General features: G+C 40.6%; 5 protein-coding genes, 1 non-coding gene and 1 pseudogene across 7 annotated transcripts; 6 read left to right on the top strand and 1 right to left on the bottom strand.

Annotated features, from left to right (window-relative positions):
- Positions 1 to 5232: 5232 nt before the first annotated feature.
- CXCL9 (C-X-C motif chemokine ligand 9) lies at positions 5233 to 11419 on the top strand. Its single transcript, XM_041759371.1, has 4 exons — positions 5233 to 5296; positions 7290 to 7416; positions 10257 to 10345; positions 11364 to 11419. The coding sequence occupies exons 1-4, from the start codon at positions 5233 to 5235 to the stop codon at positions 11417 to 11419; spliced, it is 336 nt and encodes a 111-aa protein (XP_041615305.1).
- LOC121493472 (40S ribosomal protein SA-like) lies at positions 7612 to 8633 on the top strand. The gene has a single exon (XM_041759370.1). The coding sequence runs from the start codon at positions 7685 to 7687 to the stop codon at positions 8537 to 8539; it is 855 nt and encodes a 284-aa protein (XP_041615304.1). The 5' UTR covers positions 7612 to 7684; the 3' UTR covers positions 8540 to 8633.
- Positions 11420 to 29128: 17709 nt separating the features above from the next.
- Positions 29129 to 54883, top strand: SDAD1 (SDA1 domain containing 1). 2 transcript variants are annotated; one of them, XM_041759368.1, is made up of 22 exons: positions 29129 to 29366; positions 31431 to 31535; positions 31958 to 32056; positions 34099 to 34209; positions 35712 to 35783; positions 35865 to 35965; positions 37170 to 37227; positions 38037 to 38111; positions 39413 to 39514; positions 40069 to 40138; positions 40802 to 40905; positions 42989 to 43046; positions 44124 to 44182; positions 44948 to 45024; positions 45176 to 45273; positions 45377 to 45453; positions 46118 to 46244; positions 48235 to 48329; positions 48466 to 48656; positions 48766 to 48850; positions 49684 to 49845; positions 54040 to 54883. In XM_041759368.1, the coding sequence occupies exons 1-22, from the start codon at positions 29277 to 29279 to the stop codon at positions 54085 to 54087; spliced, it is 2064 nt and encodes a 687-aa protein (XP_041615302.1). In that variant the 5' UTR covers positions 29129 to 29276; the 3' UTR covers positions 54088 to 54883. The 2 variants fall into 2 exon arrangements, with proteins under 2 accessions (XP_041615302.1, XP_041615303.1); XM_041759369.1 differs by having other exon boundaries at positions 29346 to 29366; positions 31885 to 32056.
- Positions 54884 to 60179: 5296 nt separating this feature from the next.
- NAAA (N-acylethanolamine acid amidase) lies at positions 60180 to 91127 on the top strand. The gene is made up of 11 exons (XM_041759284.1): positions 60180 to 60436; positions 60935 to 61099; positions 64549 to 64675; positions 67977 to 68067; positions 72309 to 72385; positions 83640 to 83812; positions 83962 to 84024; positions 84812 to 84878; positions 85289 to 85317; positions 89737 to 89814; positions 90457 to 91127. Exons 1-10 carry the CDS (start codon positions 60228 to 60230, stop codon positions 89810 to 89812), a joined length of 1077 nt encoding a protein of 358 aa, XP_041615218.1. The 5' UTR covers positions 60180 to 60227; the 3' UTR covers positions 89813 to 89814; positions 90457 to 91127.
- Positions 91128 to 97714: 6587 nt separating this feature from the next.
- LOC121492651 lies at positions 97715 to 98638 on the bottom strand (annotated as a pseudogene).
- Positions 98639 to 99859: 1221 nt separating this feature from the next.
- Positions 99860 to 132982, top strand: PPEF2 (protein phosphatase with EF-hand domain 2). The gene is made up of 17 exons (XM_041759283.1): positions 99860 to 100239; positions 104643 to 104715; positions 109152 to 109279; positions 109430 to 109487; positions 110499 to 110674; positions 111970 to 112084; positions 113041 to 113087; positions 114046 to 114212; positions 114679 to 114715; positions 114809 to 114958; positions 119188 to 119568; positions 121304 to 121489; positions 122978 to 123120; positions 128118 to 128224; positions 128890 to 129053; positions 129767 to 129854; positions 132434 to 132982. Exons 2-17 carry the CDS (start codon positions 104661 to 104663, stop codon positions 132685 to 132687), a joined length of 2256 nt encoding a protein of 751 aa, XP_041615217.1. The 5' UTR covers positions 99860 to 100239; positions 104643 to 104660; the 3' UTR covers positions 132688 to 132982.
- A 3374-nt stretch (positions 132983 to 136356) lies between these two features.
- LOC121494079 lies at positions 136357 to 136517 on the top strand. The gene has a single exon (XR_005988719.1). It is a non-coding gene; the product is annotated as a U1 spliceosomal RNA (small nuclear RNA).
- The last annotated feature ends 6887 nt before the right edge of the window (positions 136518 to 143404 follow it).

The following is a 143404-nucleotide window of genomic DNA, read 5'->3' as shown; positions in this document are numbered from 1 at the left end:
TCAGCATTTGGTGCTTTGGGGAACCAAATGCTGATGAGAATTTATTGAGACAGAACAGGTTAAAACTATGCTCAAAGGGAAAGTGAGAAGTTAGTGATTTCAGAGCGCGGAGAACCCTTGGCTCCTTTCCCAGGGCTGTGAGAAATGCCTGCAATATCCTCCTGCTGGGTTTCTGTTTCTCCTAAAAGCCCTATTTATCCATAAATGCCACTTTAATGGGATTTTCTCTGGCCTGCCCAGGCAGAGAAGTTTTTTTCTCAGAGCTTTCAAGATACCGGATAACTTTAACTTTCGCAAGGCGGCAAGGTTACCACAAGACGGCACAGGCCGGCTGCGGGCCGCGGCCCTCGCCCTCGGGGTCTCTACAGGTCACACCGGCCCGCCCTCGCTTCGCACGGACTAGTCCGGCCACTCAGCCGGGCCTCCTGTTAAGTCCGTTCACAGAATAAATTAGCCCTTTCTGTGTAAGAAACACGGTGAAAAAAAAAAGAAAGACAGACACAAGGTGAGCCTCAGGGGCTCCTGCCCCAGGACCCTGGCACCTCTCTCCTCCTACCGCGAACACCTTGTCCCAGTCACCATAAAGGGCCCTCCTACATCTCGCCCAGCGGCCGCAGACCCGGTAACCAGGCCCTTCCCGCGTCAACCGAGCCTCGTGTGGAAACCGCGACACAGGCCCCGCTGCCCCTCGAGGAAACGCATCCCCGGGCTCAGCCGTCTGTGGGCCGGACGGGGACCAGAGCGGAGAGATCCCAAAGAGCAACCACTACCTTTCTCTCCTCGTGCTCCTCCGGCGGAATCAGCGCGGGCAGCAACGAAGCCAGCGGCAGCACGAGCGGCAACCGCAGCGCCCGTCCCGCCCCCACCGAAAGTTCTGGAAGCCGGCGGTCTGGGCATGCGCAATGCGTGCACCTCAGCCCCCAGGGAGGTCAGCTGGTCTGACAGTCCCCCGCCCCCGAGGAGCCTGGCGGCGCTACGCATGCGCGGCGTCGAGGCGGGCCGCGAGTGTGTGTGTGCGCGCCGGGCGCTGGGACCTGCGTGGATCCTCGAAAGTGTAACCTGCTATTGCAGTCGGAGGAGATTGGGCCACAGGATTGCAGGCGAAGGTCACACTGCCGTCGATGTCAGCACGTGGCGCTGTGAGAGCATACGTGGGATCTTGAGGAGGCGGGGGCGGGGCTGGTCAGGAAGGCCTTCCCCGGGGAAATGCCAACCTGGGTATCTAAGGTGGGTAGGACTGCCTGTAGGGGAAGAAGGCAGAGCAGACATAGCATTTGAGGTGGGGAAGCCGCATGAGCAGAAAACAGCGCAATGGGAAGGAGGCATTGACCCTTTTGAAGAATGGAGGGAAGAAGGGGTGTGGGAGCAGAGTAATGCAGGAACAGTCCAAAGGGTAGGCAAGGGCAAGCCATGCTGGACCTTAGTATTTATCCTAAGAAATTTCCATCTCCCTTTCTTTGCTAGAAAAAAATCTCTCTAGCCTTCTGGTACTTTGTAGTTGGCAATGACTTGTTGGCATAGTTTTATTTGCAGATGCAACTGAGGCTTGTGGTTGTATTTTGCAGTCATTAGGTAGCAAAGCTGAGACCTAAAGCCAACTCCACTCTATGCATGGCCACAGTCATTACCAAGATTAAGCATAACTGAGTGAATAAGCTGTATCAATGGTCACTACAGTTTTCTTCAAAGAATATTTGTGCATTAATAATCTAAAACTCCATCCAAAACTGTACACCATGTTACAGAAAATGGTAATATATGTTCCCTGTTCCCCATTATCCTACAACATGCATTCTCAAAGGGGTGAGGAAAGAGATTGCCCACAAGGGGCCAAATTTCGTCCTTGGGCAGACTTAAAAGATCTTAGATAATACACTGATTAGTAGCCCACTGAAGTTTAATCCTACCCAACAAAGTCTTATTTATTAATTATTTATTTATATAAAGTGATGGATGGATTTTTTTAATGAGGTATATGTATACTATGGAATGTTATTTGGCCATAAAAAAGAATGAAATCTTGCCATTTGCAACAACATGGATGGAACTAGAGAATATTATGCTATGCGAAATAAGTCAGGGAAAGATAAATCCTGTATGATTTCACTCAAACGGAATTTAAACAATAAAACAAATGAGCAAAGGGAGAAAAAAGAGAGGCAAACCGAGAAACAGACTCAACTATAGAGAACAAACTGAGAGTTACCAGAAGGAAGGTGGGTGAGGAATGGATTGAATAGGTGATAGGGATTAAGGAGTGCCCTCGTGTTGAGCACCAGGTGATGTATGGAATTATTGAATCACTATCCTGAATCACTATACTATATACTTAATTAATATCACACTGTATGCTAACTGGAATTTAAATTACAACTTTAAAAAAAAGAAATGTTTTGCAGTAATGGAACCTCCTAATTTTAGTGGATCAAACAGAGTAAACATCACATTTCCTAATTTCCTATGCAGCTAGTGTGGCCATACTCATAAATTCTGGTCCATGGGAAGTGATGAGAGCAACTTCCAGGATAGGTCTGAAACTAAGGAACATTTTAAGACCTTTTTCTGCCTTCCCACCATCCTGTCCTTGGAAAGTGGGCATGGTGGCAAGCCCGTTTGAGCCATGTGCATGGAGACACCAACCTAGCAGTGGCAATAGAGCAGATGATAGAAGGAGCCTGGGAGAGTACAATGAAGGAGAACCACCGTATAAACCCTAGTTTCAGGGCAGCCTGGGTGGCTCAGCGGTTTAGCGCCTGCCTTCAGCCCAGGGCATGATCCTGGAGACTGGGATTGAGTCCCACATCAGGTTCCCTGCATAGAGCCTGCTTCTCCCTCTGCCTCTCTCTCTCTCTCTCTCTCTCTTTCTCTCTCTCTCTCTCTGTCTCTGTCTCATGAATAAATAAAATCTTTAGGGGGAAAAAAACAACAACCCTAGTTTCACCTGCCTCTGTCAGGGAGAAATACACTTCTGTTTTAGTTATTTTTAATTTGGGTCCACATTGCATGTAACAGATCCTTTACTCCTTTTTTATTTTATTATTGTGGTTAAAATAAAACACTTATGGATGCCTGGGTGGCTCAGCGGTTCTGCGCCTGCTTTGACCCAGGGTGTGATCCTGGAATTCCGGGATCGAGTCCCACTTTGGGCTCCTTGCTTGCGTGGAGCCTGCTTCTCCCTCTGCCTGTCTCTCTGCCTCTCTCTCTCTCTGTGTCTCACACACAGAGAATAATCTCACAGTGAATAAATAAAATCTTTAAAAATAAATAAATAAAACACTTAACATCAAATTTATCTTAACCATTTTAAAGTGTACTGTTCAGTACTGTTTAGTATACTCAGTTATACAACAGATCTCTAGAATTTTTTGATCTTGTGACACTGAAACTCTACACCCAGTAAGAATTTCACCTCACCCTTTCCCCCAGCCCTTTGCAATCACCTTCCCAATTTCAGTTTCTAAGATTTGACTTTAGATTTTTCATATGAGTATTTGTCCTTTTGTGACTGGCTTATTTCACTTAGCATAATATCCTCAAGCTTCATCCATTTTGTAGCATTTGACAAGATTTCCTTTTTTAAGAGAACATAATCTACTGCATGTAGATACTACATTTTCTTTATCCATTCAAATGTCTATGAACATTTGGGTTGCTGTGCCTCTTAACTATTCTGAATAATGCTGATATGAACATGCATGTGCAAATATCTCTTCAAGATCCTGCTCCATATTCCTTTGTACATATTCCCAGAAGTGGGATTGCTAGATCAAATGATAATTCAATTTTTAATTTTTTAAGAAAACTCCATATTGTTTTCCATAATGGCTGCACACTCCTTTCCATCCAACACTTGTGATTTTTTGGGTTTTTGATAGTGGCATCCTGATGGGTATGAGATGATATCTGCTGTGGTTTTCATTTGCTTTTCCCTAATGATTAGTCATGTTGAGCATCTTTTCATGTGTTTATGGGCCATTTGTATATTTTCTTTAGAGCAATGTCTATTCAAGTCTTTGCCCACTTTTTTTTAAATTTTTTTAATTTTTATTTATTTATGATAGTCACAGAGAGAGAGAGAGAGAGAGAGGCAGACACACAGGCAGAGGGAGAAGCAGGCTCCATGCACCGGGAGCCCGACGTGGGATTCGATCCCGGGTCTCCAGGATCGCGCCTTGGGCGAAAGGCAGGCGCCAAACCGCTGCGCCACCCAGGGATCCCTTTTGCCCACTTTTTAATCCAGTTGTGTGGGGTTTTTTTGTTGTTGTGTACAGAAGTTCCTTGGATATTAACTCCTTATCAGATAGGTGATTTGAAATTATTTTCTCCCATTCCATAAGTTCTGTTTTTACTCTTATCATTTTCTTTGATGTATAAAAATTTCTAAGTTTGTTGTGGTCTCATTTGTCTTTTTTTCCACTGCTCTCTATACTAACTAGTTTAGCCATTTAAAAAATAATAAACTGCAGCAGCAGTAATAGAAAAAAAACAAAATGAGGGGCACCTGGGTGGCTCAGTTGGTTGAACATCTGCCTTCGGCTCAGGTCATGATCCCAGGGTCCTTGGATCAAGCCCCATATTTGCTTCCCTGCTCAGCAAGGAGTCTGCTTCTCACTCTCCCTCTGCCCCTGCCCCTGCTCATGCTCTCTGCCTGCCCCCCAAATAAATAAACAAAATATTTTTTTAAAAATGAGCTTACAGTAGAAAATGACTTGGTCCCTGGGGAAATTAAGATGCTGATTGTTTAAGATTGATAGAGAAAAAAATAAATGTAGCTATTTATTATACAGAAGGATATTGTTTAAATATTAAAAGTATTGGGAAAATATATTATTTATCTGGACTTTAGTATTTTCCATTCGGAAACAATACTCCAACCCTTGTTGTATAATATTATATTTATTATGTAACCTATTCTTCACCCAGGTGAGCAGCTACAAGTGGGCTAAAGGCTGCCAATGATGCTCATTTCATATCCTTACTATAAACTACCCATTTATGTGAAATGGAAATAAAACATGCAGAAATTCCCTTGGATCTGAGAGTTGGGTTTCCCCCAACACAGTTAAGTTTGTGGTCAGGTTAGCTAAGTCAGCCAAGAACACCAGCCCATCAGAGTTTAGGAGGGAAGTGGACTTCCCAAATAAATATGATTCCAAGAGCATGTTCTCTAAAGAAATTCTCAGGTTTGAAATACAATACAGGAGTGAATCAGTAGAACTCCATTCTACTGATATGAAGAAAGGTGGTGTTCCTCTTTTGTTGAGTATCATCTTCCTGACTCTGATTGGAGGTCAAGGTTTTGAGTTACATTAGGATAGGAAAGTCAGAGATGCAAATTGCTATAAAAGTCTCTTGATTTGCCCAATAAAGTTGACTGCATACATCAGAAAGTGATATGAGTAATTCATTAAAGCTTCTCAGTGATGTAATTCATTATCCAAAGTTCATATCTGAGGCCTGCTAAGCCAAACATAAATCTTCTCAGACCAGGTATGTGAATTCCTAGCATGTAGTAAGTGTTCAATGAATGTTGAACTGGATGGTAATGAGATCAAAGAGTTTGTCTCTTAAATTATTTTTGTAACCCTGATATTGTTTCTTGGTAAGTATATCTGTAATTAACCAATTAAGGGTCCAATAATCAGAGAGGTCTGTTTACTACCTTTGGGCAAATTACTGAACTTTTCTAGATGTGTTTCCTCAGCTGTGAAATGTAGATTTTATTTTATTTTTTTAATAAAAGATTTTATTTATTCATGAGACACACACACACACACACACACACACAGAGAGAGATAGAGACACAGGCAGAGGGAGAAGCAGGCTCCATGCAGGGAGCCCGACATGGGACTTGATCCCAGGTCTCCAGGCTCACACCCTGAGCCAAAGGCAGGCGCTAAACCACTGAGCCACTCAGGGATCCCCCAAATGTAGATTTTATAATTAGGCTTTTTCTACCTACCACACAACACATAGCGTATGATAAGCACTGAGTAAATGTATGTTGAACAAATTAAAGAATTAGGGAATGAAGATAGTATATTTCAAAAAGTTTTTAAGAGTTTAAAGTACTATTGAAAAGCAAGGCAGGGATCCCTGAGTGGCGCAGCGGTTTGGAATCTGCCTTTGGCCCAGGGCGCAATCCTGGAGATCTGGGATCGAATCCCACGCCGGGATCCCAGTGCATGGAGCCTGCTTCTCCCTCTGCCTGTGTCTCTGCCTCTCTCTCTCCTCTCTGTGTGTGTGTGACTATCATAAATAAATAAAAATTTTAAAAAAAGGTTTAAATCTTTAAAAAAAAAAGATAAAAAAGAAAAGCAAGGCAGTAGGGAGGATGAGGTTGGTGGTTATAATTGGTTATTCTGAGTAGAGCTTTCTGTCCAAACCAACACCAACTCCATTCTACTAAGGTCAGACAATAAATGGCTTTGGGAGTTGCTTAAGAAATTGTGGCCCACATAGCACACAGAAATCAGGTATTTGTGTGTCTGACCTGGTATTTATTAAATATTGTGTAAATCTCCTTTCCTACAGTGATAAGATATGGTAGTTAAGAGCAATGCAATATATTTGGACTCAAAAAAACCTGAGCTGAAACCCTGTACCTGCCCTCTAAATGCTGAATGACTTTGTTCTTTACATAACTTCTTTGAATCTTAGCTTCTTTATCTATAAAATGGAGATAATACTTCTTTCAAAAGTTTGTGATAATGATTAACAGCGTAGGTTCATACTCTCTCAGGGGCTTTTTTAGTATAATCTAAAACTGGCCCCCTTACTCAGAGATCAGGGAGAGACCAAAAAAAGAGACAGACCACTCCAGGTTGGTAGGTGGCAGTTTTACTAATAGCAAAGGGAACTTACATATGAGACTTGTGCAGCATATGTCTTGTGCAGCAACAAAACGAATGGATCCCTGCACCCGCCCACCAAATCTTAAAAACTTTTAAAGAGGCCCTAATTGGGCTTCGTCATGTATACAGTGCAGGTTATTTTCAACATCATGTCACCATCTCAAAGCTAAGGCCTTGGAGCAGGCTCTGGGAGCCAGGAAGGCAAATGGAACCCACATTCTAAGGACAGGGGAGAGGAAGAGGTGTCTCCCAAGTGCCAAGGTCCAGCTCACAGGTCAATTGGTGGTAACTTGGTTTTTTTAAATCACATTCCCCAACAAACATACTCAATAAAAGACAGTAATGATCATGACTAAATCAAATGTATCATTTTGATGGATCACCTAAATTGAGACATTGCCTTAAATCAATGTGTTCTACCTTTTTTTCTTTTAGGAACCCCAATAATGAGGAATAGATGCTGTTCCTGCATCACCACCAGCCAAGGAACAATCCAGTCAAAATTCCTAAAGGACATTAAACAATTCGCCCCAAGCTCTTCTTGTGAAAAAACTGAAATCATGTAAGTAAAAACTCATCCAACATATATGCACCATGTTGGCAGAACATCAAATTTAGTGTGAATATCACCCTTAGAACACTTGCCTATATAGACACTTAAAATTCAGATAGTTGTCCCTCCATAAGTGTGGTCTACTTCTTTTCTTCTAAACAACAAGGAATATCTAGTAAACATTAAAACTAAGGATACGCCTTTCCGCGCTACCCAGGGAAGGGTCCATATGGCATTATTTTGCGTTCCCATCGTAACTTAAAGGGAAACTTTAACAATGTCCGGAGCCCTTGATGTTCTGCAAATGAAGGAGGAGGATGTCCTCAAATTCCTTGCAGCAGGAACCCACTTAGGTGGCATCAACCTTGACTTCCAAATGGAACAGTACATCTACAAAAGGAAAAGTGATGGTATCTACATCATAAATCTGAAGAGAACCTGGGAGAAGCTTCTGTTGGCAGCTCGTGCCATTGTTGCCATTGAAAATCCAGCTGATGTCAGTGTTATATCATCTAGGAATACTGGCCAGCGAGCTGTGCTGAAATTTGCTGCTGCTACTGGAGCCACTCCTATTGCTGGCCGCTTCACTCCTAGAACCTTCACTAACCAGATCCAGGCAGCCTTCCGAGAGCCAAGGCTTCTGGTGGTTACTGATCCCAGGGCTGACCACCAGCCTCTCACAGAGGCATCTTACGTTAACCTGCCTACCATTGTTCTGTGTAACACAGACTCTCCTCTGCGCTATGTGGACATTGCCATCCCTTGCAACAACAAGGGAGCTCACTCAGTGGGTCTGATGTGGTGGATGCTAGCCCGGGAAGTCCTGCGCATGCGTGGCACCATTTCCCGTGAGCACCCATGGGAAGTCATGCCTGATCTCTACTTCTACAGAGATCCTGAAGAGATTGAAAAGGAAGAACAGCCTGCTGCTGAAAAGGCTGTAACTAAGGAGGAATTTCAGGGTGAATGGACGGCTCAAGCTCCTGAGTTCACTGCTACTCAGCCTGAAGTTGCAGACTGGTCTGAAGGCGTGCAGGTGCCCTCTGTGCCTATTCAGCAGTTCCCTATTGAAGACTGGAGTGCTCAGCCAGCCAGAAGATTGGTCTGCAGCTCCCACTGCTCAGGCCACTGATTGGGTAGGAACAACCACTGAGTGGTCTTAAGCTGCGCTTCCACAGAAGGAACAGAATGGAAATAAGGTTGACGGAAAATAAACAGTTTCTAAAAAAAAATAATTAATAAATAAATAAATAAATAAATAAATAAAACCAAGGATACTATATCACCAAGCATGTAGAAAATATTTAATGCAGTTAAAAGAAGAAAATACAAATCCTTTATATTTCTACCACCAGTGACAGATACTGGTCACCCCTTGGCCTATAGTCTTCCAAATCTCCCTCATTTGCATCTGTGTATATATACAGATACAGCATATATATACATACATAATATATATATATAAACATAAAAATAAAATTATAGGCTACATACTCTTTTCTAGCCTGCTTTTTCATTAACACTATATTATGAACATTTTCTCATGTTAGTAAATCTTCTGTAATACCATTTTTTCTAATAATGTCATTCCTAATGGCCAAATTCTATTCCATCATATGAATGTATCATAATCTATATGAGCAATGCCTAAATGTAAATTATTGCCAAGTTTTTGCTATTGAAATCAAACTGCTACTGTGGCCATATTATGTCTTTAGTTCTTTCCTATTAATAATAAACTTTCACAGGGTGTAGTATGGAAGTGTTGAATCACTACATTGTATACCCAAAACTAATATTATGCTATATGTTAATTAGAATTTAAATAAAACCTTAAAAATACTTTTTGAAGGGCAGCCCCGGTGGCGCAGCGGTTTGGTGCCGCCTGCAGCCCGTGTTGTGATTCTGGAGACCTGGGATCGAGTCCCACGTCCGGCACCCTGCGTGGAGCCTGCTTCTCCCTCTGCCTGTGTCTCTGCCTCTCTCTCTTTCTCTCTCTCTGTCTCAATAAATAAATAAAATATTTTAAAAAAATACTTTTTGAAGATTAGAATTCCTAGTTTCAGTCTTTTGAAACCTAAGTTAAGACTGATATATAAAATGGTTATTCTTACTCTCAGATTATATGGAGAAATGAAAGAAAAAAAATTTAAATTATCCCTGGACAGTCTGCTATAAGTAATTTAAAATATTCAATCAGTCTGCTAATCATGTTTTAGAAAACCATTGTATGTTTTAGGGAATTTCATTAGAAAATTTAGTAAAATTCATGCTGATTTTCATTGTTTCTGGGGAAAAAATAGCCAGATTTATAACTTTTTATTTTGGTACTTCACTTAAACATAAATGTTTTCAACACACCATAACTAGTATTATCTGTAGACATAAACTGTCATTGCATATATCTGTTCGATTTTTAAAATTAGGGTTGTGGGGCAGCCTGGGTGGCTTAGCAGTTTAGCACTGCCTTCAGCCTAGGGCGTGATCCTGGAGACCCAGGATCGAGTCCCACGTCAGGCTCCCTGCATTGAGCCTGCTTCTCCCTCTGCCTGTGTCTCTGCCTCTCTCTCTCTCTCTGTGTGTCTTCCATGAAAAAATAAATAAATAATCTTTTTAAAAAAAACACGATAAATAAAATAAAATTAGAGTTGTACACTATCCTAGAAATTTACCTAAGTCTCATCATTCACTGAAAAACGCCACCAAAAAAACAGGAAGGAAGACTGGAAGTCTCAGATGCTTATTTGGATGACACAAATACATTCTAATTAGGGGATTGAATTCTGGGGTTAAGGTGAGACATTTCAATTATTGAAAGTTAAAAAAATCTGTTGCTATTTCCTTGGCAGTGCGACTATGAATAATGGGCATCAAACATGTCTAAACCCAGATTCAGCAGATGTGAAAGAATTAATTAAAGACTGGGAAAAACAGGTTAGTGACCAGGAGGAACAAAATTTTCTTTCATTTATAAGTTAACTTTAGAAGACAAGAAATCCATGTAGTTCCTTTAAGGATACATTTTTAAAAAATATTATTGTGCTCCTACTTTTTCCTAGAATAATGTCATCACTGTGAAGTAAAATTATGTTCCTGTATATAGTATCACTTATCTATGTCCTGCACTAGAGGTGTGTTCCATGAGGAGAGGGAGCTAGTCTTTCTTATTCAGTACAATATATATGTATTGAATTAAAAAGTAGACGCTGAAGATGGAAAGGTAATAAGCTATAGTCCCTTCCTGCTATAGCAAATGTGCTAACAAGTAATTATAGTACAATGTGAGGAATATAAAATAAAGATATGTATCAGAATCTTGAAGATTGTAGAAAAAGGAGCAATCCTTCCACTTGCCAGGAAGGGCAGGGAGAAAAGTGTTAGGCAAAATTTTTCATATGATTAGAGTCTTGAAGGTTAAGTATTTCACCAAGAGAGTAAGGACAGTATAAAAAAGACTCATGACTCATGAGAGAGCTTTCTGTGTTCAGGGAGCCTCAAGAATTGTGGCTGGAGTTTGTGTGAAGGGAGTGAAGAGATTGAGGTAGAAAAGTAGAACAAAGCCAGGAGCTTGCTTGGCTTCTGGAGTCTGATGGTCTAGTGGTTCTGCCACATACCTCCTGTGCAACTTTGGGTAAGCCACCTTTTCCAAGCCTTAGTCCCCTCCTCTGTAAAAAGTGGATGATAATAATACCAGCCTCAAAAGGTTGTAGTTTAGACAAGCAGAGTTGGAGTAAGGGCAGTAATAAGCCAGGAAAATAGACAAAAGAAGACTAGTTAGAAAGCTATGGCCTCCTCTTCAAGGTCAGTGAAGTAGAGAGAATCAAAAGGAGCCCCTTTGAGAGTGAAGATTAAAAAAAAAAAACAAACACCACAGTCTGAAGAGTTCAAATACAATATAAGGAAGGAAAAACGGTAAGATAAAAAAACATTACTCTTGTTTTCCTTCTCCTCATAAGTCAGCCAAAAGAAAAAGCAAAAGAAAGGGGAAAAATATCAAAAAAGCAAGTTTTAAAACTTAAAAAATCTCAACGTCCTCATCAAAAGAAGATGACATAAGTAACTACTTTACCAAGTGCTTTGTGTTAAAAAGGTTCTTTTTTTTTTTTTTAATTTTTATTTATTTATGATAGTCACAGAGGGAGAGAGAGGCTCAGAGACACAGGCAGAGGGAGAAGCAGGCTCCATGCACCGGGAGCCCGACGTGGGACTCGATCCCGGGTCTCCAGGATCGCGCCCTGGGCCAAAGGCAGGCGCCAAACCGCTGCACCACCCAGGGATCCCTAAAAAGGTTCTTTTTAATTATGCTAAAATAATTCCAAAAGGGGATGGCATCTTAATATATAAGCTTTTTATTTGACTAGAAAATTTTAAGCATTATTTTGAAATTGTAATTAAAGTTAGAAAGTTGCTTTCAAAATCCAAATGTTAAGAATTGTTAAAGGCTATAGTTTGATTTTGTTCTTCCACTGCCAACTAACTGAATTTCATCATGCTTAAAATCACAATCTTAACACCCAAATCTGGACAAATGTGCACAGAACACTTCCTATACACAGTCACATCCCCACACATAACAGCTGCCTAGAAGAGCAGCCCTGCACTTCCCAGGCCACAAATTCCAGCTTCCAGAGAATATTCTGAGGCACATGTCAGCAAGCCCCAGCCTGTCCACCTCCTGGTAGGCCAAGCAGTTTGGAATTGAACTGGATCTCACCAAGTTGCTATGGCCATCAGCATCTATATTTGAATCTGCCTACAGGCCTCAAAGTGTATCTGAGAGACTCATGCTGGATGTTTCTGGGGACCACCACTGAAAAACACTTGCACCTGGCTTTCAGAACCTAATATCCAGCTTTTGAGGACATGGTACTCCATCTTGCCTGTCCAGGCTTACCATTTTATTTTTTATTGTTCACCTTTGCTTCTGTCGAGCTTGTTCCTCACTGTCCTACCACAATTCATTGTCTGTCTCTGCTACACAGGTCATGCTCTCATTCTACTCCTGAGTCTACTCTTTTTCACTCTTTACCCAGTACTCCTCAGGCATGCCTCTTCTCCCCACTCATCCTCGTTTGACCCAGTCTTTGGCTCAGTTTAATCCTGCCTCTTAAATAAAACCTTCTGGGCACCTGAATTATCTTAAAACTCCAATTTTGCTTGTTTGTGTTCAGTGCCACACAGGTGAACATATAACTCTTTTCTAATTATTTTTTGTATGTTTTTTTTCCTATTTCTCTAACCAGATTGTCAGCTCCTTGAGGGCAGGGGGGCCACAGTTTATTTCCTTGAATCTATCACCATGCCTAGTAGACCATAAACTAGGTTTTGAATAATTTCTCTGTTGCAGTTTTTACAGGTAGGGCAACTAGACCATCTCCTGAGAGAAGGATCTGGCTACATTGGCTAGCCCATATTTTCTAACCCCTGGTAACCTCTTTTATTTATTATCTTCAGGCCATTGTCACTACAGGAATAGGGGGTGATGCAGCATTCTTGCCTTATGACAGGATGTTAACTTGATCTCTCCAACAAATAGGAAGAAAATGTTTAAAACACTGGATATTCTAAACTGTTTTCATAAAATAATGCAGAATACCTAGAATCATAGAATCTTACAGTAGGAAGGGGCTTTGGTGTCCAACCTTTCCCCACCTAGTACAAAAATTCCTTCAGTACTCTGACAAGCCTCAGTTTTCTATGTCTGACAAGATAACCAAGTACCTTTTGAAAACTCATTTTAGATAAAAATAAATTTCATTGTCCTTTTAACCTGTTTCAGAATTTGTAAAGTATTGTGACTATCAATTACCACACCAGCTCTCATGAAGAAAGGTGGGTTTTAAAATACCAAAAGCTAGAGGGAGCAGCAAATCCTGTTAGTGGAGGTATTGCTGGTGCCCAATGAACTTCAACAGGGCGTGGAAACCCTCTTGGAGAGGAGGTTTAGTGAATCGTATAGGAGAGGACATCTTTAGCCAGAATTTAAACTCACACCTACTTTGCCAGATTTTGTCACTTCTTACACTGCATGTGATTTTTAATGCTGACCAGAGGTTATCCCATCCAAATAGCACTGTATCCAATTGTGAAACCCTCTAGCTCCTTCAGTATAACCCCTGAAAACTAAACATTCTATAATTAGAATTTGTGACCCAGTTACCATGTGTCTCACAGTAAAGTGGATAGTGTATAACAAATAGCTAGAGACCACTTTGACTAAGTACCTATAACACATATGGCATGATAATCATTCATCATTTTTATATATATATATATATATATGTATACTCTAAGCAATAATTATTAAGTTCAAAGCAGTAGCAGCATATATAACTTGTACTTTCAAATATTTTCTTTGTTAAAAGACAATGGTATCATTGATCAGAAAACAAATACTGATTTTTTTTAATGTCTTGAACATGTACTCAACTATTAATGTTTAACAGTAATTATTACATGTCCTTATTCATTTTCTTCTATGTCAGATAGGCTATACTTGATATAAAGACATAGAAGTCCTTTAGAGAGCTCTTTGGGGAAGAAGAAAAACTTCAATGGAAAATATGACAGTTGCATTATAGGAACATTGACTTTGAAGAATTATGTAGAATGCAATTTATTTCCTAATTCTGAACAATAATGCTATTCCAATGAGATATACACCCAGGAAACAAAAGATGCCCTCTTTTCCATATCCTGAAAGTATATCTATTTAAATATTAAAAAGTCTCAAGTAGTTACAGTGGAGATCTAAACATAGGATAAGTTCTTTAAGAGTCCAGGAAACTTAGGTTGGAAATATTATGCAGTGTGGACTAAGAAGATTAAGAATACACAAAGAATGTAGAAAGACCATTTGAAGTACACTTGAGAGTTGGCCAGAAAGGTGTGACATTTAGGCAGGTAGCAGTGGACATGACTACCTACAAGGGCCTTAACCTGAGAGAATACAGAATGCTGCGGCAAGAGCTAAGATTCTGGATTCGGAGACACCTGGGTTAAGATCAGAAGCCCACCATTTATTATCTATATGACTTTGGTTCAGGTACACTATTTAACCTCCCTGTGTATCAGTTTCCTTATTCAGGATTGTTGTGAGGAACAGACCCAGCATACATCTGATGCATAGAAAGTACTCAGTGTCAGTCCCAACCTTCCCTGACCACTTAACCTCTGTGATACCTTCCTTGCAACAGAGGGTTCCACATCTCATACACAAGAGAGACCCTCCAAGAACTGAAAAAAATGTTGGAAAAATGAGACAAGGATGCCTGGATGGCTCAGTGGTTGAGCATCCACCTTCGGCCCAGGGCGTGATCCTGGGGTCCCGGGATCGAGTCCTGAATTGGGCTCCCTGCAGGGAGCCTGCTTCTCCCTCTGCCTGTGTCTCTGCCCCTCTCTCTGTGTCTCTCATGAATAAATAAATAAAATCTTTTAAAAAAAGAAAAAAAGAAAAACGAGACAAAAAGCCCATCTGACAAGTTCTCTGTATCTACATTTTTATATTACTAGTCCAGACCATTATTGTCCCATTCCTAGACTATAATATCCTATTTTTCTTCCTGTGACTTTTAATCTATTTTTATCTTGCTTCCTTAATATTCAAAACACAACTCATAGAATACCATTTTTGCTTAAAATGGTGTAACTTCTGTTTAAATCAAACACACCAGGGCCTATAAAGCCCTATGTGAGTTTACGCTCTGCTTGCTTTTCTGACTATGCTCCCTTTATCCTCCCCTTCATTTGTAAGCCTCAGCCTTACCTTTCTCTCTCAAGCATACTGAATTCATTTCCTTCTCAGGCCTTTGCATATGGTGTTCCCTCTTGTGCTGGATTATGCTATATCAGCTTGGTTAACCTGGGAACTCTCTTTGCCAGAATCTTCTTCTGTGTGTGGTTCTAGCTCAGAATTAACCTAAGAGGCACTTATGTGAGATTTGGAAGGTGGAAGTGAGGAAATGGCCATTACTCTTGATTAGGTATAATGACAGACACAGTGTTATCCCAAGGATTCCAGCTTGCCCTCGTTCTCCTCCATGTTCAGTTCATCTTCATGACTGCTGGCCTTGTGACTAACTATGATCCCAAACCCCCCACCAAATACTTGGAAGTTCACCCACAGAGGTAGTAGTTTACACAGAAGCAACAGCTTCTTATAGGCCCCTAGCAGTCCCAGCGTGGAGGCTGAACAGATTTGGCTTTTTGGATTTTCTTAAAAGCTCTGACTTGTTCAGCTGTACCAGCGCTTCTGAAGGATTGATCAGTGAATCTTTCTCCAATTCCCTGAATACTCTCCCAGGCTTTTATACCCAAAGATCCTTCCTCATCTGTGAAAAGTCTGATTCCTATAGTAAACCTTTTATTCCCATAGTACTCAGATAGCCTCTGCTTCCCTGATACACCCGTGCCACTTTTTTTGCATGGCTGTTCCTACCTCATCATTTGAGTTTCAGCTTAAATGTCACTTCACAGAGTCTCCGTCCCTTCTCAACCTTAATGAAATAGCCATCTTGTCCCCAGACCCTCTCTATTATAGTGCTTTCCAAAGTTGATGTGTGCACCCTCTGGGGTGGATGAAACAAGAATATTCATAACATTTTTTTTCTAAAAAAAAAATAAAAATAAAGAGAGGTGCCTGGGTGACTCAGTGGCTGAGCATCTGCCTTTGGCTCAGGTCGTGATCCTGGAGTCCTGGGATGGAGTCCCAACATCAGGCTCCCTGCAGGGAGCCTGCTTTGCTCTCTGCCTCTGCTTCTGTGTCTTTCAGGAATAAATGAAATCTTTTTTAAAAATTTAAATAATAAGAAAGCTGAAGAGTTTTTATAAATCTGTGAACTCAGCTGTTGATACTGGCAGCTTCACTGGATGCATTTGTCAGGTGGTCATGTGTTACATGGAGATTTCCTGCAGAAAAAAGACATCCACAACTGGAAGGCATTGACATATGTCCTTCAGTCACTTCCAGTGCATTGAAATGATGGATTGCCACTTATGTGGGTACAATCTTCTCTGGCTAACTCTAAACTACAACCGGGATTATGAGGATTATAAAATAGAGTGCTAACTGAGCCAACCTTCACAAAATGGGCAAGTGGCTTCAAAAGATTCCTACTAAGGGATCCCTGGGTGGCGCAGCGGTTTGGCACCTGCCTTTGGCCCAGGGCACGATCCTGGAGACCCGGGATCGAATCCCACGTCAGGCTCCCGGTGCATGGAGCCTGCTTCTCCCTCTGCCTGTCTCTCTCTCTCTCTCTGTATGTCTATCATAAATAAATAAAAATTAAAAAAAAAGATTCCTACTAAGAAATTCATATGGAAGATAACACTAAGAATGCAAATATAAACTAACAAAAGAAGGACGCCTGGGTGGCTCAGTGGTTGAGTGTCTGCCTTTGGCTCAGGTCATGATCCCGGGATCCTAGGGGGAGCCTGCTTCTCCTCTATGTTTCTGCCTCTCTCTGTGTCTCTTATGAATAAATAAATAAAATCTTTAAAAAAAATAAAAAATAAACTAACAAAAATAAAACACACACGCAAAGGACGCCTGTTATAATTTTATCTAGAGGGACACACAATTTTAAAGATCTAATAACTATTGTCTGTTTCATTCTCTTTTATCACAATCTGATAAATCAAACCTCATCGCAATCTGAGATTATCTTTTAAAAATATTTATGTAGTTATTGCCTATCCCCCAACCCCACCACAAACACTAATTTGAGTTTCTTGACTACAGAAAATTTCCTCTTCACCACTGTATCCACAGTGCCTAGAGCAGTGCCTGACACCTAGGAAGTACTTAATATGTATTGTTTTTTTTTTTTTTTTACTTAAATGACATATGTTTCACCCTACATTTTCTTCCAGGCCTTTCCCAAATTAATCTCAACTACTCTTACCACTATTGTTTAAATTTACCATGCTTACTTCTGTCTTCAGCTTTGCTGATGCTCTTTTATTCAGCTGTTGCCCTCACTCTTCATCCCCATCTGATTCCCACCCAATTCATGATGCAAATCTTGCTTTCCCATCCCACTCAGTACTCCATCCCAGAATGCTCCTGGACTACTGAAATCCACCTACTGTGACTACCCTGTCATAAATTTTAACAATAAGAACTGTTCCCTGAACTCAGGACAGAGCTGCCAGGCAGGAGTGCTCACTTTGGACTGTGAAGTGAGAAAGATATACAGTTCTTTCTTTAAGTAGGGAATCCATATAATTTATCATCCAAACTGAGACACTTGTGAAAATAATCACATGGCACACTTGTGTAAACAGATCAGTTGCTTCACTGAGACACCTGCACCCCAATGTTTATAGCAGCAACATCCACAATAGCCAAACTATGGAAGGAGCCTCAGTGTCCTTCGACAGATGAATGGATAAAGATGTGGTCTATATATACAATGGAATATTACTCAGCCATCAGAAAGGACCAATACCCACCATTTGCTTCGACTTGGATGGAACTGGAGGGTATTATGCGGAGTGAAATAAGTCAATCGGAGAAGGACAAACATTATATGCTTTCACTCATACAAGGAATATAAAAAATAGTGAAAGGGATTATATGGGAAAGGAGGGGAACTGAGTGGGAAAAATTAGAGAGGGAGATAAACCATAAGAGACTCCTAACTCTGGGAAATGAACAAGGGGTAGTGGAATGGGAGGCAGGCAGGGGAATGGGGTGACTGGGTGACGGGCACTGAGGGGGGCACTTGATGGGATGAGCACTGGGTGTTATACTATATGTTGGCAAATTGCACTTCAATAAAAAATATACATATAAAAAAAAGAACTGTTCCCTGATTTAAAATTTAAATTATTTTGCTATACCAGAAAGCAGTTTGTATCTGAACAAAGTTTTTATATTAGAGCAAGTGGTAAATAAATCAGTAAAATATTTAGTCTGTAAACCTTACTTTTGAATTTAAATGCCAGTGATCTCTAGTTCAGTTCATTGAAAAAGCTATCTGAGATTTCTTTATCTTTCCTGGGAAAACAGAAAGCTGCTTTCTTCATAGAAAGGAAGATACAGGGAGAGACTGCAATTACAGATACTTTAAAAAAAATTTTTTTTGGTCTATATAGAGAGAAGATGAAATTAAGTGATAGGGAAGAAAAGCAACCTTCCTTGCTGATAAAGAGTTAGTTACCTTGTTGGTAGTCACTGGGCAAAGAGATCACTTGAAGCATTTTGATGCCAAGTTATTTTACAGTTCCCACAAGGATTTTTGAGCCAACATTTTAAGGAAGTAAGTAAATCACAAAGAAGCCATCAACTCTAAGTTTGTGAATAACATTATGAACTGGGCCAAACTGATAAAAGATTAGAGGAAAAGATGTCAAATCATCATAACTATTTGCTTTCTTTAAAAGCTTGCTTTATGATTGAAGAAATTTCATACTTTAAATATACTATTTTATTATACTGTTTCAAGTTGACTGTTTTCATAGAGAATTTGTTTCACTTTAAAAAAAGAGGAGGGGAGAGTTGCTGGTGCCCCCATCTGGAGGGAATGAGGCCTTGGCCTCTACCTTCTGTGTGGAGCACAGAACCGATTAGGCCCAGCCACCTACCACAGCCTTTCTTAACCATCAGACAACCTGAACTTCCTCCAGAAGGAGGAACTGAACACCAAAATCTGTAATTATGAGAGGAGAAATGTCAAAATAAACCATATAACAGGAAAAAAGTTTTGTTACTTAAAAGTGTGATCAAATCACTTCTATAACATTATCAACAGCAGAATTTACCTCAGGGCAGACAGAGGCCTCTAGTTTGGAGCCTTTGATTAGGGCCTGATTGGCATAGGAGTTTTTATCGAATGGAAACTAAAGCAAAAGTGAGCTAAATTTATCTGAATAATAAGGAAACAGGAATTATCCCTGGCAGTTAGGAAGGCTGTTGGGGATCTTGGAACAGCAAAAAGAGAGGCAGTAGAGGGAGATGGGAAGGGGACAGAAGGCTGGAGTAAAAGGTAAAGAAGAACAGTGGGAAGTTTCCTGTGGTGGGATGACCAGCTTTAAAACACTGCTGTGTGGGACATCTGGGTGACTCAATGGTTGAGCATCTGCCTTCGGCTCAGGTTGTGATCCCAAGAATCCCGGGATTGAGTACCACATCAGGCTCCCTGCAGGAAGCCTGCTTCTCCCTCTGCCTGTGTCTCTGCCTCTGTGTGTCTCTCATGAATGGATGAATAAAATCTAAAAAAGAAAAAAAGAAAAAAAATTTGCTGTGTAACATTTGGTTTTAAATGTGAGGCTTCCTAGGACTCTGGAAATATTGGGAAACAATGAAAATATTGGATTTCTCATTGGTGGAATAGAGCCTTACATCACCCTACTTGGATACTGAAGGTAAATACAGAAGGCACTTTGGGGCCACTTGGGTTATATGGCAGCCATGGAAGTGTGCTGTGGGGATCACCATGCAACAGAGTTCACTGTTCAGCTACAAAGAAGGCAGTTAGCTGCAGAGCCTCTAGCTGTCACAGCTTGGCTCACACCAGATTTCAGGCCATGGTCTTACATGGTCTTCCAGCCAATCAGAGTATGAAAAGAATACTAGGGCCTGGCCATGTCTGCCAAGTGCAGGACTCACCCTCTGGGTAGTTTTTAATCAGAGCTCCCCACTAGGTTGACTAAGACTTAGTCAGATCTGCATCACAGTCTGAGGCAGTGTCTGCCCCAATTCTGCTGCTGCTCTTTTTATTTTTGTAAGGGTTACCTTCTATAAAACTCTGGCACATCCAATTCTGTCTCAGTGCCTGCTTCCCAGAGAACCCAAATGACACAGGTTCCATACTGTTTATTTTGATCACTAAATGTTAGCTGCTATTACCTTATTATTCCCTCCTACAGCCCCAAACACTGGGAGAAACCTTACAGATGGAACTACAACCAAGATTCTGGAAATGAAGATATTACTGGTCTGCCACACATTGGCCAAGTAGTTTCGACAAGTCTCATGGCCTCTCTGAGTAGAAGACTACTTCTCTGGTCTTATGTTATTTTGATAGCTAATTTTCTACTGAGGTAGAAATTAGAAGCTGCCAAAACAGTATTATTTCTCCATTTCCTATCAAATGAACTGCTAAATAATATCCAGGTAGTTCCTACATTGCTCCATTCCTCTGCCTGAAAGTAAGAGTCTCCAATTGTCCAGTTACCCTATGTGGGTCTCTCAGGTTCAGGGCAGACAATAGAAGGAATGTTATTCCTTTTATAACTGAGAAGAACATTCACAATTCTTCCTGCAGCATCCTTGGTGTCATCTGAAACCTGCATCCTTTACCCAGAGATCAGGGTAAAGATCAGGGTAAAGAGAGAGACCCAAGAAAGAGGTAGGTCACACCAGGTTGGTAGGTAGCAGTTTTTGTTTGTTTGTTTTAAAGATTTTATTTGTTGGAGAGAGAGAAAAAGCAGAGCGAGAGAGTGAGCCCTGGGTGGGGGGAGTGGCAGAAAAAGAAGCAGACTTCCCACTGAGCAGAGAGCCAGACTCCAGACTCTATTCCAGGACCCCGGGATCACAACCTGAGCCAAAGGCAGATGTGCAACCAGCTGAGCCACCCAGGCGCCCAGTAGGTGGCAGTTTTAATAAGCAAAGGGAACTTAGACACTAGGCTTGTCTTGGGTGGCAACAAGATGAATGGATCTCACACCTGCCCACCAAACCAAAATTGAGTTCAGTCACATATACTGTGCAGGTGTTCTCAACATCACACCATTATCTCAAGACTATGTCCTTAGAGCAGCCTCTGGGAGTTGGAAAGACAAGTGGAACCCATATTTCAGGCAGGAAAGGAAGCAAGGAACCTCCTATCTCCCAGCTCCAGCTCACAGGTCCAATGGAAGGTTCATCTTTCAGTGGCCTTCCTAAATAGGAAAGGAGAAGTAGGGATCCCTGAGTGGCGCAGCGGTTTGGTGCCTGCCTTTGGCCCAGGGCGCGATCCTGGAGACCCGGGATCGAATCCCACATCGGGCTCCCGGTGCATGGAGCTTGCTTCTCCCTCTGCCTGTGTCTCTGCCTCTCTCTCTCTCTCTCTCTGTGACTATCATAAATAAATTAAAAAAAAAAAAGGAAAGGAGAAGTGTTCTCATCATTCTTATTTAGTTCCTGAAATACATAAGATCCTTGAGGTTGTGGATCCTCGAGGATATCTCAACACAACCTTCATATTATTTGGGCTAGAGAGAGATTTGTTTTTTCTGAATTTTTATAGAAAGAAAAAAAAAGCAAGGATAATTTATCAGCAAAGAAATAGAGAATTTACACATATTACATGTTTTCTCCCCTGTTAACACTAGTCTTTTTTTCCCCAGAGAGGAGAAATAGACATCCTAAAGACACCGATTCTCTTCATAATGATCTTTTTTGAATTTATTTAAATTTAATTTGTAACCTGTCTTCTAAAAGGGACCCCAAAATCTTTTTATACCTTACTAAAACAAATCCAAAAAAACTAGCCACAGCCTATTATATTTCTCATGTGATGGAAAATTATATATAGTGGTATTAGAACACCTTGGGCCCTAGATGGGCATTTTCCTAATGGGTTCCTATGACAATGAAAATCAGGAACATTAATAGTCTTTACATTGTCTAAATTAATCCAGCAGTAACAGCAGATCTTACAGATTAAGGCAATGAACTGCATTGGTTTCATCTGGCACACCCAAGAAATCTTGCAAAATAAGAACCAGTCTCTGTTTCTTTATCCTTTATGAGATTAAATATTGATAATGTGCAGTGATTTATCTTCAAAGGAGCTATTTCCCCACTATCACAAAATCACCAATATCTTTCAAAACCAACTAAAATGTTATCAACCTTTGAAGTTTTAAGTATAAACACATAAAAACTAAAAAACCATCAGATGGTTCTTGAGGAAGATTTTGACATAAGAACTTGGCTGTTGTTATTTCAAAGAAAAAAAGCAGAAAGATAGAGGAACTAGTCCCTGCTGGACCTGGGGTTGATATATTTGTCCAGGGGCAGACCCAACAGTTCTCACCATCCATTGAAGGAGGGGTGGTGGTGGAAATAAGGAACAATGAAAACTTATATTAACCCTAAAAAGAACTTTGCTGTTGAGTTTGTCTGTGGTCATTTTATCAAATGATAGCATTTTCTTGCTTTAAAAAAAAGCATGAGCTCCCTCCAGTGGCTAATCCAATAGTTTCTAAAATCAAGATATTTTATTATTATTTTTTTTTATTTTTATTTATTTATGATAGTCACACACACAGAGAGAGAGAGATAGGCAGAGACACAGACAGAGGGAGAAGCAGGCTCCATGCACCGGGAGCCTGATGTGGGATTCGATCCCGGGTCTCCAGGATCGCGCCCTGGGCCAAAGGCAGGCGCCAAACCACTGCGCCACCCAGGGATCCCAAATCAAGATATTTTAATTAGAAAAGGACTCACACACACCTGGCTTTTCTGAACATGATTGATATTATTGGCTTCTAACAAGAGAGAAAATAATTAGAATTCACATGTTAGTTACTGATCTTGAAGTAAATTTTGCTGGTGGATGTATATTTTAAGTTTTTACTTTAATAAATCAAATCACATAACTGAAGGGGTAGAAGGCACTATAGATTGTGTATCTGTTCATCCAACAAATATTAACTGATTACCTACTATGTGTCATACATTAGTCTAATTGTGGAGGATTGAGCAGTAAACAAAACAAAGTCCTCATTAAATTCATCCTCTAGTGGCAGAGAGACAGACAACAAAAAATTAAGCTAGTAAATACATACTAGGCCAGAGCCTTATAAGAGCTATGGAGAAAAATAGAGTAGAAGGGGGTAAGCAATGGGAGGCAGGATAGGAAGTCAGGGAAGTCATCTTGTCACCTTGATAACAAGATGTCTCTTGAGTGGAGACCTAAGGCAAGTGAGGGAGCAAGACTTGTGGTTCTTATGTCAGAGTAGGCACCTGTTGTGATGAACACTGGGTGTTATATGTGATGAATCACTAAATTCTCTATCTGAAACCAAGATTATACAACATGTTACCTAACTAGAATTTAAATAAAAACTTGAAATCAGGGATGCCTGGGTGGCTCAGTGGTTGAGCATCTCTTTTAGTTCAGGGTGTGATCCCCGGGATTGAGTCCCACATCAGGCTCCCCACAGAGAGCCTGCTTTTCCCTCTGCCTGTGTCTCTGCCTTTCTCTCTCTGTCTCTCATGAATAAATAAAATCTTTTAAAAAAATAATTTCAGAAAGTCTTTTAAAAACTTGAAATCATAAATGAATGAATTAATGCAAATGTATTTCTGTGAGAATTTTAAAAAGAAAACAACTCTAAAAATAAATAAATCTTAAAAGGGGGGGCACTTGGGTGGTTCAGTCAGTTGAGCATCTGACTCTTCATTTCTTGAGTCTGGCTCAGGTCATGATCTCAGGGTCCTCAAGCTCTGTGTTGGGCTCCATATTCAATAGTGAATCTGCTTGAGATTCTCTCTCCCTGGCCCTTTGCTCCTCCCCACCACATTCACACTCCTGTACAAGCTTGCTCTCTCTCTCTCTTAAAATAAATACTTAAAAAAAAAAAAAAAAGGAAACAGCAAGTGTGAAGGACTTGAGGGTTGATACATTGAAGGTAGGAGGCTATTTTGCTTGGGGCTGACTGGACAAAGGGGGGTGTGATGGGAGAGGAGAAAGAAGCTTGGGATCAGATTATGTATGGCCTCCTCTGCCACTGGAGGACATTAGCTTTAAAGCTGAGGGCATGATCCTAGAGTCCTGGGATCGAGTCCCACGTTGGGCTTCCTGCATGGAGCCTGCTTCTCCCTCTGCCTGTGTCTCTGCCTCTCTCTCTCTCTGTGTGTCTCTCATGAAATAAATAATAAATAAATAAATCTATCTATCTATCTATCTATCTATCTATCTATCTATCTATCTATCTGAGTGAGGAAAGAAGTTGGAGGAGCAACCAGATCAATTTAAGGGTCCCTCTGACCACCACTATAAGAACATACATAATGAGGAGCTAGGGAAGAAGCAGAGTCAAAGCTGTCAAAGGCCAGTTACCAAACTGGCCAAAGCTGTCAAAGGCCAGTTTCCAGAAGGAGTGAGAGACCAACTGTATCCAATACTGAACCTAAGATAAAGAATGAAACTGACCATTGAACTTAGCAACAACAAGGTGATTGGTGATCTTGATAAAAAGTTTTAGTGGAATGGTGGAAGCAAAGGATGATTGGCAGTTTCTTAAAAAGTTAAATAAAACCTATCATATCATCCATCCATCCACTCCTAGGCATTTATCAAGAGAAATGAAAATGTATGTCCACATAAAGACTTGAACAGAAATATTGATAGCCAAAAACTGAGAACAATTCAAATAGTCAATAGGTAAGTGGACAAATAAATTGCATTATAGTCATATGATTAAATGTTACTTAAGAATAAAAGGAATGAATTATTAATATACATACACAACATGGATGCATTTCAAAATTATTATGCTAACTGAAAGAAGTCTGACACAAAAGAATAATGGGTGGCTCAGTTAGTTAAGCATCTGCCTTTGACTCAGGTCATGATCCCAAAGTCCTATGATTGAGCCTCCATCGGGTTCCTTGCTCAGTAGGGAGTCTGCTTCTCTCTCTGCCCCTCTCCCGCTTCTGCTCTTTTGCTCAAATAAATAAAGTCTTAAAAAAGAAGAAGAACGTAGGATTCCATTTGTATAAAATTTCTGCAAATGCAATCTTATCTACGGTGACAGCAACAGCGTGTTTGGGGATGGTGGAGGCCAAGGAAACTTGGGGATATCTTCATTATCTTGATGGTAATAATGGTTTTGTGGATGCATACACACACATCAAAACTGATGAAATTAAAAAAAAACTGATGAAATTGTACACTTTATGGCCAATTTCTCATACACTAATTACATCACATCTTAATAAATCTGGAAAATAAATACATGATCACAAAAAAATAAAGGTTGGGATCTCATGTGGAAGCAGAGGTATTGACCTTAGATGGGCTCAAAGAAATATCACCACCACATGAAACCTATCATCCCCAGATATTATTGTTTTGTATCAGTGAATAGAGTATATTTAGCATCAATTCAATGGAAAATTTCAATTGATCATCGTGTAGATCTTACCTCCATATGACAATGTAATAGTCATGAGGTTGGAATGAGAATGGCTTTGTTCAATACTCTCATTTTACAAGGATATATTCCCTAAGGAATACCACAAAGTTCTTTTACACAGATGATACTAATAATCTCTTATGGAAGTTACTACCTGTCTCAATTTGAGTTAGTTTCTTTGTTCTCTATATATCATCCCCCCAGCATATCAAAACTTTATACAGCTTTCAAGACCTATCTCAAGTACACCCATCTTCATGAAACTTTTCCTTACTTCTCAAAACAACCATAATTTCTCCTTCCTTTATCTCCTTCCTTTAATATCTACTTCCTAATCTCTCAAAGCTTCATTGTACCCAGCCAAAACACACCTTGGTAGGACTACCCATCTCACTAAATTCTGACCAAGAAGATAAATATATTAGCATTACATTGTTTGGAACTTCTATAAAGCTAATTCAGCTGGGAGGTGAACCCATTTACGCTTCCACACCCTCTTTCCTCCTACTGTTTGTAATAGAGATTTAATGGCTCAAGATGTGTTCAAACTGCTGTCTGGAATATCATAACCCACCCCACCCAAAAGGCACCCCAAATAAAAATATAAGAAGAGTGTGCTTCTAATGCAATCAAAACTTAAACCAGCCCCCAGTCTTGGTGCCTTTAATAAAGAGATATTTATTCCATTTGAATCCAGATGATTTGATCCATTTTATAATTACTATAGGGTCTCTTCTGCAAAGGTATTAAGGAGATTTTCTTTCCTAGAATAATTCATTTCAAGTTAAAAGTTATTTGGGATCAGAAAAAGATGGAAAGTTCCTTTGCCAATTCAAGACTAAATATAGAAATGAATATGGAGTTTTCTTTTTTTTTAATATTATTTATTTATTCATGAGAGACACACAGAGAGAGGGAGAGATACAGGCAAAGGGAGAAGCAGGCTCCACACAGGGAGCCCAATGTGGGACTCCATTCCAGGACCCTGGGATCACAACCTGAGCCAAAGGCAGACGCTCAACCACTGAGCCAACCAGGCGTTCCTAGAGTTTTCTTGATGTTAATCTGGCTCATATACATTAAACATATGCAGATTATGTTACATACAATATAGCCATTGTTTAATATTTTAAAAATACATATTCAGTTAGTCATTCTCAGCCTTAGTTTTCTCATAAACAAACTTATATGCCCTCCTTAGATGAGCACAAAAAGCTTTTCATCATTAGGATATCATAACCTCAGCTGACTCACTTTTCTCATCTCCTTCCCTGCTGTATTACTCTCCTCCTAACATTTAATCACACCAAACTTCTAGCTATCCCTTAAATCCACCAGATTTTTTCAAGCCTTTGTACCTCTATACAGGCTTTTCTTTTTCTTTCTTTCTTTCTTTCTTTCTTTCTTTCTTTCTTTCTTTCTTTCTTTCTTTCTTTCTTTCTTTCTTTCTTTCCTTCCTTCCTTCCTTCCTTCCTTCCTTCCTTCCTTCCTTCCTTCCTTCCTTTCTATGTAGAAAGCCTTTCTTTCCTTCCTCCAGAAAAACTCTTCATCTTTCAGGATTTCAATCAACTAGTACCATAACTATGAAACATTCTGGTTCCTCTAGACTGGGTTGTCCTTTCCATGGCTTCCACTGCTCTACTGTAAGAACATTTTTATTCATTTTAAAAGTGCTTGTCTATTTGTCTCCCTTTTCAGTCTATGACTACCCTGAGGACAAATGCCCATGCTTCATTTATTTTTGTATTCCTTATACCTACCCTAGTGCCTGACAAATAGATGGCAAACAAAAGTTTGTGACATGACCCGAGTGTTCTATTCTTGTCATATTTTTGTGATTAAAGAGTCATAGTACATAAGTTTATGATTTTGATAGGAATTCTATTAAATAATTTCAAATTTTTTTCAATATATTTCATTTTTAGGATACTTTTCCTAATACAACCTAATCAAAAACGTTTTTTAATCTAAATCTATGAATGGGCTTTTTAAAAAAACTTATTTACTCATTTAAGCCATCTCTACACCCAAGGTGGGCCTTGAACTCATGACCCTGAGATCAAGATTCCCCAGCTCTACAGACTTAGCCAGCCAGATGGCCCTCTGAATATGCTTTAAAAAGAGAAAAAAATATTGTTTACATTTACCCCTTAATAACTTAACAAGTATGTGACTCAATGATTAATAAACAGAATAATCATTTTCCAAACATAGCTGAAAAATAATGATGGTTTGCACAACATTCTTGATTTTGTTTGTGCTCAGGTGATTATAGAGTTCTCTTGTTTTGGGCTCACTCTATTCAGTTCTGTGATGACCTGGACAGAAATGAAGTTGGTGTTTTGTAAATTTTTTAAAAATTTATCTATTTTAATAATCTCTACACCAATGTAGGATTTAAACTCACAACCCTCAAATCCAGAGTAGCATGCTCTTGCCCACTAAGCAGCCTGGTGCACCTAAAATTGTTTACCTTAAGCAGAAGAATACCACTGCCCTTCTATTAATGCCAGACCAGTTACCAGATGATAGATAGCTATGAGGCTTTTGTTTTTTGTTTTTTTTCCATCTAGTTACAATCAAAACTGCCTGGGCTGAAACCCCAGCTCCCACACCAGCTATGAATTTGGGCAATCAATTTGTCTGAGCCTATTTCCTCCTCTGTAAAGTGCAGATAATTATAGTACCTAATTTAGAGCGCTTTTCTGAGAATTAAATAAGTTGATACAAGTGAAGTGCTTGGAACAGTGCCTGGCAGAGTGAGTGATCAGGCATATTTTTGTATCAACACCTTAACTCAGTCATTCACTCATTCATCACACTTGCTTTTGCACACCATGAAATTGTAGAAATGTATTCTCTTCGAATAACCCGCATCTGATTTTAAAACTCTGTCTGAAGAATACTTAAAAGATTATAACAACATCCTTTAAAAGATTTTAACAATTTGTCCTTTAAATACAAATTAATTTGCATTTTAAATCAATCAGCATGATTATATTTTATCCAGGCCACACCCTTTTCCCTAGTATGGGTCACGGTGGGTTGAAACAACCAAAACAAATGGCATTTAAAGTTATAGCAAGGGACGCCTGGGTGGCTCAGCGTGATCGTGATCGGGGTCCTGGGATCGAGCCCCACGTGGGGCTCCCTGCATGGAGCCTGCTCCTCCCTCTGCCTGTGTCTCTGCCTCTCTCTCTGTGTCTCTCATGAATAAATAAATAAATAAAATCTTAAAAAAAAAAAATAAAGCTATAGTAAAAGAGTAACTTACGCACCTCATCGCTCTTCCCCCGCCCCCACTCTAAAATAGCATAATGCTATCCACTCCCAAAGGAAAAAGTTTCTGCTCTTAGGCAATAATCCTTATCTGTTTCATAGGAGTGTCAGAATAATGAGATAACTAATATGTGTGGGAAAAAATTTGCATTTCAGATTTCAGAAACGCTAGGTAAGAGCAAAGATTGCCAGAGAGGGAAAACAAAACAAACCTCGTGTAAACCGCTGTTGAACATTTCGGCAGTGGGAGAAATTTGACACTCTCAGGCTCCCGTAATCCCGCTCCCCCCCCCCCCCCGCCCCTCCAGGAGACAAGATGGCGCCGCCTGCGGAGCCTCCCACGTGCTGTTTCCGGTCGCTCTCGGAAGTACGAGTCCCACACGTAGCCGACGCTGCTGGCCTTGCTAGCGGTGAGGTGCTTCTTCAGACCGCTTCTTGCGAGCCACTCAGCAACCAACATGTCTAACAGAAACAATAACAAGCTGCCCAGCAACCTGCCACAGTTACAGAATCTGATCAAGCGGGATCCGCCAGCTTACGTCGAGGAGGTGGGAGCGGGAGTCCGGCGCGGCGCGGCGAGAGGCTGGGGGGAGGTGTGGAGTGGAGCTGGGATCCTGGCAGATTTTCCGGTTGGGTTCAGGTGTCCCTAGGGAGGAGCGAAGGGTTGAGGAAGAGACATGTCCTAGAGTTGGTTCCCCACCTCATGGAAACTTAGTGCCATTTGGATTTTCTAAACTACGTTGTAGTCCCAGCTGCCACGGAAAGACCCTTATAGGTAGGTAGGTAGATAGATAGATAGATAGATAGATATTATTTATTTTTATTTAAAAAATCCATAAAAATATATATATTATTATTATTATTATTATTTTTGCTTTAGGGTTTATCTCCCGACCTCATAGAGGCGGAGAGACAAATGGCCTTCTCCCCAAACTCCAACTTGACGCAGAGATTTTTCAGCCTTTTGCTTTCAGAAACCCCTAAGTTGAGTAAGTCGGTAACACTTGAGGAGCTGTGCGCCAATGCCTTCCATTGACGCCTGTTTCCAAGAGCCGGAAACGGACCTCCAGGCATAAGATTCCAAGCTGGCGGTGGGGGCAGTTATGGAGCTGGAAAAGGTGCCAGTCTGGAGGGATGCCTGTGCTCTGTAAGTAGCACAAGGAACAAAGGGCGTTTCCTGGGCGGAAGAAAACGGGACGGCAGTGTCAGGAGAGAAACAGTTTTCCATAGAGCATCGGAATGACTGGGCTACTTTAAAAAGTGTGATGCCCTCGCCCCGCCCAAGAGTTCTTGATTTCCTTGGTCTGGGGATTAGAGACAGGGAAATGAGGGATGGCCTGGGAGTCCTGGACGTTTGTGGTGACTGATGAACACAAGGGGTTTAGTGATACTAGTACTCAAAATCTCAAGACAGGTAGTTGTGGCTGAACCATGAATAAGATGGGGAAGAAGTGAGATAAGGAACTTGCCACCCAGTTCTAGGGCCCTCTCCTCATTCCTGTCAATGGTAGTGTGAGTCAAGAAGCAGGGTCTTAACTGAAGCGTGTAGGGGTTGTAGGTCTTTTTCTTGACGCTCTTGGAGAAAGCTGGAGGCCTAAGAGTTTTGTTGGAGTTGTTTTTTGACCATGCTAAGTTTAAAATGTCTATTATATAACTAAACACAGATACAAGGCATTGGAGACATGAATTTGGAGTGCACTGAACCACTTAGGACTGCTAATATAAAGAAATACTGATTCTCAGGGTGCCTAGGTGGCTCAGTTAAGCCTCTGACTCTTGATTTCAGCTCTGGTCATGATTGCAGAATCCTGGGTTGGAGCCCTGCCAGGGCTCCCCTTTCAGAGGGAAGTCTGCTTGAGGACTCTCCTCCCTCTGCCCACCCTGCCTCCCACCCACCCCCACTATCCCCCCCCCCCCCCCATGGTCTCTCTGACTCTCTCTAAAAGTAAATAAATAAATATTTAAAAATAATACTCCCCTAGTGTCTCTCTCTCACAATTTAAAGCTGTGGTCTAGGGCTGGAGAGTGGATGTAGGGCATGGAACTGAGGTGAGTTCCAACATTAGATCGTTGGGTTGTTGTTAGAATTAAGTATAATTAAGTGAAATAATGTATGTAATGACTTAAACATACAACAAGTGCTAAATAAGTGTAAGCTATTATCGTTATTGCTGTGTGTTGCTTTTGGCTGCTGATACATCCTATCTAGAACTCCAGGATAAAATCTTAATCATTATTTAAAGGAAGAGGGTAATTTTGACTGGAGAGTTTTACATAGTTGTGATATTTTCTTTTTCTGACCTATATTTTTCTGCTGCTGTGAGTGCTCTATATATTGAATCTGAGTTTTTGACTCTTTTCTTAACGTTCCTTATACCATACCACCTACATTTCTAATGATAAAGGAATGGGTCTTTAGATTACCAGTGATGTGTCCACGTTTTTCAAAACTTCTTTTGAAGAATGCAGGTAAAGGAAAGATATTTCTATACACTTTTGCCAATTCCCCTTTTCCATGGGACTATCAGAGATGTGTACTAAGTAATTTCTTGTTCTTTACTGAGAAAGTCATATAATAGAATGTGACCGACTTAAATTTTATTTTTCTACAGTTTCTACAGCAGTATAATCACTACGAATCCAATGTGGAGATTTTTAAATTACAACCAAATAAACCTAGCAAAGAACTGGCAGAGCTAGTGATGTTTATGGCACAGGTAAGATGATTTCTGAGTAAAACAAAAACTAATTGTTTCATACAGTTTGCAGAATATTTTTCCAGTAATACCCAACCTTATTCCATTCAGGAATGGAAACGTAATTTAAAATTTCTTTTTAAGTTTCCTCTTTGTTGCAAATTTTATTTTCTCCCTGAGCTGAATTAGATTTCACTGGAGCTTTTTGCAGAACTAACCAAAGCAAAACTTTCAGATTGTTTGGTTCTTTTTCAAATTCATTATAAGAGCAGATTCTAAATCATGGTGAGAGAAATTAGCATGTAGAATAAAAAGAAATTATTTGAAACCATCTATTTCTATCAAACAGGCTTTTACTCTCCTTTTGCAGAACATCATATATATGTGCATATGAATTATAGGAGAGAAAGAGAAACTTCAGAAGAACCTTTGCTTTGTTACAGATTGGTCACTGCTACCCAGAACATTTAAGTAACTTTCCCCAAGAGCTGAAAGATCTTCTCTCCTACAATCACACTGTCTTGGATCCAGATCTTCGAATGGTAGGTTCAGTATTGGGATTGATATATTGTGCTGTGTTTATGTGAGAACAGCCTCAGCTAAATATCTTCTTAGAATGTAAATCAGAATGTGTCACCTGTCCTTAAAATCTTTCCATGGCTTCTATTTATATTTAGAGTAAAACTCAAACTTATTAACATGGCCTATAAGTCCCTACGTGATCTACTTCTTTCCAGTATTTTAAGATTTTATTTTTAGAGGCGCCTGGGTAGCTCAGTTGGTTAAATGCCTGCCTTTAGCTCATGTCATGATCTCAGGGTCCTGGGATGGAGCCCCTGTTCAGTGGGGAGTCTGCTTGTCTCTCTCCCTCTGCTAGAGCCCTAGCACCTAAAAGGTTGTCCTCCCAGCCAAATAGTGGTGGTACCTGACTAACCCAGAGGTCCAAAAGCCTGGTGCAGGACTTGATCCCTGGACCCTGGGATCACACCCCAAGCCAAAGGCAGAGACTCAACCACTGAGCCACTCAGGCATCCCTGCATGCATTGTTAAATAAATAAATGAGTGTATGTTTCTTTATATGATTTTTTAATGATGATTAATAGGTTTTTAAAAATAATTAATGGATATTTCCTTTGCTGGGAAACAAGGGATTGAGTCTGTGTAATTAACATTCCTCTTTTTTAATTGGCAATTGTGATAACCACTAGTCCTTAACAACTGCTGGGCTTTCTGCTTAGTGTATTTATTATTTTCCCAGGACTTTTTGAATCATTCCCAAGTTTTTCCTGCTTAACACAGATAGAACAGACTGTGTTTCTTAATGGAAGAAACAAAATACCTATATAGGTTAACTGTTACTTAATGAAATCAATAAAATTGATTTTCTTGTGTTTCTCTTTCTTTAACATTGTAACCTTATTATGGCCTTTTTTTTTTTTTAAAGATTTATTTATTTGAGGGGCACCTGGGTGGCTTAATGATTGAGCATCTGCCTTTGGCTCAGGTTGTGATCCCAGGGTCCTGGGATCAAGTCCCACATCAGGCTCCCAGTAGGCAGCCTGCTTCTCCCTCTGCCTATGTCTCTGCCTCTCTCTGTGTCTCTCTCATGAATAAATAAATAAAATCTTTTAAAAAGAGAGAGAGAGAGATTTATTTATTTGAGAGAGACAGCTTGCAGAGGGGATGGAAAGAAAAATTGTAAGCAGACTCCGTGCTGACCATGGAGCCCAACACATGGCTCAATCTCACCACCCTAAGATCACGACCTATGCCAAAACCAGGAGTTAGACATTTAACCAACTGTATCATGTACCTAAGTCCTTTTTATTCATTTCTTTTTTTAAAAGCATTATTTATTATTTTTTGTTCAAATTATTATCATTTGGCCAGTGGGAGCTTCTCAGTCCTTTTGGCAAAGACCCTTCCTTATATTTTTGAAAGATCCTTACATTCTGGCGGAATAGTTCCAAAACCATTTTTACTCCTTTTCGTGCCCCAAGACTTGAGAATCAGCTATTCTCCAAGGATTACCTGTTCCATTAATGGAGAATGGTAGTAGAAGCCAAACCTTGGGTGATATGGGTACTCATGAAAGTTGGTGTAAGCAGGAGTGCTACAAATACTGTTAGGTGATTGATGGTACTAACACTACTGCTAAGGAATGCCTTATAAGGTCACAAATTCAGATTGATGATTTCAGTTCTGTTCTTGTTACCTCACCTTTCTTATCTTTGTGCATTCATTGTGCACAGTAGGAGTTTGTCCTATCTTGAGACACTTGGCCTCCATATGTAGCCCTTCCTCAGTCACTGTGTATCAATTATATTACCCTGTTTTACTTTCTTCATGATATATTTCAATGTCTGAGATACCCTGTTTACATGCTTCCTTGCTCCTCTATCCCCTCTTCCACCCCACTCCCATGTAAGGTTCGCAATGACAGACAATGACTTTCTGTTTTCATGCACAGAATAGTGCCTAATTAGTAGAAGATACCACACTCTTTTGGGATATACATACTCCCTTTTCTCATCTTAATTTCATCATCATCATATAGTAGTATGTTTTCTTTTTTCTTCCTTAGACATTTTGCAAAGCTTTGATCTTGCTGAGAAATAAGAATCTCATCAATCCATCAAGTTTGCTAGAACTTTTCTTTGAACTTCTGCGTTGCCATGATAAGCTTCTGCGAAAGGTAAGGAGCAAAATTGCTTTTTCCCCCCTTATGTTTCACTTTTCCATGCAGTGACATTAAACTTGTAGATTGAATTCTTGATGTTATTGGATACAGTTAAAAATAATTTTAACAGGAAAAAAAACAACACTTGTGTGCATGCAATATAGTGCTAATAGCTAATAACATTTATTGAGTGCTTACTTTTTACCAGGTACCATTCAGAGATTCTTAGATGTTCATCTATTTACTCATAAAATGCACTAGGGTTTTTTGTTATCATTATTTTAGAGATGAAAAGGCTGAGGCACAAAGAAGTAGAATGAGATACCCTGAATCATGGGACATGTTAGTGGGAAGGCAGGAATATAAACCCAGGTATTGTATCTCCAGAACCCGTGCCTTTTTCAACTGTGCTATACTGACTAGCTAAATCAGAGCACAGACTGGACACTCATAGCTGTAAAAGCCCCCACACTATTTCCCAAAACACTTTTTTTTGTTATTAAATATTTCCCTGTGATTTTGTGTTTGCTTTTATAAGTAAGACCAGAAGCCGAAGGTTTGTGAAAGAAATTTAAGGAAGAAAAATTTAAGCTTATGTTTATTAACTTAAAAAAATTTTCTTTTTCCCAAGTGTTGAGAGACTGCCACCACTTGATTTTAGCAATTGTGAACTTCTTGATTCTAACTGTAGGATAAAAGTTGTCTGTGGAAGCATATTTTGGGCACCAGTGGTTATTTGTATACCAGGTGGGGGCTAAGTAAATGGAGCAACTTTCCTTTTTTTTGAATAACTTTATTGTGATATAATTCACATGCAATTCATTTATTGAAAATATACAGTTCAGTGGTTTTTAGTATATTCACAGAATTTGCAACCATCACCACAATCAATTTTGGAATATTTTTATCTCCCCTCAAAAAGAAACCCCGTACCCATTTGCATTCACTCCCCATTTACCCATCTCTGTGTAGCCATCAGTCTACTTTTGGCCTCTATAGATTTGTCTACTCTGGGTATTTCATATAAATGGAATCACGCAATACATAATATTTGTGTCTGGCTTCTTTCACTTAGCATCATTCTTTCAGGGTTCATCTATGTTATTGCATGTATCAACGCTTCATTCCTTTTTGTTGCCAAATAATATTCCATTATATGAGTATGCCATATTTTGTCCATTCATTGGTGAATGGACAGTTGAGTTGTTTCCACTTTTTAGCTATTACAGATAATGCTGCTGTGAATATTTGTGTGGATATTGGTTTGGAACTATCATTTTTCTTAGATATATAACTAGAGGTGGAATTGTTGGGTTATATGGTAGCTCTTTGTTTAACATTTTCAGGGCAACTTTCCTTTTGTATTTTAGCTGCTGCTTTTGTTTTGTTTATAGTATCTTGTTATAGAATGAAAAGTAGGTAAGATTAAATTCTCCCATACTTTTGTACTTTGCTCCAAACTGAGCAAGGTTAGAAATGTTAATTAATATTTGTATGTTTTTGTTTCTTTTCCTCAGACTTTATACACACATATTGTCACTGATATCAAGAATATAAATGCAAAACACAAGAACAATAAAGTGAATATTGTAAGTACCCTTTTGTTTTCCATGTTTGCAGCATGTACCAGCAATGTATCATATTGTCTTCTTTCTCCTCTTTTTCTTTAGGTGTTGCAGAATTTCATGTACACCATGTTAAGAGATAGCAATGCAACTGCGGCCAAGATATCTTTGGATGTGATGATTGAACTCTACAGAAGAAACATCTGGTAATATATATATATATATGTATTTGTCTCTTGAGAAGAAGACCCATTACTACAGAGTACATACACAAATATTTTCTGGATTTTGCGCTCTTTAATATACTTCTCTTATAGATTAAGTTGGAATTAAAAATAGAGAGCAATCCAAAAACTAATAACATTGGCTACCATTTCTTGAGCCACTTACACCTCATAATACCTCATTCAACCTTTAGAACAATATAATGCAGGTTATCTGGAATTCTCCCTGTTTCATAGGTAACAAAACTGAAGTTCATATAGTGTAAGTTTAGTTGCTAGTCAAGGGTAGAGCTGAAATTCAAATCCAGGTATCAGACTCTGAATTCTGTGCACTTTCTACTCTGTCACTTTGAAGATTTTTACATTAGTTTATCCCATGTATATAAAGTATCACATTCTATAAACTTTGATTTGTTGGTACTTTGCTCCCAATTCGTGTCTTTTGCTTTTCTTATTCACTATTATTTTTTACTATTAAAGTAATACTTATTGCAAAAAAAAAAAAAAAAAATTGGAAGAAGCTAGAAAGTGGTTTTTTTTAAAAATTTTTTTGATAGTTTTACCACCCAGAGATAATCAATCACTGTTGTTAGCTTATGATATTTTCTTGCTTTTTCTTAAATGTGAATTTTTTAAAGATTTATTTATTTGAAAGAGAGAGGAGCATATGCACACACAAAGCAGGGAGAGGGTCAGAGGGAGAGGGAAATCCTCAAACAGACTCCCCCTGAGCTCCAGATGGGGCTTGATCCCAGGACCCTGAGATCATGACCTCAGCTGAAATCAAGAGCCAGCCACTTAACAGATGCCCCCTTTAACATGAATTCTTAAATATGGTTGCAATTTTGCAATACTATTAAGTTTCTATTTTTTGTTTCTCTTGTCTTCAGTAGATTCCTGTGTCATTAAAAATTCTTCAAAAAAATCCATATTAAATGGCTGCATAATTTTCTGACATAGGCTGGGCTAATATTGAATTAAATGTTTACCTAAGGTTGACAATTTAGTGATCTGTGGTGTTTTTTAGCAACCCATGACTGTTTATTTACTTACTTATTGCAACTCACAACTTTTTAGTACTATGGAGTCTAACATGTTGGAAATATATATTATTTTGTGCCATTGTCAGTGCTATGAAATGCAATAGAATGAATTTACTTTGAAACACTCATTTGTCTTACCCCAGGAATGATGCCAAAACTGTCAATGTGATCACAACTGCATGTTTCTCTAAGGTCACCAAGGTGAGTGTCTATAGGGCTATGTGAAGGCACTGTCTTGAGTAGTCCCAGTTCTCCAAATGGAAGGTGTAAGAAGATGGGCATAGAAGAAGAGGACTGTATGGGCATGCAGTTCATGTTTAGTAAAGCTCTCTCTGTGTTTAGGCTGCTTTCCTGGTTCACCTGTGCTTTAGAAGGGCCAAAGTTAGGAGTTTTTTAAATGCTTTGTATTAAATGATAGCCTTAGTGTTTGACTATTCTTTTAAGGGCCCAGGCGTAGCTGAAAGAAATTTAAGAACGTGTTTGACTTTCCGTTAGAAAGGCTTCAGTGTCACTTTTCAGAGCTTGGGTTGGGATGTAGAAATTCCTGGCAGTCTATTTAAAGGATAACTATGTAGAGCCTGGCTGTTTTTATCTAAAAATAACTTTTTAAATTATATATACTTTCAGGACAAAAAATGCTATGACAACATTATGTTTTAATTAGGAAAAATGAGGGGCTTTGGGTGACTCAGTTAAGTGTCTGCTTTCAGCTCAGGTCATGATCCTAGGTTTCCAGGATCAAGGCCCACATTGGGCTCCCTGCTCAGCAGGGAGCCTCCCTTTTCCTCTCCCTCTGCCCCTACCCACAGTGGTGCTCTCTTTCTTGCGCACACTCTCAAATAAATAAAATCTTTAGAAAAAATTTCTTGAGAAAAATGAATCCAAATCCCACCAGTCTAATTTTGTTCCTTCGGATCCTAGTTCTGTGCGTGAATAATACATAAACAAAAGTATTTATTCTTCGTTGTAAGCCAGGATAAGTGATTAACTTTGTTATTATTGGTCTTTAGATATTAGTTGCTGCTTTGACATTTTTCCTTGGGAAAGATGAAGAGGAGAAACAGGACAGCGACTCAGAATCCGAGGTTAAACATTCAACCATAGATGCTTCTGAACTTTACAGTAGTCTATCTGATTTCATTATTACTGTTGGTACAGATTATAAAATCCATGACTTCTCAAGTTAGAAAGAAACTTGCATGATACCTTTGTCCTTTATTGTGTTCTGCCATGCTGAGACTTTATTCTATTTAGAATTTCACTTAACATTCGCTGAGATTGGTTACAGAACTAATAAAAGATTCATTTAGCCTTGTTCTTCATTCTAAAGCTATACCTTTAACTCACTATATTAAACTTAGAATGAAAATTGCCACCAGCATATTTTTTTGAGATGATGTCAGTATTATAGTATTTAGAGAAGGAGAGGAATAATATTGTGACATCTTTAAAAAGGCAAAATGATGTCATGAAATTTTCTTTATTAAAAAGTATTTTTTACTAAAATAAAAAAATCCTTTTCTCTGGTAACAAGAATACTGGAATATGTAATAAGCTTTTTTAATAATGTTATTAAATAATGTATGAAGGGCAGCCCAGGTAGCTCAGTGGTTTAGCGCTGCTTTTGGTCCAGGATGTGATCCTGGAGACCCGGGATCGAGTCCTGCGTCGGCTCCCTGCATGGAGCCTGCTTCTGCCTCTGCCTGTGCCTCTGCCTCTCTCTGTGTGTCTCTCCTGAATAAATAAATACAATCTTAAAATAATAATAATAATGTGTGAATAATATATTCTTATTGCCAGAAATTTACAGATACTATAGATAAAATTAAAGTCTTCTTGATCCTATCTTATTTCTACTCCCCAGTTCCATCTTCACAGATAACCATTCGCTTCCCATTTATATGTGGATGTGTGTATCTGTTGTGTGTGTATATTAGATCTTTGAAGTATACATTAATAAGATGTGTATTATGCTGCAACCTGATTTTTTTTGTGTCATATATATAGATTATACCAATGCAGTTAGGTCGTCCTCTATTAGCACATACATCATTTTTTTTTAACTTCTATTTATTTCAGAATATGAATGTATTATATAGCTTAAGCATTTTCCTAATGATACTGTTTCCAGTTTTTTTCAAATAAAAACAAAATTGTATTCTATACTTTGATAAAAGTATATACTATACTTTGATATAAAGCAAAATATAAAGACAAAAATCAGTGCTGCAGTGAAAATCTTTGTACACGTAGGCAAGTTTTTTTTTTTAATTTGAAGTCATACTCATTTTTGTTAGTGATTGCGTAAGTACAAAAAAGACTTTAAAAGACTTACTATTTGCTTCTATGCAGATTTTCCTTGCTTACAAAGTAGTTTCTTCTTCAGGATGAAGGACCAACAGCAAGAGACCTCCTAGTGCAATATGCCACGGGGAAGAAAAGCTCCAAAAACAAGAAAAGGTTGGAAAAGGCTATGAAAGTGCTCAAGGTGAGGCTTATACCTGGAAGATGAGATAGGAATCATTAGACTACAGAATATGGAATTTTTAACAAAAGCTCTTTAGAATTTGAAATAAAGAAATGACATTTTTGAAAGACTTAGAAATGTGTGATAAATTTTTAAGTACTGTTTTTTTTTTTTAATGATGAAATGTTTTCAGTTCTAACAAAATCTGTGACTTGAATAAATTAACTTGATTAAATTCAGTTTTCACTTGTTCTGATCAAGATGACCTATATTAGGGTATTTTTTGCTAGACTTATCTTCTCAGAAGAGTACACCAATGAAATACATTTTATATTCTGTAATGCTTAGTCTGAAAACTCATTAATTTGGCCCTTCTCTGTTTTGTATAGTTTATGTTTCTAAATTCCTTGCAGTCTCACAGGTGCTATGTGCTGAAACATTACTGAGGTTTAATGTTAAAAGACTAAAACCACCTTTAGTTCTAGTTGAAAGATTTTGAGAACAAATTTGTTGTAGGTTCACCTTCCCCAGTAGTGTGGCGTAATGTAAATGTTTTTCCTCTCGTTTTATTTCAGAAACAAAAAAAGAAGAAGAAACCAGAGGTGTTTAACTTTTCAGCTATTCATCTGATTCATGATCCCCAAGGTATTATAATTATGACTTCCCAAATTCCTTTTTGGCTTTATCTCTGCTTGTGACCAGGGAATATAAGATCCGTAGCACTTAATAGACAACCAGTAATTGTTTAGTTGTTATTAGTTGATTGTAGCCTGGGGGAATTATGTTCTGAAGTTATAATTCCCAGTCCACAGCAAAATAAGAAAAATGTGGAAGAATACTTCTTTACTTCATGTCATTAACAACACAGTAGTGGTAGGACATTGTGCTTGAGTAAATGAAAAATTGATACTCATTTGTTGGTGAAGATTCTGATTTAGTAGGTCTGGGGGGTGGGGGCCTGAGATTCTATATTTCTAGCAAGCTACCAGCTGGTAGTGGTCTGCAGACCACACTTTGAGAAGCAAGGCTCTGAGAACTGTTAAGTGGAGCTCCTATCAGTCACTCAAGATGTTGATGCTAAAAATCTTGGAGATCCTAAGACTTAACTTTGGGCACCATTGAAAGTACATTTACCTGTGTGTGAATCTTTTCATCTGTGATGCTGCTGTTCTTAACATCCTGGTTCAGCAGAATGATTCCAGGTACACAGTCACTGATCTAATGACTGCCCTTCTCTAAACATGTTGGATAATGTTATACATACAGACCATGGACTTACACAGTGTACTTCTTTGATCTTCTTTCCAGATTTTGCAGAAAAATTATTAAAACAACTAGAGAGCTCTACGGAGAGGTTTGAGGTGAAAATGATGCTCATGAACCTCATCTCCAGATTGGTGGGCATTCATGAGGTTTGAAATACATTATGTTTCTCATTTTAGTGAATATTAGAATTCTTGGTGAAAGGAAAGCCAATAAGGTAGAACAGTGGCTTAATTTTATCCCTCGAAACTATTTAAACCTATACAGTTTATAGAAGAATAAAATCTTTCACTCCAAAATAGCAATTTTTATCACTTTGCTTTTTTATCAGTAAGTATGGATGTTAAATTGTACATATATTCAATTTATGGACAGACTATTTTGTGTTCTATTTTTCTAGTTGTTTTACATATACATTTTTCTGAGCCAACATAATCCGTGTATTTTTATTGACTATTACTACATTTTGCAGTGTGTTTATTCCTTTATAGCTTTCCTGATTTCCAGACATCTGGTAGGAGATTATCAGTGTTTGCAAAGCTGAATTTTCTGGTCATTTATTTCATTTTGAATTAAATTGTAGGAGATCTTTGGTGGTATTATGTGTGTGTGTGTGTGTGTGTGTGTGTGTGTATATATATATATATATATACACATGTCAAATCACTATGCTGTAAAACCTGCAACTATATATATGTATATTTACACACACAGATATGTGTACATATGTGTGTGTATATCTATCTATCTATATATATATATATCTGTATAGTGTGTACATAGTGGAAACTTCGCACATACTCATGGACTCACTGCTATTGTAGAAAAAGAGATTTCCAAAAAATGAGGCCATGAAGAAATGGCCATTAAGGTTGTTCTGTATCATTTTGCTCTGGAGACGTGCTGCTCTGTATGTCATTAAATGTATTGCTTTCTTCAAAAGATTTTTTTATTTTTTTAAAGTTTAATTGATTGATTGATTCTTATGTAATCATGCCCAACATGGGGCTTGAACTCGTGACCCTAAGATCAAGAGTTGCATGCTCTTCCAACAGAGCCAGCCAGGTACCCCATTCAAAAAGTTTATTTAAAGAAAAAAAATAAAATAAGCTTGCTTACTGAAAATCTAACAGTGTCAACATGTATTCAATTAAAAATGAAAGTATATGGAGTGAAAACACTTGTCCCCTTTTTCTAAGTAAAACTTAATATCTTAAAGAATAAGATATTTTTTCTCCATGAGCTGTAGTCCCACAGCAGGATTACCAGGTCAATTTATGTTATATTTGTGCAAAAATATCATGTCAGGCCTGAATTTAAGCTTGATAGGAAAGCAAAAGTGATGTGTAATTTAAGCATGGTTTGATAGAAATGATGTTAGAGCTTCACAACTGACTGTAGTTGAGCATCCATCTTTATATTGAACTTGAATCTTCCTTATTACTTGTATGATCATGGTTTTGCTTTGTGGCTAAATAGGAAAAAATAATTGATTCTGACATGTTGAACTTTGGGAAGGACCAGTCCATTTCCAAAGTTTCTCTCCTTGTTAAAGATTACAGCTGCTTCAGTGAACGTTTTGTAATGTATATTAATGTCAAATCACTATGCTGTAAAACCTGCAGCTAATATAATATACGTCAACTACAACTAAAAAAAAAAAAATACAGTTTCTTTAATAACTAGATGCTGTCACCTTTATTTAGGTAGACTCCAGAGTGCTAGTGTTTTCTCTGTCAAAAATAGAGCTTGGAGTATATCGAGTGTGATTGTGGACTGGTGTCCAGTAATGAAATGAGAACTGTTGGGGCTTTGGTGATTAAATAATACCAGGTGTTATTTATTTAGATTTTGAGTTACTATTTTATCCCTTGCTTTGGAGCCTTAATATCATTGCTATCCCTTCTATAATCCTCTTTATCTTTGAAGGCTTAAAGTTATCTCTGTAGCCACACCAATTTTAAAAGTAGAAATGTTACATTTTGGTTGCCTCTTTTCCCCCTGGTTTATTCTGCATGTACGTTTTTCTTCCTTACCATGAGAATGGCAGCCACACAGCCTCCCTTTCCTTGGGTAATACAGCACATTGAATAATGAATGTTTGTTGAGGAAAACAAAAGTAAAAAGTGGCCCCTAGTTAGTTGAGCTTGGTGATAAAATTGCGTTAAGGAGAAATAAAACTCTACAGCTTGAGTTACATAAATAAAAGTCTGTGCATTCTTTTTTCCACAGCTTTTTCTCTTCAACTTCTATCCCTTCGTACAAAGATTTCTGCAGCCCCACCAAAGAGGTAAGCTTCCCACTTCCTTTGGTGAACTTGGGTTAGAATAACCATCCATGCCTTTTGTTTTGGAATTATTAAAGGCAAAGAGTTAGGAGTAAAGTGTGCTCTGTTTCAGAGAAGCAGAGGGAAACCCTTATGTTTTCTTTTCCACTGTCTGTCATGGGTTAATTGTTCTGCTTATCAACTTTAAGAAACAGTTATTTTTGGAAGACAAAAGCTGGATTCTTAAAGCATGTCTTTTTGTAATACCATAAACAAGTAGAAAGTTCTAAAAAAGAAGTCTGACCTGTAACTGTAATAGATACCAGAATTTTATCTTACTGTTATCATTGCCCTCGTGTGTATTCTCAGTTAAAAACAATGTAACAGCAGGAAAGAAGAGATGATTGCTTTTGCCTTTAAACTTGAACCAAGATAGGAAGGAACCCAACATGTTGAATACCTAACATGAGCCATGTGATGTGCTAATAAGTGCTTTACAAATGTCATCTCATCAAATCCCCACTTTAATCCTATGAGATGTAGAAATAAAAAGAACAGGGTCACTCAGCAAATAAATGGCAAAGTAGGATTCACCTCACTTCTTTTGCCAGAGGCCTTATTCCTAATATATACTGCCACTTTGAAAGGAGAGCATGTGTATATATTTATGTTTGAAGATCTTCACTTATTTAGTGATTTCTAGGCTGGACACTGAGTTAGACACTAAGAATTCCACAGAAAATGTAAAGCAATGTCCTCACCTTCATAGAGGTTACATTCTGGAGGGAGAGCCAGAGAGTGCTCTGTGTACAGTGTCCAGGTGAAGATACATATTTTGAGGAAAAAGGAAGAATAAAGATAATACAGAGTACTGGAGCAGGATCTAGTTTAGATTATGTCAGGAAAGACATTTTGACAAGGCAGCAATTGAGCAGGGACCTGAGGGAAATGAGGGAGTGAGCCATGCAGGGTTCTGGGGATTGGCTGTTCTGGGTGGAGTAAGCAGCAGTAGCATAAGGTGAGAACGTGCTTACCATGTTTGCTATAGTCCTGAGAGACACCACAATAAACTATGATTTTTCTGATCTCTTATATTTTTAGAAGTAACAAAGATCCTTCTGTTTGCTGCCCAAGCATCTCATCACTTAGTACCCCCAGAGGTGAGAACTCTTAAACCTTACTTTTGTCTGCATAGCAGTGCCACTATTAAGTATATCATGGTAGCTTTTCCTGCAGGGATTGCTGCCCCCTGCCCCTCTTTCTTCAAAATGAGAAGAGACACTAACTCTTAAGGAGATAGACACAGCAGTTTAGTTACAGAAATTGAAAAAAAAAAAAAAAAAAAAAAAACATTTACTATGGAAAAGTAAACTTCGTTTTAGATAAGTTGATGAGAATTCTGACTTTAATTGCTTAAATCTTTTGTTAGGTCAAAAATATTAGTAAATTAAAGAATTATCAGTAAATCTTTATAGTGGTTATTGTTTAAAGCTCATAATTCCTTTCTTTGATTAAAATAGCATTGGAGGGGTGCCTGGGTGGCTCAGTTGGATAGGTGTCCAACTTTTGATCTCAGCTCAGATCTTAATCTCAGAGCCATGAGTTCAAACCATGCCCTGGGCTCCATGATGGGCGTGGAACCTACTTAAACATAAATAAAATAAATAACATGGGATTGTCCTGGGTCAAAGCAATTTTTAAAATCCATATTGAAAAATAATATTAAAAGCAAAATTCAATCCAAGGATAGTCAAGAAGACTGAAACCCAAAGTATTTTTGTCTTCCTCAGTCTATTCCTTCCAACTCCCAAACTGAAGATGAATAGTTTACTGTTGAATAGTTTACTATTCCTTCATCCTCAAGTGTTTGGGTAGGTAGAGACATTTTATCAGCAGTCATCCCTTTTCTTTTATTTCCATTTCAGATCATTCAGTCAGTGCTAATGACTGTGGCCAACAATTTTGTCACCGACAAGAATTCTGGGGAGGTCATGACAGTAGGGTATGTAGAATGTGCCTAGAGGCAGTTTTTAATGGACAGTTGACCCTAGAAACCCTATGAAACCCAATTCTTAGTCTTTTTAGGAAACTTTCTTAGATTTAACCATCTGAGATTGCTGTTTGGGCTTTCTAATTTCATTTTCCTTTTTTAGAATTAATGCTATAAAAGAGATAACAGCTCGATGTCCTCTAGCCATGACTGAAGAACTTCTCCAAGACCTAGCTCAGTATAAAACACACAGAGATAAGAGTAAGTTGCATGTTATTCTCTGTAGATCAAAGAATATCAAATGACTCTTTTTTCTCAATAGACTCTTTGCTCTGGAGTTTCTAATTAAAGGTGTTTTTTATAGATGTGATGATGTCTGCTAGAACTTTGATTCAGCTCTTCCGAACACTGAATCCTAAGATGTTGCAGAAGAAATTCCGGGTAGGTGAAACATGCATATGTTGATCCAAAGGTTCGGATCTCAGAAGGTGAGAACAACTTCCTACAGTATGAGTTTCAGCATTTGTAAAGCTTCCACTTAGAGTATTGCTAATTTTATTCTTAAAGCTCAGAATACAATTGAAGTAAATACCATTGCCTTAACTATTTTGTAGTTGGCATGTACTCTTTGATGTTGACTGAGTCTTAGAGGCCTATCAGGCTATTTAATCTTGAAAGCTTTTAACGTTGTTAACAGATTGGAATTCCAGAGATCCATCAATAACTGATGCCAGTCTTGAACAGGTTGTTCCTCAGCCAGATAGTACCTCTTTAGAATTGGGAAGAAAGAGAAATGTGTATATGTAACAGAGAGAGATAGTGATCTCAAAACTTGAGAATTGGAGCATTGTTCTCTACTAACTCCCTGTTTCCTGATCAAATCAGAAGAAAGAAAATAGTAGGCAGAGTTCTGGCTGAGGGATTTACTTTGACCCAAGGCAGAAGTGGAGTGTTTTTGTCATTTGATTACTTGCATTGTTTATGCTCAGCAGAGAGTCTGCTTGGGGTTCTCTTCCTCTGCCCCCCCCCCCCACTTGCACACATGTTTGTGCATGTGCAGTCTCTCAAATAAATCTTTAAAACAAAACAATGTTCTTTGCTTTAGGGCAAGCCTACAGAGGCCTCCATAGAAGCAAGAGTGCAAGAATATGGAGAATTAGATGCTAAAGATTACATTCCAGGAGCAGAAGTTCTAGAAGTTGGAAAAGAAGAGAATGCTGAAAATGTTGAAGGTTGATTTTCATTTCACCATTATTCAAGATAAAATCACTCCTATACTGGATTTACCTTGAAATCTTTATGCTGATTGAACATTCATTCAACAGATATTTATTGAGCAAGGACTATATGCCAAGCACTATTACCAGCTTTGGGAATCAAAATGGGCATGGTTCCTGCTCTTAGGGACCTTGCATTATAGTGTTAATGTCTTATCATGTCCTCAGGGTAGCTGCCCCTTACCAAGAGCATGCTGAGCACTTGGACAAGACAATGGTTTTTTTGTTTGTTGTCTAGAAAAAACAATGAGGATCAGTCCTAAGCAACCCTCCAAGATTCTCCTTGTTGAAGGAGAAGACTTGTTGAACATATTGAAGAATGCTTGAGAAACTCCATTCTGATTTCCAGGGTTAGCCTTTATTACCTTGATTGCTGGAGTCCTATCTTCTTACTAATTCATTCATTATATTAACAAAACTTTTTAAAGCATTACCTGTGAGCTAGCTTCTGCCAATATAAAGATGAATTGTTCCTGCCCTTGAAGATCTTTCATAAATAGCTTAGCAGTAGTGTTACCAGGATTTATGATTGAAATGCTGAGCTATTTATGAAAGATCTTCAAGGGCAAGAACCATACCATTCATCTTTACATTGTCAGGGGCTAGCTCACAGATAATGCTTTAAAAAGTTTTGTTAAGGGATCCCTGGGTGGCGCAGCGGTTTGGCGCCTGCCTTTGGCCCAGGGCGCGATCCTGGAGACCCAGGATCGAATCCCACGTCGGGCTCTCGGTGCATGGAGCCTGCTTCTCCCTCTGCCTGTGTGTCTGCCTCTCTCTCTCTCTCTCTCTGTGACTATCATAAATAAATAAAAATTAAAAAAAAAAAAGATTAAAAAAAAGTTTTGTTAATATAATGAGTAATGTGAAGAAGGGCAGGAGAGAAGTCAGATGTACCTCAGAGGTTCAAAAACTTCAGAGTGTGGTAGCTCAGTCAGTTAAGTGTCTGACTCTTGGTTTCAGCCCAGGTCATGATATCAGGGTCCTGGGATCCAGCCCTGTGTCAGACTCCCCGATCTTTGGGGAGTCTGCTTGTTTCTCTTTCTCTGTCCCTCCCTCCATCTCCTCGCATGCTCTCTTTCTCTCTCAAATAAATAAATCTAAAAAAAAAAAAAAAAAAAAGGATTTGTAGATGCTGATCCATGAGCTGTATCTTAAATAATAAGTGAGGAATGGTAGAATAGTGGAGATTTTCCAGGCAAACTATGAGCAAAGCCCTGAAGGATTCAGGAAACTATTACAATGTAGGATTGGATATATAGCAAGATACCAGACTAGAGATAGAGTTGGGGCCTCAGCAGGAGTGGTTGTGTATACACCATACTGAAAAGCTGAAACACTTTATGGGGACTAACTGAAAAATTGGAAGTGTCTGTAATTTTAAAAGTTTATTGTGGTGACTTCATTAAGAACTATATTGCCTCTTCATTGAGGTGTCTGCAAGTTTCTTTCACATCCAGAATATTCGACTTCAGTTCTCTGAATGACTTTCTGACTAGTTTCAAGAAACATGTTTAAATACACTTAGACAAGTTGTCAGACATTTGCTGTGAGGCCAAGGTAAATGTCTAGGTGCTATTTTCATGTACGTGGTTTGATAGAACATGAGCTGTAGGCTCAGACATGATTTTCATAAATGTGTGCATTGTAGGCCACATTTTCTAGCAGTAGAGTAGGCATCCTAACTTATAGGGTCTGTTCCTCTTCTGTTGAGTAATGAGAGTTAAAGTAATTATAAGGTTTTAGCTCATGGTAGACACATAGTCAGTGCTTATTTCCCATTCCATAAATGAGTTAAATTGATGTGGCTTATTTAACAATAAATATTGCTCAATTCTTGGTCAGTAGAACGCCATTGACTTTGATACTTTACTTTTGCTTGATTTATTTCAACTTACTATGAGTACACAACATAAAGTGATAGTACTATCTCTTGTTTTTCTCACAGATGGGTGGGAAAGTACCAGTCTCAGTGAGGAGGCAGATGCTGATGGTGAGTGGGTTGATGTGCATCATTCTTCTGATGAAGAGCAGCAAGAAATAGTAAGTCCTGAAATTTCCTTGTACAAGTGCATCACTCTTGCATAAACTCTGATGTTTATTAAGACCTAATTTACGCTAGGCTTTATTGGGGAGCTATGCTATCACTTGAGCTAAACTTTTGTTGTGTGGTTTCAAGTTCAAGAAGCTCAACAGGATGCCCATGGAGGAGCGGAAAGCCAAAGCTGCAGCCATTAGCACGAGCCGAGTTCTAACTCAGGAAGACTTCCAGAAAATCCGCATAGCCCAAATGAGGAAAGAACTCGACGCTACCCCAGGGAAAGCCCAGAAGAGGAAATATATTGAAATAGATAGTGATGAGGAGCCCAGGTAAAACAACACATACACCAGGTCTTCTTTAGTCAGCTCACATGATGATGAAAGTATTAGGGAAAGGAATTCCACCCTAGTTTCATATTATATTTGTTCTTCACCCCAGGGGTGAGTTACTTTCTCTTCGGGACATTGAATGCCTTCATAAAAAGCCAAAATCTGACAAGGAGACAAGACTAGCAACAGCAATGGTAAGTGAAGCTTATTATTCTCTGTTTCCTCAAACAAAAAGCAAATAAGATAAAAAATGAAATAAAATGAATAGCCACAGAATGGCAGTATTTTATTTTGATGTTTTAAGTAAAGGTTTAATTAACAGAATAAAATGCACAGGTATTAGGTGTTCTGTTAGATGAGTTTTAACAAGTTGATAGCCATGTAACCATCATCCAAAACACCGAAAGACACTAGTACATGTTCTGGTATCTGGGAAGCTCAGTACATTTATCCAAGTTATTAGGAAAGCAGGGGAATGTTTATAGTCATTGAAGAAAAGCCTCTGGTAAGGTGCTGTGGCTGTGTGTGATTGCGCATCTCTCACATTTCCAACCACCTAGCTTTTCAGCTTTGTCTATACCTTTATTGTTTTAGGCACAACCCGTACTGGTTTCATATCACCCTGTGCATTCCATTTGTACTGAAACGTGTTTAGATAAATTTAAAAATCCATGTTCGTTATTCACCACCTTCCCATATTTTATCCTACTTTCTGAACTGCTCTACCCTTCCCCTCCTTTCTCCCACCACAAATGCCTTCATCCTGCCAAAAACAGCTCATCAGTCTCCCTTTCTAGGAAGCTCCTCTGATCTGACTGGCTGAATTAAGCCATTTTCTTCCACTGAGCTTCCCTTGCCCCATTACAGTATATCATGGTCATTTCTTGCCTGGAGTGAGTTCCTGGGGAGCAAGGACTGAGTTCCTTCCATCTTTTTGTCCTTGGCATCCATAGGAATGCCTAGCATAGAGGAGACACAATTGTGGGTTAGATAACTGTTGAAGTATTTTTGTGTGTGTGCTTAATAGGCTGGAAAGACAGACCGAAAAGAATTTGTGAGGAAGAAAACCAAAATGAACCCATTTTCCAGTTCCACAAATAAAGAGAAGAAAAAACAGAAGAACTTTATGATGATGCGATATAGCCATAACGTCCGGTCAAAAAACAAGCGTTCCTTCCGAGAAAAGCAGGTGAGTTCAACTTGAAGCTTGATTGGTTAGAATACTGTTGTCATTTTAAGACTTTACTCTTAAGACAGTTGTACCTTCAGGACCTTGTGTTATGTGTGTCTTAGGATTAATGGGGAACATAATTGGGAGAGCATGGAGAGGTCGAAAGTGGTGAGGACATGTAAACTATATATTTGACGTGGTTGAGATTCAGCTGTGTGACCAAAGGGGAGTCCATTTTCTTCCTCTATAACTAAAAGAGTGTAAGCAAGATGGTCTGTAAGGTCTTCCCTCTGCTAAAATTATTGATGTTGCATCTGTAAAACATAACATGATCCTTCCTTACATGCTCTTTTGCAAAGCTTTTATGTTTAAAGATTTTGGGAGTATCATTTTATCTATTTATAGTCTTTGATGTGTAGTCCTGTGTTGCTCAGTTGGCTTGCTTATTTGAGTAATTTATTATAATAAATTCATGTTTTCATATTTTTATCTATGGGGAGTATACCAGAATATATGTAAATGTATTCTGAAGGATCGCCAGAAAGTCAAGTCCAAGAATATACCAGTATTTCTAAGTTGCTAGCCAAGGATGAGCCTGCCAGACCAGAATGTTAATGGCCAGCTTTCCAAGGCAATATTCCATCTGTGGGGGCACCAAGGCAGTATTAACTGAATTAAGGTGCCATTTAAAATCTACCTGTCTGCTTATTTCATTTTTCTGGTTCCTAAACTGTATCCAGCAACATTATGTAAATAATAAAGTGACCTGTATTTTGAATAAAGATTGTTAAAATTGAGGTGAAAAGAAAGGTGCCATTTCAGATTTTAAATATCTGTATTTTGGGCTGCCTGAGTGGCTCAGTTTATTAGGCATCTGAGTCTGGATTTCCGCTCAGGTCATACTCTCAAGCCCCACCTGTTCATTGGGAGTCTGGTTGGGATTCTCTCTCTTCCTCTGCCCCTTCTCCCCCACCACCCCTACTATCTCCTCCTGTCTAAATTACATAAATAAGTCATAATAAATAAATATCTGAATTTTATCAATTCAACTTAAATTCATAGTTGAATTGATGCAGTCCATTAGCTTATCCTTCAGCAGACCTTTATAAGATTTTAGGGTTGAGGAATAGTAACCACTGAGTTGCACCATGGTTTTTTCCTTCCTTCATTATGAAGTTTTTGTGGTTTTGCTACATTTTGTGACCGACCCTACTCCATACTTCCTCTGTTGTTTTGGAGAGATTTTTTTTTTTTGGCGTGATCTGGAAGCCTTGCTTTGTTCCTTGCCAGCAATCCTTGAATCATGAAACTTCTCTCTCAAAGATGAAAGAATTTTTTATTTAAGAGTAAGAGTTCATTAGACATACGCATTTGTTGGCTCAAGAATGTTTTCCCTTGTCGTGTAGTTTTTTTGCCATTTGGAACCTGAAATTAATCAGAATTTCTAGTATGTATCCTTGCCCTATATTTTCTTTAAGGTCTCTAAGTTACAAAACTTGACTCTAGGTTTCTAATTTTCTCTTATTCTCTCCACTCTAGACTACCACTCCCCAATTGAAATTCAATATAAACCACATATATAATTTTAGAATGAAAAAGCAAAAAGAGATGAAATTAATTTTAGCACTATATCTTATTTAACCCAGTACATCCAAAATGGTATCATTTCAATATGTAATCAATCAGTATAAAAATTATTAATGAGATGCTGTACCTTCTTGGTTTTGAACTAATTGAAATCCACTGTGTGTGTTACATTTGTGGCACATCTCAGTTTGGACTCACCATTTTTCAAATGTCCAGAAGCCACATGCAACTAGTGACTACTGTATTGGACGTGCAACTTTAGAGCATCTCCCAAACTGACCTGTGATTCTGAAATAGAAAAACCCATTTCAGTCCAACTTTTGTGTGTTTCTTTTGCTATTCACACAGAGCACTTCACTTCTGACATTTATGGTCACCAAATGTGTAGAGTCTTTTTTCCCTATACATGCAATGTTCTGTAATGCTGGCTAAGTGTCCTACAATTTAATTTAATTCTGACATTGTTTTTGTGGAGATAGTGTCAGATCCCACGGGTTAAGGGCTCAGTCCCATGAGATTGCACACACACACATAAATTTCAGAAACCAGTCACAAGCCCAGGTGATAACCTGTGTTTCTGACCAGTGACCCTTTCCTTAGGTTTCATTAAGTTGCCACAGCTGCTCATGGAACTCAGGGCAACGGTTAAATTTACTAGTTTATTAAAGGATGTGATAAAGGATACAGATGAACAGCCACATGAAGAGATACATAGGGGCAGGGTCTAGGAGGGTCCTGAATGCAGAAGCTTCTGTCCCTGTGGACAGAAGTGGAATACATCACCCTCCTGGTGTAGATGTATTCGCTAACCTGGAAGCTCTCAGAACCTCACAGTAAAGGGAGTTTTTTTGAAGGCTTCATCACATAGGCGTGATCAATTATTAATACCATTTCCAGCCTCTTTCCCCTTCTGGAGAAATGTGTATCTTGGGGGTGGGGGTTGCCCAAAATCCAAGGTCTTTCTTGGGCCAGCCCCCATCCAGCAGCCCACCTAGTTACCTCATTAGAAAAAAAAGATTATCCTGGTGGTCTTATCACTTAGGAATTACAGGGGTTTGGGGAGCCCTGTGTCAGGGACAGGGTCAAGGACAACTATTAAAACAAGATGCCCTTATCACTTAGGAGATTACCACTTTTAGGAGTTCTGTGCCAGGAACCAGTGGCAGAGACCAGTATATATTTTCTGTTAGCTCGTGCACCTTAAGCCCTCTCTGAGAAAGCATCACATTTCATACCCCTTATACCCCTCAGTGATACTTTATTTTTATTTTTTTTAAAGATTATTTATTTATTTATTCATTCATAGAGATGCAGAGAGAGAGAGAGTAGCAGAGACACAGGCAGAGGGAGAAGCAGGCTCCATGCAGAGAGCCCGATGTGGGACTCGATCCAGGGTCTCCAGGATCACGCCCTGGGCTGCAGGCGGCGCTAAAACTGCTGCGCCACCGGGGCTGCCCCCCTCAGTGATACTTTAACACGCCTTGAAAGTGTACATAGGGTCTTACTGCAAATTTATAGAATATACTCATAGAATATAAAAAAAGATGAGACTAGAAAAGGAAGGTAAAGCATATGGCAGAGAAAGAGAGGAGGATCTTACAGTGAAACCTTTGGAAAGGTAAAGGAAGAGGAAGGAGAATATATTGGTTCCTTATGTTCAAAGGGTGACATATGAAAAAAAATAAAAAAAATAAAAAAAAAATAAAATAAAAAAAATAAAAAAAAAACAAAGGGTGACATATGGAGGGAGAAGGGAACTGAGAGATCTGTGTGAGAGTAGTGAGTAGCTTGTGCTTTATTACAAAGTTTAATAAGCAGAACTAAACCCATGTAACCTTGGATTATAACATCATTATCTAACATAGTTTTTACCATGTGCCTTGACTATTCTAGAGTTTTGTATTTTTTTAGATTAATCAGTATAGAACAATATGAGCAGGTACTATGGTTTTATATTTTGCAGATGAGAGAATAAGACAGATGAGTCTGAGAAATACTTCTTCAGCCATACAAATTAGGTTAAAATGAACTTGTTGGGATCCCTGGGTGGCGCAGCGGTTTGGCGCCTGCCTTTGGCCCAGGGCGCGATCCTGGAGACCCGGGATCGAATCCCGCGTCGGGCTCCCGGTGCATGGAGCCTGCTTCTCCCTCTGCCTGTGTCTCTGCCTCTCTCTCTCTCTCTGTGACTATCATAAATAAATAAAAATTAAAAAAACAAAAAACAAAAAAAAAAAAGAACTTGTTAATTTTTATACCTTTAATCCTTAGCTATTCTGACTATCTACAAAGATGTACCAATTCCCAGATATGAATAAAGACAAGGAGTTAATACCTTAAAATCATAAAATGCAGATAGTTTGAACATTTAGCTAGAGAATCAGGTGACTTCCACCCCAAAAACTGCTTTAACAAAGCAAACAAAAAACACTTACCTTGTTGAAATTCAAAAGCTAGAGATCTTAAAAAATTTCTAGGAATCAAAGTGGTGCTTGAGAATTCATGGACTAGTATCCAATACACACACACTTAATAATCTCGGGATGATTTGTTGATTTAGTGATTCTGTTGGTATAATGGGATACCCAAAACTTCCCATGTTTAGAATTTTTTTTTCTTACGTTCCAGCTGGCACTACGAGATGCACTTTTGAAAAAGAGAAAAAGAATGAAGTAACCTCCGAGCAAGTCTTCCATTCCAAGAAGAATGCTAAATTTGTATCATTATTTTGAAAATTAGTTATCAAGCATGTTTACATTAAAAAGTCCTGAAGGTACCATATTGTGAAAAACACAGTAAATTTGGTAGCAATTTAGTATTTCTGTTTTGGAGTTGGGTAATGGGAATGTTTGGAATGTAACCAGTAGTGGTGTTGTAAAAGCATTTTTGTTTAGCATTCATGCAAAGAAAAATATTGTTGGATGCCTACTAAATGTCACTGTAGATATAAAAATGAATGAGCCATCACCCCTCACAGAAGGCATTCACAGCCTATTTGGCAAATTAGAGGGGGCGGATGTGTATTGTATGTGTATTTATGTGCAGTGTAAATAGTTCTCTAGTAAAGATAGGTCTGTGCTTCTCTGGGGTCACAGAGGCTTCTACAGGGCATAAGAGTTAAACATTTTCTCAACAGGACAATGTTACAAGAGTAAGAGATTCTTACTTGTATATAGGCTTACCTGCTAAAAAACAGGTCCCTGCTGTACAGATTTTATGTCGCCAATTTAGGTCTAATTTAGTCCATCCAAAAAAGTGTACATATTTTTTTGAATGCCAGGTACAGGCTTTTTGGCTAAGACCTCGCTTTTTAAATTGCCTTAAGTATAAATAGGAATCTTAGAGTGTCTTTAGTTCGTCATTTGGGCCACCATAAAGGAATAAGAAATCAGATTGGTTTCCTCAGCCTGTCTTCATGCTCTAGTATTTTTAGCTTGCTGTTTGCTTTATCTCAATAAAAGGTTCCTAATCTCAGATAGGTACTATTGTGTGTGTTAAGTGCCGTGTTAGGCTCCCTCCCCTAAGCATGTCTGAGTGGATTTCAAGGGACACAGAGCCATGGTCAGCCTCTCTGTTTGCAAGTCATTGCGTTTGGAAGTAGTCTGATGTTTTTGCCTTTGATTTCCTAGATCATATTGTGGTAGATGAGAAAATTGTTGCTTGAGAGTAAAAGGCAATTTTCTGTCTACCCAGAATTAGAAAGTAGCTTCGAAAACTACTTCTCTTATTCACTTTCTGTGTTCACGTTTCCACTCCAAGTCCAAAAGACTTTTGGTTTTATTTTGAAACTTTATGACCTTCCCCAAAGATGCCCCAGCTCGCTAGAGATTAGTTGTGAAAATCTTGAAGTTTTACATTGAAATTACACTGGCCTGGTGAGAGGAGTTCTGAGTTAACTTCAGCAACTTCATTGTTTAACAGGAAGTGTCCTGTGCAAATTTGAATATTTCAGACCTGAAACTTCTCTCTCTCTCTCTCTCTTTTGTTTGCATTTTTGAACTGGGTGTCTCCTCAAGGAGGTAAATAAAATTCAAAATGGCATAGCAGCTAGGGTTCACAGCTTTGCTGCATGACTTGTGATGGTGTCTGGAAGTCATCCTTCCTTTGGACTTTCCCACTCCACTTAGAGGCCAGGAGGCCAAAGTCCATTCTGTGCTCTGACTTTTGTACTACTGTGGCTTCACCTTGCTCTTACCTGAGGTTTATATGCAAGATAGAAAAATATCTCATTTAAAAAAGTGAAAGTCTTAACTCTTATTTCTCGAATGCATAGTATCTTAATTCTACCCAATTTCCTAATAAAGGAAATCTTAGAAATCTTCTCTTGCGAATATTTACTATAAATTTGAAGATCAGATTTTCACAAGGTTGGATGCTGTCAACAAAGGCAGGAGTGGTCTTTCAAGGTCACTTTTACCTTAAAGTGATCATCAGAGTCTGAGCATCAGCTTTTCAATCTCCATTTTTTTTTTGTCAGTACTGAGAATGGATCCATTTCAGGGATGAGCTCCCATTTCCAGGCTCATAACTTATATATAAAGTGATGTGTAATTCTAGAATACTGATGTATTTTGTATGTGATCTCAGCAGAGTCATGAAATGCAGAGTCTGTTCTCTGCTCTATCACTAGTGCTAGTTCAGTGCCCAGGATCTTAGGTGCTCAGCAAGTATTTGAATATGTGATTTATTTCCAGTCAGTTCTCTCTATAAATATAAGACCACCTACCTCATTGATTGAGAATTCTGAGAATGTTAGCATCTAGTAAATTTCTCATCAAAGATTAGCAATGTTTTTTTTTTTATTTTTTGTTTAATCTTCATGAAATGAAACAACAGTTACAGTTGCTACTATTTGCTTTACCCTTCATCCATTTTGGGGGGAATTAGTTTGAAATCTAAAAACATATATTGAATGCTCAATGTGTGGGTTGCAAACACAATGTTTGTGCCATATGGAAACCTTCAATCCAGTTAAGGAATAGGCTTACAAAAATGACTAATGTAATATAAGGCTGCTTATGGAGCTATCAGAAAAAGGTGCAGCATAGGGCTGAGAGCATCCTAAAAAGGGAAGTTCAGCTGGCAGGAGGGTGAAATGGCTATTTGCTAACAAATTGATGCATATGATGAGCAGGAAAGCAGTAGGAAATCTATTCCTGAATCAGAAAAGTTATGGTTTAAAAGGTGGTATAATTTCTGAAAAGTTATAGTTAATATAAATTTTGTTTTCATTACCTCATATTCTAATTCTTTGAAAATGTATCTATTTAAAGTATCACATGGCAACCCAGATTGTTTGGAATATTCTGTTCTTCAAACCATTTTAGATAAATACATTTTAAGCTTTGTTACCAAGAATAATAAGGCTCTATCAGTGACATCCTTTCATAGCATAAAATAAAACTAAAAATTAACTATTGTTTATTTTTTTAATGAGATTTTTAAAATATCTTGAAAATGAATAGAAAAGTAAGGCACTCACATGGAGCTTTTTCTCTTTTATAAGGAAATAAACTTTTCTCTCCTAGTACAACCTTTGGTCAGTACTTATTTAAAACTGCAGATAAGAACAAAGCGCAGCTAATTCTCTACTATTTAAAAACCATACAAATGTTTGTGTAGGGCACTTCTTACATGGTAATCTTAGTCTGCAAATTCTTTCATTGTTTTGTCAATCCAGCCTCAGTGTGGAGATGAAGTTACAATTTATCTGCATGATGGAATAATTTGAAGCCATAAAAATTTTACAATAGGGAATGCTTACAAATGAAAGGAACAAAATAGCAAAAGTATTTATAGCATAATCAAATAACACATGTAAGAAAATGAATAATAAAGGCCCAAGAGGAAATACTCTGTTGTTTATAAAATGACACTGTTTTAACTTTGATTTCAGTGGTTACTAGAGAGGTTAAGGTTGTTTCACATAGATTTTTGCCATTTGGTTCTTCTTTTACAGCTTTTTGGTGTTTTTTTATTATTGATTTGTAGGAGATCTTTATACATTCTAGATACCAATTCTTTGTGAGTTACTTATGTTACACAAATCTCCACAGATAGCCAGTGCCATCTCTGTGATAAACTTTTTGATAAACCCAAATATACCTTGGGTCTGGGAATTTTCAAAACCAGTCCTGGATCCTTATTTTAAAAAATAGCCAATTTTTAATTTGAAAGTTTATTTATTTTAGAGACAGAGCAGGGAGGGGGATTTGGGAGCAGAGGGAGAAAGAATCCTGAAGCAGACCCAACTGAGTGCAGAGCCCAAGGCAGAGCTCCATCCCAGGACCCTCAGGTCATGACCTAAGCCAAAACCAACAGTCAACCGCTCAACCAACTGAGCCACCTAGGAGACACTAAATAGACATTTTTTTTTTTTTTTTTTAGCAGTTCTAGGTTCACGGCAAAACTGAGTGCATCAGAGTGATGCAATCATTGTAGTTGATGAACCTAAATCATTATCACCACAAGTCATAGTTTACAGTAGGGTTCACTCTTAGTTTTGTATATTCTATGGTCTAGACCATAGACCAAATGTATAATGATATTTGTCCACCATTGCAGTATAGAGGGTAGTTTTAGTGCTCCTACAATCCTCTCTGCTTGTTCACCCCCCTTTCTTCCTGACCCCTGGCAACCACTGATCTTTTTACTAGAGTTTTGCCTTTTGCAGAATGTCACAGTTGGAGTCAAAACCTACTGTTTTCATATTGGGTTTTTTTGGGGTTTTTTTCCATTTAGTAGTTTGTATTTATGTTTCCTCCATGTTTTTTCATGGTTTGGATAGTTCATTTCTTTTTAGTGATGTAACATTCCATTCTCTGGATATATTATGGTTGGTTTATCCATTTACCTACTGAAGGACATCTTGGTTGCTTGTAGGTTTTGGCAGTTATGAATAAAGCTGTTATAAATATCTATGTTCAGGTATGGACATAAATTTTTACCCCTTTGGATTAGTATCAAGGAGAGCAGTTACTGGATCATACACAAAGAGTTTATATTTAGTTTTGTAAGAAATTACCAAACTGTGTTCCAAAGTGGCTGCACCATTTTGCCAGATCCTTTGTAACAGTCCTAAGCTTCTCTCACATTTTACAATAAGCAGGAAGAAGGTAGGTGACAACTTCAATATTTTATTTTATTTTTTAAATTTTTATTTATTTATGATAGTCACAGAGAGAGAGAGAGAGGCAGAGACACAGGCAGAGGGAGAAGCAGGCTCCATGTACCGGGAGCCCGACGTGGGATTCGATCCCGGGTCTCCAGGATCGCGCCCTGGGCCAAAGGCAGGTGCTAAACCGCTGTGCCACCCAGGGATCCCAACTTCAATATTTTAACTAGAAATTTAGCTGCGTTGTTCTCCAGTTACATTTTCTACCTTCGGTATTACTGTGGATGACAGTTGTTAAATGTTCTACTATTAAGTAACAACCAATGTTCTCCGGTTGCCAGTTCATGTTCCTCACTTCCCCTGAAACTAATATAGGCAGTCTCCTTAAAGGCCCTTAGACTTCTCATAGTCAATTCCAGGAGCATTTTTTTTTTTTTAAGATTTTATTTATTCATGAGAGAGAGGCAGAGACACAGGCAGAGGGAGAAGCAGGCTCCATGCAGGGAGCCTGATGTGGAACTCGATCCCAGGACTCCAGGATCACGCCCTGGACCAAAGGCAGGTGCTAAACCGCTGAGCCACCCAGGGATCCCCAATACCAGGAGCTTTTTAGGCTTTTTCTAATACTGTTCAGAGTTTGTCCAGTTGCCACCAACTGCTCCATTCCAAAGCCATGCCTACATTTTGAGGTGTCAGGATGCTAATACTCCACTTGTGTTATTAGTCTGTATTAGTTACCTACTGCTGCATAACAATTTGTCAAAATTTAGTGGCTAAAGCCACGAATATTCTGTAGCTTCTGTGGTTCAGGAATTTGGGGGTGGCTTAGCTGGGCCTGGGGGACCCACTTTGAAGATTGCTCATTCGTTTGACTACTAGTAAGAAAGCTCAGTTCCTCTCTGATTCTTGGTAAAAGGTCTCAGTTCCTCAAGACAGGAACATTTTCACAGGACTTTAGTGTTCTCAGGGCATGACAGCTGGCCCCCTGCAAATAGTGCAAAGAGGATGCCTGCAATATTTTGTGGTCTTGTAAGCCAGATACCACCACTAAAGCTGTATTGTATTTATTAGAAGCAAATCATTAAGTATAGCCCATAGTCTCAGAGAAGAAATAGGCTCCACCATTGCACGAGAATGAAGGTGGAGTTTGGATTCTGCAGCCTGGCTCAGGAGGCCAGCGCAGGCCCACAGTGGTGTGACATCCGGCAAATTACTGAACCTCTCCAGGCCTCGCATTTTGCCCATAAGGAAAACGGAGATGAGTTACTTGCACCTGTCTTTGGCTTGTTTTGATGGTTAAATGTGAAAGACTCAGCAAAAACATTTGGCACATAAATGTCAACTCTTAAGCTTTTTTTTTTTTTTAACTGAAAAGACATAGGAATGTTGAACAGAAAATAATTCTTGTAAAATCCAGATAAAGGCTTTAAAGACAAGCAAATGAGGCGGAAAAGGAGAGCGGCGAGGCGGGAGCGGCGGGCGAGGCGGGAGCGGCGGGGCGGGAGCGGCGGGCGAGGCCGGCAGCCCCCGCGCCCCGCGGGTTAGAGCCGCGGCGGGACTCGCGGGCGCGGGGCGGTGTGCACCGCGGTCCGGCGTCTGTGCCCCGCGGGCTCCGCCCCCAGCGCCCCGCCCCGCCCCCCGCGGCTCCCCCTCCGCCTGCGCGTGCCCGGGCGCTCCGGCCGCAGCCCGCGGAGCCCGAGCCATGCGAGCCGCGGGGCCGGGGGCGCGCTCGGGGCGGGCGCTGCTGCTGCTGTGGGCCGGGGTGTGGGCCGGGGTGTGGGCCGCCGCGTCGCCCCCAGCCCCGCCGCTCTTCAACGTGAGCCTGGACGCGGCGCCGGAGCTGCGCTGGCTGCCCGTGCTGCGGCGCTTCGACCTGGACGCCCTGCGCACCGCCATGGCGCACATCCTCGGGTGAGCGCGGGCGCCGCGGGACCCCCCTGCGGCCCGTGGGCACCTGCCCCCGCGCCCCCGCCACCGGCCCGCGCCCGGCCCCGGCCCCGGCCCCGGCCCCGGCCCGCAGCTCAGGCGCGCAGGGCGGCGGCGACCGGAACTGGCCTTCGTCCCCCGCGGGAAGCGTCGGGCTGAGGGTGGCGGGAGCGGCCCTGCCCCAGCCCTCCGGGTGGGGGGCGCAGGACGGCAGCGCAGGGCGCCCTCTTGCAGGCCTGCCGCGCCCCGAGGCCCGCCCCTCTGGGGACCACGCTCGCCCGCTCTGCCCCCGCCTCCGAGTTTCCTGCGTCCCTCGGGATGCTGCGAGCTGGGTGATGCGGGCCCTGGGCCGACGGCCCTCTAGGAAGCGGAGGGGCCTAGCACCCCCAGGATAGGAGCCCTAGGAACCCCCACCCATGCGTCGTCGCACCCCTCAACCCCCGATGGTCCCGGGTCCAGCTTCCTCGTGGTCCTTGTTTCCAGAAATCAGGTCCCCCGGTGGGTCCACGCGTTGATGGGAAAGGCGGTGGGGGAGCTGGCGCGCCTCCTGCCCCCGCCCTTCACCGACGAGATCCGTGGCATGTGCCAAGTCCTGGACTACAGCCTGGCCGACTGCCTGCTGCTCAACCTGGCTTACGAGTCCACCGCGTGAGTGTCCGGGCTAGCGGGGATTACCTGGGAGCGACCAGGGACTCCTGCCACACCGGGGTAGGACGAGACATATTTCCAGTGTAATAAAAACAGGTTGGTGATTGGGCTGCCCGGAAGCCTCCGGTGCTTCCTCTTTGCCTCTCTGGGTAAATCTGAGCAGCAGACCTTGGGCCTCGAGAAGGAAAGCAGCTTCTCTGACCTCAACATTGACCTTCCCTCTACCCAGAGTCCTTCTTTCTCCCTCCACCAATCCAGGTAGTATCCCACTTTCCAAACGCTACTCAGCATGTACTTTAACAGAAAGTTTTTTTTGTTTTTTTTTTTTTATTTATTTATGATAGTCACAGAGGGAGAGAGAGACAGAGGCAGAGACACAGGCGGAGGGAGAAGCAGGCTCCACGCACCGGGAGCCCGACGTGGGATTCGATCCCGGGTCTCCAGGATCGCGCCCTGGGCCAAAGGCAGGCGCCAAACCGCTGCGCCACCCAGGGATCCCTAACAGAAAGTTTTAAGAACTAACCCCACTCTGTAGTTAACCCAGGGACCCTGCATCCTATAATGCATAGGGTCATCCCAGCACTCATTTGTACCCCCTACATTTATTCCATGTTTTTCATGGCCAGAGGTCCTGACTTCTCTTTCAAGCCTATACCCTTTCAAAGCCTATACCCTCCAGGGTTGAGCCAGTACTTGGTAGGCAGAGTGGGCATGATAAAAGGGGGCACAGAAGTGAAAGCACTGAAGAATGTGTGGTTGATCCCAGGCACAGGGCAGGGGGAGTCTTAAGTCTTATTGGCTCAGTAGTAGGTCCCAGAAGTAAGACAGGTTTGACCTGGCCTCTGCCTTCAGGACTTACTGTTTTGCCACCAGACCAGCCTTATCTAACAACATACGTAATAGCTTTTGGTTGCTAAAAAATGATTGGGGAGGGGAGGGGGAGAGAAGGTTCTTGGAATAAGGCAACTTGAAAGCCCACTGGTATCTTCCCTGAACCCCTAGGCAAAATAGGCTAAGAAACACTGAGTGTCTACCACTTTAGGGAAGTATTTAAAGACCCAGATAAGACACAAACTTGTTAAATTAACATGCTTTTCAATTGAAGGAAGTTAATTCTGCTATTCCTCATCTCCTACCCCCATCTTTTTCTTCTTCTGACATGTGGCTTTCTCAATTAAAAAAAAAAAAAGTTTTCACTTCCACCTTTTTTTTGTTGGAGTCTATGTATTCAAGCAGATTGAAGCCAAAGGTCTAATAAAAATATTCTAAAATTCGGATTTGATATGTATTGAATTGCTTGACAATAAAAAGCACCGTCAGACTCTATTAGGATCAACAAAGGAAATGTTCTGTTCACATATCTGATGTAAGGCTTTTTGAATCAGAATAATCCTACCTATCCTTTATTGAGCCTATTGGGTGCCAGGCACTGGAGATGATAGTATTACCTGTTGTGTAGAAACCAAGCTTCAGAAGGGAAAAACTTGCTGAAAGTCAGGTGCCCGGTGAGTGGTCAGACGTTGCTAAACGTTCCTGTGTCTCCGGTGTACTGCAGCACCTCCCCTAAAGCCCACAGCTCCCCTCTTCTTCCCTGTGCTTATTGACTACCTCACATTAAAATATTCAGGTTACAGGGCACCTGGGTAGCTCCATCAGTTGGGTGTCTTGCTCTTGATCACAGCTCAGGTGATCACAGGGTTGTCAAGTCAGGCCCCACATTGGGCTCCAGGCTGGGCATGCAGCCTACTTAAAAACAAAACAAAAAGCTTGGCTTGACATAGAAATATTGTCGTCTTGCCAGTTTTGAAAAATCCTCAGATTCCACAAACTTTGCTTTAGCCACTTCCAGTGTTTTATCAGCTTCCTCTTTGATATCAACTCTTGGAAGACCAGAAATCTTGGAAAAAATAAAAAACCAAACTTCCTTTTTTAAACCACAAAAAAATAGATAACATTTATTTTCTCTTATTATGAAAATAATCTGTAGTCATTATAGAAAATTAGAAATGCAGAAAAGTATAAAGAAAATTAATCACAATCTTGTTACTGAGAAATGACCAACAGTGCAGAACAACGATCAGGGTACTTCTCTCAATTTTGTTTGTGTGGATATACATATCTTTTCCTAAATTGGACTTGCTGTGTGTATTTTTCTACAAGGCATTATATATTCTCAGAAGAAATGGACACTTAGATTATCTTAACAAGCCTCTCCCACTTTTCCTCAAAATACTTTTTTCCAGCTGGGAGTTTCTCTCTCTCTCTCTCCCTCCCTCCCCCTCCATCTTTTTAAAGATTTTTTTCTATTTATTTGAGGAAGAGAGAGAGAGAGAATGAGCAGGGGGAGGAACAGAAGGAGAGGAAGAAGCAGATTCCCTGCTGAATTGGAAGCCTGATGCAGGGCTCCATCCCAGGACCCCGAGATCATGACCTCAGCTGAAGGCAGATGCTTCACTGACTGAGCCACCCAGGTGCCCAGCTGGGAGTTATTAAAGGATCCTTTTCTCTTATTAACTCTTTGCAGGGAGCCCTGAGAGGGACAGGGTAAGTGCCAGGCCCCTAAAGAGACAAAATGAGACATTTGTGGAACAGAATGGTTTGGTGCCATTGTATGTGCTCTGAGAAATTCATAGAGGAAAAGTGAGTTTGAACTAGCTTTGAGTGGTGTGTTAAATAGACTACATACTGCCAAACTGAGGCATAAGCAAAGCTCAGAGATCTAGCTGAGCCCAGAATGAGTCAGTTTCAGATTTAAATTTAGGATGAAATTCTCTTTCAGTAGGTGTTCAATGCCAGGTGTGCTGAGGGCAACGGTCTAATAATACCGAATGAACACATGAGTTTGTGTCCAGTTGTGCTTTTCTTTTTAAAGATTTTATTTATTTATTTATTATTTTATTCATTTATTCTTGAGAGATAACAGAGAGAGAGGCAGAGACATAGGCAGAGGGAGGAGCAGGCTCCCTGCAGGGAGCCTGATCAAGACTCAATCCCAGGACCAGGGATCATGACCTGAGCCAAAGACAAACGCTCAACCACTGAGCCACCCAGGTGCCTTTTCATCTTGAATTGTGAATCCATATTCTTGGACAAGGATCACCTATCATACGTACCCATTATAAGGAGAAGACTTATTTTACTTTAAGGCTTTATTTCTTTTCTTTTTTTTAAGATTTTTATTTATTTATTCATAGAGACACACACAGAGAGAGAGAGAGAGAGAGAGAGAGAGAGAGGCAGAGACACAGGCAGAGGGAGAAGCAGGCTCCATGCAGGGAGCCCGATGTGGGGCTCGATCCTAGGCCTCCAGGATCACACCCCAGGCTGCAGGCGGTGCTAAACTGCTGCGCCACATGGGCTGCCCAAGGCTTTATTTCTTAAATGAAAAACTCATTTCCCTTTTTCTTACGTTTCTCATTCATTCATATTGTACTTTTCTCTTCTCTCAGATTCTGCACCAGTATCGTGGCTCAAGACTCCAGAGGCCACATTTACCATGGCCGGAATCTGGATTATCCTTTTGAAAATTTCTTGAACAAGCTGACCGTGGATGTGCAATTCATAAAGAATGGGAAGGTATAGTTGTACACTATAAGATTCAGAAATCAGAGAGACTTGCTAACCAAAGTTAGCAATCACTAGGATGGCCTGCTGCTTAAGTGTGTTATCACTTTAAGGTACGGAAAACATCAACTCCTGAAAACACAAAACTGCAAGAGAGGTTTATGTCCATTTTGCTCATAGAAAGAAGGGTCATTTATTATTATGGAATATCTACTTAGAGAAAGCAATTAATTTTCCTTAGGGAACTCTCAGTCACCCACTTATCCTGGTGGGTCAGCTCTTTCTCTGCTTTCCCATATTGAGACTGCTTCTGGAATAGGGCGGGGCTGCATGGTGGAATGACTAGAAATGGCCAGCTTTAAAGTCTGACAGTCCTGGGTTTGAATTCTGCTTCTGTCACTTACTTCCTGCAAGAATGTGGGAAATTATTCACATTTTGCAGGTGACAGCTCAGGTTAATCATTACTTTATAGAGGTAGCTAGACAGGTTACATGAAGTAATCTATGCAAAGCATATGGCAATGCTTGATAAATTAATAAATAGTCCTTCATTCCATAAGTATGATTGACCTAAAGCACTCTCTTAAGTATGATCTTTAAAAAATTATATTGAGATCATTTTACTTTCATCATAAAAATGTAACCTAATATGTACTATTTTCATATTTCTGTGTAAGCATCTGGAGAGACAGCTTTAATCGATGTTCATTGAATACACAAAGCATGTTATTGCCATGAAACAGCATGCTAAAGCCAGATTTTGGCTTTGGGGGACACTTTAAGGATAAGGACTATATTTCATATGTTCTTTGCATTTAGGGGCTGAGCCACAAATGCTGCAAACTCATTTATTCAGTACTTACTTGGTCATCTGGTTTTACAGAAACAACTTTTTCTCATAAAAAATTAAAACTACCAATAAAAGTTAAAAAAAAAAAAAAATTAAAACTATGCAGAAATACTTAAGGCAAAAGTTTCTCATTTTCTCATTTCATTCCTTTACTTCTCCACTGTTAACAATTTGGTTTATAGCTGAAGAATTATTTAAAAAATGGTTTTAAATGGTAACAACAATAGAATATCCATGCGTGCTATGTTCTAACGGAAATCTGCTGAAATGTTAGCAATTCTTACTGGATGATGGGACAGTAATCCTTTTCACTGGCTGCTTTGTGCTTTCCTCCATTATCTACAATAAAGCAAAAATTCTTCTAAGTTGACAAAGGAATAAATGCAATAAGAATAAATTATTTCAACAGTTCTCTCTAGAACTCGCCCTGTTACTGCTTTATTTGTCCCTGTGTGTCCTGGAGTGGCCCTGAGAAATAGCCTGCTGGTGTGGCTTGACTCTTAGTACTCAAGTTATTACCAAATCCAGCAGTGTACGCTTGAATAGTGTCTCTCTGCTGAGGGCTCATGGCCAAGACTGTTTTTGCTAAATTAGGAAGAAGTTATCCACAACATAATTAATCTCTTATTCTTGAATATTGTACATAATTTTTAAAGTATTTTTACATACCGTTCCTCATTAGATCCTCACCATGGCCTTCCAAGCGGGCGCAAATCAACATTTTCATCCTCATTTTCCAGATGAGAGGTGGAGGCCTGACACAGACCACCACAAAACCAGGCCTTTGGCCTCTTACTGGCTTTCTTCCCCCCCAAACTCAGACTTCGGTGGTGATTCAGAGCTTCCTGCTGCAGCTAAGGGTTTATGTTAACTGACCTGGCAGAGACAACTGGAAAGTGCAGACATTTAGAAATAAAGACAGTTTTTCAGAGCTGCAAGATAAAAGAGCTTGTAACTTATACCCCAGAATTATCTATAATCATGTAGTATAAAATATCTTGGAAACTACAATGTGATTTTGATTTTCAAACTTTAATTTGCTCCGCCTTTCAAGAGTGACCCTAAAATGAGTGTCAGTGTATCATGTGAACAAAATGACAGTATAATTACTTTTTTTTCTTCATATAATTACATTTTGTAAAGGCTTTGGCAGCAACGTAGTATTATGCCCATTTTACTGCTGTGAATGGAAATGGGGAGAATTCACTGGAAGCCCTCAATGAGCCAGGAAAATGTCATTTATAAAACTAAGGCCACTGCGTTTTTTTCTTTGTAGTTTAGCCACCTTAAATTATTTTTACAACCCAATGAGGTAGAAAAAAATGATTAAAATGATTACAGATGTAATGTATAGCTTTCTAAGGAAAAATATTAGCCCAGGTCTGTTTGTTTCTGAAAATAAAAAATGTTGGTTAACCTTTATTGAACAGGCATTATTCTAAGTATCTCTTTAAAAATGAAATCTGGTATCTGCAGTAACTGCTAGAGTGTGATTGGAGCTCGTTATCGTTACCTTAATTTAAAGTGGAAGTGATCCCTATAACTCATGGGATAACCATGAGGGTTACATAAGAGATACATTTAATATTTAAATATGGGGACGCCTGGGTAGCCACCCACACCTTTGGGTCAGGGTGTGATCCAGAGCTCCAGCCTGCTTCTCCCTCTGCCTGTGTCTCTGCCTATCTCTGTCTCTCATGAATAAATAAATAAAATCTATTTTTTAAATAAATAAATATAAAATTTAAATATGATTATGACTGCCAAACAATCCTCACTTCCTCTTATCTCACAGAACTTATAAGATGCATGACCTTTATCTCTTACAATCAAGTCAACACAAGTTTTTAGTGAGAGCCCATTTGCTATTTTTCGGATAGAGTTTCTCAATCTTTCGGGGCATGATCCCCTTTGATGAAGCCTATGATCCTTTCTCAGAATGTTTTGTAACACATAAAATGAATAGATTACAAAAAAACCCAGTTATGTTGGAATTCAATATTACACTTTTTCTCAACACAATCAGTAAATCTTAGCCGTGTATCTAATAACTACCGTAGTTTCAGGGTAGTGATAAGTTAAGAATGGCATTTCAGGATACATAATTATACCATGTCAAGATAAGTATGATACCATTATATATGTGAAGGTATCTGCTATGTCTGTGGTGGCAGAGTCATAGGCACTGCTATGATTACAGGATTTATTGTGTGCATCTGTTACTGAAGAAGTGAAGTTTTAGTTAGAAATGAGTGAAAATAAAGATGTGCCTTTTTTCCCATTCAAGATCACCGACCCACTGACTTCTATTAATGGAACCTCCAGGTTAAACCTTTCAGAAGATTTTAAGAGTTTTTATTATGTTGGAACTTATAAGAAAAAATTCCACGAGTGGGACAAAACAGATGATTTCAACGTATATTTGGTGGGAATGGCAAAATGATACCTATCTCTTGATTTCAGGTCGCCTTCACAGGAACCACGTTTGTTGGCTATGTAGGATTATGGACTGGTCAGAGTCCATACAAGTTTACAGTTTCTGGCGATGAACGAGGTAATCAAAACAAATTCCTGAGCATTTTTAGCCATATTTCTGGTCAGTTCTATCCAGGTACTTCATTTGCTCCCCCAACTGAACATACAGATGAATACCTCCCTGTGTAGCAGGGACTTCCAGTCTAGTCGGAGGTCATGATAAGGAGTTTGGATTTTATTTTTTTTTTTTTTTTGTTTTTTTTTTTTTTTTGTTTTTTTTTTTTTTTTTTTTTTTTAGGAGTTTGGATTTTAAGTGTAATGAAAGCCTGAGGAGGATTTTAGACCAGGAAGTGAACAGATCTGATTTATATATATATATATATATTTTTTTTTTTTTTTTAAGGATTTAATTCATCTATTGGAGAGAAAGAGAGATAGAGAGAGAGCATAAGCAAGGGGAACAGCAGGCAGGGAGAGGCAGAAGCAGGCTCTCCGTCCAGCAGGGAGCTGGATGTGGGCTTGATCCCAGGACCCTGGGATCATGACTTGAGCCCAAGGCAGGTGCTTAACCAACTGAGCCACTCAGGCACCCCCTGATTTATATTTTTAGTTATGAATTTGGCTGCTATTTAGAAATTGGGTCGTGTTGGGGTATCATGGAAGCAGAAGACTGTTAGGAGGCTATCACAGCAGTGTAGAGGTTCATGATGGCATTGTACAGGCAACAGCTGTAAAGTACTTTATAGTGTACTGTGGACTTAGTTCTGAGTTTTCTCACTAGACTTTCACAACGGTCCTGTCAGGCAGGGCTGATAGTGTTAACCTCACTCTGATGGAAGAAGCTGAGGCTGGGAGCTGAAGTGACAGCTGGCAGCTGGGAGAGGTGGTTCTCAAACTGATCTCCTGATCCTGGCCCAGTTGCTCTGTTGGTTATACTACTCCACTGCCATTTCCAGAGCTCAGGGAATATCAGTCAGTTCCATGGTGTGGTAGGAAACCCGAAAGTCCACAGATCCTTGTCTCTGTCCTCAGGAACTTGCAGCTGAGCTAAGGAGAAAGACAAAGTTTAGTGTTGGTCATCAGATGAACGCTTGATTGACTTCACGTTGTTTCCTTTGGTTAGGTCTGTTCTTATCATTTTACATAAGGCTTTAACAGGAGGATGCTGGCTGAGTATAGATCAGTGTCCAGTAATCAGTTCTTTATCCTAATGGATTTCTTCAGCATTTTCTCAAAAGTCAGCTGTGGGTGAGACTGAATCTCTTTTTTAAAGATTTATTTATTTTAGAGAGCAAACAGAGGAGGGGCAGAGGGAGAAAGAATCCTCCAGCAGAGGATTCCGCTGACTGAGGAACAGTACATGGGGCTCAATCCCACCAGCCTGAGATCATGACCTGAGCTGAAATCAAGAGTCAGATGCCAAATCAGCTGAGACACCCAAGCTCCCTGTTGTGAGACTGATTCTCAACCAATGGTACTCAAACCACAGCATGACAGTTACTGAGGTTTTACACAGAATGTCTGTAAACAAGTGTATATGTAAAAGCTGGACTTTGTGGGCTTTAAGTCATTTTGTGACTTAAATTGTTTAACAAACTGATTACTAGAACCTAAGATATAAACAGTTTAAATATAACAGAGTTGGGGCGCCTGGGTGGCTCAGTTGTTTAAGCTCTGATTCTTGATTTTGGCTCAGGTCATGATCTTGGGGTTGGGAGATGGAACTCTGCATGAGGGTCTGTGCTCAGTGGGGTGTCTGCTTGAGATTCCCCCTCCCTCAGCCCCTTTCCTTGCTTGTGTGCACACACTTTCTCTCTAAAATAAATATATAAAATTTAAAAATCCTTAAAAATAATTGAGTTTTTCTGTGACAGTTTGAATACTGACAAACTGCCCCCCCCCTTTTTTTTTAAAGAGAGGGAAAGGAGATGAATAACGGAAGAGAGAGAGAGAGAGAAGCTTAAGTAGGCTCCTTGCCCAGCATGGAGCCCAATGTGAGGCTTGATCTCAGGACACTGAGATCATGACCTGAGCCAGAATCAAGAGTCAGATGCTTAACTTCTCAAACTGATATTTTTTTAAAAAAATATTTATTTATTTATTTATTTATTTATTTATTTATTTATTTATTTGAGAGACTAAGCACACAGAGGAAGAGGGAAAAGCAGGCTCCCCACTGAGCAGGGAGCCTAATGTGGGGCTCCATCCCAGGACCCTGGGATCATGACCTGAGCCAAAGGCAGATGTTTAATTGACTGAGCCACCCAGGCACCCCTCAAGCTACTTTAATACTTATTTTATCCTTATATTAATGAAAACCAATTATATTGTAGTCTGCTAAGATGAAGTTAAAATGCCTGAACAATAAGGTAACATGTCTGGGTTGAGATAAGATATTCAATTAAGTTTCTGGACCTTATGGAGAATGCCTACAAGGCCTCTGACTCCCCTGGGAAAAGGTAGGGATATGAGGGGGATCAACAAATTGCATACAGTTTGGGGAGGCTTAACAAACACCTGGCAGGTAAGGTCTCAGACTCGGGAGCCAGCCTGCCTGGTTCCAGTGTTGGTGCTGTCCCTTGCTAGCGTGGCGACCACACCCGAGGTACGTGGAAAGCAGGGAATGACGATGGCTGCCGTGAGGATGAAGCAGTTCATGGATGTGGAGCAGAGCAGTGCCATGGAGCACTTGCTGTCGTTGTCACATCTCCAGGCCCGACCTCTAAGCCCCACGTTGGAGCCCCAGCCGCCTTCTCCACCTCTCCACTTTGATGGCTGCTAGGTGTCTCACATTTTGCATGCTTAAGCAGGTCTCTTGCTTTTTTCTTTCCCCTTTTCTTGCCCTCACTCTGCCTCTACCCACACCTGTTACTCTCCTGGGTTTCCGTGTCTCAGGATATGGCACCCCTTTCTACTGCACTGATTGTACCAGGAGAATTTTTCGACTCCTCATTCCCTGGACCTTAGTTCTGCCACCAAAACCCGGCTGTCCCTGACCATCCTGTCCACCTCCACTGCTCGGCTAGTTGCTGTCACACCTACACTGCTATAGTTGTGGCTCATCTGGTCTCACCCTCCAATAATTCTTTCTCTTCTTTTTTTTTTTTTTTTTTAAGATTTTATTTATTTATTCTTGAGAGAGAGAGAGAGAGAGAGTCAGAGACATAGGCAGAGAGAGAAGCAGGCTCCATGCTGGGAGCCTGACGTGGGACTTGATCCTGGTCCAGGATCAAGCCCCAGGCCGAAGGCAGGCGCTAAACTGCTGAGCCACCCGGGCTGCCCTCTTTCTCTTCTCAGCAGCTAGTATGATCAGGTTGTTCCCCTGTTTAAAACCTGCATTGAATTTCCATTTCCCTTAAAACAAATCCAGATTCCTGACTCTGACCTGAGAACGTTCTGTGGCCGCCTCCTACACCTCATTTTATGCCTGTCTCCTCCTCATTCCACTGGCACCACTGTCTCTTTTTCTGACATCTACCAAGTTTGTCCCTGCCTTAGGGCCCTGCCAACCAATGCCTTCTGTCTGGGATATTCTGACCATCTTAGCTCAAATGTCTATAACTCATAGAGGCTATCCTTAACATTTCTCTCAAAAAGACAAAAATGTCATCACTTGCAATTGTATCATCCTGCTTTATTTTCTTTATGATAGTTATCAAAATCTTATTTGCTTAATGGCACACTAATTTCTCCTTTTTGCTGTTAAATTCCAAGGATCTGGACCAAATCACAATATGGCACATAGTCGATGCTCAGTGCTTATGTCTTGGATGAATATATTTCTTTGGAGATAAATCCCCAACAAAGATTTTTTTAAGATATTAAAAAATAATTTTGGAGAATGACTGTAAACTCATATTTTAAAAAAAAATGTGAGCTCAAATCAAATTTAAAGTTCTGAAAGACACATTCTCTTAGTCTTCCTACTCCTTATTGAGCCACTTCTGTTGATAGCTACATAATTCTGTTTAGCCTGGGATGATTAATAGAATTGTTTACTTTCACATAATTATCATTGCTTCTAGGAACAAAAGATATATATATATATATATTTACAGAACATTCTTGCATACACATGCAGAATATTTCAGAATATTTCCCAATCCCTAGAAATTTGTATATATATAAATTATATGTTTCTATGGGTGCCATGAAATTTAAGCTTTATCTTTGAAAGCAGTAAACTCACTCTTCATCCACCAACTTTCCTCTCCCATCATTTTGTACCATGGGGAAGAAATAAGATATAAGGAACTTTAAAATGTGGCACTTGGGCAAGAATTCATATATATTCTTATTGTTTCTCCCTCAACACGGCAGACAAAGGCTGGTGGTGGGAGAATGTGATCGCTGCCCTTTTTCAGAGACACTATCCGATCAGCTGGCTTATCCGTACTGTGAGTACTTTTACTGTTGAGCCCCCCACACCCTGACTTCATCTTCTCTGTGCTCCTGTTGTAATGCTTCCTTTCATTTAAAAATGTTATTTTTCATGTAAGAAGCTCCTAAAAAGGATAAGCATCTAAGCGTTTGCTAAATGCATAGCAACCTTCATGATAATAAGTATCAAAGATAAACAGAGCTGGAAAGGAGTTAAACAGTTATAAATTTACAGTCATAAAATAAGTTGTGGGCATATAGTGTTCAGCATGGTGATTTTAAGAGTAGATCTTAAAAGTTCTCATGCAGAAAAAAAATTGTAATTATGTATGGTGACAGATATTAACCAGACTTGCTGCAGTGAGCATTTTGCAACATATGCAAATATTGGACCATTACATTGTATGCCTGAAACTAGCATAATGTTATATGTCCGTCATACCTCAATAAAAAGAAATAAGTGGTGGGGACAGATTTTAATCAGTAGTATACTATTTTTTTTTATTTTTATTTTATTTTATTTTTTCTTAATTAACTTTTATTGGTGTTTAATTTACCAACATACAGAAAAACACCCAGTGCTCATCCCGTCAAGTGTCCACCTCAGTGCCCGTCACCCATTCCCCTCCAACACCCGCCCTCCTCCCCTTCCACCACCCCTAGTTCGTTTCCCCGAGTTAGGAGTCTTTATGTTCTGTCTCCCTTCCTGATATTTCCCAACATTTCTTTTCCCTTCCTTTATATTCCCTTTCACTATTATTCATATTCCCCAAATGAATGAGAACATACACTGTTTGTCCTTCTCCGATTGACTTATTTCACTCAGCATAATACCCTCCAGTTCCATCCACGTTGAAGCAAATGGTGGGTATTTGTCGTTTCTAATTGCTGAGTAATATTCCATTGTATACATAGACCACATCTTCTTTATCCATTCATCTTTCGATGGACACCGAGGCTCCTTCCACAGTTTGGCTATTGTGGCCATTGCTGATAGAAACATCGGGGTGCAGGTGTCCCGACGTTTCATTGCATCTGAATCTTTGGGGTAAATCCCCAACAGTGCAATTGCTGGGTCGTAGGGCAGGTCTATTTTTAACTCTTTGAGGAACCTCCACACAGTTTTCCAGAGTGGCTGCACCAGTTCACATTCCCACCAACAGTGTAAGAGGGTTCCCTTTTCTCCGCATCCTCTCCAACATTTGTTGTTTCCTGCCTTGTTAATTTTCCCCATTCTCACTGGTGTGAGGTGGTATCTCATTGTGGTTTTGATTTGTATTTCCCTGATGGCAAGTGATGCAGAGCATTTTCTCATGTGCATGTTGGCCATGTCCATGTCTTCCTCTGTGAGATTTCTCTTCATGTCTTTTGCCCATTTCATGATTGGATTGTCTGTTTCTTTGGTGTTGAGTTTAATAAGTTCTTTATAGATTTTGGAAACTAGCCCTTTATCTGATATGTCATTTGCAAATATCTTCTCCCATTCTGTAGGTTGTCTTTTAGTTTTGTTGACTGTATCCTTTGCTGTGCAAAAGCTTCTTATCTTGATGAAGTCCCAATAGTTCATTTTTGCTTTTGTTTCTTTTGCCTTCGTGGATGTATCTTGCAAGAAGTTACTGTGGCCAAGTTCAAAAAGGGTGTTGCCTGTGTTCTCCTCTAGGATTTTGATGGAATCTTGTCTCACATTTAGATCTCTCATCCATTTTGAGTTTATCTTTGTGTATGGTGAAAGAGAGTGGTCCAGTTTCATTCTTCTGCATGTGGATGTCCAATTTTCCCAGCACCATTTATTGAAGAGACTGTCTTTCTTCCAATGGATAGTCTTTCCTCCTTTATCGAATATTAGATGGCCGTACATTTCAGGGTCCACTTCTGGGTTCTCTATTCTGTTCCATTGATCTATGTGTCTGTTTTTGTGCCAGTACCACACTGTCTTGATGACCACAGCTTTGTAATACAACCTGAAATCTGGCATTGTGATGCCCCCAGCTAAGGTTTTCTTTTTTAAAATTCCCCCGGCTATTCGGGGTCTTTTCTGATTCCACACAAATCTTAAAGTAATTTGTTCTAACTCTCTGAAGAAAGTCCATGGTATTTTGATAGGGATTGCATTAAACGTATAAATTGCCCTGGGTAACATTGACATTTTTACAATATTAATTCTGCCAATCCATGAGCATGGAATATTTTTCCATCTCTTTGTGTCTTCCTCAATTTCTTTCAGAAGTGTTCTATAGTTTTTAGGGTATAGATCTTTTACCTCTTTGGTTAGGTTTATTCCTAGGTATCTTATGCTTTTGGGTGCAATTGTAAATGGGATTGACTCCTTAATTTCTCTTTCTTCAGTCTCATTGTTAGTGTATAGAAATGCCATTGATTTCTGGGCATTGATTTTGTATCCTGCCACGCTACCAAATTGCTGTATGATTTCTAGCAATCTGGGGGTGGAGGCTTTTGGATTTTCTATGTAGAGTATCATGTCATCGGCGAAGAGGGAGAGTTTGACTTCTTCTTTGCCAATTTGAATGCCTTTAATGTCTTTTTGTTGTCTGATTGCTGAGGCGAGGACTTCCAGAACTATGTTGAACAGCAGTGGTGAGAGTGGACATCCCTGTCTTGTTCCTGATCTTAGGGGAAAGGCTCCCAGTGCTTCCCCATTGAGAATGATATTTGCTGTGGGCTTTTCGTAGATGGCTTTTAAGATGTCGAGGAAAGTTCCCTCTATCCCAACACTCTGAAGGGTTTTGATCAGGAATGGATGCTGTATTTTGTCAAATGCTTTCTCTGCATCTAATGAGAGTATCATATGGTTCTTGGTTTTTCTCTTGCTGATATGATGAATCACATTGATGGTTTTACGAGTGTTGAACCAGCCTTGTGTCCCAGGGATAAATCCTACTTGGTCATGGTGAATAATTTTCTTAATGTGTTGTTGGATCCTATTGGCTAGTATCTTGTTGAGAATTTTTGCATCCATGTTGATCAGGGATATTGGTCTGTAATTCTCCTTTTTGGTGGGGTCTTTGTCTGGTTTTGGAATTAAGGTGATGCTGGCCTCATAGAACGAATTTGGAAGTACTCCATCTCTTTCTATCTTTCCAAACAGCTTTAGTAGAATAGGTATGATTTCTTCTTTAAACGTTTGATAGAATTCCCCTGGGAAGCCATCTGGCCCTGGACTCTTGTGTCTTGGGAGGTTTTTGATGACTGCTTCAATTTCCTCCCTGGTTATTGGCCTGTTCAGGTTTTCTATTTCTTCCTGCTCCAGTTTTGGTAGTTTGTGGCTTTCCAGGAATGCGTCCATTTCTTCTAGATTTCCTAATTTATTGGCGTACAGCTGTTCATAATATGTTTTTAAAATCGTTTGTATTTCCTTGGTGTTGGTAGTGATGTCCCCTTTCTCATTCATGATTTTATTAATTTGAGTCTTCTCTCTCTTCTTTTTAATAAGGTTGGCTAATGGTTTATCTATCTTATTAATTCTTTCAAAGAACCAACTCCTGGTTCTGTTGATCTGTTCCACAGTTCTTTTGGTCTCGATATCATTGAGTTCTGCTCGAATTTTAATTAACTGTCTTCTGCTTGGGGTGGGGTCTATTTGTTGCTTTTTCTCTAGTTCCTTTATGTGTAAGGTGAGCTTTTGAATTTGAGTTCTTTCCAGTTTTTGAATGGATGCTTGTATTGCGATGTATTTCCCCCTCAGGACTGCTTTTGCTGCATCCCAAAGATTTTGAACGGTTGTATCTTCATTCTCATTAGTTTCCATGAATCTTTTTAATTCTTCCTTAATTTCCTGGTTGACCTTTTCATCTTTTAGCAGGATGGTCCTTAACCCCCACGTGTTTGTGGTCCTTCCAAACTTCTTGTTGTGATTGAGTTCTAATTTCAAGGCATTATGGTCGGAGAATATACAGGGGACTATCCCGATCTTTTGGTATCGGTTCAGACCCGATTTGTGACCCAGTATGTGGTCTATTCTGGAGAAAGTTCCATGTGCACTTGAGAAGAATGTGTATTCAGTTGAGTTTGGATGTAAAGTTCTGTAGATATCTGTGAAATCCATCTGGTCCAGTGTATCATTTAAAGCTCTCGTTTCTTTGGAGATGTTGTGCTTAGAAGACCTATCCAGGGTAGAAAGAGCTAGATTGAAGTCACCAAGTATAAGTGTATTATTATCAAGGTATTTCTTGAGTTTGGTTATTAATTGGTTTAAATATTTGGCAGCTCCCACATTCGGGGCATATATATTGAGGACTGTTAAGTCCTCTTGTTGGATAGATCCTTTGAGTATGAGATAGTGTCCCTCTTCATCTCTCACTATAGTCTTCAGGGTAAATTTTAATTTATCTGATATAAGGATGGCAACCCCTGCTTTCTTTTGAGGACCATTTGAATGGTAAATGGTTCTCCAACCTTTTATTTTCAGGTTGTAGGTGTCCTTCTGTCTAAAATGAGTCTCTTGTAGACAGCAAATAGATGGGTCCTGCTTTTTTATCCAGTCTGAAACCCTGCGCCTTTTGATGGGGTCATTAAGCCCGTTCACATTCAGAGTTACTATTGATAGATATGAGTTCAGTGTCATCATATCTATTCAGTCCTTGTTTTTGTGGATTGTTCCACTGAACTTCTTCTTAAAGGGGAATTTTAAGAGTCCCCCTTAAAATTTCTTGCAGAGCTGGTTTGGAGGTTACATATTCTTTCAGTTCCTGCCTGTCTTGGAAGCTCTTTATCTCTCCTTCCATTTTGAATGAAAGCCTTGCGGGGTAAAGTATTCTTGGTTGCATGTTCTTTTCATTTAGGACCCTGAATATATCCTGCCAGCCCTTTCTGGCCTGCCAGGTCTCTGTGGAGAGGTCTGCTGTTACCCTAATATTCCTCCCCATAAAAGTCAGGGACTTTTTTTCTCTTGCTGCTTTAAGGATCTTCTCCTTATCTTTGGAATTTGCAAGCTTCACTATTAAATGTCGAGGTGTTGAACGGTTTTTGTTGATTTTAGGGGGGGATCTCTCTATTTCCTGGATCTGAATGCCTGTTTCCCTTCCCAGATTCGGAAAGTTTTCAGCTAGGATTTGTTCAAATACATATTCTGGCCCTCTGTCCCTTTCCGCGCCCTCGGGAACCCCAATTAAACGTAGGTTTTTCTTCCTCAGGCTATCATTTATTTCCCTTAATCTATCCTCATGGTCTTTTAATTGCCTGTCTCTTTTTTCCTCAGTTTCCCTCTTTGCCATCAACTTGTCTTCTATGTCACTCACTCGTTCTTCCACCTCGTCAAGCCTCGTCGTTAGGACTTCTAGCTTGGATTGCATCTCATTTAATTGATTTTTAATTTCTGCCTGATTAGATCTAAATTCTGCAGTCATGAAGTCTCTTGAGTCCTTTATGGTTTTTTCTAGAGCCACCAGTAGCTGTAAAATAGTGCTTCTGAATTGGCTTTCTGACATTGAATTGTAATCCAGATTTTGTAACTCTGTGGGAGAGAGGACTGTTTCTGATTCTTTTGAGGTGAGGTTTTCCTTCTAGTCATTTTGCTCAGTGCAGAGTGGCCAAAAACAAGTTGTATTGGGAAAAGGAGAAAAAGAGAGAGAAGGAAAGAAAAGAGAAAAAGAAAAAAGAGAAAGAAGAAAAAAATAGGGGAAAAAGAGAAGAAAAAGAAAGAAAAAGAAAGAAAGGAGAAAAAAGAAAAAAGGGGGGGTGGGGGAAGCAATCAGAAATCAAGAAGAAAGAGAGAAAAAAAAAGCACAAAACAAAACAAAAACAAAAAAAAACAAAAAAACAAAAAAAAAAAAACAAAAAAACAAAAAACAAAAAAAACCACGGGGAGTATCTTCTGATTCTGTATACTTTAAGTCCCTTGACTTCCCTTGGAACTGGTCCGTCTCGCTGGTCTTCTGGGGGAGGGGCCTGCTGTGCTGATTCTCAGGTGTTAGCACTTGGGGGAGCTGCTCTGCCCCTGCCTGGTGCAGGGCTCGGTGGGGGTTGTTGACCCCGTGAGGCCCCGGGAGGAAGCCACAGTGGCGGGGGCAGCTCTGGGACCCTGGAGTCAGCCCCCGCAGTAGCTCCGGGGCTCTCCTTCTGCAGGGCCTGGAGGCTCCGGGGCGGGGCCGCTGATCTGCTCAGTTCCAGGCAGGAGCGTCCTCGCTGTCCTGGGCCCTCCCGGCCTCTGCCTGTCCCGGGGGAGGCCGGATCCTGGGCTGTGTCCCGGCGCCCTGTGCTCCGGGGCCTGCGCTGTTGGATTCGTGCTCCCGCCCCGCAGCCCCCTCCGAGCTGTTCCCGGAGCCCCGCAGCCCCCTCCGCGGAGCCGCCGCCCGAGCCCCTCCGAGCTGTTCCCGGAGCCGCGCAGCCCCCTCCGCGGAGCTTCTTCCTCCGCCCGAGCCGCCGCCGCCGCCGAGCTGCTCCCGGAGCCCCGCAGCCCCCTCCGCGGAGCCGCCGCCCGAGCCCCTCCGAGCTGCTCCGGGCCCCGCCGAGCGCTGCAGCCCTTAGGGAGCTCGGCGCACTCTCCCGGGGCGCAGTTTCTCTGTTACTGTCCTCGGGAGCCCGAGGGCATCCCCGCCTTTCTGGGGATCCTGCTCCAATTCCCGGGGAGCCCCTTTCCGCGGGGAAGGTCGGTGCAGCTCCTGCTCCTCCGGGACGGGGCTCTCCTGTCCTGGGGACACTCGCCCCGGCCTCAGCCCGGCTCCTCGCGGGCCCCTCCCCCTTGGAGGCCCTTTTGTTCCTTTATTCCTTTTTCCCCGTCTTCCTACCTTGATAGAAGCGCGAACTCTTCTCACTGGAGCGTTCCAGCTGGTCTCTCTTTAAATCTCAGGCCGAATTCGTAGGTTTTCAGGATGATTGGATGGTTTTCTAGGTAATTTGCTGAGGACAGGTGACCTGGAGACCCTACTCCTCCGCCATCTTGCCCCTCCCCCAGTAGTATACTATTGTAGTAGGGAAGAGTGTCCAGTGTGAACAGAACTCAACTTTGATTTGTACAAAGGCAACCAGGTGTTTTAAATGGAGAATGAGAGAGGGGTGCCTGGGTGGCTCACTGGTTGAGCATCTGCCTTTGGCCCAGGGTGTGATCCCCTGGTCCTGGGATCAAGTCCTGCATCGGGTTCCCCACAGGGAGCCTGCTTCTCCCTCTGCCTGTGTCTCTGCCTCTCTCTGTGTGTCTCTCATGAATAAGTAAATAAAATCTTTTTAAAAATGGGGGAGGAATGAGGGAATACAGAGGAGTGTCAATAGGCTCTCAGTGGAGTTGGAGAAGTTAAAAATTACAAAAAGTGAAAAAGAGGGATTGTCCGTGTAAAACCTGTCTGGGATTGCTAACGTGCTTATCAAAATTAGCCTCCTACCCTCCTGCAGACACTGGAAAACAGAGGCCCTATCTTTAAGTGTTAGCTGGAACAAACAGTAAATTCTTTGGGCAGCCTTATTTTCTCAGACAGGCACTGGAAGAGGGGTGATGGTAACCCAAGGGGTAGAGCCTTGAGGTGTGAGAACTGTTTATTCAAGTGCTTAATAGGCCCAAGTTAAGGCCTTATCAAGAAAAGGCCTCAGAAGACCCTAGCCTAAGTATGGTCAAGGAGAAAATCTTTGTTACAGACCACAGTTTTAGCCTATAGTGTTATCTTTTTTTTTTTCAATATTTTATTTAAATAATTTTTAAAAATTTATTTATTTTTATTTAAATTCAATTTGTCAACGTATAGTATAACACCCAGTGCTCATTCCATCAACTGCCCTCCTCATTGCCCATCACCCAGCTACCCTGTCCCCCCACCACCCACCCACCTTTCCTTCCATAACCCTTTGTTTCCCAGAGTTAGGAGTCTCTCATGGTTTGTCTCCCTCTCTAATTTTTCCCCACTCAGTTTCCCCCTCCTTCCTTTATAGTCCCTTTCACTATTTCTTATATTCCCCATATGAGTGAAACCATGTAATGATTGTCCTTCTCCCACTGACTTATTTCACTCAGCATAATACCCTCCAGTTCCATCCACGTTGAAGCAAATGGTGCGTATACATCATTTCTAATGGCTGAGTAATATTCCATTGTATATATAGACCACATCTTTATCCATTTTTCTGTCAAGGACATTGTAGCTCCTTCCACAGTGTGGCTATTGTAGACCTTAGCCTATAGCCTTATCTTGATAACTGATTGAGATAAGATATAACAGTAGGCTTTTCTGCAGATAAAAATGTACCCTCCTTTTAGAATCACCATTTGCAAATGTTGAAATTAGCAAAACAAAGACATGAGAAAGTAATTCTGCACAGAACAAAAAGTTTGCTTTACACGACCTATTAGAGAGTTCCAGACCACATACATGTAAACTGTAATTTGACCACATTTGGTGCAAGGCCCTTCTTGGTCTTGCTCTAAATGATCTTAGTCCCTCTGGACTTAAAATTATTCTAAACTTTTTGCCTGGGAATTTCCTAAAGCTGTTGACAAACTATGTAGCCTTCATGCATTTTTCAGATGACCTCTAAAACTTTTCATCATAAGATTTTTTTTTAAGATTTTATTTATTTATTCATGAGAGACACATTGAGAGAGAGAGAGAGGCGGAGACACAGGCAGAGGGAGAAGCAGGCTCCATGCAGGGAGCTCCATGTGGGACTCAATCCCGGGTCTCCAGGATCACGCCCTGGGCCGAAGGCAGGTGCCAAACCGCTGAGCCACCAGGGATCCCTTATCATAAGATTTTAAAGCTGCAAAAAATCCAGTGTGTTTGCAAATATGGCCATTTAAAAATAAAATTTAAATCTATCAAGGGGAACCTACACGCCAGAATGATTTTTAAATGTTTTAGATATAACTTACATGCCATGACACGCACAGATCTTAAGAATGTAGTTCAATGCATCTGGACACTTGTACACGCTCATTTATTCATCTGTGTAAGCACTGATGAAACAAGATACAGGGATCCCTGGGTGGCGCAGTGGTTTGGCGCCTGCCTTTGGCCCAGGGCGCGATCCTGGAGACCCGGGATCGAGTCCCACGTCGGGCTCCCGGTGCATGGAGCCTGCTTCTCCCTCTGCCTGTGTCTCTGCCTCTCTCTCTCCCTCTCTCTGTGACTATCATAAATAAATAAAAATAAAAAAAAAATAAAAAAAATAAAAAAAAAAGAAACAAGATACAGAAGAAATGTCCCAAGTCCCTGGACATTTCCCTCCTGTTCCCTTGTAGCCAAATTCTCACCTCCTCTCATACTCTCCTCCAGGGAATCCACTCTGTGACTTCTGTCACCACAGATGAGTTTGCCTGTTTTAGAATACATCTAAAGGAAATCCTAGAGTACAGACTCTTTCTTTCACTCTGCCTTATGCTTTTCAGATTCACCCATGTTGTTTGTACCACTCACTCGTTCGTTTTCATTATGGAAGAATATTCCATTGTATGAATATGCCACAATTTATTCATTTTCCTGTTGATAGATATTGTGTTGTTTGCAGTCTTGGGCCATTATGAATAAGCCTGCTGTAGAAATTCTTGTACAAGGCTTTTGGTAAACATGTATGTCTATTTCAGCTGAGCAAGGGCTTAAGAGTGGAATTGCTGGGTCATAAGGTAGGTGTACCTTTAGTGGAGGTGTAATGCCATGCAATTCCCATACCATACCATTCATCCTTTAAAGTATATAACTTCGGGGCATCCCGGGTGGCTCAGCGGTTTAGCGCCGCCTTGGGCCCAAGGCCTGATCCTGGAGACCTGGGATCGAGTCCCACGTCAGGCTCCCTGCGTGGAGCCTGCTTCTCCCTCACCTGTGTCTCTACCTCTCTCTCTGTGTGTGTGTGTCTTTCATGAATAAATAAATAAAATCTTTAAAAAAAAATAAAGTATATAACTTCCTGGTTTTCAGTATAGTCAGAGTTGTGCAGCCATCTCTACAATCAATTTTAGAACATTTTCATTTCCCTAAAAAGAAATCCTATGCCCATTAGCCGTCACTGCCCACTTCCATCACTTCCTGAGCCAGACAGATAAACTGCATGTCTCACCCTGACTCTGCCAACTGAATGAAGTAAGTCACCACTGCCTTCAGTGTCTCTTACATCATTTGGCTTTCTTCTCAGAATTCTGTTAGAGGAAACGGATTGTTTGATCGCTGTTGCAGGATGGTATAGATGACATAAAATGATGTTCCATCACTCCTGTTGCCTCACTTTATAATTTTGCTGAGTGCAGAACAAACCAATTTGATTCTAAATACCTCACTCCTGACAGTAATATGTATATGTGAGGGAAAAGTCCGCAGAGTCCTGCCATGGGTTGATGGTTTATGGTGCTGACTGATGGCACTTTTGCAGACACTAGTATTTTGAATTGTTCTTTTGTTAGAATTTACTCCCATCGCTGGCACTGTGCCTCGGCAGTATTCAGGATGGGTGAGCAGAAAACCAACTTTCCAAAAGCAGTGAAGAGTGATTTTGAAGATGCAGGTGGAAAGGGCAGGCTCTTCCACAGGACGTTCTTGAGCAAATCAGCTTGAGCAAGGAGCACCTATGGAAGCTGAAGAAATGGAAAGTGGTCCCCTTAACTAGACCTTTGGGAGTCTTCATGAACCCTTCAGGGTGTCTGAACACTCTGCTCCCTGCTCTGATGTAGCATGCTGTCTTTCATCTCTAAGCCTTTGCCAAACTATTCCATTGAGCTAGAACTGTCTTACCCTCCTCCCCTGTGCCCAATACCCCCACTCTCACCAGCCTGACTTCCCTTTGTCCCTTTGGCTCAGCTTATGTGATATGCTTCCCTGATGCCCTGGGTGAGGGTGGCTCCCCTGCTATGGCTTTTATAGCAACTGCTTCCACTATTTGGACACCTCTTACATTGTGTCACCACTTCCTGTCATTCTTGGAAGTCTAGAGTAAACAGGGTCAGGTCAGTCAGATTCACTGCTCTGTCCCAACACCAGCATAGAGCCTAGCACGTATTAGTTATTCAGAAAGTACCAGTTGAAAGAATAAATACATGAGGAAATGTGCAGAATCTTTTATGAAGGTGACCTGCCTAGAAAGCAAATGGCCCATATTTGGTGAACCAGGCCTAGAACTTGTCAGTAGTTCTTTCCTCTTGTGAGAAAAATCCCTCTGCTGTCAGCTCCCCCACTGAGGTTCCTTCCATCTCAGGAGCCCTGATGACAGTGAGGTCAGAGCAGTTTAAGAAGGTAGCCATGGCTTCATGTATCAGGAGAATGTGTTTTGAACCATCTGTCCATCCATTGATGTGAGTAACTGCCATGAGTGATGATGCTAATGCAGCTTTGTCTTCTTGTTCAGACCCTGAGTGAGTCGGAAAACTTTGAAGCAGCTGTTTATAAATTGGCCAAGACTCCCCTTATTGCTGATGTTTATTATATTGTTGGTGGTACGTCCCCCCGGGAGGGAGTGGTCATCACGAGGAACAGAAATGGCCCAGCAGACATTTGGCCTCTAGATCCTTTAAATGGAGCGTGAGTAGAATTAAAACTCTGGTCACTTTGTATCAATAATATTTTTTACCTGGTAAAACTAGAAGTTTGGTTTTGTTTTTATGTATTTTTCTTCTTTAGGTATGGGCCAAATGACCTTGGGTAAGACAAGATGATATGCTCTTTTGTAGGTGGTTCCGAGTTGAGACAAATTATGATCACTGGAAGCCAGCACCTAAGAAAGATGACCGAAGGTAGGCCTCTATACACTTCCTGGTTCACAGTGTTTTCTTGGGGTCAGGAAAATGTGCCATTTTTATGACAAGAACTGGAGAGGACTACAGGTGCTACCCCCTCTCAGAAAATGTACCTGGGCCCCTCACCAACATCTTGGTTAGAATGGGAGGGTGAAGTGTATAGTGGAGAGTGTGGGGGAGGTCTTCTTGGCAGTTGGTTGGATGTTGGAGGGTAAGGTTGGCCCTGGCCTCAGGATCAGGAGCCCTATATCCCACCGCTAGCTCTGCTAATGACTCACTTGGTGGCCTCTTGAGCCTCTGTTTACTCAGCTATAGAAGGAAAGGTTAGAACAAGATTCATGGTTTTCTATGTAAGAGTTTTTTGGAAGGAAAACATTTCCAAACAAACAAACAAACAAACAAACAAACAATTAGAGGCTTTCCTTGACCTTTCTTATTTTGAACATTTTATAATTATAAGTCCCTGCATCCCCAAACAGCAGGTAGTTAGGTATTTCCCCTTGGCTTTACTGCCCATGTGTTTGGTGGCAACCGTTTAATTTTGTAGCAATACGTTTTCACCTTCCCAGCTTCCTGGAGCAGATGGTGCCCGTTGGCCTGACTGTTGAATTCGTTTTACCACAGTGGTCTGAGACTGGAAAAGAAGCGTGTTTGGGGGCCAGAATCTGCTTCGGTGAAAGGGAGATAATACAGCTGGGCCTTGTATTGAGGCTCCCAGTATGAGAGCGGGTGGCATTTAGGGTTTCATGATGTGCCAAGTAACCTTTGTCCTTTCTCCTTCCAGGACGCCTGCCATCAAAGCCCTTAATGCAACAGGCCAGGCAAACCTCAGCCTGGAGACACTGTTCCAGGTAACTCCCGGTGCCATGATGTCTGGCTTCTACCCAGGGTGTTTCATGTCTTTGTTAATAGTGCTTTAAAAAAAAATCTCCTCTGAAATCAGGCAAATGTGGTAAAGCAAAGTGTTGGGGTTAGACTTTCACCTGGTTGAAAACCTGTCTAAGAAGTCTGATGACATGTTGTGAACTTGTTTCAGTATAGGTTAAAGCATCCTTCCTCACCCAAGTTTTTCTGCATGTTAAAAAAGAGACACAGTTAAATATATGTTCATTTATTAAAAGGAGAAAAGATTCAAAAGTTTGCAACTCTGTCACCCCAAGACACACTAGAATGTTAGGTGGTTTTATTCTTCCTACAGATACTCTACATGTATTCCTTCTACCTTTTAATAGTCTTTGTAATATGATTTTTTCCTATGCAGGTTTTGTCAGTGTTTCCGGTTTATAACAAGTAAGTGACATGCTAAACACATCTGTTCATACATGGTCCCAGACTGGGGGACTCACTCTCCTACTCTTCGGCTTAGCAGAGTTCTGGGGGCCTCTTCAGGTCAGGCTTTCAAGGTGCTGTGGGTACAGCAGTGAACCGAACAAATCCCTGCTCTCATGGGATTAGCATTCCACTGGTTGGGAGTGGGGAGGAGGAGACGTAGGGCAGATAAACAAATATAAGTCAGGTGAGAGGTCCATGAAGAAAAACAGAAGGAGGAGGGCAGTGATTTATTCATCCTAAATCAGTCTGGTATTGGCACTGCCTGCCCTGGTTATGAGCGCCTTAATTTCACTCTGTTAGAACTAAACTTTAGACACCATTGGCTTCTCTTTAACTTCCTGGGACTTTCTGCTGCCACCCTACTTGGAAATTATTGTTTCTTTCTTAGCCTGTGCCCTGGATAGTAGCATTCTGTGAGCAGTGCTTCATAGCTCTACAGCCCAGGGTTTTACCCATGTGGTCTTCTGACGTGAACCCCTGGGCCGTAGCTACTCCTGTCACATTAATTAAGCCTGAGAGGCAGCCACAGCACTTGTACAGGAAACTCTGAAGGTCCTCTGTCACCATAAAAGCCAAGCTGACTAGACCAACAGCATGCTCTTCATTGTCCTACTTCATTGCCTTATCTGCACCTTGGACCAGCTCTGTAGGGGTGCAGACACCTTCTTTTGCTTAGTGAGGTGGGGTTTAATTTAATAAAATGAAAGAGAAAGCATCTGGAGGTCAAAACACTTTTATCTCCTCCTTTTACTTCAGTAAATTTCCAAACCCAGCATTTCCTACCTTCTTATCATTCTTATATCTGCTTTCTCCAAAGCAAGAATATCAAAATGGACCTTTTCAGGAAATAGTATAATACAGACAAAACCTGTCAAGCGATTTTTAGTTTTAAATACACAGTTGATTTTTTTTCTTTGAAATGACCCTCTCTTACACAAACACAAAACATTTTTCCTGATGGCCTGTGGAATAACTTTAGTATACAGGTACTTTAAGATTCCTTGGCGGTTATGACATTTACAAAACTGGTGTGTGTGTGTGTGTGTGTGTGTGTGTGTGTGTGTGTGTGTGTGTGTTTAAGATTTAATTTATTTGAGAGAGAAAGAGAACAAGAGCAGGGAGAAGGGCAGAGGGAGAAGCAGACACCCCACTGAGCAGGGAGCTGGATGCCGGGCTCCATCCCAGGACTCTGGAATCACAACCTGATGCTTAACCTACTGAGCCACCCAGGTGCCCCAAAACTGGTGGTGTTCTTTTCATTTTATACCATAATAGGAATATATCTTCCAGTGGTCCTTTTGAAAGCTTTTTCTGTAAGTGTGGCCTGATAAAAAGATTAACATTAAAAAATTCATTCTATAAACAATATTCTAAAAGCCAGTACAGGAAAACAAATGAGGCAGTACTTAGCCACTCAAACAAATGAGCTGCTTGGGTAACAAATGATACCCAGTATTATGCTAGTAAGCTAGCTCTTTGGTTGGGGGCAGGTGGGATCCGGGGCAGGGGCGACACAAAACACAAAACAGAGACCCTCCTTGAGTTGTAGCATTTATTGACTTCCATGATGTAAATACTTCTGCCTGGCCTATTTCAAGCTTGTGATTGGCTTCTAAACTTTCTTTAACAGTTAGCTCTCACGAGCCTGTAGGAGCCAGGTCCACCATACAATTGACTGTATCCTTTCCGATAGGGCACAATTTTGCCCTTCTAATATTCATTTTAAAAATAAGAGTGTTCTCTTTTTTTTTTTTTTTAATTTTATTTATTTATGATAGGCACACAGTGAGAGAGAGAGAAGCAGAGACACAGGCAGAGGGAGAAGCAGGCTCCATGCACCGGGAGCCCGACGTGGGATTCGATCCCGGGTCTCCAGGATCGCGCCCTGGGCCAAAGGCAGGCGCTAAACCGCTGCGCCACCCAGGGATCCCAAGAGTGTTCTCTTTTATGTGTTCTTACAGTTTTTAAAATAATTATATAAATGATGACTATGTCTTTTTAAAAATTAGTATTCAAATAAAATAGTTGTTTACATAGTTTTAAAGATTTTATTTGAGAAAGAGAAAGCACAAGCAGGGAGAAGGGGCAGAGGGAGACTCCCTACTGAGCTGGAGATTCCAGAACCCTAAGATCATGAGTTGAGCCAGGACTCTGAGATTATGACCTCAGCTGAAGACAGATGCTTAACTGACTGAGGCACCCAGGTGCCCCAATAGTTGTCATATTTTTTAAAAGAATGCTTTTAAAAGCAAGTCCCATGCTGTGAACAGCCCTTATAATTTTAAATAGGTATACCATTTAAAATTGGTATACCAATAGCCAATTGAAATATATTGTATAATTGAGTTAAGCATTCTCCAGTTGTTAATTTTTCCTCTATTAAGAATCTGAAATAAACATATTAGTACATCCCTTTCTACTCCCCACTTTTGGGTTATTTTCCCTGGCTGAATTCCCAGAAGTAGGGTTACTGAGTTAAAGGCTATGAATGTTTAAATGGCATATGAATGTTTTGTTGAAATAGAACTGTTAGAAATTATAGTTAACCAAGTAATATTTTTCTCTGTTGTGTAACTGAAAACCCAAGAGGAACTGTATTTTTTTTTTTTTTAAGATTTGTTTATTAGAGAGTGCAGGAGTAGTGGTAGGGTGAGGAGGCAGAGAGAGAGAGAGAGAGAGAGAGAGAGAGAGAGATTGAGAGGAAGCGGACTCCTAGCTGAGTGGGGCTGGATCACAGGACCCTGAGATCTTGACCTGAGCACCACCAAGAATCCAATGTCCACTGACTGAGCCACCCCAAATAACTGCATTTAAAGGATAAACACCACTAAGCCAGAATTAACACAGATCTCTGACTCTCAGGCCTTTTGCTTGTAATGATTCCTGGTAACTAAGGGTGTTCACTGTGCAAAGTTAACAGAAAGAAAGCTCAACAGGTAGGACACCTGGGTGGCTCAGTGTTGAGCATCTGCCTTTCACCCAGTGCGGGATCCTGGAATCAGGGATCCAGTCCCACATCGGGCTCCCTGCGGGGAGCCAGCTTTCCCCTCTGCCTATGTCTCCGCCTGTCTCTCTCTGTGCCTCTCATGAATAAATAAGTAAAATCTTAAAAAAAAAAAAAAAAAAAAAGCTCTATGCTGCCCCCTTGTGCTGTGCCGTAAGATTACACTCACCTGCAATTGAACATTCTCTGAAGTGGCTGCAAGCAGAGAAAATATTAAAATAACAATGGAGAATAGAATTATGACCAAAGTAAATAAGTAGCTGAAGTCCTCATTCAGGGAACCTCCATTGCCCTTGGACAGTCTCTGCATGCACTCATAATGCTGACTTCAGCCAGGTGTACAGTTTGGGCCACTAATTCTTCCTATTCCTGAACAACCCAGCTCCAGAAGCTTTGATCATGCATCCCAGCTAGTGTCCAGGACAAGAGGTAGATGGAGTGAGGAAAAGGGGTTTGAGTGTGTGTGCATACATGTACGTGTGATCATGTTCAGGTTTCTTGCTATGCAGTATGTTGAATAAATTACATTGTGCTTTTCATCTTTAGATCTGAGTGAACAGGCCCCCTGACTTCAACCCTGAGCTTTCGAGGCTCCACTTTGGCCTTCCTCTAACCCTCCCTTGATATAAATGATATAACCCTCACTGGACCAGGAGCATTTGCCCAGTGAATCTGGCCCAAGTACAGAGCCTCGAGAGCTCCAAGCTATTTCCAGGGCCTGTGTGGTCCACGGTCCTCTGTGGTGTTCTCCCAATGGCAGTGGGTAGCCACCGTGGACATCCCATGCCTGGTGGGTGGCCAAGGAATGACTTCTTCCTGGAGTTGTGCTTGAAGCCTCGATGCAAAGTCTGAGGTGTCCACACACATGCCACTTGTGGTGTAGGGCAGAGCAAGGGGTGAGGGCCGATGGCTGGCTCTCCCTCATTGCCATGGTGTGAAATTCTGAGGAGTCTGAGAATTTTCAATTTGAACCTAGCCTTCCACACGGTTGTCAAAATAGAAAGGAAGGACATGCTGTGATCACTTGAATTATAAGTTTTAAATATTCTGACATGGGGATCCCTGGGTGGCACAGCGGTTTAGCACCTGCCTTTGACCCAGGGCATGATCCTGAAGACCCGGGATCGAATCCCACGTCGGGCTCCCAGTGCATGGAGCCTGCTTCTCCCTCTGCCTGTGTCTCTGCCTCTCTCTCTCTCTGTGTGTGACTATCATAAATAAATAAAAAAATTAAATATTCTGACATATCCAGGCTTCTATTTGTATTGTTTTCCTGGGTCCCAAGGGTGAGGGAAGGGCTTGGTATTTTTTCCTCCTCTTTGGAATATTAGAGACAATCATGTGTATATAAAAATTCCTCTCATGGTTTACAGCTACACAGTATATACTACAGTGATGACTGCTGCCAGCCCAGAGAAGTACATGACTAGGATCAGAAACCTGGGTTAAAAGTAAGTAAGCAGAGGAGTGGATTCAACCATGTGTGAAAGTTTTGCTAGTTTGTTGTTTGTTGATTTGGGGACATCTGTGGGTGTGTGCTGGTATTGCTCATAGAAGATGGTAACATCTCTAACATTTATACATACAGAATATTTTTTGACAGACATCTGGCAAATGGTTGTTGTTTGTGTCAGGTGAATGTCACTGTTAGATATTTATTTTCAATTTGTTGGTAGGAGAGCTAATCTTCTCATGCCCTGTGCCCTTTGTCCTTTATTCAAACCTATTTTCAGGGCAAAGTGTTATCTCTTCACTGACACAGAGGGGGAAATATCTGGGGAGACTTGCATGTCCTCAGAATTATAGTGAGACAAGCCCAGCACCTTTGCAACCTAAGAAGATGACAAATAGTGAAGGCAAAGGACACCTGCAGAATTTATCTCAGGCATTGCTGAGCCCATCAGTGAGTGGGAAGACATGAAGAAAAAGCAGGTGTCCTTTTTGCTGTGCCTGAAACCAAACCTAGGCAGTTTTCCCTATTGCCGGGGTCTTCTGGAGCTTGTAAACCTGGCCCAGTGTTTTGGGCATTTGCGTCATGGCAGTGTTATAAATCAGTGTTTGAATTAAGTACATTTATTTTTCTTCCCTTACAGATGATGTCTTAAAAATGAGATTTTTGAAGAGCTAGCTGTACTTTAAAAAAACAAAACAGAGTGAGAGGATTGTATTATTTTAGGAATAATACGGAATCATTCTCGTTAAGCTTTCCAGTCTTGTGAAGTGGGAAGCAGAATCACTTTGCAGCTTGGGTAGGTAAAGTGGATTATAGGCACGCCTCACATTGGCTTCCATTTGTCGCTTGCCTTGACCCTCTCTAAGCTTTGTCTGTCCTGACTTGCACAACTCAACGAGGTCAACTCAGAGGGCGAGCCTCTTCTCACCACAACATGTACCAATGGTGTCATATGTCAGCCTCTGAAGAAATGAGCTGGCAAGACTTCTGTTTATTATGAAGTGCTTCTGGAAGAGCCTGAGAGAAAGGGTTCTTCTAAAAGAAAATGGAGACCTGTAGTTTGAGTGGAGCCTGTTTGAGTGTGTTGTTAGTCTGAGCGTTGATCACGTGTTTCCGTGGGATTCTCATTTTGCATAATGAGTCTAGTGTTGCTTTATAAAAACTGATAGGCCTCCTTTTTCTAAATAGCTACTTTCTTATCACTTTTTGAAAGCAATATGAAATCAAATTATTTCTGATTGTCACTTTTCATTAGTTAATAAAATGTTGAAAGAGTTATGGCAAGGAGAATAAAAATTTTTTTCCAAGACATTTAATGTTGTGTTTTCCCTACCTTCTAACCTCTAGAGTTGTGTGGTTCTGAACACCTGTCCCGAGGAAGCAGCTCTCACAGATGTTGCTTAAATGTCAGGACTCAAAGGAGCGCACAACTGCGTTGCAGAATTTGATTTTTTGTTTTCCTACACATACAAGAAAGAAACGTCTCTGAGGATGAAGTGAGAAAAGGTTAAAATCCATGAACAGTGAATCAGCGGGATGTTTATGTTTAGTGAACTAGCAAGAGCAAAGGAAAATGGAATGAGTGGAGGGAAGTGTTAGCCAGGCGCTGGTCACCCCGCTTCACCATAATGCACATACCTCACTAGTGGCCCAGAGCAGTCATGTTTCTTCTTGGGCAGTGTTGGATCCACATAGTTAAATTTCCATCATCTAATGCCCTTTTTAAAAATCAAACATCAAGAGTAGCTTACTCTTGCCAGACATGTTGAACTGTGATGAAGACTAGAAACTTCTACTTATTAGTCACTTCCATTCTTGTTTTCTAGACTACAGACCATGACCTTTGGATGGAAATTTGGGGAATTACCCTAATTTTAACCAGGCATTGAGGACTTTTCAGCAGGAGAGGGATTTAAGTAATCTAAATTTCTGTTGTTTTTAAGACCTGTGTTCCTTATGCCCTGTGGTTTCACTACAGTGGGTCTAGATGTAGATTTCTTGTTATTTAGCTTGCTTAGGATTTGTTATGCTTTTCAGATTTCAAATTTATCTCTTTTATTCAAGTTTGGAAAGTGCTCAGTTACTCTTCTGTGATTGTCCTATATTCTCTTAAGTCTTCTCTCCTAAACTCCCAAGCATATGTGTTTTCACGTTTTCTATCCTCTGTCTCAGCCCTCTGGTATTTTGGAGGGGAGAAAAATAGGAGGGGGTAGATTTCTCTCTTGATGACATATTCCAGGTAATGTCTTTATTTTTTTCTGTAAAATCAGATATTTCTTCAGTGAATCTATTGAGTTTTTAATATCAAGGATTGATTATGTTTGTTTGTTTATTTTAGAGAGAGAGAGCATGAGCCAGAGGGATAGAGAGAGAAGGAGAGGGAACCTCAAGCACACTCCCTGCTGAGCACAGAGCCTGATGCAGGGCTTGAGATCACGACCTGAGCTGAAACCAAGAGTAGGACACTTAGTGGACTGAGCCAGTCAGGCATCCCTATTTATTTATTTTTTAAAAGATTTTATTTTAAGTAACCTCTGCATCCAGCATGGGGCTTGAACTTACAACCACCAGATCAAGAGTTGCATGCTTTACTGACTGAGCCAGCCAAATGCCCCTCAAGGATGATATTTTTATTTTAGATGGGCTATTTACTACTTTTTCAAACTGCTGGGATTTTTGTTGGATAGTATCTGCTCCTTGCTTTGGTTTGTTTGTTTGTTTGTTTGTTTTTGTTAAACTTCTTAACCCATACTTATTTTATACTCTGCTTCTAAATTCAACCAGCAAGTCCTCACTTTGCTGTTTGTTTTCACTGACCCTCCCTCATGGAGATTTCTCTGGTGTTCTGTAGTTTTGGATTGTGTTCCTCTGGAAATCCTGAAGGCCAGGATTGACAGTATACCACCCAGAAAAGATTTATGTCTGTTAATTTCTCAGCTTGTGGTTTCTTAGAACATTCGGTATAAATTGAAGCCTCAATTTATATTGTATGAGGGCAAGCCTGTGGTCACATCTTCACAGAGGAGAGCTGACCCCTGCAAAGGCTGATATTCTAACTCCATCTTGTGTGCATCCATGTCCATGTCCTTTTATCTCCCATCTTCCAACATAAGTATCGAACAACCAAAGGTTCTAAGTTCCTGGGACCAGCAGATGTCCTGGGGCCGCCATGACTCTCGTGCCTGCTTCCCTCCCAAGCTTCTCTATATTTCCCATCCTCCCTATATTCCCTTCATCCCCTTTCATTACTTGCTAGCTCAGCTAAATATTCAACATTTAAGAGAGATGCTTGTTTATTATCTTTAGTTTTATAGTGGGCATGTTTTTTCAGGTATTTATCCCTCCAAAGTATCCGGAAATCAAAGAGCTGATGAGTGATTTTTTTTTTAAAGTTCATTCTGTGTAATCATGAAGAGTGCATTGATGGGGGCTGATAATGGAAAAGTGAAAATCAGTTAACGTGACATTTTTGTAGAACAGATAAGAAATTAAGATGGATTGCAAGATATGCAAACAACCTTAATGTTCACAGATTAATGGATAAAGAAAATGTGGTATGTATATGATGGATATTACTCAGCCTTTAAAGAGATGGAAACTCTACCATAGGTGACAGCGTGGATAAACCTTGAGGGCATTATATTAAATGAAACAAGCTAGTCACAGAAGGACAAATACTACACATTCCACTTATTTGAGGTTATGGAGTATAGGACACACTACCTCAGAATAGGGCACATTGGCATATTGAATATTTTAAGCTGAAGGAATTTGGGAAAACAGCAGAAGCACGAAGGCCAGTCTGACTTCCTCTCCCTAGCCCTTCTTCCTGAAAACAGGTCAATAGAACCCTCCTGCCAAGGAGTCTTCCCTGTACCTGGAGGGATGGAGCATCTTTATCTCTGAAGACAATGGAACCCCTAAAGAATCCTAATGAACAGTTCTCACTAAGTTTTCTCTGGTTCGGGATCCCTGGGTGGCGCAGCAGTTTAGCGCCTGCCTTTGGCCCAGGGCGCGATCCTGGAGACCCAGGATCGAATCCCACGTCAGGCTCCCGGTGCACGGAGCCTGCTTCTCCCTCTGCCTGTGTCTCTGCCTCTCTCTCTCTCTCTCTCTCTCTCTCTCTCTCTCTCTCTCTGTGTGTGTGTGTGTGACTATCATAAATAAATAAATTTAAAAAAAAAAAGTTTTCTCTGGTTCACTATAATTACCTCGTACTCCTCAACCTATCAAATTTCTCTGTGTCAAACCTCCCACAAATATGCACAGAACTGTCTCTTTGGGTCATCTCCTTATGAAGGCCCCCGTGTCATGTGAAACTTAAACTGAATAAATGAATAAATGTGTATGTTTTTCTCCTGTTAATCTATCTTTGTCAGTTTAATTCTCAGACCCAGCGAGGGATCCTAAGAGGGTAGAAAAAACCTTTTTCCATCCCCCAAGAAAAAAAAGAAATTTAAGGCAGAAATATGTTTAATAAAAAGTGTTTTGGGATCCCTGGGTGGTGCAGCGGTTTAGCGCCTGCCTTTGGCCCAGGGCGCGATCCTGGGGACCCAGGATCGAATCCCACATCGGGCTCCCGGTACATGGAGCCTGCTTCTCCCTCTGCCTATGTCTCTGCCTCTCTCTCTCTGTGTGTGTGACTATCATAAATAAATAATTAAAAAAAAATTTTTTTTTAAGTGTTTTTAGGGGTGCCTGGGTGGCTCAGTCAGTTAAGTGTCTGCCTTCAGCTCAGGTCTTGATCCCAAGGTTTGGGGATCAAGCCCTACATCAAGCCCCACATGGAGGGGGAGGGGAGGGAGGGGGTGCAGGTAAGGAGAAGCCTGCTTCTCCCACTGCTGCTCCCCCCTGCTTGTGCACGCTCTCTCTCTCTCTGTCAAATAAATAGATAAAAATCTTCTAAAAATTTTGAAAAATAAAAATTTTAAAAAGTGTTTTTAGAAAATTAATATGGCTTGGCCTACAGTGGTTGTATAGAGATTGATAGGGTTGGTTTTTAAAGAATCTAATTTTTTAAGTGTACAAGTAACATATACCTATTTTAAAAATAAATCAGGGGTGCCTCAGTAGCTCACTCATTTGGGCCTCCAACTCTTGATTTCAGCTTAGATCATGATCTTCACAAGTGGGATGGAAGCAGCAGGAGTTGGCTTCCTCTCTGTCCCTCCCGCCCACTCATGTGCTCTCTCTCAAATAAATTAAATCTTTAAAAGATAATCAATCAATCAATCAATCAGGGGCACCTGGGTAACTCAGTTGGTTTTGCATCCAGCTCTTGGTTTCGGCTCAGATTGTGATCTCAGGGTCATGAGATCAAGCCCTGCATCAGGCTCATGCTCAGTGTAGAGTTTGCTTGAGATTCTCTGTTCCCTCTGCCCCTCTCTGCACTCATTCTCCCCTTCTCTCTCTCTCAAAAATAAATAAATAAAATCTTTAAATAAATAAATCGAACAGTACATAGTACAATCCTTTGCCTGTCTTCCCCACTCATAGATTATGCTCTCCCCAATAGCATTCCCTAAAGATAACTGTTATCTGTATTTGTGAAGAGTTTTTTTTAATGCATATATGTTTTAAAATGTAGATTTTTATTTAGGTCTGGTGAGGCTAACAGGTCGGGGACAGTTCCCATTAGATTGTTACAGTTCCCAAGAGGAAAGGGACACAGCAGGTGCCTGCAGGGCCATAGGAAAGAATACCAAGATTGGTCACAGGCAGAGAGAGCAGGGAACTGTGTGTCAGTAAGAGAATTTTTGTGGTGTTCAAGGGAAGGAATGTGTGTTGACAGAGGGTAAGCAGGCTAGACAGGTCTAGGATTGTCTAGTGTGGATAATTTCATCAGCCCCACAGTTTAGGAGCTGCTCTAAGTTGTCTGATAGTGGTTCTGGGTACTTAGGGCAGGGGAATAGTGTCCCTGAGTGGCAAAGTGCTTAAAGGCCATGGTTGGGGGATGTGGACTCTGTATTGGGTGGCCTACATATGAAAGACTAGTGCACAGACCTTTGCCATAGGTAAGAATCAGTTAACCCTGGGCAGGGTGTTGCTTTGCTGGGAGACAGCAAGGCCCCAAGATGTCAAACCATTAATACAGATATTAGAAACATAATTGATAAAATAGAATTTTTCTTCACAATGAGGTTAGATTATACATTTCAGCAAGTTTTGCCTTGTTCACATAAAAAATATGAACATCTTTTAATGCAGAGGATATTGATCTATATATTTTTAAATGATGGCATAGGACTCTCTTGTATGTACTATAAATTCGTTAACCATTCTGCAACTTATAGATTTTTAAGTTGTTTCCAATTTTTCATGATCATAAAGAATATGGTAATGAAAATCCTTATATACTTTCTGTGTGGGTGTATAGTTCCATAAGATACCTAAAAGTGAATTTCTGGTTAAAGGGTTTACATTTTACAGATTTGTAATTGAATTTAAACAGCATTTTTCACAGAAATAGAACAAATTTTTATGAGACCACAGAAGACCACAAATAGCCAATCTTGAAAAAGAAGAACAAAACTGGAGGTATCACAATTGCAGATTTCAAGACATACTACAAAGCCGTAATAACCAAAACAGTATGGTCCTGACATAAAAATGACACATATATCAGTGGAACAGAATAGGGGCCTCAGGAATAAACCCACACTTATTTGGTCAATTAATCTATGATGGTGGAGGCAAGAATATACAATGGGGAAAAGACAGTCTCTTCAACAAATGGTATTGGGAAAACTGTACAGCTACATACAAAAGAATGAAACTGGCCCACTTTCTTACACCATACACAAAAATAAATTAAAAAATGGATTTAAGACCTAAATGTGAGACCTGGATCGAGTCTTAAAGATCCTATAAGAGATCATATACAATAACTTTTTTGATGTTGACCATAGCAACTTTTTTCTAGATCCGTCTCTTGAAGCAAGGGAAACAAAAGTAAAAATAAACTATTTTCAAAATAATAACCTGCACAACAAAGGAAATTATCAACAACCCACCAAATGGGAGAAGATATTTGCAAATGAGATATCCAATAAGGGGTTAATATCCAAAATATACAAAGAACTTATAAAACCCAACACACAAAATCCAATTAAAAAATGGACAGAAGAGCTGAATAGATATTTTCCCAAAAAAAGAGAGATGGGCAACAGACACATGAAAGGATGCTCAATATCACTAATTATCAGGAAATGCAAATCAAAACCACAATGAGATATCACCTCACACCTGTTAGAATGCCTAAAAGCAAAAAGACAAAAAATAGCAAGTGTTGGCAAGAATATGGAGAAAAAGGAACTCTTGTGCTTTGTTAGTGGGAATGTAAATTGGTGCAGCCACTGTGGAAAACAGTATGAAGATTCCTCAAAAGGTTGAAAATAGAAATACCAATAATTCCACTATTGGGTATTAACCCAAAAGAAAATGAAAACACTAATTTGAAAAGATATATTCACTCCTGTATTTGTTGCAGCATTATCGACAATAGCCAAGATAAAGGAGCAACCTAAGTATCTATGGATAGATGAATGGGTAAGGAAGATACAGTATATATATTTGATGGAATATTATACAGCCATAAAAAGATGTGATTGTGCCATTTGAGACAACATTAGATGGACCCAGAGGGTATTATACTAAATGAAATAAGTTATATTGAGAAAAACAAATACCATATAATTTCACTCATACATAAAAAACAAAATGAGTAAACAGAATCAGACTTATAAATATTGAGAACAAACGGATGGTTGCTAGAGAGGAAGGGGGTGGGCAGATGGACAAAGTGAGTGAAGAGGGGTAGGAGATATAAGTTTCTAGTAGTGGAATGAATAAGTCACGAGAAGAAAAGCCACATTATAGGGAATATAGTCAGTGATATATTTTTTTAAGATTTTATTTTATTTTATTTACTTATTTACTTATTTATTTATTTATTTGAAAAAAAATCATCTTTATTCACATGTCCCATCTCTGCCACTATCCTCAGAGAGCTCTCTTCATTTCCAAAGCCTGGGCCTGAGAAGGCCACAAAGGGGCTGCCTCAGGCAGGGCTAGAGCCCAGAGCGTGGCCCAGTGGAGTGGTCTTTATTGTTCCTGCTGGTGGAGCCTGAGAGGCTCAGTCCACTTTGAGGTGGGTGGCACTCTGGCCACTCAATAGATGCCGCAGGTGGGTTCGTGACTGTCCCTATACCGGTCCAGGTAGCGCAGGGGCTGCCGGTGGGGGAAGCGCTTCTGTTTGGGTGGTAAGAGGGTGGCCGCACAAACTCAAACACGGTCTCCTGCATGTCCAGAAGTTGGTGGAAGATGTGGGTCACTGAATCATCCCAGCGACACTGGAAAAAGGCCAGCCTAGCTGGTGTCATGGCTTCCTGGTGCTTCTTGTAGAAATCAAAAGTGCGGAAGGTCCGCCGGGCCAGCTGGTAGCAGGGTGAGCGCCGGGTGTCCTCGGAGAAGTCAACTGGCTTATCCTGCTTAAAGAGCAGCAAGGCAAAGCAGTGGAAGCCGGAACCTCGGGCAGGGAAAGGGGGCATGTAGGGACAAGTCTCCTGTCCTTCAGCCACACTGTTGCCTGGGATGCTGGTTACCAGCCAGTGGACGTAGTCAGCATCTGGCTCCAGCAAGTGTCCATCCAAGTTGGTGAGCAGCAGTGTCCACATGGAGCCCTTGTCTGCCTCATAGGTCACCTCCGGGGCCTGGGCAGCCTCTGCTGGAGTGACCTCATTGCCGTGGTACATGGGCATCAAGTCATCCTCACCCACAGCATAGGCCACATGCAGGGGGACTCGGGGCACGCAGGTGGCATATTTATTTTTTCATAAATATGAAAAACACAGAGAGAGAGACAGACACAGGCAGAGGGAGAAGCAGGCTCCCCGTAGGGAGCCCAGTGCGGAACTCGATCCCAGGACCCCGGGGTCACGCCCTGAGCCAAAGGCAGATACTCAACTACTGAGCCCCCCAGGTGCCCCTGTCATAATAGCGTTGTATGGTGACAGATGGTAGCTACCCTTGTGAGCACAGCATAACATACAGAGTTGTTGAATCACTATGTTGTACACCTGTGTACAACTATATTCAAATAAAAATATTTTTTAAAGAATGTCATGTTTTTCAGCTAAAAAATACATAATTTAATAAATCACAATTAAAATTTAATCTCAACTAATTCTGACAAAGTGAAACAATTTACATTCCCATTAGTAGTGTAGGAAAAGCTCCTTTTCTCATACTGTCAATAATACAGGATTGCATCAGTCTTTTAACTTTTAGAGAATGGGGGGGGGGGGGATGTTAGCAGTCAACCACTAATAAAAGTGAGTCAATGTGAAAATGTCAGTATCAGACAAAAGAGAATTCAAGCCAAAATGGATTTTGGCAGAATAATATTTTATTTTGATAAAATTTCTACCAAGAAAAACATACATAAGCTTTCATGTATTATAAATATACAATTATATAATGGCAACTTTATGTAACTCAACATATGTTTAACACAGAACTACAAAACCTAATGCAAAGGTTCAGAAATCCAAGAATAAATTGCTAAATCTGTACTTATAGATATCTTTGAAACGGGGAAGAATACATAAGGATAAAGAGGATTCGAATAACAATAACAAGCTTAACCTACTAAATAGATGCAAATAAAGTATAAATTTCTTTGCAGATTCCCATGGCACAGGAAATGGTACCTACCAGCATACACATAAGCATCTTAGATTAATTGAAAAAGTAAGCTGTCTGGGAATAGTGATTAATATTTTAATATTTTGCGTTATGTCCTAAGAAAAGTAAACAAGAAAAGGCAAGATGTTCCATCACTTTTGTGAACAGAGAAAAGCCAGCCAGAAGAAAGAGTGCCTGGGGTCCTGGGGAACTGCAGGGAGGGCCCCCCGGTGCCCGGCAGCTCTGAGCCCCATGCCCTGTGTTGTCAGCACTCTTCTATTTCTGGCTTAAGGAGCTCAGGCTGCATAGACGTGTCTTGAGAAACACAGCCTCCTAATCTGGGGGGTAAGAGGCTTAGTTCTGGGGCTAGGGCAGGAGAGTGCTGGGGAGAAACTGTCTTCAGGAATCAGGCCCAGGTGTGAGGGAGACATCCTGACTATGCAATCTCCCCTTTCAAATCCTCCTCGAAAGGCTTGATCTGATTGAGTTCATGAGGTGCCTATTGCTGTGAGGCGGGGAGCCCTGAGTGCGTGGCCACAGCTGTGGATGTCCTTACTGCGTTTCTGGAAGACGGTATGCCAGCTTGAGCCTGGGCCTTCTTTACCAGATCCCTAGGTCTGGAAGAAACTGCATCAGCCAAGGATCCCTCAGCCAACTCCAAAGACAGGATGGAGGTCACACCTGTGTGTTAAAGAGGCTCCTGCCTCCTTGCGTTTCATAATAAAGAATACCAAAGAAGGTAAGAACTTTCTTTCTAGCCTAAAGTACAGAAATGAGGGCAACAAACATATGTTCTTACACAGGAAATAAATCCAGGTTTGGTTTGAGGACAGAGGTCAGAGAAAGCCCCTGGTATCAACTCACCCAGGGAGGGTCTTTGCTATGTGTGTTTTGAGGTTCACTCAGTGGGAAGATAAATAATTGCCAACATTTTTTTTTGAAAGATTTTATTTATTTGAGAGAGAGCAAGACAGTGCACAAGCAGAGGGGGAGGGAAAGAGAATCCAGAGCAGACTCTGCACTCAGCACAGAGCCAATGCCGGGCTCTTTCCCAAGACCATGAGATCATAACCTGAGCCAAAACCAAGAGTCCAGCGCTTAGCTGACTGAGCAACACAGTTGCCCTCCAACCCTTTTTTAAAATGATAACATCAGATATTGGTGATGCTAAATCAAATTCTAGAAGGACAGTGGTCTCAGATAGGTAGTATAGATGTGCTATTTACCTGAGTAGATGGCTCAGCTGGGGGATCACCAGCAGGAAAAGCAGTTAGTCATTACTAAAAGGTGTCGATTCAACAATCTGAGGCTACATCAACTCATTTTCTGTTTGGTTTTACAAAGCTTTCACTTTTTCCCCAAGAATTATTTTAGTTCTCCTTTCCATTCCTTTCTCGTAGTGATTTCTAGAGTGTTCTTTACAGATCTGTAGATGATATCACTTTCTTCTATTAAGGAAGCCATATGTGATACCTATTTAATCAGAGTCACTTTCTAATTTCCTTACCTCAAAAAATGTTGGGGAAATATGATTTATTGATTTTTAATTAACAAAGTTATAATAAAGCTATATATGTTAAAAATTAAAATTTCTCATAAGCCCATTCCCCAGGAAAAAATCACTATTAATAGTTTGGTGTATGTTATTTGATTATACATTTACTGATATGTTTTTTTATAGAGATGATGAGATCATAGGAAGCATATTGTTCAGCAATTTGCTTTTCTTCATGTAATGATATATCTTAGGGATATTTTCATACCGTCACATTTAGACTTGCCTTGTTCTTTGTCCTGGCTGAATACTGTTCCATCCTACTTTTGATGTACCATGATGTGTTTTCTATATCTGTACTGATAAAATATTTAAAGTGGCTATGATTTTGGAGAGAGAGTTTTTTTAAAAGATTTTATTTATTGAGAGAGCATGAGCGAGGGGTGGTGGCAGAGGGAGAGAGAAGGAATCCTGAGCAGACTCCCTGCTGAGCACAGAGCCCCACTCAAGCCTTCATGTGGGGCTCGATCTCATATCCCTAAGATCATGACCTGTGCAGAAATCAAAAGCTGGCTGCTTAACTGACTAAACCACGCAGGTGCCCCTAGGGAGAGAGATATTTTAAAAGATTTCTGAGAGTATCATTTAAAAAGTTTCCTCATCTATAATTTTCATGACAGAGACAAACATTTGCAAAGTACCTTCATATATAACCTCATCTCACCCTTGTGACAACCCTGTAATGGAGTTATCACTATCCATTCACCATCCTGATGTCTGGGTGCTCCCTGTCCCCTTCCACAATATATGAAGGCACATACTTTTTGTCCTTAATGATCAGAGTTCATTACAACTGGATGTGCTCCCTGAGGAGAGTCTTCATTTCTTTCATTACTACAGGTTGTTTCAAATAGTTTATTGACTCATGATAGTTACTCCTTTCTCATTTTATGGCAGTATCATATTTCTGTCTCTACATCTTTTTTGTAGGGTAGGTGACAAACAAGTTTGCCTTATTGTGCAACCATTTTCAGATTTATAAACTTATAAGAAATAAGGTCCCAAAGGGCAAAAATGGACTTACTTACTATTACAGTCTTTGACCCAGAAATAATCAATATCTATCCCATTTATGGGATAGTTTATGCTTGACTTGGTCAGCTAGGGCTGCCATAACAAAATACTACAGGTGGGTGTCTTAACCAATATGTATTTATTTCTCACAGTTCTGGAAACTGAGTAGTTCAGGATCAAGATGCCAGCAGATTTGATTTGTATATTGAGTGCCTTCTTGGCTTGCAGATGGCCACATCCTTGCTCACATTTTGGGGGAGGGGGGGCGGGGGGAGGGGAGAAAAAGAGAAAGGGGGGAGAGAGAGAGAGAGAAAGAGAGATCTAGTCTCTCTTCTTCTTATAAGGACACTAATCCCATCATGTGGTCACCACCGTCATGACCTTACCTAAACCTAATTACCTCCCCAAATCCCCACCTCCAAATACCATCACATTGGGAGTTGGGACTTCAATTTGTGAACTTATGGGGGATGCATTCAGTATATAACAATGCTGTATTAAGATAGTATGTCTTTTACTGCCTCCTAAATTTGAGCCAGGGACATGTTTTTGATTATCTATATTTTAAAATAAGTATCTCAGATCCAATCTGTCAACATATATTGAGATTCCACCAGATACTAAGAACACTTTAAATACATTATTTATTATTCTCAAATATTTATAGATATGATAAAACTGAGTTTATGGGAGGTTAAGTGACCAACATCTAGTGAAAAGCTGAGCTGAAATTCTCACCTGCATCTGTGTACTTCCAAAACCCAAACACTTTAGTACACAGTGGTCTCTATAGGCAAGTTACTGATTATCAAAACAAATTGTAAGTGATTTGGTGGACTCAATCATTGCTGATGACCCTTTCAGCTCTAAAACTGTTCAGGTATCCAGAAAAATTTGGTTTGATTTGGTAATGAAGGCTGCTCATTTTGACCCATACTCAGGTTCTAGTTTTATGATATCTCTTACATCTGGAAATCATTTTGCACACACACAAAAGAGATCATAGTATTTTTTCTTTTGATTATTTAGTCAAAATAAGCTAAACAACATAAGCAAGTTGTGACTTTTCTTTGATTTGCAAGGGAAAAGATAATCACTAATACAATAACCTTTAAAAGTAGAGGAAGTAAAGTGCAGTAGATGTGAAGGAGGAGAAAAATATGGAAGTGGAATCCATTCTCAACATTAAGTCAGTACATCTCACATTGCTTCCTGAAAAAGGTCTAGAAAAAGATTGTTCTTTGTTGTGTAAAAATAAATGTGGCAATTTATTTATTAATTAATATTATTAATTAATTAAATATTATTAATATTTATTAATATGGTAAAAATAAATAAAAAGTTTATTCAATTAATATTGCTTGAATCCCTGCCACATGTCAGGCCCATGGTACCTTCTAGAGATATGATGAATTTGCTCACATACAGTCTTTGCTGTCAAGGAACTGATAGTCTAATGGTAGAGAGACACAAAATAGGAAACTATAATACATTATTGCAGTGATGGAGATGTGAATAGGATTTTCAGGACCTCACAGGAGAGACCTGTCAAACTGGCTTCCCTAAGGTGATGCCCAAAGTGAGCTTTAAGGAATGAGTAAAGTTAGCTAAGTTAGCCAAGAGGCATGGGATAAGAATATTCCATGTCAGAACAAAACACATAGGCCATTGTGGTCAAAGAGCAGAGTTTGAAGAAAGAAAAGAGAGATGAGGCTGGAGGAGTAAGATTTTAGAGAGCTGAGTTCTGCTTGTGGTACATGGAGTCTAAGGCACCCCAGTGAAAGTTTAACAGAAAGCTGGGTATATGGGGCTGACGTATATGGATAATCTGGGATGAAGATATAGATTTGAGAAGTGGGAAGCGATAGTTGAGTATGAATTGATTCAGTCATCTGGGGACCATGTTCAGAGTGAGGAGACCTGACATTTGAGTCTAGAGTACAAACCAAAATGGACATTTAAAGGATAGAAAAAAGTGAGCTCAAGAAGAGAGAGAGATAGAACAAATGCAAGGGAGTCCAGCATCATGGAAACCCAAGGAGTAGAATTTTTATCAAGGTGGGGCTTGCAGAGACAGATGGTTTTGCTGTTTGGGCAAGGTAAGGACTGAAAAGATGAAGGTATCTTAAAACCATAAAAGTGGTTTTAAGAGGAATTAAGGAGAAAATATGTAGTCTACTCAGAAATATAAGAAGAAAAGAGACTGGCTTATAACTAGAGGGATATGGGAGTCAAAGAATGATGATTGTGATCAATAGCTTTGAGATTATAAGAGAAGAGACTTCAGGACGTTTCTAGACTCAAAAGGAAAAAGCTAGTAAGAAGGCTGGAAACATGGGAAAGATAGGAGATGACAAATGAAGGGAATTTCCATGCACTGACACTGAAGAGGTGGGGAAAGTGCTCTCAGATGATAGTCTCACAGTTTTTATGATGTGGGTGACAAGGTCCATAGATAACTTAGTCTACCTGAACTAACAATACTCTGCCTGGATTATCTTATTTCAGATTCCCTCTTCCTTTTATCAGCAAACAATTTGCTCTCCTTCTGACCTACTATCTGTGTCCTACAGAAATCTTGTACGTACACTATGGGAAGTGGTACCTCAGCCCAACATCACTTTGCTTTCCAGAATGCAGAGAAAGGTACGTGTTTCCTAACTCCCAGATTATCCGTAGGTATCCCAAAGCCTACATTTTATAGGAAGGGGCTTCTCAGAATAGAAAGAAACCATTATATTTCTCCTCAGACAGTTCTTGAAACTCAGTTTCTCCTCCTTATGATGAGACCACCAGAATGTCAGCTGAATATCTTAGAAGCTGGTGAACTATATTTGACCAAGTTAAAGTGTCCTGAGGAGTCTATGTTGTCCACTATGGGTTATCCCAAATTGTTCATGCACAAATAAATGAAATAAAATTGGCAAAAAGCAGATGAAAGAGCTTTTCAGGTAGAGGATTTAGTATATATATATGTGTGTATATATATATATATATATATATATATATATATATATATATATATATAAAGAAGAGAGTCATATTCAAGGAACTGAATGGTCTGAATTGAACAAGAGGGAGGATGGCGTGACATGTGGCTGCCAAGGTAGGCAGAGCCCAGATCACTCAGGGTCTATAGGATTTTAAACTTTATCCTAAAGACATGAAGAACAATTGAATTCAAAATAGGGAGTTAATTGTAAGATATGCACATTCAAAAGATCTCAGAGTTCTGTCGAGAAGGGATTGGAGGGAGTAAGAGTAGAAGAAGGAACAGCCCAGAAGCCACTAAAGTCATCTAAGCAAGAGATGATGATACTTTGGTCAGAGTTGTTGGCAGCAAAGATGGAGAGAAGAGGGTGAATTTCAACAGTATTCAGGAGGTCGAATTGACAGGATCCAACTGAGTAGATGTATGGGTTGAGGGAGAAGGATCAAGAATGATTTCCAGTTTTCTGGCTAGCAAAACTGGGTAGGCAATTATACCAATTACTGACATAAATATAGTGGAGGAGAATCAACTTTGACTAGAGGGAAGATGAAGGGTTTATACAAGTTAGGGTTGGGGTGTCCGTGAGACACGCAGGTAGAAATACTGAGAAGGCAGTTACATATTCACATCTGGATTCTGGAGGTGAGGTTGGGCTGGAGAGATATGCACTGAAAGGCATCAGAATGTTATGTAGTGGTTGAGGCCATGGGGGTCCCTGAAGTGCCCTAGAGGGAAAGTAAAGGCAGATCAGAGTCTAGGGCCTAGGACAGAGTCATGAAGGATCCCGGGGCTTAAGCACCAGGTAGAAGAGGATGAGTCAGCAAAGGAGGCTCAGGAGAGGCAGCCAAAGTTATAGGAGGAAAGCAGGGGGAATAGTGACAACACCTTGTTTATATGGGCTTCAGCATCACTGGAAGTTTGTGGCTTCCTTTTTTTCTAGCTTGGCAATATGTCCCAGGGTCATCTTGCACATTTTTGGCTCCAGAGAGGGTACTTCTTTAGGGTACCCTCTCTTTAGGGTGCGGGGTATTCATTGCTTCCTGGTTGGCCTACATCATTCTATACCTTTCCAGTGAGCAGATCTGGAAAATAAGTATTGCTTAGAGAAAAACCCACCATAACCAATTTATATTGAGGAACACAATATTTTTACTTAACAGCCTTGATATTATACTTATATATATCTCTTTATTAAAAATCTTTTTTCACTAATGACATTAAAATAGTATTATTTACTCCGTCCCACCATAAATAACAGTTTCAGAATAGTAACAATACTATTATAAACAATGTGATGACTGAAAATTCTTTAAGATTTCTTTGTAGTTCTTTTTGTCCTTTGTTTTTAAGATTTTACTCATTTATTCACAAAAGACATAGGCAGAGGGAGAAGCAGGCTCCCTGTGGGGAGCCTGATGCGGAACTCAATCCCAGGACCCTGGGATCATAACCTGAGTCAAAGGTAAACACTCAACCACTAGCCACTCAAGTACCCCGTCTTTTTGTCCTTTGGATATATCCACTAGGGATGTACAAATTACTGAATTCTCAAGGCATTTGAAATAACTCCATTCTGTGTTTCTAACTTAAATAAGGTTAGATTTACTTATTTAACTTCTGCGCTTTTTTTTTGAGACAGAGAGAGAGCATGTGTGAATTGTAGGGGAGGGGAAAAGGGAGAGGGAGAGAGAGGACCTTAAGCAGGCTTAATGCTTAGCGTGGAGCCAAACCCAGGGCTCTTTCTCACCACTCTGAGACTATTAGCTGAGCCAAAATCAAGAGCTGGATGATTAACTGACTGAACCACCCAGGCGCCCCTAAACTTTTGCTTTTCATCTTTGGAGATCGATTATTCATTTTGCTTTAAGTTTATTTTATGACTTTGAAAAGCATTCCTCTTCTAAAGATGTATTGCTGCATAACTATCCCAAAACTTAGTGGCTTAAAACAACCATTTTATCTGCTTGTGATTTTGTGGGTCTGGAATTTGCAAAGGGACCAGCTGGGTGGTTTGTCTATAATCCTCTGGGTAGCTGGGGCTGGATGCTCTTGTTCTTTTTTTTTAAGATTTTATTTATTTGAGAGCATGTACATGAGCAAGGGGGAGGGGTAGGAGGAAAGGGAGAAGCAGATCCCTGGTGAGCAGGGGGCCCGATGCGGGGGCTTGATCCCAGGACCCTGAGATTATGACCTGAGCCAAAGGCAGATGCTTAACCAACGGAACCACCCAGATGCTCTGAAAGATTTTCTTTTTTAAGTAATCTCGACACCCAACATGGAACTCAAACTCACAACCCTGAAATCAAGAGTTGCATGTTCTAGAGGTGCCTGGCTGGCTCAGTCAGTGGAGCATGTGATTTTTGATCTCAGGGTCATGAGTTTGAGCCCCACATTGAGCGTGGAGCCTCCTTAAAAAAAGGCAGGGGGGTGGGAAAGCTGGAGCAAGAGGAGCCCAAGTGTGTTATATTGCGCTGTTGGGAAGGCAGGAGTAGAAGGTCTTAGACCATCCTGCACCTCACAGCCTTTATCTTAGTTAAGGGTAACTCAGACCCCTGACAGGACTAGGTGGGAGAAACAGGTGAGGAGGCACTGCCTGCTGTCCCTGCCAAAGCCAGTCAAGCAAGACTGAGGATATAAATATGCCTAGTTGGCAGCCCTTTCCTTTAAATGTTGAAGAAAGGTGCTAGCAAACAACATTTTTCACAGAACCTTGGTGGCCCCGGTACTCCTCAGTATTGCTTCCACTTGGGTGCACATGAGTCGTGTGTGTTGTTTGTCAGCCTTGAAGGTCCCTGGACTCCTTGTAGAGAGTCTAAAGCTGTGGTTTCTAAGGCAAGGTCCAGGTATCTGTGCTTCCCATAAGTTTCTAGAAAGTCTGCTCACCATTCTGAACATGGATTTACAGAAGTCAGTTGGTAGAGCTTCAGCTTCAACCCTTAGTGTTGGGTAAGTGCCTTTGAGTAATAGCTACCGTGTGACATTCTTTGTCAGAGGAAATCACATTCAGCTTTGTTTAAGATCCTCCCTGGTTCTCCTCCCCCCACTCTCCCATTGACATTCTTCTTAGAGAAATCAGCAGAATTCTGTTAGCTCTCTAATGCAGGCTAACTATATTAAATCAGTCTGTCTACTCTTCATGAGGTTGACCTGAATTAACCTGTAGGGTTTTCTTTTTAATCTCGCTTTATCCACAAATACTCCATTCATCACCAGTGGTACGTTCAGGCCCAGAAGCTTAAGAATCTAGTTATTTATGTGAACAGCTGTTCTTTTCTATAGCAGCAGTACATGACCACAGGTCCTAAAGCTCATAGAAAGAAGTAAACCTCATCGTGCCACCCTGTGGACGCGGTCACCCAGCACAGGTCCTGGCAAAGGGAGAAGCCCAAAGCCTGCCTGCAGATTTGATAGTCAGTGTGCTCACCCAGATATCATGATGGGGACACTTAAAGCCCACAGGGCTGTGACAAGTATGAAGAAAGCAAGTGCAGAGCCCCATAAGCATTTACTACCACCTGACATTGCATGCAGAATTAGCGTGTTTGTCTATTGTTTGTTTTCCCCAGTCATCTAGTCCATCCCCCTTTCGGGATGGGAACACCGAGGCCCAGGAAGGTAAAATCCACGTGAGGCCACAGAGCTGATGAGGGCATTTCCAGGCCTAGAACCCAGGACTCCTGCTATCCAGTCTATTGTTATGTCAAAATGTCTTCCCCACTTTCTACCCCTGCGTTATCCACTCTGCAGGGATGCCTCATGCTTGCAACCTCTTCAGGTTATGTTTCTTAAGAATCCTGGCAATCCAGCCTTTCCACCTGCACACACAGTATTTTCAGCAAAAAGTAGGAATTCCAGTAAACCTCCAGTGATATTAGTATAAGTACTAGGTAAGAAAGAAGATGGGGTGGGAGATGGGAACGGGGAAACCAGCACCCCAGCCAGTGGTAAGGCAAATCCTTCCCACCAGCAGAAATGGGTAGTACTTCTCTCCACTGTCTTGTCCCTGCGTTACCATAGGAGAGGTGCCCTTCACCCCCTCCCAGCCCAGGGGGTCCCAACTTACTGGCTCGCATCTCCACCCATTTCACAGCCTTCAAGGCAGCAGCCCTGATCCAGAGATGGTACCGGCGCTACATGGCACGCCTGGAGATGAGGCGGCACTGCACCTGGCGCATCTTCCAGTCTATCGAGTATGCTGGGCAGCAGGACCAGGTCAAGGTGCGGTGGGATGTGGGACAGAGTCACCTTGTGCTCTGCCTTCTAGCTCGCGGGCAGCAAGGCTCAGTTGCCCAGAGGGTGCGGCTGATTTGGACCCTCCCGGTTCTGTTTGCACTCATCTCTGAAGCGGAGTCTTTGGTTCTCCTGCAGCTCCATGATTTCTTCAGCTACCTTGTGGATCACTTTACCCCCAACAGCAACCATGAGAGTGAGTATGAGCTGCCATACAGGACATAATGGGGGTGGGGACGGGGTGGGGACGGAATTCAGGGAAAGGAAGGCAGCCAATAAAGGGGGTGGGGATGTGCTACTAAGCCAGCAGGTTGGTGTGCCTGGGAAATGGTGCAACATCCCATGCCTTGGAATGATCCCACCTGAAGGCAGAGAGAACTAGAGTCTTCATATGTCATGTCCTGAGGCTCATTGGTTGAAGGCTGCTGGGAGGGGTGGATCGGAAAGGCTGTTGATTCCACAACATTTCAGGCCTGCTGAGGACCCCTGTGAGCCTAGGAAAGAAGTTCCCAGGCCAGTGATGCAGAAGCTGGTGGTTGGCCCTTGCTTGAAGGGCCCTGAAAGGTCTAATGGCTTCTGCCACACTCACTGAGTATACCACAAATACCTGTAAGCTTTTTTTTTTTTTTTTCTTCCTGTCAAGGCTTTTCCTTTTCCTTCTGCTTATAAGCCTCGGCTCCTCAATTTCTATTCTTTCTAGGTCTAACAAATCTCAATATTTTAAAATAAAAGTAAAATGAAATTGACATTAAAGCTTAACCTTTTCCTCCTGCCCACCTTATTTATTTATTTGAGAGGGAGCAGAATGAGAGAGAGAGAGAGAGTGTGTGAGCAAGGGTGAAAAGCAGAGGCAGAGGGAGAAGCAGACTCCCCGCTGAGCAGGGAGCCCAACACAGGGCTCCATCCCAGGACCCTGGATCATGACCTGAGCCAAAGGCAGGGTGCCACACTCACTGAGTATACCACAAATACCTGTAAGCTTTTTTTATTTTTTTCTTCCTTGTCAAGGCTTTTCCTTTTCCACCCAGGCACCCTGTGCCCACCTTAATCTGTTGTCACTTTCCCTTCCCTTTCTCTTCCCTGGTGTTGGAGCTGATGCCAGACTGGCCCACCCCACTGCAAGTATGGTCCAGGGAAAGACAGTTTTGTATTGCCAATTGACTGCACATCTGATGATAAGCTGTCCGAACCTTTCTATCCTGACCAGGGGACTTCCTGAACTGCAAATTCACCACAGAGAGATTCCTCCAGGACTCTGAGATGGAGAAAGGCAGTGACTATGAATCTATAGAGGTACCAGACAATTACACGGGGCCACACCTCTCCTTCCCACTCCTTCCTGACCACGCAACTGCCCTGGTGGAAGCTTTCAGACTGAAACAAGTAAGCTTGCTCTGGGGAACCTGGGCCCCCACCAATGCCATGTAGTAGGTAGAGAGAGACCAGACCTAACACAAAAGGAAGAGCTCTGGATTTAGGGTGTTAGTATCTATATGGATGTACTAGAGAGATTCCATGTCCTCTTCGCTTAACCAGGACTTTGTACAAGTCAATAAACCAGGTTTTGTGTACTGAAAACTTCTCCTCCTAATTTATGTCATCTTTCCTTGTTCATTCATCCCACAGGTAATTAGTGAGCACTACTATGTGTAGACACTGTTCTGGGCCTGGGGATACAGCAATGAGCAAGGCAGAAATCCCTGCCCTCACAGGGCTGACATTCTAGCGGGGAGACACACAATAGATCAGAAAGAACAACAAATAAGTAGATTCTGTAATATATTAGACAGAAATTAGAGCTATGGAAAACAATGTACTAAGTTCTAGGTAGGAGAGATGGCTGCAGTCTCAGAAGGCACCATGGAAAAGGTAAGGAAATGTACCTTGTGGATGCCTCCAGAAAAATGTTCCAGGCAGAAGGAACAAATGGAAAGGCTGTGAGGTAGGACCCTGCCTGGATGGCTTGGGGACCTCAGGAAGGCCACCTGGTGAGGAGAGGCTTGGGGAAGAGAGTTAAGGAATGGAGGCAGGAGAGTGGGTGGGCTTTTATGTTTCTCAAAGAGATGAGAAGACATTGGGCAGAGGAATGATATAACTTGGCTTGATTTTTAAAATCATCATTCTGTTTTCTGAATAGAGTGTGGGGAGCAAGGGCTGAAGCAGGGAGACCAGTCAGGGTTTTCCCACAAACCAGGCAAAAGGTGATAGTGGCTTGAAACCCCCGTGGTAGAGGTAGAGGTGGTGAGAAGTGGTCAGATTCTGGTTCTATGCCAGGTTCCAGCCCTTTCTTTCCTTCATTTGAAGGTAATTTGTTGCAGGAGGAGTTGGGATGGTATTCTCCGTGATGTCAGGATCACTCAGTAGCATCAATGCGCATGCACTTACACACACCTCACTGAGATAAGCCTGCATTTCTCCCAAGCTGAAGGCATGGGATGCTCTCATTCAATAGGTAGTAAAGAGGTAATTAGTTCAGTATTTGGGGATGATGAAAAGCAGAAACAAGAGCAGAAGATAGGGGAAAAAGAGAGGATCCATGCAGAGGGTCCCAGAGTTGATTTACTAGGGTCACTCTTGGGGTCTCGGGTAATTGGAGTCATTACACAGTAAAGGTGAGGCCCAGTTTGCTGCATGAATATCAGTGTCATTTTGTCCCTCCCTCTGCTTCCTCCTAGTAGCAGCTCCATGCTCGCTATGTCTTGAATCTTTTGCATGAAACCAGGAAACACCTGGTACAACTGCCAAACATCAACCGGGTCTCCACCTGTTACAGCGAGGAGATCACAGTGTGTGGTAAGCACCGGACAGAATGGCTTCATATGCTAGACACAAGCAAGAAAGCCCCTGTGATGGGGAAGAGGCAGGCTGGTGGGAGATGCATGCACCCTGAGAGTACTCACGGATTCACTCCACGTTTACTGAGGCAGCTGCAGTGCAACGAAGGGCTATGGGCCAAGAGGGCCCAGCTTCTGCCTTATTTCCCCAAGCAATTCACATTTGGCCCCTAACTCACGCTCTCCATTCAAAACAAAATCCCTGCAATTAGCCAGATCTCCCTTGTCAGAAGACAGCTTATTTCTTGTTACTTGAGCAAGCCCTAGCAAACTCTTCCTTCCACCCACATATAGTCTTTTCCCAGAGAGAAATCCTGTCAGTCATGATTCTTTCCATATCCTTACGTTTTCAGAGACGTTTAAACATCTATTACAGACTGATGTCCCACATCTTAGGGAATACAGCCTGCAATACACCCGGGATTGTAAATAAACTGGCACCCTGAGGACTGCTTGCAACCTGCAGATAGGTCTTATTTGCCCTGAAATGTTCTTAAATTTTTCAAATTAATTTCCAGTTTTTGAAAATCAGAGGATTTCATATTAAAATCCAGATTTCCAACATCTCTTGAAAAATCTCAGAACACTGGCCCACATGTGAATATCGTCTTCCTGCCGTGGATAGAGCAGAAATCACTCCAGCTCCCATTTGAGTTGGCAACCCTGCAGTATTCCGTCCTGTTCTTTACTTCACTTACTATTCATGATAATCTTGTAGAAAAGATCGTATTTCCTGCTTTCAATATTAACTATCTCTGCAACAAGGGAAATTAATATTTATCCCTCTCTTACATATGGAAAAATGAGTAACCGTCACTTTGTCAGATTTTTCTGGGTGTCTTCCTTTTCATAGTAAAAATGAGACACAATGACAAGAACCAATAGAAACTGATATTCTTTTTCTGTCTCTATTAGGAGACTTGCACGGCCAGTTGGATGACTTAATATTTATATTTCATAAGGTATGAGTGCTTAAGATCCTGTCTTGCTCTGAGACTTATTCTGGAAGTTCAAATATAGAATCTATAAACAAATGCTTAAGTATGCTTGGATTTTTAAAATATTATTTTAAAGTTTAAATAATACCTTGTAGCAAGTACATTATATAAAAGCCAGCACTGCGTTACATTTTAGTATATTTTTGTAAACTGTTTTATTTATTTATTTATTTATTTATTTTTTATTGTAAACTATTTTAAAATAAAGACAAGGAATCATTATTTAGTACTTTTCTTTTTTACAAATAAAGAAAATTGATGATTAGCAAAGTGCCCAAAAGCTATTTTCCTATCCATTTCTAGTTATAAAATGTAGAGCATATAACAACATACATGAATGTTCTATTAATGTAATATTACTTTATATATACTGTGCTTCCCAAAGCGTTTTCTAATTTGTCTTATTTAATTCAGAGGAATCTGACAGCTATTTTTGCTATTACTAAAGATATTGTGGCCAAGGGTGCCTCGATGACTCGGTTGAGCATCCCACTCTTGATTTTGGCTCAGGTCATGATATCTGAGTCATGGAATTGAGCCCTATGTTGGGCTGTCTCTCTCTCTCTCAAACAAATGAATAAATCTTTTTTTTTTTTTTAAGGTAGATATTGTGGCCAGGACTTAAAACTGGCTGTTGGATCATAAGTTCAGTGTCCTTTGTACCTACCACATGGCAAGACTCTGGCTTTGTATAAAGTCCTTATTTTGATGAGCATGTCATAACCTCAGCCTGACTAGAAAGGAAATATAAGACCAATAAAAAATACTTCCATCTTTTGTTGACAATTCACATTTGGAGGAGAGCCAGAAAGTACAGAATTCATGTATGATCTGATGTAACTGTCAAATGCACATTGGTTTGACCCAATTTCCTATTCCCTTCCTTTGTTTCCTCTTCTTGACTCGTCTTCTTGTTGGGAAGAATGGCCTTCCGTCACCAGAGAGGGCCTATGTCTTCAATGGTGACTTTGTGGATCGAGGCAAGGAATCAGTAGAGATCCTGATGATTCTTTTTGCCTTCATGTTGGTTTACCCAAAAGAGTTCCATCTTAACCGAGGAAACCATGAGGACCATATGGTGAACTTACGGTAACAAACTAAAACATGTTTGGGTATTTGATATTTACTTGTCATTGTAAAAAGTTATTTCATCAGAGCTCATTATTTGTTAAATGCCTTTTAAAAGTAGTTTTCCAGTTTTATAAAAGAATATGCAATATATGACATTTAAAATATTTCTTTAAAATTTACACATTATCCTACTCCTAATAAAACATTAAATTTTTTTCAAATACCCATACTCTTTATCATCTAAACAATAAAGGCTCACTATACAAAAGGTAAGAAATACAGATAAGCAAAAGGAAGAAAATCAAAATATCCTATAATTTCTTAAACCAAACAGAATGCTATGATTGTAAACATTTTGGTAAGTATTATACCTCAGTCTCTTCCATATATTTAAGTATATGTATATAGAATATGAATTTTTATAAGAATTCAATTATACCATAATGTCACCAAATTTAATATCTATTTTTCCTTTTAAATCTAGATATGGCTTTACCAAGGAAGTGATGCATAAATATAAGGTATGCTGCCTTTAAAAGCAAAAGTTTCTCTTAGTTCAGATGAGTCTAGTATTGTCATTTGAAACTTATTATCTTCTAACTATCATTTTCTAGACACATGGCAAGAAAATACTAAAAATACTGCAGGATGTTTTCTGTTGGCTTCCTCTGGCTACTCTGGTTGATGAGAAAGTCCTGATTCTTCATGGCGGAGTATCAGACATGACTGACCTGGAGCTTTTGGCTAAACTAGACAGGCACAAGGTACTGACTACTGAAGTGGTATATATTTCACTATAATTTAACCCAGTTAATAATAATCCAGTTCATAATAATTTAACCCAGTTTCACAGGCAGCATAAAATATCATCTTGCACACTGACTCCAGGTGACTAATAAGGGCTGTTAAGAGAAGCCATTAAACCATTAAAAGGAGAAAGATTAAGAATCCACGTCCAAGCATAAGGCACAAGTGTGCTGTGATCCATTAGTGGTGTTTGTTCTGGATGTGATAGTGGGGAGTGACAGTGAGAGCCATCTATTTGCTGTCCCTGATCTGGACAATTCTAGTAAATACTCCTCAATCACTGTACCTGAAGAGCCTCTATTTCTCAAATAACTCGGTTAAACTAACAAATGTGTATTGAGTACCTACTTCATGGAGGGAGGATGCTATTGGCAGATAGAAGGATGAAGATCAATTTAGAATTAAACTCAACAACTATGTTTAAAGTGCTTACTATGTGCAAGGAAAATGGTAGGGGGGATACAGAGATAACCAGAGATGGTGCCTCCCTAAGGGGATTTACAATAACCAGCAGGAGAAGTGAGTGACACAGAATGCGTTATACTCCAGTATTAACACGTCTCTATTTTGTTCCACTTTGGAAGTAAAACTTTAGGGAAAAAAGATTCTATTTTCTTTTAATCACAAACTCTTGTACTTGAATGGTGTCCTATGGCTTCTGTACTCCAGCTGCCCCTTCCAAAACACAGGAATCCCTACCACAACATCCTTGAAAACATTCATCTGAGCAGTTCCAAAGATAGAGAACTCATTACTACACAAGCCTGTGTGCTTTGAGCAACTCTAATTCATGTAAGTCTGTGTTATATGAGACACAAATGAAAGAATATGGCTTTAGAATCAGACAGATCTGGGTTTGAATCTTAGAACATGGAGTACTTGGCTAGTATGGCAGCTTTGTTTTACTAGGTTATCCAAGAACCAAGTCTTCTTATGCTGCCATCCTTGGGGTGTGTTTCCCATGCCCTCATTGTGTAAGCCAAGATGGCTTGCCACCACATCTGTGTTCCAAGCAGTAGGATAGAGGAAGGAAGGGGGGAAGAATATTCCTGCCCTTTAAAGACACAGTGAAGAAGTTGTATACATCTCTTCTGTTCTCATCCTGTTGTTCAGAATTACACCTTGCTATAAGTGAGGCTGGAAATGCAGCCTTCTTTCTGGTTGGCTGCAGGCCTAGCACAAGAGTTGGGGTTCCCATTCCTATGACGAAGAAGGGGAAAATAGATTTGGAGGAGTGGTGGTCTGCCACACAGGTATTGAATAGAAATATGTTCTTTTTTCCTTGAGTAGCTATGGTGAGTGATTATGCCATGGCCTATGAAGTTGGAAAGAAATGGATAAAAATTCTGTTTCTGCTACTTATAGAATATTGCCTTGAAAAAGTAATTTATTACAACATCAGTTTCTGAATCTATACAATAGGAATATAAATGACTATATCCTAGGTGTTGTGAGGATTAAATGAAAATACATATGCACATGCTTTACAAAATTTGTACTCAACAAGTAGAAATCGTATTAACTGCATTTGGCTGAAGTGACAGAAAACTCCAATAACAATGGTTTATGATTATTCCTTCCTTCTGTAAATAAACACAGGAAGCAAGCAGTCCAGGGCTGGTAGGGTAACACCACAAAGTCACCAGGGACCCAGTTTCCTGCTGTCTTGTTGCTCCCCCAGGCTGCATCATGGCCCAGCATGGCTACTTGGGTTCCAGCCATCATGACCACATTCTAGCAGCATAAATTAGAAAGTAGAAGAAAGGCATGTTTCTTCCCTTTAAGGACATTCAGTTGTACACAAAGTTTTTGTTCATGTTTCTGTTCGAAATTTTATCATTTGTTAACATTTAGGCTGAAAGGCAGGTTGGAGAGTGTATTCTTCATTCCAGGTGGTATCTATAAGAATCTGGGTTTCTATTTCCAAGGAAGAAGTGTAGATAGATGTTAGACAGAAGTGTAGATAGATGCCACATTCTGTCTTGATCTGTTTTTGTTACTCCCCAAATTTCCATGCATCCTGGTTCCCACATAGCGAGCCATGCCCATCCCTCCTCAATGGAGTCAGCACTCAGGTCTCATCCAATAATTGCATTCAGTCCAAGGTTTCTGGATTCAAATCCTACCTATCAAGGTCTGGCGATGGCCCCTTGTGTTCTGGTGACTGAAAGACCAGTTATGTGTCCCTGTACCCACAAACTGAGTGTTGGAAGGGGAAAAGGATAACCCCTTGGCAGAGGCGGGAGAGGGGGCACCTGCAACATTTTCAACAGCTTCCTTCAAAAATCTTCATTATAAATTCCCTCTCTGCTTTTCCATAATCTCAACCCTTTCATGTTCTTAACAGAGGAGGAGGGGCTCACGGGACCTAAAACTAGCTCTAAGTATTTCCTTTGTCAATTCTGCACAATGTCCAGCACCTTATTTTTTTTTAATTCAAATATTCTGTTCTGCTGCATCTATGTCTGGAGGTAGAGACAAGTCACAATAAAGCAGATGATCTCATGGGAGGAATCACATTTCATGTATACAGGAGAAGTAGGAACTTTGGGAAAGAATGCTAAAGAACAGTTTATTTTCTGTAGCTTAGCAAAAAGCCAACCTCCCAATAGTTGGTTTGCAAAGCTCTGGGGAGGGGAGATGTAGCCATCTGTACAGAGTCCAGGGATCACTTGGGAGAGAAACACAAAAGTAGGAGCTCTGGAGTCAGATATCTGGATACAGTCCTGGTAACGTTTTAGTACCTCTGTGTCTCAGGTGTCTCGTCTGTACTATAAGTGAGGATGCTATCTCACAGGGGTGTGAGCACTAATCAATGAATTCATGTAAAACCATAAATGAGGATGCAGGCTTATAGCGGTGACCTGAGGGTCAATCAATGAATTCATGCTAAGTGCCCAGCGTAGCACTATTTAGAAAGGGCTCAATACATAGTAACACTGTCATTCTCCTTAAAAATCAAAATTAGAGATGCCTTTTGGGGGCAGATAAATAACATCCTTGAAATAAAGTTACCAGAGGGTGGAAAGGGGTGGGACTGATAGTCTGACACTCAATCTGAGTTGCAGCAAGGAGAGAAGGAGGAGGTTATGACTCCATTCACATTTGATGGCCTTTTACTCTCTATGCCCAGGGCTAAGCTGCCTAGGAAGTCATTAGTGCTTGTCCAAAGTTAGAGAACACCTCTGTTCTGTTATATTCAATCTGGATTCCTCTTAAAATATCGTTCAGGTTCTGCTGACCCTCTCTGAGTGTCCTTTGTCCTTGCCCTAGGCTAGTCCACCCGAGGACATGGCTTTCTTGGATCACAGTCCTTATATCTATTTGCAGAAAGTTCTCATTCTTTGATTACGTGTTTGCACTGAGTTCCCGTTGTGAGCCAGACCTCTGTCATTGATAGCCTGACAATGTGTCCCTCGGTTTCCACTGTGGCACTCAGGCACACCAGGAATGGTTGCTGGATGCCACAGCTCTGCTCTGTGGCCTTATTTTCTCTCTTTCCCATGATCAGAATTCTTCCAGCTTGTGACTACACTGTCAGCCGGGTCCCAGTACCATGATGACTCTGAGTCGGTGACAGGGACCATACCCAGTCTCTTTGGCAAAAAAGAGTCTCTTTCCAATTAGATCCAGGCTGAAAAGAGGTGCTCCCCTCCACTCCCTGCCTTCCTCAACAGGTAAGATAGCACTTCCTATAAGATGCCACAAAGTGCTGCCTCTCCCACAGCAAAGCATCAGGTGTTTCCTATCCCAACATTTCAACTGCAAGCTGCATTTCTTCTCCTTTGTTTTAATACCTGGTTGTATAGCAGGAAAGTCTATACAGACTTACCTTCCCGAGAGGTTCCCTTTCCCGTCCTTGTCTAAAACTCACCAGGTTCCTAGAGGAAACAGTGGCCTAGCTTAGTATCTCTCGAATTATCTGTGGTGGAAGATCAGGTTTTATAAATTTCCAGTTTGTCACAGATCAGTACTTTTGTAAAAAATACAATATATATGAAGTACTAGGAAAAAATGAAATGCAACCCAAAAACAGATCATGTCCTTGAATATCACAGCAGTTACCAAACTGCTCTGACGGTTTCTAGAGGCATCCTCCAGAGCCCAGGTGCTCGCCTTGGAGGGGCTACTCAGGAAACCAACTCCGGTGTCAGCCCAGCATCTGTATCTTCTCCGGACTTTTTAGATCGTTTCCACCCTGCGGTGCAAAACGAGAAAGCAGAAGGGGAAGCAGGCTGCGAAAGAGAAGGCCGCTACAAGCCACACAGAGAGACCCGCCCCGTGGTTTCTGCCCCACAGCTGCTCTCTGCCCACTTGGCCCCTCCACCTGGGCTCCCCCGGGGGGCACCGAACCAGCCGCTCCTCCAGCATCCCCTGCAACCGTCCAGTCGAGGCCCTAGAGCTGGCCCCGCGTGGACAGAGCTCTGTGGCCCTGGGGCTAGACGGGTGCCGGCAGCAGGCAGGCCTCCCCAAGAGCCGGGCCGGAGGGGAGCCCCTGCTCTTCACGCCAGAAGCAGGCTCAGAAGCCGAGGAGCCCCTGCAGCCCACTCAGGAGGAGTGGAAGCAGGTGAGTTGTGGCCCCGTGCTGCTCCCTGCGATGTGGCTGTCTTCCGGAGAGGATTTTGAAGACTAAAGGGAATCTCTTCCCTCTGTAAATTCAGGGTATTTTTTCCACCTCTCCCCCTGGGGCTAGAACACCCCAGAAGGATATTAGTATTTGCCTCAGAACTCAAATACTTTAGAGTTTTATAGAGGATGGGAAGCTGTGGCAGGTGGGCAATCACCCACTTAGTGACCTAGCCTCATTGGGTAGGAAGGTAAGCCGTGAGTTACTGGATGCTATTACCTGATGTTTTGTTTTTTTTTTGTTTTTTTGATGTTTTGTTTTTAATGTATCAGAAAGATGGCTCCTGTAGTTCAAGGTCCAGTGGGTTAGGTCAGCAGCTTCCGGGACCTCTGTTCCCAGGCAACTAAAGGCTTCTCCAGAATCTTCAGAACTGTGTCACATAGTCACCCTTCGCTGTAAGGGAGACTGGGAAAGCAAGTGTTTAGCTAGGCATGCTGCCACCCCAAACACCTCATCAGAGTTCTCTTCCCAAGAAGGAAAAAGGAGAATGAATTCAGAGTAGGCACTCCCAGTGTTCACCTAAATATGCCCCTGGCTGCCAAATGGAGGGCACATTTCACCCAGGCAAGACTGGGGTGGTAGGACTTGTAATCCACATGGGAGATCCATGTGGGAAGCGTGTGCCAGGGGTGTTAGTGGCACTAAGTGAACTTGCTGGTATTCAACCATTTGTCACCTGTAAGAATGGCAGTTTTTTTATGGTTCATCCAATAAAGAAAGGAGAGAATTCAGAATTATGTAAGAGCTAAAATTGGCAGAACTTGCAGGTTAATTGGATGGAGGGTGGTGAGAAAGAGGAGTCACAGCTGACCCCGAGGCTGGAAACCTCAGAGAGCTAGATGGTGAGTTTACATTACATTCTCGCTGAGCTGTCTGTCAATTTGGGCTCCAACATCAACTTAAAATGGAAATTCTAAAATAAATGCAAGTCTCTCCTTTTGCAAAATGTGACTCATTAATAATGTTCTGATGTTTACAAGTCAAATGCATTTTTCCCCCTTAAAAGTACATTTAGAAAGTACTGGGTGTCAACAACCAAAATACACCCAAATATTTCATGTAAGTTGTGTATAAGACTAGCCATCAGTGTTTCCTGAGTAGTAACCAAAGGGTAGAACCTGAATTGCTAGAAAAATTATTCAGCTCTTCTGCAAATTCTTTTTAAAATGCTGAAATTACTTTAAGAGATTAAGCATTTGATTGCACCTTCCCAGGACTACTCCTGGGCCTTGTGAATGCTGCATGAGAGATCACATTGCCAGTCCCAGGACTTCTGCCTTCTTTCTGGGGCACATGTCCAGGAGCCCAGAGAATTGGGCTAACTGAAGATTACTGGCTCTGATCAAAGCTCCTACCAAAGCAGCTCCCTTTTTATCTGGTTTATATGTGGGGCCTTCGCATAAGATTTATTTCCTAGAGAGTGGCTTGTCAAACAATATGCACATACACATGCTCCTCCTGTGAGTAAGAGAAAGTTCTAGAACCCGAGAGGTTCAAATATGAGCATCTATCAAATATTGATCACAGGGAAAACGATTCACTTATTTCCGTCCAAATATTTGTAGCCTCTTCTTCTTCCTCTCCTCCTCTGCCTTTTACTCCTCCGCTTTTCATAGGAATGACTCTGAATCTCTCTCTAGAGTTTAGGAAAGAAAGCATCTCTTGGTCTTTCCAGGTGGTCGATATACTGTGGAGCGATCCCATGGCCCAGGAGGGCTGCAAAGCCAATACTGTTCGAGGAGGAGGCTGTTATTTTGGACCTAATGTAACAGAACAGTTGCTACAGAAATACAACCTGCAGTTCCTGATCCGCTCCCACGAGTGCAAGCCTGAAGGCTACGAGTTCTGCCACAGACGCAAGGTGGGCACGGTGTCTGTGGTGCCCGGGAGTGGTCCACCGTCACCCCCAGGTCGGGACAAGCGCAGGCTCTTGGTTGCCCACAGCCAGCCGTGGCTTGTGTGTGTTACCCACTCTCTCCAGGTGGCTCGGTCCTTCTCCTTGACTTTCATAGCCTCTTTAAACCTCAGAATTTGCTGCCACCACACAGCATGTACCCCGAGAGAACAAAAAGGCAGATACTGTCCCATCTCGCGGACAGAAATACATGGCTTAGTGTTTTCCCAGCCACATCTCCATTCTTTAAGTCACATTGCTTGCTGCCACATGTTTCAAACAACACTGCAGGGTGACAGGATTTCTGCACTGTGCCCCAGACAGGGATTCAGGATTGTTTGTCATCTCAGGAACATGTTTAATATCCTAACTGATCTTTGGGCATCTTAATCCTACAATGTTTGCCTAGCCCAGTGCCACTAGGATGAGAGCGGTCCCGCGGAAACCAACTCTACAGGAGAATAACAGGTTTCCATGTGGGGGGATAAAAGTGAGATGAACTAATCTAAGAAGTGTTTGGTTAATTCAAGTTTCTCTACTGTGGGACTTCTGAGAACTTTTAGTTTCCTATATCCCTTATAAATCTCCAAGAAGAGATGCAGTGTCTACCATTTCCCAATGTACTAACAATGGAAACCTTCACAGGGCATCGTGGGAGGCAGAGTATTCCATGGGAAACTGCTTTGAGGCCTCATACCAGCTCTGATTACTGGTTTGCCAATTGTTTTTTTTTTTTCTTTTTAAGATTTTTATTTATTTATTCATGAGAGACACAGAGTGGCAAAGAGGCAGAGACACAGGCAGAGGGAGAAACAGGCCCCATGCAGGGAGCCCAATGTGGGATCAGGCCCTGGGCAGAAGACGGCGCTAAACCGCTGAGCCACCTGGGCTGTCCCCGGCTTGCCAATTGTAATGGCCTTCCCAAGTTATTGGATCCTGCTTGCCTCTCAGTTGATCCAAATGAAATGTTTTCTCTGACCCCTACTATTGTACTTGAGATGAAACTATGAAGAAAGCATGTTGTGGATGTCCCATCAGAATTCAAGCTGTTATTACTTGAGCTCCTGCCTTACTAGAACTGATGACTTTAAAAAATTGAAAAGATCTGGGACATCTGGGTGGCTCAGTGGTTGAGTACCTGCCTTCGGCTCAGGGCGTGATTCTGGGTCCTGGGACCAAGTCCTACATCGGGCTTCCTGCCTGGAGCCTGCTTCTCCTCCCTGTGCCTATGTCTCTACGTCTATCTCTGTGTCTCTTGTGAATAAATAAAGAAAATCTTATAAATCAATCAATCAATCCATAGGTGAGGCCAAGGAATAGCCTCTGAAATTGAGCAATGCCTGAAATTGGGTTGGGCCCTATCAGATTGATGGTGAAAAGTTTTTCAGTGAACCTGAATGCCTTTATCTCTCTGTTTTTTTTTTTTTCTCTCTCTCTCTCTCTGTTTTGATTTAGGTGTTAACAATCTTTTCTGCCTCCAACTACTATGAAGTTGGCAGTAACAGAGGGGCCTATGTCAAACTGGGACCGGCCCTGACCCCATACATCGTGCAGTATCAAGCTAACAAGGAGACTCACAGGCTGACTATGAGGCAAAGGCAAGACTTTTTAATGAATGATTTTCAGAAAAACAGAATTATGGTGCTTGTAGAAATGTCAAGCATCATGATATTTATCCAAATTCTAAGTGAGAATTCAAAATATATGGGGCACCTGGGTGGCTCAACTGGGTAAGCACCCCACTCTTGATCTCAGCTCAGGTCTTGCTCTCAGATTTGTGAGTTCAGGCCCTACACTGGGCTCCACATTGGGCATGGAGCCTACCTATAACAACAACAGTGACGACAACAACAAAATTTAGCTATGTCAGCAGTGAGGTCCACATAGACATAGCAAGGGCCTCTTCCTTGTCCTCCATATACTTTAAGACCTGTACCTTTGCGTCATTAATGAGAGCAACAAATTTGCTTCCTGCAGAACTTATTTTCAATGGATGTGTCTTGGGTAAAGTCCATATACCAGGCCACTAAGTCTTTCCAGGGTCACTCTTCTGTTTTCTCCTTTCCTTAAAGGGCTTGTGTTACCCTATAAGCCACAGACAAAGGTTTTTTGCTTTCTAGGCATTTGACAGATGGGTTTCAGTCAACGCATTTGCTGGCCGTCTTCTTCCCGGGAAGGAAGCATATAATAGTACTTAAATGGCTTCTGTTGGGATTATTCTAAGTTCTAACCTTGGTTGAGGACTCACCACCCACTAAGTGCTATTATAAAGAATTTATATGTATGTCTCACAATGAACTTATAAAATACATATGAATTTCACTTTTATGGTGGAGATCAGTAAGGAACAGAGGTTCATACTCATACAGCTAATACACAATGAAGGTAAGCCTTAACCCAGGCAGTCTTATTTCAGAAATCACACACATAACAGATGTGCAGTACTGCTTCCCACCAAGAAGATGGTCCCAGAGTATATAAGCTGCTAACAGATATAGTGTTAGTACTACTGAACAAGCTTCTTTAATTATCAAGTGAACTAATTAGAAATCAAAACAAAGTTAACATAAACCCAGTGGAAGAGAACACTTTAATGTTTAGCATCTGCTTTGTGTGAGTGCTATGAAAGTGCATTATTTTAAATCACTCAAGTTATTAAATATCAAGAGTTAGGTTGGGAGGCAAGATGGCAGAAGAGTAGGCTCCTCAACTCACCTGGTCCCACAAACTTACCTAGATAACTTTCAAATCATCCTGAACACCTACGAATTCGACCTGAGATGTAAAGAGAAAACAGCCAGAAAGCTAAAAGAGAAGGGTTTTGCTTCTAACAAGGTAGGAAGGCAGAAAAAAAAATTTTTAAATGAATAAAGTGGGGAAGGGAACCATGACAAGCTGGGCGAAAGCAGAGCCATGAAAGCCTCTGTGGCAGGAAAGCCCAGCCCTGGACAAGTGGGAACTTTAAAAATCCACATCTGAGTGTTCCCTGACTGAAAAGTGTTTAGCAGGGAAATAGGGCAGAATTGCGGAGAGTGGGGCGGGGGCGGGGGGCATTGAAGCCTCAAGATTCCCAGAGACACAATAAGAGTAGGGGTGCCTGGATACTCAAAACGGATGAAAGATCTAAATGTGAGACAAGAATCCATCAAAATCCTGGAGGAGAACCCAAGCAACACCCTTTTTGAACTTGACCACAGCAACTTCTTGCAAGATACACCTATGAAGGCAAGGGAAACAAAAGCAAAAATGAATTATTGGGACTTAATCAATATAAAAAGCTCCTGCAAAGCAAAAGAAACAGTCAACAAAACTCAAAGACAACCTACAGAATGGGAGAAGATATTTGCAAATGACCTACCAGATAAAGGGCTAGTTTCCAGGATCTATAAAGAACTTACTAAACTCAACAGCAAAGAAACAAACAATCCAATCATAAGATGGGCAAAAAACATGAACAGAAATTTCACAAAAGAAGACCTACACATGGCCAACAAGCACATGAGAAAATGCTCCACATCACCTGCCATCAGGGAAATGCAAATCAAAACCACAATGAGATACCACCTCACACCAGCGAGAATGGGGAAAATTAACAAGACGAGAAACAACAAATGTTGGAGAGGCTCTTGCACTGTTGATGGGAATGTGAACTGGTACAGCCACTCTGGAAAACTGTGTGGAGGGTCCTCAAAGAGTTAAAAATAGAGCTACCCTACAACCCAGCAACTGCACTGCTGGGGATTTACCCCAAAGATACAAATGCAGTGAAACGTCGGGACACCTGCACCCCAATGTTTATAGTAGCAATGTCCACAATAGCCAAACTGTGGAAGGAGCCTCGACATCCTTCGGCAGATGAATGGATAAAGAAGATGTGGTCTATATATACAATGGAATATTACTCAGCCATTAGAAAGGACGAATACCTACCATTTGCTTCAATGTGGATGGAACTGGCGGGTATTATGCTGAGTGAAGTAAGTCAATTGGAGAAGGACAATCATATGGTTTCACTTATACAGGGAATATAAGAAATAGTGAAGGGGATTATAGGGGATAGGAGATAGGAGGGGAACTGAATGGGAAAAATTAGAGAGGGAGACAAACCATGGGAGACTCCTAACTCTGGAAAACGAACAAGGGGTAGTGGAAGGGGAGGTGAGTGGGGGGTTGGGGTAACTGCGTGATGGGCACTGAGGAGGGCACTGGATAGGATGAGCACTGGGTGTTATACTATATGTTGCCAAATTGAATTTAAATTAAGAAAGTGAAAAAATCAAGAGTTATTAAACACTCAAGTTATTAAAAAATCAAGGCCAGCATCACTCAAGAAGTTTCATATGAAAATTTAAACTCATTAAGTGATAGTCAAACCTACTGTGCAGGCACATCATCAGGGGAGCTTTACAAAAACTCAGCCGCCCTACCCTCACCACAGCCCCACCAAAGTAGTATCTCCAGGGGTAGGCCCCAGGGAATTGGAATGGCTGATTCCATAGGATTTAGGTGTTGTCACTGCAAAAGAAGTCACTGTAGGGAATCCTATAGAGCATATGTTTTAATAACATAATTAAAGAGCTCTTTGAAATCTTCATCAATTGTATTAAAGCAAGGAAACATCACCTAATTCACCTAGAAGTCACTCGTCCAACAACTTCAACTTCCTGGAGCGCAGTGGAGAACTTAGAAGTAAGGGGGAAATGTCTCTGACTATTGTTATTCATGGTTCAATGCCCGTAAACTCAAAATCTTGTGTTTTTCTTCAAAGAGCTCTCATTCAGCATCCATTCACTTTTGGTTCACATCAATGCCTCACAATAATAGTTTAGCCTGCCTGGAGTCCACCTGTTAAGATTGATTGCTGGCACCACCTGGTATTAGCTATGTGACCTTGGATTAGTTACTTTGTAATGGGCATAGTAATCAGACCTTCCTCAATGGGTGTTGGAGGAAAGAAACAATCCATGCAGAACTCTGCATTTAGTTAATGTTCACTATTTGCTGCTTGCCATAGAAACAGAGAGCCTCGTACATCTAGCCAGCTCCCAAAAGTGTCACCATACTATATCCTGTCATGATAATGATGGAGGACTGCAATTTGACAGAAGATAGTTTGAATGTTTTGCCAGACCAATGGTTTATAAACTTTTGGGGGGAGGAGAGGGAGTCCCATACTTCTTTTTTTTTAAGATTTTTAAATTTTTTTTTATTATTTTATTTATTTATTATTTTTATTATTTATTTATTATTTATTATTATTTATTATTTATTTATTTATTTTATATATAATATATAATATATTATATATAATTTATATATAATTATTTTATTAATAATTTATATATTATTTTTATTATTTATTTATTATTATTTATTATTTATTTATTATTTTTATTATTCTATTTATTTAGTATTATTATTTTTAAGATTTTATTTATTTATTTATTCATGAGAGACACAGAGAGAGAGAGAGAGAGGCAGAGACACAGGCAGAGGGAGAAGCAGGTTCCGTGTAGGGCACCCGATGTGGGACTTGATCCCGGGTCTCCAGGATCAGGCCTGGGCTGCAGGCAGCGCTAAACCACTGCACCACCAGGGCTGCCTTATTTATTTATTTATTTATTTATTTATTTATTTATTTATTTATTTATTTAAATTGCAAGGAAGATTTTCATCAAACATGATTAAAACTGTGTGTGTGTGCACATGCACATGTGTAACTGTTGGCACTTGAAAACATAGGTTATCTGGTCCTCATTTATAGAATGGCTGGCTCTTCAGTGAGGCAAGACAAAGTATATATTTACCTTTATCTCTTTTTTTCTTTACCTTTCTCTCTTTTTATCTTTTTATTAATTCAACTATACATATTTCCTGAACACTTACTTTGGATCTAATGCCTGTTCCCGGCATTACTCTTTTGATCCAATAAGAATGAGAAAATTAAATTAGAGCTATTTTATTATTCATACTCTTGTCTTGTGCCTATTTAACATAATAAATTACAAGGAAAGCATATGAGTATGATAACAGAGACCATTTACTGAGTGCTTTCCAGGTGCTGGGGTTTCTTCTAAGTACTTTATATGAATTTACTTTTTTAATCTTTACAATAATCCTATGAGGTAAGTACCATTTTTCTTTTCTTTTCTTTTTTCTTTTCTTTTCTTTTCTTCTTTTCTTTTCTTTCCTTTCTTTTCTCTTTCTTTCTTTCTTTCTTTTTTTCTTTCTTTCTTTTTTTTTTGTAGGTACCATTTTTATCCCTCTTTTGTAGATGGGGAAATTTGAGGTGCAGTACAGTAAGATAACTTTACTGCAAAGGTGGTCTCTCTCCAGATCTTTTGCTGTAACCACTGTCCTGCACTATGATGGAGAGCAGCAGGTCCTGTTTGTGCCCAGCAGGGAGAAGTGGAAATGCCAAGGGGAGAAATAAGAGATGGAGCTCTTCCTTCAAAAACTGAGCCCTTTCCCTCCTTCCCAAACTGAGCTCCAGGGAGGCTGAGGCATTAGGAAAGAGAGAAGTATGGTAAGAAAAACAAATCCATGCCTATTTTCTCTGTGTTAAATTTTTAAATTTTTTCATCTCCTGTCCCAGGATTAGCAGAGTAGAGGAGTCAGCTCTGAGATCTCTGCGGGAAAAGTTATTTGCTTCTTCTTTGGATCTTCTTGGTGAATTTAAGAAGCATGATGCAGATAAAACTGGTGAGACCAAGGAAGTAAAATATTCTTAGAAGAAAGCTGGCCAAAAAAAAATCTGTGTTGCAGAAGTTATCAAATCAGTATTTGTTGAACTAATGGCCAAAGGACACCTTTGACTACTTTCTTTATTGTATTCAATTTAATGTTCCAGTTATCTTTTCTAAATTTTAAAATTACAAGCTTTTAACAGAATATGAACTTAGCAAAATATAGATGGGGAGATGGTAAAAAGAAATGGAGTCAAAAGGAGGGTGACAAGGCCAGAACTAAGCAAAAAGCAATAGGTGGGGGAGGTTACAAGAAATTTTCCAAGATTAGTAAAAGATTAGTGACTTGGCTTCTTGTTTAATGTGTACATTTCTATTCTGTGTTCTATTATCAAAGCTAGAAATGCTGTCTTTGCTCAACTCAATGGAATGTCTAATAGACATTGACCACATATAGCCCTATTAGAAAGTAGCAGTAACAATTTAATTGGGCATCCTGTATTTTATCTTGCAATCCTGGTTTCCAGCAAAGTCTACCTTGACTAACAAATATAGTGACAGTGCCCATTATTTTTATTACCTACAGAGAGCAAGAAGTATGCCAGGATAAAAACGTCTGCACTATTGGGCAGGACACTAGACCTATAGGTGACAGGTCAACAAACTTTCTCTTTCCTGTAGGTTTAATAACTCTTAATGCCTGGGCAGAAGCTGTGGAGTCTGTGCTGCATCTAGGACTGCCGTGGCGGATGCTGAAGCCACAGCTGGTGAACAGTTCAACAGATAACACATTGGAGTACAAGTCCTGGCTGGAGGACTTGGCCAAAGAACAACTGAGCCGTGAGGTAATGGTGAGAAATTGGTGGATGAAGGCATATTGTGGACCATGAATCTCCCTATGGAGAACTTTGAATCAGGAACAAATATTGAGAACCCAAAAAAGAAGATGGACGAGAAAATGGAACTATTTGAGTTGAGTTTCTATATGTCAGGTTTTGTGTTAAGTGACCCATATGTTGCCTCAATTTATCTTCAAAATACCCACCCCACAAGTATAGTATTCTCAGCACCATTATACCTATGAGGACACTGCTCACAGAGCTTCTGAGTTGTAGACCTGGGATTCAAACTCAGGGCTGTCTGATTTCCCTGGCATCATACTGCTCCCCCCCCCCTCCAAAAAAAAAAGGATTTATTCAATAAATGCTTACTGAATGTGTAATGTATATGAGCCTTGAGCTAGGTACTTTTTAAAATAGCTTTATTTCAGTATGGTTCACATACCATACAATTCATCCATTCAAACTGTACAATTCAGTGGTTTTTCATATATTCACAGATATGTGCAACCATTATGAGGGTCAATTTTAGAACATTTTCATCATAGACTAGGTACTTCTTAAACCCTTAGATTATTTGGTAGGCTGAGGGGGTTGGTGACAAAATATCTTCAGGCTGTTTCAATAGTATCTTATTGTCAGGGTTGATTGTTTGTTAATTATATATTAGAACAAGTCTAAACATGAGATATAGAAAGAAAACGTCTTTTCTTTTGCAGAACATACAGTCAAGTTTGCTGGAAACATTGTATCGAAACCGATCCAACCTAGAGGCCATTTTTAGGATCATAGATAGTGATCGTTCAGGTAAAGACACTCATTATCCTATCCCTCCTGACACAGAGTACGAACTTTACCTCCCACCTTTCAGTCTCTTTCCTGGTTATTTAGCTCTCTACTCAAGCACCTTAGGACCAAAATAAATAATGGTTATGCTTATAAATGGCAGAACTGGAAAAGTACTTGGGCAAGATGAACAATCCAGGTAGAGGGGTAGAGCAGAGAAGAAAGAAGACAAACCTTATGAGAACTTCTCATAGGAAAAACAGCTATTAGAAGATGTACCTAGAGAAGAAAGGCTTTTTAACAATCTCACTCCTAAAGAATTCTTTCTAAAGTTCTTATTCTGGGGGATCCCTGGGTGGCGCAGCGGTTTAGCGCCTGCCTTTGGCCCAGGGCACGATCCGGGAGACCCGGGATCGAGTCCCACGTCGGGCTCCCGGTGCATGGAGCCTGCTTCTCCCTCTGCCTGTGTCTCTGCCTCTTTCTCTCTCTGTGACTATCATAAGTAAATACAAAATTAAAAAAAATAAAGTTCTTATTCTGGAATCATTACAGATTCACAGGATATTACCAGAAAATGTACAGAAAAGTCTTGTATACTCTCATCCTGTTCCCCCAGTGGTCAAAAGGCCTTTTTCAATATTATTACTCTCTTTCCACCTATTTTTAGGTATAATTCACACACCGTGTAATTTACCCATTTAAAATGTTCACTGATTCTTAGTATATTCATGAGGTTGTGTGACCATCACCATCTAATTATAGAATATTTCATCACCCTAAAAAGAAACCCACACCCATTAGCAGTCACTCTCCATCCCTGTCCCTTCTCCACCAGTCCCTGCCAACCATTAATCTCCTTTCTGTCTCTATGGATTTGCTTATACTGCACATTTCATATAAATGGAATCATACAATATTATGGCCTTTGGTGTCTGGCTTCTTTTACTTTACATAATGTTTTCATCCATGTTGTAGTGTATATTGGTTCTTTATTCCTCTTCATAGCTGGCTAATATTCCATTGTATGGATATAGCACATTTTGTTTGTCCATTTATCAGTTGATAGACATTTAGATTGTTTGCACTTTTTGGCTGTTATTCACAATGACGCTGTGAACATTAGTGTACAACCTTTTATGCAAACATATGGTTTTTTATTCTCTTGGATGTATTCCTAGAAGTGCAAGTGCTGAATCATATCATAAAACTATGTTTTACTTTTTTGAGGAGCTGCCAAATTGTTTTCTACGGTGGCTATACCATTTTACATTCCCATTAACAAGGTTTGAGGGCTCCAGTTTCTCCATATCCTCACCAACGCTTACTACCTGCCCCCTTTATAGCCATCATTCTGGGTGTGCAGTATCTCATGGTTTTGATTTGCATTCCCTTAATAAGCAATGATATTGAGCATATTTTCATGTGCTTATTGGAATTTTTATGTATTCTCTGGAGAAATGTCTATTCAAATCCTTTACTCATCTTTTAATTGAGTTATTCATTTCTTTGTTGTTATGAGAGTTTTTATATATTCTGGATACCATGCCATGATCAGATATATGATACGAAAATAATTTCTTCAACTTTATAGATTGTCTTTTCACTTTCTTGGTAGTTTCCTTTGATGCACAAAATTTTTTTAAAGATTTTATTTATTTATTCATGAGAGAGAGAGAGAGAGGGAGAGAGAGAGAGAAAGGCAGAGGGAGCAGCAGGCTCCATGCAGGTAGCCCAGCATGGGACTCAATCCCAGGACTCTAGGATCACATCCTGGGCTGAAGGCAGGTGCTAAACCACTGAGCCACCCAGGGATCCCTGATGCACAAAATTTTTTAATTAAAAAAGTCCAATTTATCTTTTTCCATTTGTTATTTGTGCTTTTGGTGTCATATCTAAAAAATCATGATGTAATCCAAGATCACAAAAGTTTACATCTATGTTTTCTTCCAAGAGTTTTACAATTTTAGCTCTTCCCATTAGGTCTTTGATTCATTTTGAGTCAATTTTTGTTGGTAGTGCAAGGTAGGGGATTTAGCTTCACTCTTTTACATGAGGATATCCAGTTGTCCACTACCATTTATTGAAAAAACAGTTCTTTCTCCATTTAATGGTCTTGGAATCCTTGTAAAAAAAAAAAAAAGTCAATTGACCTTAGATGTATGGGTCCAAAGGCTTTTTATAAGCAAAATAAATTATATTTTTGGGATGGGTTATGGTTTCTCAGCAATGACACTATTGACATGTTGGCCTGAATAATTCTTTGTTTGGGGGTCTATCCTGTGTATTGTAGGATATTTAGTAGCTTCCCTGGCATTTACCTATTAGATACCAGTAACACTTACCCTACCAAGTCATGACCATCAAAAATGTCTCCAGACCTTGGCAAACGTCCCCAGTGGAAAGGAAGCAGAATTGTTCTCAGTTGAGAACCATTGGTGATCCATTAGTTTTGTGCCATTCCCTTGGGAGTTTAAACTAGATACAAGGCCTTGAGTATCTTTGTTCAACAGTAAGGAGCAGGTGTCCCTGCAAGAATGTCAGAGGAAATGAACATTGAAAACTAGACTGACTCACTGAAATAACTTCCTCTCTCTGGTAAGGGTTCATCTCACTGGATGAGTTCAGGCAGACTTGGAAGCTGTTCAGCTCTCATATGAACATTGACATCACAGATGACTGCATCTGTGACCTTGCCCGGAGCATTGACTTCAACAGGGATGGCCACATCGACATCAATGAGTTCCTGGAGGCTTTCCGCATTGTGGAGCAATCCTCCACAGAGGGTGATACTTCAGACTGCCCCCAAGCCACAAACACAGATAACAGTGGCTGCAGCAAACCAAGCAAACACTAAGAACAGCCTGGTGTCCATCACCTATGGTGCCTCATAACCAATATTCAGCTTGTCCCTGGAATAGCCCCCTTATTCTCCATAGATTTATGGAATTTTATGCTGAGAAATTGCCTACCAGTGTGCATCATAATCAGCTCTATGTGTGTGTGCATGTGTGTATTTAAATATATAGGTACCCCATCCCCATCTCAGAAGTTTCACAGGGTAAAACCCACCTATAAATATTTTAAATCTTCAAGTCTACCCCAGTTAAGAACCACTGATAATTTAATCCCCTCTTTGTTTTCATTTTATACTTTTTAATTATTATTTTTAAAATGTCTTATTGATAAAGGAAAGTTATGAAAAATTGTGCAATTCCATGACAAACATGGATTCTTTTCACTATTTACCTTTTCTTGTTATAGTTTTTATATAATTATATGTTCTGCTTTTTTAAAAAATAAATTCACATCAATTTATAAATACTTTTCTGTGTTGCTACATAGTCCTCATGATTATTAGTTTAATGGCTGCATAATTTTCTTTCAGATGGATGCACTATAATTTATGCAGCCATTCTCCAGTTGTTAAACATGTGCATTGTTTTTGGTTTTTCATTATTATAAATAACACTACAGTTAATAACTTCATGCATATAGCTTGTTTTACAAAGTCTTTTGAATTATACATTTTCTTAAAATTAAATCCCAGGAATGGATTACTTTGTCAAAGAATATCATATGAGTCTATAAGAAGATTTACTATAAGGAATTGGTTCACATGATTATGGAGGCTGAGAAATCCCAAGCCCTGCAGTCACCAATCTGGAGACCCAGGAGAGCTGATGGTGGTGTGGTCCCAGTCCAAGTCTGAAGGCCTAAGTACCAGGAGGGCCAATGGTTTAAGTACTAGTCTGAGCCTGAATCCAAAGGCTGGAGAAGACAGATGTCTCAGCTCAAAGAAAGTCATGCAAAGAGAGAGAATTCTTTTTTATTCTGTCGAGGTCTACAGTGAATAGGATGTAGCCACCACATTAGGGAGGGCAATCTGCTTTACTCAGTCTATGAATTCAAATGTACCTCATCAGGTATACTCAGAAATAAAATTTAACCAAAAATCTGGGAATCCCATGGTCAGGTTGACACAAGTGTGAATATTTTAATGGCAACTTGCTTTTTAGGACTGAGCATACTCATAAACTCACAAGCTCTGAGTGTGATCATTTGTAATTTTTGCTAAAGGCAAATGATGGTATGTCCATGCTATTTTAATCTACATTTTTGAATTAGTGTCTCTGTACTTCATTTTATTTTTTTTTTAAATTTTTTTTAAATTTTATTTATTTATGATAGGCACACAGTGAGAGAGAGAGAAGCAGAGACACAGGCAGAGGGAGAAGCAGGCTCCATGCACCGGGAGCCCGACGTGGGATTCGATCCCGGGTCTCCAGGATCGCGCCCTGGGCCAAAGGCAGGCGCTAAACCGCTGCGCCACCCAGGTATCCCTTCATTTTATTTTTAAAGTAAGGAAGTTGAGGTCCTGGAACTAGCTGGATAAATGATCTGGTTAATGACACAGCCAGGGCTAGACCCCATGTTCCTGCTCCATTCAGCGTTCTTTCCAGTTTTTCCAGGACTAGATCATCTGTTTGGTTTGACAATGAGGAAGCCCTGGTTCTCCTGACCTTTCTCTTATGTGGCAAACAGTCTCTAAAGTAACCCCTGCCCTCAATGATTTCCGGCCTGCTAGTATTCATGACTTTGTGTGATACCTCTCTGTAAATGCTGGCAGGACCTGTGACTTGCTCCTAACCAACAGAATATGGCAAAGGTTATGGGTGTTAATCCTGTGATTACATTACATTATATAAAATCTTTTGCTAGTAGACTGGAGCAAAAGATTCTCCTAGCTGGCTTGATGAAGCAACAGGCTACGTTGAAGGAACCCACATGCCAAAGTACTTTGGGTGGCTTGTAGGATCTACAGATGGTTCCAAGTGGTGGCTACAAAAAGCCAGTGTCTCAAATCATCCAGCTATAAGGAAACAAATTTTGCAGACAAACTGATTTAGCTTGGAAGCAGATTCTTCCAGATATAATTGAGCCTCCAGTTGGAAATACAGCATGGCCAACTCCTTGATGGCAGGCATATGAGACCTTGAGTTGAGGATGCAGGGATGTTCAGATCCCTGGCCCACAAAAAACTGATAATAAATTGTGTTGTTCTAAGCCATTAAATTTGTAGTCATTTTTTTCTTATTCTGCTATTCTAGAAAAGTCTGTGTTTCCATTGGTGAGTACAATCCAGAGAAGAGCTAAGATATTATGACGCATGTGTTTATCTTGCCTGAATTAGTAACTAAGAGATCAAATATACTAGCAAATTCATGTGTTTTTTTAAATATTTTATTTATTTGTGTGTGTGAGAGAGAGAGAGAGAGAGAGAGAGAGGGAGAGAGCACTCCAGCAGGGATGGGGGCCAGAGGGAGAGGGAGAGAAGCAGTCTCTCTGCAGAGCAGAGAGCTTGATGAGGGGCTCCATCCCAGGACCCTGAGATCCCTACCTGAGCTGAAGGCAGATGCTTAGCCGACTGAATCACCCAGGCACCCCTGTTTTGAGATCTTTGACATGTCTTCAATTTGTGTTTGGGGGGCTTTGTGTGGTTTATTAAACAATTACTCTTGCTGCTGGACATAGAACACACATGCAGATACAGTTACTGTTCCATAGGTCTTTAACAATCACTGCTTTAAATGTGAGCATTTCTTTCTGTAGAACTCAAACCTTCTTTTATCTGTATTTTAATTTTTTAAAGATTTTATTTATTTATTCATGAGAGACACAGAGAGAGAGAGAGAGAGGCAGAGACACAGGCAGAGGGAGAAGCAGGCTCCCTGCAGGGAGCCCAATGTGGGACCTGACCCCGGAACCCCAGGATCACACCCCGAGCGGAAGGCAGATGCCCAACTGCTGAGCCACTCAGGTGTCCCTCTGTGTTTTAGTTTTAAAACAAAGGAAGAAAGTTCTCAATCTCTGGGTTACTCTTGTGGATTATAAGGGACTTTAGATACTAAGGACAACCTAAAAACCACTCCCTGGTAGGTGTCTGCTGGAATGCCCCAGGAAGTCACCACTCTTAGAGGCTGCTATTTTGGGAGAGAGGTATGTGTTAAGAGTTTTTCATGTGCCAAATATCCACTTGGTATGAGGACCTGAGGTAAGAAGATTTGGACTTCAGTTCTTGGCTGTGGTATCTGGGAGATCATCTGCCAGACTCCCCATAATCCAGCTCTTTAGGTGGCAGGGAGTAGCTCTAATATCTACACAGGTGTGTTGAGATTCTGGGGGCAAATTAACACAAAAACAGAAGCAGAATTATCTTGACATAACTCTCATCTTAGTCTTAAATGATATGGATCTGAACCTCTTTATTACTGACTGATTATACACCGTTTAATTTTTTTTCTCCCCAAAGAAGATAATGTTAGGCATGCATTTCTTTTTGCAAACAGATTAGATTCACTAATATATTTCATTTTACCTTAAACAGTTCAAATGTACTCACTTGAGGTTTTTTTCTTTCTTTTTCACAAAATTTATTTTTCTGGTATCTCATGTTTGTGGCAAATGATATTGGTTTTTCAATTACAGTATTGAGGTAATCTTTTCTTTTAAAATAAAAGTATCCATACTTACTTGGTAGGGGAGATACTGTGATCATGAAGGTGGTTTTCCCAGGACAAGTTTATCCATGGCCCTCTGATGTGCTTTCTCTGAAATTTCCCCTAGTATGGGAAACTCGACTACATAATTTGTGGTAATGAGGGACTGCATTCATACTCTTCCATAAAAAAAAAAATAGATAAAATAAAAGTGTCCAATGTTTGAGAAACATTGGCCTTACAGATAAAATCTAAACTCTATGATCTTGCCTGTGCCCACCTCTGCAGTCTCAAATCTGAGCTGCTTCTCAAACCCTTTCTAGCCACTTGGATCTTCCCAAAGTCCCCCAATTATACTCTATCTTTCACAGAGTGTTTCCTGGATCCCACATGGCCTGTGCCCCATTGGCCTACCCTCATTCTTCAAGACCTGGCTCAAATACCTTCTCCTCTATGAAGGTTTCCAGTGACCAATCCACTCCTCAATTGCTTCTCTACAGCACGAGCTTGCCTTGGGTTCCTTCCAGTAGAGTCTGAATCACACACTCAAGACAGTGATTGACTTATACACTAGCCTCCACTGGCTCCTTAATAACACAGGGCAGGTTTCATATCCTATTCACCACTGTGTCTCTAAACTGGCCAGGCACATACTAGGCACTCCATAAATATCATTTGAGTTAGTGAATATTAATAAAGGCCAAAAATATCCTTGTTTCTGAATTGGAATCCACCACCAGCTGACAAATTCAGCATGAACTATCTCTAAGAAGATTAAGGATCAGAAAAAAAAAGGATTATACTGAACTCAGACTCGTCATGGCAACAAAAATTCCCTTTTTTTTTTTAAACGTAGAAAGATTAAAAAATGACACAAAGATTTTTACGTAAGTGATAACATGGTGGTGGTGTGAGCATGTGGGGAAGCAGGCGCCCTCAGACACATTAGCAGATTGGTGGAAAAATGCTCATTTCTCTTTGACCTAACGATTCCGCTTCTAAATGACCATCTTCAGAAGCACTCTTAAAAGTATAAAATCAATTGCACAAAGTTGTTTGTGGAAATATTGCTTATGGGGATTCCTGGGTGGCTCAGCGGTTTAGCACTGGCCTTTGGCCCAGGATGTGATCCTGGAGTCCCGGGATGGAGTCCTGAGTTGGGCTCCCTGTGTGGAGCCTGCTTCGCCCTCTGCCTGTGTCTCTGCCTCTCTCTCCCTCCCTCTCTCTCTCTCTCTCTCTCTCTGGCTATCATGAATAAATAAATAAATCTTAAAAAAGAAAAAAAAGAAACATTGCTTATAATAGAAAAAAACCTTAAATCTTCCCCAGAGTCTATTAATGGATACGGTAAATAAATTATGCACGCCCTATTCCCTACAAAATACCATGCAGCCATTAAAGAGCATATTCTACCATTAACATTCTCTGTGGTTACTCCTGGAGTGTGTGCTCATGTGGGACTTTCATTTTCTTTTTTTTTTTTATTTTTTTAATTTATGATAGTCACACACACACACACACACACACACACACACAGGCAAAGACATAGGCAGAGGGATAGGCAGGGTCCATGCACCGGGAGCCCGACGTGGGATTCGATCCCGGGTCTCCAGGATCGTGCCCTGGGCCAAAGGCGGGCGCCAAACCGCTGTGCCACCCAGGGATCCCGGACTTTCATTTTCTATTCACATAGTGCCCCAGAAACATTGTGAGTTAAAATTTGGAAACAAATCTTATCACAAAGGCTATTACTACTCAATATCCTTTGAGGTTTTCTAATCCTGCTGGGATAGTTTTGCAATTGAAAAAATACAATTAAAAAAAAAAAGAAAAAATACAATAAGAAAACATTTAAAAACTAAACTACAATAAAAATACATATTTAAAAACTAAAAAGGGGCCTCTACACCTCAAGAAATTATGCTTTTAAAGCCACTAGGTGTCACTGAGCAAATGCTCTGAATCTCAACGGTCGCTGCCAGAAAATGTTGATCCCTCATCAATCAGCTAGAAATAGCACAGTAATCTGCTCTCAGGGAAATGCTGACTTCCGGGAAGTATCCACATAGAACTTTTGGCACCAAGTGGATGGAACAGGAAAGGGGAGGCAGGAACACAGGTGAAGCCAGGACATCCTGGGGTGGCCGGACTCAACCTGCACCGAGTTAGGAATGGGCTCCTTCCACACCACAGCCACGGTCACACAGGTCCCTCCTTAATTTTGGGCCATGAATTTATGTGTGTTGGCTGCCTAGCCTTGACAGTTGGTTTTGTTTCAAAAATGGCTACCTTCAGGCAAAAACCCTTCTAGCACCTAGGAAAGAGTTTTGAAAAAAACAAAAAAATCCAACCTGAATCTGATCAAACTTCTTGTATCTGCTGGATTACAAGAGCTAGAAGGTCCAGAGGAATGTGTGAAATGAAAGTGGGAGTATATAGTCAAGCAAAATCTAGGGTGGGTACAATACAGGACAAATGACTTGGTTTCTTCAAAAATAAGTTACAGGGAGACAAAACAAAAAGAGATGAAAGGGAAACCCTCAGGTTAAAAGAGCCAGATGAAGCAATTGCAATGTATAGAATTTTCTTGGATCCCTGATCAAAGAAACCGAAAAAAAAAAAAAAAAGAAAGAAAGAAAGAAAGAAAGAAAGAAAGAAAGAAAGAAAGAAAAGAAAAAGACAGAGATGTGTGAATATTGATCAGGTATGGAATGATATTAAAGGATTATTATTAATTTTTTAGATATGATAACGATTTTGAGTTTATTTTGCTTTCAAGTCTTTAGAGAAACATACTGAAATATGTGCTTGGATTTGTTTCAAATAAGCAGTGGATGAGAATATAGATGAAATCACTCTAACCCTGAGTTGATCATTATTGAGGTTGGTTGATGATTAAATGAAAGTTAATTACACTATTCTCTTTATGTTGTTTGAATTTTTCTTTTTTTAATAAATTAATTTTTATTGGTGTTCAATTTACCAATATACAGAATAACACCCAGTGCTCATCCCGTCAAGTGCCCCCCTCACTGCCCGTCACCCATTCACCCCCACCCCCCGCCCTCCCCCCTTTCCACCACCCCTAGTTCATTTCCCAGAGTTAGGAGTCTTTATGTTCTGTCTCCCTTCCTGATATTTCCCACACATTTCTTCTCCCTTCCCTTATATTCCCTTTCACTATTATTTATATTCCCCAAATGAATGAGAACATACACTGTTTGTCCTTCTCCGATTGACTTCCTTCACTCAGCATAATACCCTCCAATTCCATCCACTTTGAAGCAAATGGTGGGTATTTGTCGTTTCTAATGGCTGAGTAATATTCCATTGTATACATAAACCACATCTTCTTTATCCATTCATCTTTCGATGGACACCGAGGCTCCTTCCACAGTTTGGCTATTGTGGACATTGCTGCTAGAAACATCGGGGTGCAGGTGTCCTGGCGTTTCATTGCATCTGAATCTTTGGGGTAAATCCCCAACAGTGCAATTGCTGGGTCGTAGGGAAGGTCTATTTTTAACTCTTTGAGGAACCTCCACACAGTTTTCCAGAGTGGCTGCACCAGTTCACATTCCCACCAACAGTGCAAGAGGGTTCCTCTCCAACATTTGTTGTTTCCTGCCTTGTTAATTTTCCCCATTCTCACTGGGGTGAAGTGGTATCTCATTGTGGTTTTGATTTGTATTTCCCCGATGCCAAGGGATGCAGAGCATTTTCTCATGTGCATGTTGGCCATGTCTATTGTCTTCTTCTGTGAGATTTCTCTTCATGTCTTTTGCCCATTTCATGATTGGATTGTTTGTTTCTTTGCTGTTGAGTTTTATAAGTTCTTTACAGATCTTGGAAACTAGCCCTTTATCTGATACGTCATTGGCAAATATCTTCTCCCATTCTGTAGGTTGTCTTTGAGTTTTGTTGACTGTATCTTTTGCTGTGCAAAAGCTTCTTATCTTGATGAAGTCCCAATAGTTCATTTTTGCTTTTGTTTCTTTTGCCTTCGTGGATGAATCTTGCAAGAAGTTACTGTGGCTGAGTTCAAAAAGGGTGTTGCCTGTGTTCTCCTCTAGGATTTTGATGGAATCTTGTCTCACATTTAGATCTCTCATCCATTTTGAGTTTATCTTTCTGTATGGTGTAAGAGAGTGGTCCAGTTTCATTCTTCTGCATGTGGATTTCCAGTTTTCCCAGCACCATTTATGGAAGAGACTGTCTTTCTTCCAGTGGATAGTCTTTCCTCCTTTATCGAATATTAGTTGACCATAAAATTCAGGGTCCAATTCTGGGTTCTCTATTCTGTTCCATTGATTTATGTGTCTGTTTTTGTGCCAGTACCACACTGTCTTGATGACCACAGTTTTGTAGTACGACCTGAAATCTGGCATGGTGATGCCCCAGATATGGTTTTCTTTTTTAAAATTCCCCTGGCTATTTGGGGTCTTTTCTGATTCCACACAAATCTTAAAATAATTTGTTCTAACTCTCTGAAGAAAGTCCATGGTATTTTTATAGCGATTGCATTAAACGTGTAAATTGCCCTGGGTAGCATTGACATTTTCACAATATTAATTCTTCCAATCCATGAGCATGGAATATTTTTCCATCTCTTTGTGTCTTCCTCAATTTATTTCAGAAGTGTTCTATAGTTTTTAGGGTATAGATCCTTTACCTCTTTGGTTAGGTTTATTCCTAGGTATCTTATGCTTTTGGGTGCAATTGTAAATGGGACTGACTCCTTAATTTCTCTTTCTTCAGTCTCATTGTTAGTATATAGAAATGCCACTGATTTCTGGGCATTGATTTTGTATCCTGCCACGCTACCAAATTGCTGTATGAGTTCTAGCAATCTCGGGTGGAGGCTTTTCGGTTTTCTATGTAGAGTATCATGTCATCGGCAAAGAGGGAGAGTTTGACTCTTCTTTGCCAATTTGAATGCCTTTAATGTCTTTTTGTTGTCTGATTGCTGAGGTGAGGACTTCCAGTATTATGTTGAATAGCAGTGGTGAGAATGGACATCCCTGTCTTGTTCCTGATCTTAGGGGAAAGGCTCCCAGTGCTTCCCCATTGAGAATGATATTTGCTTGGGCTCGTCGTAGATGGCTTTTAAGATGTGGAGGAAAGTTCCCTCTATCCCAACACTCTGAAGTGTTTTGATCAGGAATGGATGCTGTATTTTGTCAAATGCTTTCTCTGGATCTAATGAGAGGATCATATGGTTCTTGGTTTTTCTCTTGCTGATATGATGAATCACATTGATTGTTTTACGAGTGTTGAACCAGCCTTGTGTCCCGGGGATAAATCCTACTTGGTCATGGTGAATAATTTTCTTAATGTGTTGTTGGATCCTATTGGCTAGTATCTTGTTGAGAATTTTTGCATCCATGTTCATCAGGGATATTGGTCTATAATTCTCCTTTTTGGTGGGGTCTTTGTCTGGTTTTGGAATTAAGGTGATGCTGGCCTCATAGAACGAATTTGGAAGTACTCCATCTCTTTATCTTTCCAAACAGCTTTAGTAGAATAGGTATGGTTTCTTCTTTAAACGTTTGATAGAATTCCCCTGGGAAGCCATCCGACCCTGGACTCTTGTGTCTTGGGAGGTTTTTGATGACTGCTTCAATTTCCTCCCTGGTTATTGGCCTGTTCAGGTTTTCTATTTCTTCCTGCTCCAGTTTTGGTAGTTTGTGGCTTTCCAGGAATGCGTCCATTTCTTCTAGATTGCCTAATTTATTGGTGTATAGCTGTTCATAATATGTTTTTAAAATCATTTGTATTTCCTTGGTGTTGGTAGTGATCTCTCCTTTTTCATTCATGATTTCATTAATTTGAGTCTTCTCTCTCTTCTTTTTAATAAGGTTGGCTAATGGTTTATCTATCTTATTAATTCTTTCAAAGAACCAACTCCTGGTTCTGTTATCTGTTCCACAGTTCTTTTGGTCTCGATTTCATTGAGTTCTGCTCGAATTTTAATTAATTCTCTTCTTCTGCTGGGCGTGGGGTCCATTTGCTGTTTTTTCTCCAGCTCCTTTATGTGTAAGGTTAGCTTTTGTATTTGAGTTCTTTCCAGTTTTTGAATGGATGCTTGTATTGTGATGTATTTCCCCCTCAGGACTGCTTTTGCTGCATCCCAAAGATTTTGAACGGTTGTATCTTCATTCTCATTAGTTTCCATGAATCTTTTTAATTCTTCCTTAATTTCCTGGTTGACCCTTTCATCTTTTAGCAGGATGGTCCTTAACCTCCACATGTTTGAGGTCCTTCCAAACTTCTTGTTGTGGTTTAGTTCTAATTTCAAGGCATTATGGTCTGAGAATATACAGGGGACTATCCCGCTCTTTTGGTAGCGGTTCAGACCCGATTTGTGACCCAGTATGTGGTCTATTCTGGAGAAAGTTCCATGTGCACTTGAGAAGAATGTGTATTCAGTTGAGTTTGGATGTAAAGTTCTGTAGATATCTGTGAAATCCATCTGGTTCAGTGTATCATTTAAAGCTCTTGTTTCTTTGGAGATGTTGTGCTTAGAAGACCTATCGAGTATAGAAAGAGCTAGATTGAAGTCACCAAGTGTAAGTGTATTATTATCTAAGAATTTCTTCAGTTTGGTTATTAATTGATTTAAATATTTGGGAGCTCCCAGATTCGGGGCATATATATTGAGGATTGTTAAGTCCCCTTGTTGGATAGATCCTTTGAGTATGAGATAGTGTCCCTCTTCATCTCTCATTATAGTCTTCGGGGTAAATTTTAGTTTATCTGATATAAGGATGGCTACCCCTGCTTTCTTTTGAGGACCATTTGAATGGTAAATGTTCTCCAAACTTTTATTTTCAGGCTGTAGGTGTCCTTCTGTTTAAAATGAGTCTCTTGTAGACAGCAAATAGATGGGTCCTGCTTTTTTATCCAGTCTGAAACCCTGCGCCTTTTGATGGGGTCATTAAGCCTGTTCACGTTCAGAGTTACTATCGACAGATATGAGTTTAGTGTCATCATGGTATCTATTCAGTCCTTGTTTTTGTGGATTGTTCCACTGAACTTCTTCTTAAAGGGGAATTTTAAGAGTCCCCCTTAAAA

Source organism: Vulpes lagopus, chromosome 6, assembly GCF_018345385.1.
Source record: "Vulpes lagopus strain Blue_001 chromosome 6, ASM1834538v1, whole genome shotgun sequence".
NCBI classification, from domain to species: Eukaryota; Metazoa; Chordata; class Mammalia; order Carnivora; family Canidae; genus Vulpes; species Vulpes lagopus.
The sequence above is the reverse complement of the archived record's forward strand: the minus strand, read 5'-3'. Positions and strand labels throughout refer to the sequence as shown.

Bases quoted from the DNA above. Each gene is read 5' to 3' on its own strand.
- SDAD1 (XM_041759368.1), top strand. From the start codon at position 29,277: ATGTCTAACAGAAACAATAACAAGCTGCCCAGCAACCTGCCACAGTTA. The intron at 35,966-37,169 runs GTAATATATATA...GTCTTACCCCAG, and splicing joins CTCTACAGAAGAAACATCTG to GAATGATGCCAAAACTGTCA. The intron at 40,906-42,988 runs GTTTGAAATACA...TTTTTTCCACAG, and splicing joins GATTGGTGGGCATTCATGAG to CTTTTTCTCTTCAACTTCTA.
- LOC121493472 (XM_041759370.1), top strand. From the start codon at position 7,685: ATGTCCGGAGCCCTTGATGTTCTGCAAATGAAGGAGGAGGATGTCCTC.
- PPEF2 (XM_041759283.1), top strand. From the start codon at position 104,661: ATGGGAAGTGGTACCTCAGCCCAACATCACTTTGCTTTCCAGAATGCA. The intron at 109,488-110,498 runs GTGAGTATGAGC...TATCCTGACCAG, and splicing joins CCCCAACAGCAACCATGAGA to GGGACTTCCTGAACTGCAAA. The intron at 123,121-128,117 runs GCAAGACTTTTT...CTCCTGTCCCAG, and splicing joins AGGCTGACTATGAGGCAAAG to GATTAGCAGAGTAGAGGAGT.
- NAAA (XM_041759284.1), top strand. From the start codon at position 60,228: ATGCGAGCCGCGGGGCCGGGGGCGCGCTCGGGGCGGGCGCTGCTGCTG. The intron at 60,437-60,934 runs GTGAGCGCGGGC...CCTTGTTTCCAG, and splicing joins GCCATGGCGCACATCCTCGG to AAATCAGGTCCCCCGGTGGG. The intron at 64,676-67,976 runs GTATAGTTGTAC...TCTTGATTTCAG, and splicing joins AATTCATAAAGAATGGGAAG to GTCGCCTTCACAGGAACCAC.
- CXCL9 (XM_041759371.1), top strand. From the start codon at position 5,233: ATGAAGAAAGGTGGTGTTCCTCTTTTGTTGAGTATCATCTTCCTGACT. The intron at 7,417-10,256 runs GTAAGTAAAAAC...TTTCCTTGGCAG, and splicing joins TGTGAAAAAACTGAAATCAT to TGCGACTATGAATAATGGGC. The intron at 10,346-11,363 runs GTGACCAGGAGG...TCTCCTCATAAG, and splicing joins AGACTGGGAAAAACAGGTTA to TCAGCCAAAAGAAAAAGCAA.